General features: G+C 45.2%; 6 protein-coding genes and 2 pseudogenes across 8 annotated transcripts; 5 read left to right on the top strand and 3 right to left on the bottom strand.

Moving 5' to 3' along the window:
* The first annotated feature begins 24,831 nt into the window (after window positions 1-24,831).
* On the top strand, window positions 24,832-28,606 carry LOC136450281 (trihelix transcription factor ENAP2-like). 2 transcript variants are annotated; one of them, XM_066450664.1, is made up of 2 exons: window positions 24,832-25,956; window positions 28,272-28,606. In XM_066450664.1, exon 1 carries the CDS (start codon window positions 24,992-24,994, stop codon window positions 25,940-25,942), a length of 951 nt encoding a protein of 316 aa, XP_066306761.1. In that variant the 5' UTR covers window positions 24,832-24,991; the 3' UTR covers window positions 25,943-25,956; window positions 28,272-28,606. The 2 variants fall into 2 exon arrangements, with proteins under 2 accessions (XP_066306761.1, XP_066306760.1); XM_066450663.1 differs by having other exon boundaries at window positions 28,237-28,606.
* A 1,785-nt stretch (window positions 28,607-30,391) lies between these two features.
* Window positions 30,392-31,378, bottom strand: LOC136454956 (pentatricopeptide repeat-containing protein At1g77170, mitochondrial-like; annotated as a pseudogene).
* Window positions 30,942-32,282, bottom strand: LOC136450282 (lachrymatory-factor synthase-like). Its single transcript, XM_066450665.1, has one exon. The coding sequence runs from the start codon at window positions 32,233-32,235 to the stop codon at window positions 31,696-31,698; it is 540 nt and encodes a 179-aa protein (XP_066306762.1). The 5' UTR covers window positions 32,236-32,282; the 3' UTR covers window positions 30,942-31,695.
* A 9,916-nt stretch (window positions 32,283-42,198) lies between these two features.
* LOC136452682 (uncharacterized) lies at window positions 42,199-46,090 on the top strand. The gene is made up of 9 exons (XM_066453268.1): window positions 42,199-42,491; window positions 42,678-43,454; window positions 43,618-43,701; window positions 44,264-44,422; window positions 44,493-44,549; window positions 44,825-44,898; window positions 45,236-45,332; window positions 45,407-45,508; window positions 45,600-46,090. The coding sequence occupies exons 1-9, from the start codon at window positions 42,459-42,461 to the stop codon at window positions 45,666-45,668; spliced, it is 1,452 nt and encodes a 483-aa protein (XP_066309365.1). The 5' UTR covers window positions 42,199-42,458; the 3' UTR covers window positions 45,669-46,090.
* A 2,971-nt stretch (window positions 46,091-49,061) lies between these two features.
* LOC136450279 (protein CONSERVED ONLY IN THE GREEN LINEAGE 160, chloroplastic-like) lies at window positions 49,062-57,950 on the top strand. 2 transcript variants are annotated; one of them, XM_066450662.1, is made up of 10 exons: window positions 49,062-49,628; window positions 49,772-49,827; window positions 49,923-50,022; window positions 50,135-50,233; window positions 50,374-50,460; window positions 50,661-50,752; window positions 50,904-50,996; window positions 56,688-56,756; window positions 56,975-57,057; window positions 57,665-57,950. In XM_066450662.1, the coding sequence occupies exons 1-9, from the start codon at window positions 49,254-49,256 to the stop codon at window positions 56,985-56,987; spliced, it is 984 nt and encodes a 327-aa protein (XP_066306759.1). In that variant the 5' UTR covers window positions 49,062-49,253; the 3' UTR covers window positions 56,988-57,057; window positions 57,665-57,950. The 2 variants fall into 2 exon arrangements, with proteins under 2 accessions (XP_066306759.1, XP_066306758.1); XM_066450661.1 differs by having other exon boundaries at window positions 49,068-49,628; window positions 56,859-57,057.
* Window positions 57,951-60,334: 2,384 nt separating this feature from the next.
* On the bottom strand, window positions 60,335-61,434 carry LOC136452681 (dof zinc finger protein 5-like). Its single transcript, XM_066453267.1, has one exon. It carries the CDS (start codon window positions 61,258-61,260, stop codon window positions 60,790-60,792), a length of 471 nt encoding a protein of 156 aa, XP_066309364.1. The 5' UTR covers window positions 61,261-61,434; the 3' UTR covers window positions 60,335-60,789.
* A 5,996-nt stretch (window positions 61,435-67,430) lies between these two features.
* LOC136450278 (ubiquitin-conjugating enzyme E2 36-like) lies at window positions 67,431-70,705 on the top strand. The gene is made up of 8 exons (XM_066450660.1): window positions 67,431-67,632; window positions 67,753-67,780; window positions 67,900-67,986; window positions 69,344-69,402; window positions 69,800-69,841; window positions 69,925-69,998; window positions 70,225-70,322; window positions 70,414-70,705. The coding sequence occupies exons 1-8, from the start codon at window positions 67,597-67,599 to the stop codon at window positions 70,449-70,451; spliced, it is 462 nt and encodes a 153-aa protein (XP_066306757.1). The 5' UTR covers window positions 67,431-67,596; the 3' UTR covers window positions 70,452-70,705.
* Window positions 70,706-75,276: 4,571 nt separating this feature from the next.
* LOC136450277 (uncharacterized) lies at window positions 75,277-82,749 on the top strand (annotated as a pseudogene).
* The last annotated feature ends 25,341 nt before the right edge of the window (window positions 82,750-108,090 follow it).

The following is a 108,090-nucleotide window of genomic DNA, read 5'->3' as shown; positions in this document are numbered from 1 at the left end:
TGATAAACAAAAATATTACTACTTACTCCGTTTTAAATTATAAGATACTTTGATTTTTCTAGATACATTATGTACTTAGATATGCATTATGTCTAGATATGTAGTAAAAATAATTAGATATAGATGTCTAGATATGTAGTAAAAGCGCATCTAAAAACAAAACGTCTTATAATTCAGAATGGATGGAGCAGTTCATAAACTTAAAAACAAGATAAAAAAAGAATAACCCAACATATTAGTATAGAAAATACATGTAAGCATAGACATATGATCATTAAAAAAATGTACAAGCTTTATTCTCTCATTTTAACAAATAAAATATTCTATTGGAGCTGCTCTTATAGAAAACTAGAGATTATTGCACAATTGTTTTTTACTTTTTAGACTTGAATTAAATATCCCATGCATTAACTTTCTACTAGGGAAAGAGAACCATATATACTCAGGAATAGAAAGTGTAATATTCCTAAGATATTATTCAAATAAGTCCTTAGTGAGCTAATTAGTTTTTCTGGCCATATGACATTGTGTTTGGTTAGTGGTTCATACTTACTCCTATCCCAAATAAGTGCACATCTCGCACTTCGAAGAGTTAAGCAATTTTAAGTTTGGTCAAATAGATATAAAAATAGTAATGTTTATGACACCAAAATAGATATCATCAGATTAATCATATCATATATTTTCACACTAAACATATTTAGAGATTCAAATGTTCATACTATTTTTTATAGATCTAATCAAACTTTAAGATTTGTTGACTCCTCGAGTGCGAGATGAGCACTTTTATGGCTTTTTTGGTCGGAGACCTGGACAACTTGCTTGAAAAATGTTGCATGAAAGTTGTATGGAAATATGATGGGATATGCCTGGTCACTGGTTAGGCAGCTTGGGTCATAGTCTATTTGGTTGGAAGCATATTCCTCATTGCCTCGGAACGCTGATAAGAGAGAACAAAACATTAATCCGTGTTTAATGGCATTGTATATGGTTAGTTGAACTCTTAATGACTCTTTTAGGATACTAACGATTTACATTATACTTTTTCTAGATTTATAATAAGATTAAAATAAATATTTGTAATCACAATACTTTTTACATATATTTAAATTAAAAAGAGCGAGAGAAAATAAAATGAAAGAAACGTAGTAATCATTGGGGATGTCGTTTGCTTGATTTGACGTGAATAGAAAGTCTTTAGAAAAGTTATGCAGTGGCCATACAAATTGGTGTGTAATCATGGCCATTAGACTGTCTCCAATGATCGAACCTAAAAACGAGACGCATACCGTAGTTTGGGTACCGCACAGGGAAATGTCACGGACCCAAAAAAAAATTACCGTTTCCAACAGCCGACGCAAAGCCTCCCCTTCGTCTCTCCCTCTCCCGAGGTACAGGCGTTCGTGTCCTCGAGCTTGTCCGCCATGGCTGTACGGCACGGCTCGTGGAGAGCACGGCCTGCGAGGGGAGAAGGGAAATAGATGCTAGAGGAAGGTGGAGGAGGGCTTGGAGAGCCTCACCATCAAAGGAATCGAGCTGTGGTGGCCGGGCGTCGGAGATCGACGAGGTGCTCCCTATCCAGAGCAAGAATAGAGGTGGAGAAACTGGCGCGCGTGGGCAAGCTCGGCCCCGGCCGGCCGCCGAGGGCGCGGGGGAGCTCTGCCGCGGGCGAGCTCCACCCTGGCCAGCGCGGACGCGCGGAGCGGGCGAGGACGGAGAGGGCACGGGGAGCAGGCGAGGACAAAGAGATTTGCGTAGTGAGGAATCGCGATGCTTTTTTGCGTATCCTCTGCGCCGGTAGGCAAAATGGGTACGGTGTATGGGTCGTCCGTTGAAGTCTGATTTTGATAGCAAAAGGAACTGTGCGGCACCTATATTTAGGTTTAGGTCTCCTCGTTGGAGACCGTCTTAGCCCAGGCAAGAACGGTGACCGGAGCTGGATGTTCCGGGCCTATTTGCTTCGTGGACTCCTAGGTGAGCTCTCGACCAGGCCACCATTTTTACCCCAAGCGTCCATCAGACATCTCAGAGCCACGCTCGCGCCAGGTAGCTTTACTAGGTGCAAAGCAAACACACCCTCATTTTCGTCGGTCTGGGTGAGCTACTTTTGTCTGGACCAAGAAGTTTACTAGGATCTCAACCTAACAGCATGCATACAAGCATGCATTTAGGTAATTTCAACACGGAATCGCATCCAGATAGACCCTTATTTTAGGACTAAGGGAGTAAACACTTGCTCCAAATACCTTGTTCCCTTCAATTATCTGGCCATATCCACTGTACTTGTATTGTATTTTCTGGCCACATCCACTGTCCTTGCATTATATTTTGCTCTCCTGCCCACGAGGGCTATAGACTAGCAGTTGCTGTGCGAACTGAGCATAGCTCAATTTATTAGACGTTGATTCCTTGTAGTCAAAACTATCTATCCATACTCGAGTCATCTACAAGTGAGGTGGCCGGGGGGACGTTTGTATTGTGATTTTTTTTAAAAAAAAATTATACAACGGGTCGTTGGCGCTACGGCGAGAAGCAACCACAACTGTGGTCAATGATAGCCTCACTCAATAGTGACTGGCACCCCGCGAAACTCGGCGTGCCAAAAAGGAACCGCCGGACTTCTTCCACGCCCAGACGCCGCGGGGCGTGATATGCGCCGGGTGTTCGGACCCTAAACGCCCGCCGATGATTTATTTCACGCGCCACACGCGCTTGGACTGTAGTTTTCCAAACGGGCGGTACTGGCACCACACGGCACTATCTCTATACGACACGGCACTATCAGACACGGTGTCATTATCGTGCCGTGTAGTGTCACCGTGCCCAGACTCTGATCCAGGCACGGCACTAAAGCCCTCAGATAGTGTCGTGTCGTGCCACAGGGCACGGCAGCCCAGCGGACTAGTGCCGTGCCTTGGCACTAAAACCACATCACCACTTCAACAGATCAGAATCAAAAGAACAGTTCAAAAATAAACTTGAAATCTGATGAATCTGAAATCACAAAGAAGAAAACACAACACAGAGATAACAAAATACCAAATTAAAGGAGTTGTGCAATGGCTGCCTCATTAAAATATGTCTAGGTAAAACTCATCATTGTGAGAAACCCTAGACAGGAAAAAAGAGTGCAACCAGCTTCATAAGTTCAATTGTTCATTACATCCACAACCAAAGGTCCAAAGCATCCAAGTCTTAAGATTACAGAACCATTACATAAATGACTAATCAAGATAAAGTTGTTCAAAGGCCTCCTCGAACTCCTTATCCTCCACCATATGATGTAGCCTTGTCTCTACAGTTTCCTAGTTCTTGATGCATGTGAGTGTCTCCACAGTTTCAGGGTTCAGCCTCCGTTGCCAGTCTTCAATGATCCTGCCAGTGGTACTAAAAGCAGCTTCAGAAGAAATGGTAGAAACAGACACACTGAAAACATCTCTAGCAAGGGTAGAAAGAACTGGATATGTTAGTTTATGCTGATACCACCAGTTCAAGATGTTGAAGTCATCATCTATCTGGCTAACTGTGTCACAGTCCAGATAAGCTAAAAGTTCAAAACCAGTGTTAGATAAACTTGTTGCATGTAACAAAATAGTAGCAGGAATAATCCTGGACATATCAAGATTAGGAGGAAGAGAAGAACAGCCAGCTCCAAGCAAACCACCACCACCACCATCATCATCATCATCATATATCTCAGCCCAAGCTGTTCTTTTCTTATCAGATAGGCTTGGAGGGTCAGGCCTTTTCGTCCTAACAAAGCCATACAAATCATCATACTTATGATACAGTTTGAAAAGAAGAGTTCTAGTTTCCACCATCTTATTAGAATAATCAGCATCAGTAAGCAAATTTAACTTCCTAAGAACTTTGTTAAAACCTTTAATTTTAGCTCTTGGATCCAAGATAAATGCAATGCAGTAAAGTTTAGGTATGGTTCTCTAATATTTATTGTACTTATCAATCATAGGTTGGACAACAGTTCTAATATGCTCATCATTTTGATACCTATGTAGGTGTATATCAATCTTAACAATATGATGAATCATAAGTGGGGCATTAGGATAGTACACACCAGACAAAGCAACTGTTGAGTCATAAAATAGTTCAAGGAATTCCAGTATTTTAGTTGCCATAGCCCAATACTCATGAGTCAAAAGAAAGGGGTCAGCTCTTTTTCTAGAATAATTAGACTCAATGAAAGTATGAAAAATTTCTCTGTGTGGTAGCAAATGCCTAAGCATCAGGTAGGTAGAGTTCCACCTAACATCCATGTCCAATCCAAACTTCCTAGGTCTAATACCAGATGCCATGCAATAACTCTTATATGCAGCAACTCTCTAGTTAGAAGAGTTAATGAATGATATAACAGTTCTGAAAGCATCAAGCATAGGACTAATAACAACCAGAGCCTCTTTAACAATTAGGTTTATGATATGACAAGCACAACGTTGATGCAAAAATAGATCAACACCCAAATACTCTCTAAGTACAGGTTTCAGTTTATCCATAGCTTTAGTATTAGCAGAGGCATTGTCCAAAGTAACAGAAAAAACCTTCTTCAATATACCATAATCATTAAGCACATTACTAACACGTTCAGCAATGTTATCAGCATTTTGTGATGCATCAATAAGCCTTAAGCCAAGCACCCTTTTTTTAAGTTGCTAATCAGCATTAATGTAATGACCAACAACACTCAAATAATCTTCTTTTGCATTTTCAGACCAGATATCAGAGGTAATAGCAACAGATGAAATGGCATTACTCTTCAAATCATCAATCAAACGATTACACTTTTCATTGAAGTACTTAAAAAGATCTCTAGCTATAGTTTGCTTAGAAATAGTTGTGTATCTAGGGTTATGAGCAGTTTTTATGTAATCTTTCTAGGCCTCAGTTTCCCCAAGATAGAGGGGAAGATCTAATCTAGCAAGCAAACGAACAAGCTGAATACGAGCAACCTCAGCCGAATACTCCCAATTATGCATAGTATCGTCCTTATTAAAAGTAATGTGGGACTGAGCCATGCGACATTTCTCATGCTTCTTAGGGCAAGAGTCTTGATGACGGAGAAGGTGGCTAGTCCCAAATCTAGAGTACGCAGAATATTCCTTACAACAGTGAAGACATCGAGCGCCATACCTGACAACCTTACCATTTACCTTCTTGGTGAGCTTCTCGAAATCTTCCCAACATACTGAGGTAGAAGGGCGGTTAGGCCAGCTGCTGAAGCCATCATCAGCAGCGGCATCGTCCTGGACAGCGCCGTCGGTGTTGGGGTGTCAGTGTCGTCGACAGGAAGTGGGTCAGCAGCAGTACGGTCATAGAGTTCCTCAGCAGCACGACGGCCGAAGAGCTCCTTGGCATCCCCAACGACATCATCCTCGCCGTCTCCGGTCATCCCGTAGAGGCGCAGCTCATCGTTGGTGGTCATGGAGAGACCGATGTCCTCCTGCTCGTCCGACATCTCATCATCGTCGGCCTCCAGTCCCTCAACGCCAACGCCTACCAAAACCAAGAACAACAAGAACACCTAGGGTTAATAGAAGATCATGAAGAAATCAAGAAGAAGAACAAAAATGAATAGATCTAAGGTTACGGCTCACCTCTCTTGACGGAGCACTAGAGACAATGGCGACGACAACGTCGCGGAGACTCGACACCCTGGTACCTCAACGCATCAGAGCGGAGCCCCAATGATGTCGGACACCGGCGAGGTCGATGAGAGCGACGAGACAGAGACGAAGACGAACGATGGTGGATCTCGACGAGAAAGCTACATCGACGGTCAGGGAGAAGGAAGAGTGGTGTAGAAGTGTCGTGTGCCCGTGCCAGCAACCGCCGCCTTAACCAGCCACCGGATGGTGGAAAGAAGAGAGGAAAGCGGCTAGGGTTTCAGTCGATGGGAGAGCTCGATGCAGCTAGAATGGGGACGTAAGAATGGGTTAGGGTTCAGAAACGCTCCGAGCCAGGAGCGGTGGCTGGCTTATAAAGCCGTCCCACCCGAGGTCGTGCCGCCCCCGTGCCGGCCGCTGAAGCGGGCCGTGCCCGTGCCGTGCCATCGTGCTGGCATCACGGCCCAGGCATGGGCACGGGGCCGTGCCATGCTTGGCACGGGCACGGTAGCTGCCGGGCCGGGCCGTTTTTGTACCGGGCTAATTTTGATCGTGCTCGTGTCGGCCCAGCGGGCTTGGCCCATTTGAAAAACTTTAGCTTGGACTGTTTTTTTTAATGGGCCATTGCTTTTCGTAGCCTACTGTTGTTTTGTCAATGGGCTGAATATATATTACTATAGTCTGGCAAAGTCAACAAAGTGCCCATAATTTTATTCATCCACTTGATTTATACGAGATACTTTGCATGCAGTGACGTTGTAGCTTTTTACAGACTAAAAAAGTCATAGCTGCTACACCGAGTATTTAAATTAAATTCTAATTAAACCATCGTGTTTCCTGCAATAAATCCATCAAAACAAGACCCCACATGAATATATTTAGATGAAATTTCGTTAACAAACATTTATCTCATAAAGATAGAACATTTTCTTTAATTAAACAGAGCTAATGTTCTAGGTTTAGAAAACAATGTTCCGCGTTCACAACAAAAATATTCTCAGTTTAGGAGAACGATATTCCAGGTCTAAGAGAAAAAATTGTAAATTCATACTATTTGTATTATAACATATATGAAAAACTAAAAATAGAAAATGATAACGATAGTATGAAATATATACAAATACATAAAAAAATAACATAACATAACAAATGCATAAGACACACATAAAATGCACAAAAATATTTTTATAATTAAGCAAAGCCAAATGATGTGGTATATGATGTGATCTAGACTGAAAGGATCAAGATGCCCAAGAGGGGGGGTGAATTGGGCTAATTCTAAATTCTCTTGCAATAATCAAATCCTACGGATAGCCCAATTAACCCCTTGTGCCTAGAAAAGTGTTTATATCAAACTAATGCACAACAATCTCTCAACCTATGTTCCAAACTTACTCTAGTAAGCAATTGTATGGATGTAAAACAAGTATTGAATTGCTCAAAGTAAATTCTCAAAGTAAGTGCTCAAAGTAAGTAGAGAGAGAAAGGAACGCGGCGATGTTTTGCCGAGGTATCGGAGAGTCGCCACTCCCCACTAGTCCTCGTTGGAGCACCCGCGCAAGGGTGTAGCTCCCCCTTGATCCGCGCAAGGATCAAGTGCTCTCTACGGGTTGATTCTTCGACACTCCGTCGCGGCGAATCACCCAAAACCGCTCACAACTTGAGTTGGGTCACCCACAAGCTCCGCCGGGTGAACACCAAACTCCCAATCACCACCAAGCCGTCTAGGTGATGGCGATCACCAAGAGTAACAAGCACGAACTCTCACTTGACCACGCGAAGCCTAATGAGAAGATGGATGCACACTTTGCTACTCTTGATTTGCTAGTGAGGCTACTCTCTTGGATTCTCAAATCACGAACACCTCACTAGGATCTTGCTCTTCTTGGCACTCACAAACGTGTTTCTCAGCTGTTGGAATGAGCAAAGGATACTCCACTCATGAGTGGAGCTTCTATTTATAAGCCAGCCTGAAAAACTAACCGTTATGAGCTTCTGCGGGATGACCGAACGCTCCGGTCGTGATGACCGAACGCTCCGGTCAGTTCAACCCGCGAACCAGCATTCAAGTGATGACTGGACGCTGTTAGGGTCCGGTCAGTACCGACCGGACGTGTCCAGTCGCTCTTGGATGCTTACTGTAAATGACCGGACGCTGGATACTCAGGGTCCGGTCACACTGACCGGACGCGTCCGGTCACACTTTTCCAAATCTGGACCCTTACTGGAGTTGACCGAACGCTGGCCCTCAGCATTCGGTCACATGACCTCTCAGCGTCCGGTCACACCAGACTTGATCTTCTCGGTCAAATGAACTGACCGGACCCTGTGGCCAGCGTCCGGTCGCACCGGAGCCAGTGTCCGGTCAGTATTTGACCCTCCATTCACTTCCAACTTCCGAACATATGTGAATGAAGTTTGCTCCAAAGGATCTTAGGCATTCATAGGAGCTACCTAGAGCTAGTTTTAACAAGTGTGCACCACACCTAACTCACTAGACTCAACTAGGTCAAGCTACCCATTCATACCCCCCTTCATAGTACGGCCAAAGGAAAAACAAAGTCCTAAACTACTCTAAGTGTCTCTCCAACTCCAATCGACACTTAGAACTAGTCATCCTTAACCTTGTCGTCCATCCTTTGAAAACCGAAATGATTCCCATCGTAGGGGCATGACAACCTCGATTGCCCAATCGATCTCCATTACCATGACCTAACTTACTTGTCTCTGCAAAACACACGTTAGTCATAGTAATCTTTGTATTGACATTAATTACCGAAATCCAACTAGGGGCCTAGATGCTTTCAATCTCCCCCTTTTTGGTGATTGATGACAATACCACCTCGAGTATGTTATGGAGTGAGGTTTTTGACGGGCTTGGTTCATATAAGCTTTTGTCAATAAGAACAAAAAAGTTAGTCAAGCTTATATGACCCAAGCCAACACAATGTACTCAAAGGATATGAATTAAGCATGAGTACAAATAACAAAGCTCATTTGCTTCGAAGTAAAAACGCGGAAGCAAAAGCAAAAGAGCATTCCACAAGTGATATGACATATAGATAAAGCAAAGTAGAAATCACATATGTCAAATATCACAATCATGTAGATAGCACTATCGCATGTATATATAATGGTATGCATGAAAGAAAACACACGAATGCATAAGTAATAGTGTATCACACAAATAAAACTCCAAATGTATATAATAAGCTAATACTAGATAACTAGCTCCCCCTAAAACTCGCTCCCCCTAAGTCTACATACTCAAACCCTCTCCCCCTTTGGCGTCAAACACCAAAACCTAAGGGTCGGTCGGCGGGGCTGCAGCGGACGAGTCGGGCGCTGAAGTACGTGGAGCAAGGTGGAACTGGGCGCCATCATCATCTGACCCTGAGCTCTGAACTGACTGACCCTCTGAAGCAGGAAGTGTCGCTGAAGCGGTCTAGGTCTGAGCTAGGGCTGGTGCTGCCTGTGAAGCTGCAAGTATGTCTGTCGTAGGATCTGACGAGGCGACAGACGAGGGGAGCCTCTGAGTAGTCATGATAGCTGGAGCTGCTGTAGACGGACCGGCAGTATGCATGTGAGGTGGAGTAGGCATGCCGGTCAACTCGCTGAATGATGCTCCAAGACTCCTGGAGACTGACGACTCAGGCACGAATAGCGAGGAAGTCTGCTCTGGTGAGAAACCCGTGTAATAAGGAGTGAACTGCGGGGCTACACCAGGTGAAGCTAACCACTGGGACACCTGTACAGGAGGTGAAGTAAACTAAGCTGGAGGCTGTCCCTGACTCTGAAGCCCGATGGGCTGTACTGCTGGAGTCGTCGAAGTGGTAGGAGGCTGTGCAAGCTGGGGCGAAGTCTGTGGCAGTGGAATCCCAATAGCTGTCACTACATGCTGCATGAATCCCATGAGCTGCTGCTGCATAAGTAACTGCTGGTGCTGAAGGAGCTGCTGCTGCCGCTGAAACTCGTCCTGATGAGCCTGAAACTGTGCGAAGTTTGTAGCTGTCTCCTGTGCCTGTCGTGTCTGATCCTGCTGCATCCGCTCAAGAATAGCAATGAGAGTGAGGTCTGTCTGTGGAGCAGGTGGAGCAGAACTGGAGCTACCGGCCTCTGCATCGTGTCTGCGTGGAGGCATCTGAGGTATAGGCTGGTAGTCGTCGTCGGAGCTGTCACTGTACTCACTCACCTCCTGTTGTGCCTCGAGCTCCGCCTCCTCAGTGGCTGCAATCCCTCTGATGATCTCGTCCTGCTGAGCTGCGGACTCTGGCACGTCGGGATGATGGCTAGGCTGTCTGGGTGCCGGAGGAGTGGCGTGTCTGATCCTCTATGACAGGTTGTAAGCTGGGAACTCCGTAGTGGCACTTGTATACTCATCCATCATGCCAGGGGGCTTATCAATCATAACTCTGCGGATGAGAAATGTGATCCAGTGAGCATAGGGAAGCTGCCTACGACCCTTGAATCCCTCAGCTATAGTATCCTCCATTTCTGAAAGAAGGAGGTCCCAGATGTCAAACACTGTCATCTGCATGATGGCATTGAGAAGCCAGAGCTGTAAGCGAGTCAGGCCCTCCCTGTATCCCAACCTGGGAAGCAATGTCCTTCTGATGATGGCCTCTAGTATCCTCGCTGTAGGAGTCAAGTCACTGGGGTTCCTGCTCGACCCCTCACCAAATGGCTCCTTGAAGCAATGGCGCACTAAGTCTGTAGGGGGCACCAACCCTCCATGAGGACGCCTGGGAGGCTCCTGATGTCCATAGCAAACCTCATGCATCCTTACAGGCTGCTTCTGTAGTCTCAGTATCTCTCTGGCCTTGCTACTCGTCACTCTATAGTCTTTGCCGTTGAAAGCAAAGTGAATGAATCTGTGATGAGGATCGATGTAGAGCGAGGCATAAAACTGACGAACCCAAGAAGGTACATATATCCCTGTCCGTCCAATCAGATCTGACAGTCCTGGCAAATATGACAAGTATTGCCGAATGCCCTCTCCGGCTGCTGCCACAATGGACTCTATCGGACAGACTCTCTGTGATCTGAACACTGCCCCACTGTTTAGATATGCATTGTAGAAATCCTCCTGCAGTGACGTGTAGAACCCCTCAGCTGCTCTCTCATCCCTCCTCGGAGGGAACCAAACCTCAAACTCAACAAACCGCAGCTGCTGAACCTGCCTGGCTGTAGCGGCCCTCAAGTCGAGGTGAACCACTAGAGGTGGACCCTGTGGTCTGGGCGGAGGGCATGAACCCCTGCGCCGTGTAGCTGGCCTCGGTGGAACTGCAGCACTGGTATGACTCGAGCGGCGTAGCTGAGGTGCCGGCTCGGTCTCCTGACTCTCCTAAGTCTCCTGGGCTAGCTGAGGCTCTACTGGTGGAGGCTACTGCTGTGCTGACGGACTCTCCTCAATGGCAACCCGTTGTCCTACAAACGTGGCAGTCCCAGCTGGACTACCATGACGACGCTCAACCTCCTCAATCGCAGCTCTGACTGCGGGTGAAACTGGGTGATCTGCAATGACAATTCCGCTGCGGGTGCCACCTCTCTCGGCACGCTCTGCGGCCTCTACAACAGCTGCTGCTCTGGCTGTCTCTGCGTCGGGGTACTTTCGCTTCTTGGATGTTACTTGCTTGGTTGATTTGCCCTTGGATCCGGCTGGCTGACGAGGCGGGGGCCTCCGATCATCATCACCTGGACCACCACCAACATTCTTGGTGCGAGCCATCTGAACTGACAAGATGGTGAACTGTCGCTGATGAAGATCAACTGTCAAACTGCTGCTTTCGAGGCTTGGCCTCGATCCTTACTCGTGAGCTTGGCTCCGAGTTTACTGCCAACTGCCAGACGAAACACAACGGAACCGACTCGCTGCACGATAGAATGGATGGATATACAAATAAATACCATATGTCTAATAGATGCGAAAACCTAGCAGAGAAAGCAATGTAGATGCGAAATTGAATCGAATGGCTTTCTACCTGACGATCACCGATCCGAGAATAGATAAGACGTCACGTGGGGGATCACGGAACCGGTTAGGGTTAGGTCAAACGCCCTGAATGCAATGGTGAATCAATGTATTTAGAATTTGATCTAGGTCACCATTGTATAGATCAAGATTGAGAAAAAGATTTCGTACTAAACAAAGGAGATAGTAGGGCTAGGGCTCACAAATTGATGATCAACAGATCGGCGCAAGAGGCAACGATGGAGCGATGAGCTAGGGCGCGAGAAGCCTAGAGCACGGCGTGGAGGCGAGCAGGCGCGGGGCTCGGTGACGCGTGAGGCCGGGGCGCGCAGCTCGGCAGCGGGCCCTGGGGCGCTGTAGAGGCGCGGCACTAAGCAGGCGCGGAGGCCCGTGGGACGGCGGCGCGGCTTGGCGAGGGGACCGAGCGCGGTGGCGCGAGGGACGACGGCGACTCGGCGAGGCTGCGGCGGTGCGGCTGCTCGGGCTAGGGCACGGCGGTGGCTTGGGCTAGGTCACGGCGGGTGACAGAGGACGCGGTTAAGTAACCCCCAAGAACGTGGCAGAAAAGGAAACGGGGAAAGGAGTCCTTGACGCGCGAGATCCACTGATCGGACGCTCTGGTGGTAGCGACCGGACGCTATCACCCAGCGTCCGGTCGATTCCAGAGAGGTCCGAATCTACTGAAATCATGACTGGACACGTCCGGTGGTCCATGACCGGACGCAGGCAGGGTCCGGTCAGTTTAACTTTGTCATCCTCCAATCGACCGGACGCTGAGCCCTTTCTGACCGGACGCACAGACGCAGCGTCCGGTCACTCCTTCAACAGCAGTTCACCTCCTGTGAACTAACCGGACGCTGGACAGCAACGTCCGGTGCAGCGTCCGGTGCACCTTTTACAGCAACCCTTCAACATTCCTTCGCGCTACCTGTTTCCAATCAAGTCCCAACTTGAATAAGATCCAAATAAACACCAATTGGGACTGATGTGAGTGACCTCTCTCAAACCCTCATATTTTTCAAAATATTTTGCCTTAGGCTATAATTCTTTTTAAGAAAATAGGCAACAAGAGGGCAAATGGAACAAAACGACAAAACAACATTCATGCATATGTAATACTTGTAAGTAAATCTAGTTGCTTGTCAAGTTTGATCCAAGGTTAAGCTTCTTCACACGCTTTTCGGCAGTTATCTTAACCATGTTAGACAAGCCCTATATGCATTGCCACAAATTAAACATGTTGTATATTACAATGAATGCAAGGGACAATACAAGCTCAATTTTTAGTGAAGTTACTAAAATCAAGTACATTGAGCTCATTCCGCAATCTACAAAATGTGGCTTCATCTAACGGTTTAGTAAAGATATCCGCTAATTGATCTTCGGATCTTACACCCTCTAGTGATATATCATTTTTGGCTACATGATCTCTTAGAAAGTGATGCGGATATCTATATGCTTGGTGCGAGAATGTTGAACCGGATTATTTGCAAGTTTTACCGCACTTTTATTGTCACACAAAAGAGGTACTTTCTCTAGAGCTACTCCATAGTCTAGTAAAGTTTGTTTCATGTATAATATTTGTGCACAACAAGCACCCGCGGCAATGTATTCCGCTTCGGCGGTGGACAAAGCCACACTATTTTGTTTCTTGGAGGACCAAGACACAAGTGATCTACCAAGCAAATGGCACCCTCCGGATGTGCTCTTTCTATCAACTTTGCATCCGGCATAATCCGAATCGGAATAGCCAATTAATTCAAATAAAGCTCCTTTGGGATACCAAAGGCCAATGCTTGGTGTGTGCTTAAGATACCTAAGGATTCTTTTTACGGCAATTAAATGAGTTTCCTTAGGACTAGCTTGAAATCTAGCACACATACACACACTGAACATGATGTCGGGCCTAGATGCGGTTAAATATAACAAGCTACCAATCATGGAACGGTAGAGAGTTTGATCAACCGAGTTACCTCCCTCATCTAGGTCGAGATGTTCATTGGTAGGCATTGGGGTCTTGATTGGCTTACATTCATCCATCTTGAATCTCTTGAGAAGATCTTTTGTGTATTTCTCTTGAGAGATGAAGATGCCTTCTTTTATTTGCTTGACTTGAAAACCAAGAAAGAATGTAAGCTCACAAATCATTGACATCTCGAACTCTTTAGACATCAATTCACCAAATTCTTTGCATGAGTCTTCATTTGATGATCCAAAGATGATATCATCAACATATACTTGACAAATGAAGATATGCCCATCAAGCTTCTTGGTGAATAGTGTGGTGTCGACCTTCCCAATGGTGAAGCCCTTTCTCAATAAGAAAGTCCCGAAGGCGCTCATACCAAGCTCTTGCGGCTTGCTTAAGCCCATATAGTGCCTTGGACAACCTATAAACATGATTAGGATATCTAGGGTCTTCAAACCCGGGAGGTTGATCAACATAGACTAGTTCATTAATAAAGTCATTTAAGAATGCACTTTTCACATCCATTTGATATAGTTTCATTTCATGATGTGATGCATATGCAAGAAGGATACGGATGGCTTCTAATCTTGCAACCGGTGCAAAGGTTTCTCCAAAATCTAAACCTTCAACTTGAGAGAACCCCTTTGCCACTAGTCTTGCCTTGTTCCTCACAACAACACCTTGATCATCTTGCTTGTTGCGGAACACCCACTTTGTTCCAATAACTCTTGCATCTTTTGGTCGCTCTTCAAGATTCCAAACTTCATTGCGAGTGAAGTTGTTCAACTCTTCATGCATGGTATTGATCCAATCAGGATCTTTAAGAGCATCTTCTATCTTGGTAGGCTCATAGCAAGAGACAAAAGAGTGATGAGCAATAAATGAAGTAAGTTTTTGAGATCGAGTCATCACCCCCTTTGTTGAACTCCCTATGATGAGATCTTGTGGATGATCTTGTAGGAGAGGTGTATTTCTTCTATTGACCACTTGAGGAGGAGGTTGTGGAGCATCAACATCTTGTGCTTGTACCACCATTTGCTCATGGGAGATATGAGTATCTTCATTTTCTACTCTTCCAACCTTTTCACCATCTTGTGGTACATTTGATGAAGAGGGTTGATTAATGACTTGTACATCATCTTTATCATCTTTTGGCTTAATGTCTCCCACCGGAATATTCTTCATAGCCTCCCTCAATGGTTCATCACCTACATCATCAAGATTTTCATGTGCTCCTTGGGAGCCGTTAGATTCATCAAATTCCACATCATATGTTTCTTCAACCAAGCCGGTGACATGATTAAATACTCTATATGCTTTGGACTTCAATGAGTAACCAACAAGAAAACCTATATCACAACGCCTTTGAAACTTCCCTAGGTGTTGCCGCTTCTTGTAGATGTAGCACTTGCAACCAAACACCCTAAAGAAGGAGACGTCTGGCTTCTTCCCATTGAGCAACTCATATAGAGTCTTGACAAGGAACTTTTGAAGAAATAGGCGATTGGATGCATAACATGCGGTGTTGATTGCTTCCGCCCATAGAGCTTCGGGGGTGTTGTACTCATCTAGCATTGTCCTTGCAAGAGTGATCAAAGTCCGGTTCTTCCTCTCAACTACACTATTTTGTTGAGGAGTATAGGTTGCGGAGACTTTATGTTTGATTCCAACTTCATCACAATAAGCTTCTATATTTGTGTTGTCAAACTCTTTGCCATTGTCACTTCTTATCTTCTTGAGCTTCACTTTAAATTCATTTTGAGCTCTCTTGGCAAACTTTTTGAAGCAAGATGCAACTTCGGATTTGTCATGAAGGAAGAACATCCATGTATATCTTGAATAGTCATCCACAATCACAAGACAATAGAGATTTCCTCCCAAACTCTTGTATGTTGTTGGTCCAAATAAATCCATGTGTAGGAGTTCTAGCACTCTTGTGGTTGACATGAAAGCTTTGGTTGGATGAGTGTTTGCAACTTGCTTGCCGGCTTGACATGCACTACAAAGCTTGTCCTTCTCAAACTTCACATCCTTCAATCCTCTCACCAAATCATTCTTCATAAGCTTCTTGAGTGAGCTCATCCCAACATGAGCAAGTCTTCTATGCCATAGCCACCCAAGTGTTGTTTTGGTGAATAGGCAAGTCTTCAAGTTTGCATCTTCGGAGGTGAAGTCTACTAGATATAAGTTGTTGTATCTAAATCCATTGAATATCACTTGCTTGTCATCTACCTTGGATACAACCACCTCCTTCTCGGTGAGTAAGCATTGAAAGCCAAGATCACATAATTGCCCAACGAATAGCAAGTTGAAGCTCAATGAAGCAACATAGAGTACATTGGAGATGGAATGATCATTTGATATTGCCACTTTACCCAATCCTTTAACCTTGCCCTTTGAATTATCTCCAAATGTTATTTTCTCTTGTCCATCTACCTCTTCATCTAGTGAGGTGAACATATAAGGATCACTGGTCATATGTTGAGTGCAACCACTATCAATAACCCAATGACTTTCACCGGTCTTGTAGTTCACCTACACACAAGAGATTCAAGCTTTAGGGATCCAAGCTTGTTGAGGGCCCTTCACCTTCTCAACAAGTGACTTAGCCACCCAAACTTTCTTAGGCCTACTCTTGTTGGGGGGACCTAAGAACATGACTTTCATCTTTCCACTCGAATCTTTTCTAAGCATGTAGTGAGCATTGAAAGCAAAGGGTCTAGCATGCTTGGGCAAGGGTTGTGGTGGTGGAGTTTGACACTCATGAGCAAAGTGACCTTCTTGTCCACACTCAAAACATCTCTTTGGCTTTGGCTTTGGCTTTGATTGTTGGTGTTGAGCTTGAGCCTTCTTCTTTTCTACACTTGCCATATATCCAATGCCACTTCTATCCATCTTCATGATGGTATTCATGAGTAGCTCACTTTGGAGATGCTTGCCTCTAGCAAACTTGCTCAATCCCACTTTGAGATGCTCTTTCTCTATTTTGAGCTTCTTGTTCTCTTCCTTGAGAATATCATTGTTCTTCTCCTCTTTGAGTTTCTTGATTTCTTCTTTTAGCTTCTCATTCTCAAGGATCACCTCTTTGTCATGATCAAGAGTTTCTAGCACAATGGTGTTGTGACTTTTCATTTCTTCAAGATCTTTCATGAGCTTCTCATTGTTACTCTTGAGCTTGACATACTCATCATAGTCATTGCACTCAACCACTTGCTTGCCCTTGCTACTAGATCCATGCTCAATGCTTTCATCAATTAAATCATCACATGAGGTAGCTATATCAATCTTAACAACATGGTTAGTAGCATCATGTGGCTCATTTGGTAAGAATTCTTGTGCAATAATAAGGGCATCATAATTGATCTTTAGAGTTGCATATTCATCTTTTAGCTTATTGTGACTAGTGATAAGCTCATTGTGCACCCACTCAAGTTTATCATTTTTATCTTTAAGTTCTTTCTTAGAAGATTTGAGCTCCTTGAGTTTGGATGATATAGAACTATTTGTTTCTTTGAGCTCATCATTAGCCTTTTCTAATGTGTCACATTTAGCTAAGAGTGAGTCATTTTTAGCATCAAGTTTTTCATTTATAGCTCTACTCTTTCTAATAATCTTAGTATATTTTCTTAGTATTTTGACAAGATCATCATAGGTAGGTGAGTCATCATCATCGCTATCACTATCATCATCACTAGCATGTTCATCATCACTACTATCATCACTCTTAGTTACCTTGCGTTCACCTTTGGCCATAAGGCATAGGTGTGTAGAGGATGATGGCGATGGTGGCGGTGAAGATGCAAGATCAATAGCAATGGCAGCCACCTTTTCATCATCACTATCATCATCGGATGATCCACTTGATGAATCAATGTCCGTGAGCCAATCACCGACAATGTAGGCCTTGCCACTCTTCTTCTTCTTGTAGAAGTCCCTCTTTTTGCCATCTCTCTTCTTGTATGGCTTGTTCTTTTTCTTTTCATCTTCATCACTTGAATCATCTTTCTTGCCCTTGTTCTTGAACTTGTCTTTCTTGGGCTTTGTGCATTGATGAGCTAAGTGGCCAAGTTCACCACAATTGTAGCAATCCATCTCGGAGATAGGTTTTCTTCTTGAGCTTGTGAAGAACTTCTTCTTCTTGCCGTCGAACTTGATGCCACTCTTGTTTAGCCTTTTTAGCATCTTTGTGGTCTTCTTCACCATGAGGGCAAGGCTTTCTTCATCATCTTCATCACTTGAGCTCTCATACTCAAGTCTTGCTTTGCCCTTGTCTTGGCTAGCTTTGAATGCTAGGTCCTTCTCTTTCTTCTTTGTAGAGGATGAGCCATCTTGTGGTGTGATGTGCATGTACATCTCATGAGCATTGATCTTTCCCAAGATTTGTGTCGGTGTAGCGGTGGAAAGATCACCTTGATATAGCACGGTCACAATGTGCCCATATTTATCAATGGGGAGGACACTCAAGATTTTTCTCACAACATCGGATGGTGACATTTGAGTAAGTCCAAGCCCATTGACTTCCTCTACAAGAATATTTAATCGAGAATACATCTTATTAGCACTTTCTTTGGGAAAATCTCAAAAGAATTTAGCTTTTTAATCACAAGATGATAGCGTTCCTCACGCTCACTCTTGGTTCCCTCATGGAGCGCACAAACGTCCGACCATAGAGCATGGGCGTCTTTGTGGTTCCTTACACGATTGAACACCTCTTTGCAAAGGCCTCTAAAAATGGTGTTGCGAGCCTTTGCATTCCATTTCTCATAATTCACTTCATCGCCTTGAAGTTGTGCGGCATTCCTAGGTGCGGGGAACCCTTGAGAGGCGGCTCTAAGAATTCCAACATCTAGAGCTTCTAAGTATGCCTCCATGCGGATTTTCCAATATGGAAAATCATCTTCCTCAAAGATAGGAGGAGGTCCATCCCCGTGAGACATCTTGCTCTAAGCGATTAAGCTTAAAAACGTGAGCACGAGGCTCTGATACCAATTGAAAGGATCAAGATGCCCAAGAGGGGGGGTGAATTGGGCTAATTCTAAATTCTCTTGCAATAATCAAATCCTACGGATAGCCCAATTAACCCCTTGTGCCTAGAAAAGTGTTTATATCAAACTAATGCACAACAACCTCTCAACCTATGTTCCAAACTTACTCTAGCAAGCAATTGTATGGATGTAAAACAAGTATTGAATTGCTCAAAGTAAATTCTCAAAGTAAGTGCTCAAAGTAAGTAGAGAGAGAAAGGAACGCGGTGATGTTTTGCCGAGGTATCAGAGAGTTGCCACTCCCCACTAGTCCTCGTTGGAGCACCCGCGCAAGGGTGTAGCTCCCCCTTGATCCGCGCAAGGATCAAGTGCTCTCTACGGGTTGATTCTTCGATACTCCGTCGCGGCGAATCACCCAAAACCGCTCACAACTTGAGTTGGGTCACCCACAAGCTCCGCCAGGTGAACACCAAACTCCCAATCACCACCAAGCCGTCTAGGTGATGGCGATCACCAAGAGTAACAAGCACAAACTCTCACTTGACCACGCGAAGCCTAATGAGAAGATGGATGCACACTTTGCTACTCTTGATTTGCTAGTGAGGCTACTCTCTTGGATTCTCAAATCACGAACACCTCACTAGGATCTTGCTCTTCTTGGCACTCACAAACGTGTTTTTCAGCTGTTGGAATGAGCAAAGGATACTCCACTCATGAGTGGAGCTTCTATTTATAAGCCAGCCTGAAAAACTAACTGTTATGAGCTTCTGTGGGATGACCGGACGCTCCGGTCGTGATGACCGGACGCTCCGGTCAGTTCAACCCGCGAACCAGCATTCAAGTGATGACCGGACGCTGTTAGGGTCCGGTCAGTATCGACCGGACACGTCCGGTCGCTCTTGGATGCTTACTGTAAACGACCGGACGCTGGATACTCAGGGTCCGGTCACACTGACCGGACGCGTCCGGTCACACTTTTCCAAATCTGGACCCTTACTGGAGTTGACCGGACGCTGGCCCTTAGCGTCCGGTCACATGACCTCTCAGCGTCCGGTCACACCAGACTTGATCTTCTCGGTCAAATGAACTGACCGGACCCTACGGCCAGCGTCCGGTCGCACCGGAGCCAGCGTCCGGTCAGTATTTGACCCTCCATTTACTTCCAACTTCCGAACATATGTGAATAAAGTTTGCTCCAAAGGATCTTAGGCATTCATAGGAGCTACCTAGAGCTAGTTTTAACAAGTGTGCACCACACCTAACTCACTAGACTCAACTAGGTCAAGCTACCCGTTCATACCCCCCTTCATAGTACGGCCAAAGGAAAAACAAAGTCCTAAACTACTCTAAGTGTCTCTCCAACTCCAATCGACACTTAGAACTAGTCATCCTTAACCTTGTCGTCCATCCTTTGAAAACCGAAACGATTTCCATCGTAGGGGCATGACAACCTCGATTGCCCAATCGATCTCCATTACCATGACCTAACTTACTTGTCTCTGCAAAACATACGTTAGTCATAGTAATCTTTGTATTGACATTAATCACCGAAATCCAACTAGGGGCCTAGATGCTTTCATAGACAAATCCAAGAAACACATCGTAGTTATACAAATTATGTTTATAGTTTAGCTAAGCCAAATGTTCCGCGTGATGTAACCCAAACTAATATAGAAGACACATCACAAATGCACAAATCATTTCTATAATTAAGCAAAGTTATTTTGATACACGATGTTACCCAGACAAAAGGAAAATAAGAACCAATAAGGAAAAAAAGAATGAAAATGAAAATGATCAAATAAATTTTAAATCAATATAAATATAAAAGGAAAATGAAATAAAAATAAAAATCAAATAATAAAAAAACACTACATCGATAGAAACATGCTGACACACATCCACTTTTGTAACACCTCGGGTGTTTAAATACTAAAACCTGCCATATCACCATATGCATTGTAAAGCATTTGGCATTTAGTGAAAATTTTGATATGCATACACTAAAACAAGTTTATCTTTATGTGATATGTATTGAATTATATTGTTTGACTCAAGTTCAAAATTTGGTTTGGATTTGAATTTTCAAGAAAACCCTGATTTTCAGCATTTAAATCCTACCCTGAATACTCATTTCAAAATCTAAGCATATTTTGAGGTTGAGCCTAAAAGCAAAAGTGTATAGCTTGACAAGTTATACAAAGTTTGTTTTTGGAGTTTTCAAAGTTATTATAAAAAAATTGAAGTAATTTGAAAAGGCGTAATTCGTTAAATGTCTCCTATTTGAATTTAAAAGTTCATTTCAAAATGTAGACCGAATTAGGGGGTGGTTATAAAAGCAAAGTTGTAGAACTTTGAATTTTGAGCAACTTTTATTTTTGGAGATTTTTGAGTTGTTATACAAATTTGGGAGTAATTTGAAAATTTAGACGAATGGCAATTCTGTAAATATGGTGAACAGTGTCACGACCACCGCCCCACCGCCGGTGACCTTCTGCTCGGTTCCAGACGCACCTATGGCAGCTCTTGGCTTCGCGCTGGTGCGGGGAAGGCCACTGCGTGTCGTCTCCTTGCTCTCTCGGTCGCTCTATAAAGCTTAGACGCCGTCGTCGACCTTCTTTTCTTTGCTCTATTTTTCCCGTCGTCCTTGCTCATCTCCGGCGAGCTCGCGCCATCGCTGTAGTGCCTCCGCCATCGTAGCAAAGCGCTCAATAGCTTTGCCTACTCCTTGCGCGCCTAGCCATTCAACTGTGGTTGCCTGATTTTGCTGGGAATCTACGGTGCGAACCCTTCTTCCTCGCGGCCGGTAACTTCTCCGTCGTGGCTGCGCCGTCATGGCCAGCGCCCTCCGGTAAGCCGTTGCCCTTGCTTTGTGTACCTACAGCTCTATCTCGATGCCATGGTGCTTACTCCCTTATTGCTTGGTCGTTTTACCCACTGCAGTCGCCAGAACACCGCCACCGATGAGCTTTGCTTCGCCGTGATCACCGTGGACGTCGACCCGTGTCACCGTTGCTTCTCCGGTCTCGCTCTTTGCTTCAACACATTCGGAGTGAGCTACTGATGCTTCCTGAACCCTTTGTTTGACTACTACTTGTCTCCTATTGCCGGCGTAGCGCCACCGTGCTGTCGCATCCGCCACGGCCGACGTCAGCCTTGAATCATGCTGTAATCGCTTAAGCTAGTGTCTACAATCGATGTGCCTAGTCATGGTGATTATGTTGGTGTCTTCGCTGTCGCTGTTGGTCTCACGTCGGCGAGGAAGCGTCGGTCAGCGCCGTCGCCGTCGTGGTCAAAGCTAGAGGTTGAAGATGACAAGTGGGACCCGATGTCAGTGACTCAGCAGTTTGAAAATGATTTTTTCTTTTTTAGAATTGAATGAATAGTGTCTGCTTTTGTTATTTTTGTGTAGATTTATTTAGAGCTCTAAAAATTATGAAACTTTTTGTGTGACCTCTCTATGATAAATATTATTTAGGAAAAATATTAAATATTGATTTACAGTACTTTTTAATTGTGATAAAAATTACTCAATTAATTAATAAATGGGTTTCCATGATTTTTCTAGGCTTAATTAATTATCAAAAAATTATGAAAATTGTTTTGCCACTTAGTTATCATGTGATAAACATTTACAAAAATTTTGAGCTCAATTGGAATAAGTTGATTTATTTCATAATTTTGAATTAAATAATTAATTCATAAAAGTAAATAGTAATCTTTAATGATTTATGTTTTGATTGAATTTTGGATTGAGTGATGACCTTGAATCATTAGTTGGTAATGATCCTTGGCAGACTTCTTAAGTTACCAGGAACATATGCATAGTTGTCAAAGATCGTTGGACAATGACAAGTGCATGTGGATCCTATAATTTAGGAGGTTCTGCCATAACTTTCCACTTTTGTCATCGTCGAACGCTCGGACACAATGATTGATGCCAAAATATTCCACGGGTACTACTTGAATACTGAAAGATAATCATAGAATATCGCATTTATATAATGTGAACATTCTAAAATACATGATAGAATATCACATATATACTACGTGAATATCATATGTATGCTGTGTGAACAACAAAACATTATAGAATATCACATGTACATTACATGAATATCACAAAAAATGGAGAACATGACATGTATACTATGTGAACATCACAAAATATATTATAGAATATCACATGTATACTACATGAACATTAGAAAAATATATCATAGAACATCACATGTATGCTACGTGAACATTAGATATATACTACGTGAACATCATAAAATACATCATGGAGCATCACATGTATACTACGTGAATATAAAAAATACGTCATAGAACATCACATGTATACTACGTGAACATCACAAAATATATTTTAGAACATCATATATATTCTATGTGAACATCACATGTATGTTACATTAAGATCACTTGTATCTCTTATAATATAGGAAGTAAAAAGTATAAAAGTTATTAAATCAATTAATTAGAGTAAAAATAATAGAAAAGAAAAAGTATAAGAGAGATAAAAGGAAATATAAAATGAAATAAAAATAATAAAATCTATAAAAAACATAAAAGAAAAGAGAAGTGGAATAAGGAATAGAAGAAAAATGGAAAAATAATAAAACATGAAAATAAAGAAAAAGAAATACAAAAATAATTAATTATAGTAAAAAAGAATTAAATTCAAAAAAAGAAACAGAAAAAAGTACAAGCAAGGAAAGAAAACAAAAAAAAGAAAAGAATAAGAAAATTTAAAATAAAACCAAAAAAGGAACAAAATAAAATATAACAATAGAAATAATAGAAAAAAGAAAAGAAAATAGCATAAAAATAAGAAAACAACTGCACCTACCGACCTACATCACGCATTGATGCATAATATTTATGTATGCCAAACTTTATGTCGTAGAACATCACATGTATCGAAGCCAAATATTTTGGTATATGATGTAACTCATACATATGCAGATGACACATCGCAGATGCAAAAGAAACATCACAAATACACAAAATATTTCTATACATTTAAGCAAAATAAAAATGTTTTAGTATGTGATATAACCCATAAAAAAGAAAAAGATACACCACAAGTGTACAAATTATTTATGTAGTTAAGCAAAGCAATAGAAAATACAAAAATCATATAAATGAAAACAGAATATAAATAGAAGCAAAAGAATAAGAAAACGAAGAAAAAATAAATAAGAATAAAATATCAAGGAAACAAAAATAGATTGAGAAAGAACATAAAAACAAAATACACGTAACATAGGGAATGAAAATAAAAATATGAAAGATTTATATAAAAAATAAAAAGATGAAAAAGAAAATAAAAAATAGAATGTAAAGAATGAAATGATTGAACAAACAAAAGAAAGAATGAAATGAAAAGGAAATATTGATTAAAAGTAATTGAGTAAAATAAAAATAAAAAGAAACATCATATGGGAAAAATAAAACAAAAACAAAAGAAAAAAGCATATGGGAAAAATAAAACAAAAACAAAAGAAAAAAGGAAATAATAAAATAAACTAAGAAAGCAAACACACCTTGACGGAGAGAATATGTGCAACCTGTCAGCTTTTGTACAGTCCATGCTGCAGTAATGATGGGCCGTATCAGGAAAATCAGCACCACAGCCCACAACGATCCATCATGCCTCTAGTCAGATCCGTACTGCCGGCAGGTTTACTCGGACCGCAGATTGGCGCGGCGCACTGCTCCGTACGTAAAGTTTTTGGCGCGCAACTCCATTCGGCGGAGGCTTCCGGTCCGGCCGTTCGGACCGGAAGAATTCAAGAGCCGCCGCGCACCCAATCTCTCTTTCGGCGCGGGCGTCTGCCCCTGCCCCCGCCCCCGCCCCCGCCCCCGAACGAACGAGAGGCACGCCGACCGAACGGCGGCCAGCCGCGAGCCGTCTACCATCGCCACGAAATCGCGATCGGTTCACGAGTCCTGCTTCGGCACGGCGCGAGCCGCGTAACTTCCCCGGCCCGCACCCGCACCCGCACCCGCACCCGCATCGGCACGTCCGTCCCACCCACCTATCCCGCGCCGTGCCGGCCGGCCGGCCAACCGAACCACGCCGAGGCCGATCTCTCTCGCCGGCTCGGTGCCCCGGTCAAACCCGACCGACGGGCCGATCCAACGGCGGCCGCTCGCCCACACGACAGCCCCATGCATCTGCGCCGCTCCTCCACGTGCCGCGTCGCGGTCGTCACGGCCCACGGGCCGGCGCTCCTCCCCTCGCCGCCCACCCCCTCCCCCCTCCCCCTTCTTTTATTCCCCACCCCGCCTCGTCTCCTGCACCGCCGCCCCCACATCTATCCACCCGTCCGTCCGTCCGTTCGCCCGTCTCCACGCGCAAACGAGAGAGAGAGAAGGCTAGGTCGTCGTCGTCGTGACTCGTGAGGCGGGGAGAGATCTGGGAGGAGGAGGCAGAGCCATGGACGGGAAGTTGCCGCCGCCGAACCCGAACCTGCCGTACCGGGAGGACTGCTGGAGCGAGGGCGAGACGGCCGCGCTCGTCGACTCCTGGGGCTCGCGCTACCTCGACCTCAACCGCGGCAGCCTCCGCCAGCCGCAGTGGCGGGAGGTCGCCGACGCCGTCAACTCCCGCCCCGGGGCCTCCGCGCGCCGCCGCCCGCCGCGCACCGACATCCAGTGCAAGAACCGCGTCGACACGCTCAAGAAGAAATACAAGGCCGAGCGCGCGCGCGGCGGGCCATCGCCCTGGTCCTTCTACGGCCAGCTCGACTTCCTCGTCGGGCCCACGCTCACCGGCAGCAAGAAGCCGTCCCCGCCGCGCGCCGCGCTGCCCGTCTTCCGGAGGCGCCAGACGCCGCCGCGCTCCCCGTCGCCGCAATCGCCGCCGCCGCTCCCCATGGCACTCCCGCTGCACAATTACCGCCGTGGCTCCGACCTCCCCTCCGCAAACCTCATCCATAAGGCGGCCGCAGCCGCCGCCGCCGCTGCCGCGGAGTCCGACTCAGAAGATGGCTACAACAACAACGACTATGACGATGATGAAGGCTCTCAGCAGTCGCCGTCGCGTTCGGTATCTTCTCGCTCCGGTGGTGGTGCTGCCGCTCCTGCTGTTGGCAGCAAGAGGAAGATGAGCAGCGGGAGTGGTGGATTCGGGGAGCTAGCGAGGGCAATTGAGACCTTCGCGGATATGTACGAGCGCATGGAAGCTGCTAAGCAGCGGCACACGGAGGAGATGGAGAGGCAGCGAATCAAGTTCCTCAAGGATCTGGAGCTGAAGCGGATGCAGGCTTTTGTGGACATGCAGCTGCAGCTTGCGAGGTCAAAGCACGCCAGGAAGGGTGATGCTTCCTCAGAGATGCTCATGTCTCTCGCTGCACTGCCATTCCTCAGCAGCCCTGCTTACCTCTAAATTGGAAGAGTTAGGTAAAGGAATATTTCGGCCTTAAATTAGGATACAGTCAGTTGGTTGCTGTGATAGACTTGTTAGTGGATTGTTTATTATGTGCTTGCTAAGACACTGTCGTTGTTTCATACGAACCACGGAGATATTGCAGGTCTTTAAAATTTAAATGTACCTTGCATTGCATTATGCTCAAGTTTTTCTTAGATGAGATGGAATTTACTGGTTTATGACATGTAACTGTCAATGTATTACGAATTTAATCTCAGCTACCTTTGCTCTGTATCACTTACCTTCTTTTTTGGCAATTTCTGTTTATACATGATTGGTTTGCATCTTTGCATGATGAGAAACCTATGCTTTATTTATGATACCGCAATAATTTATGACTGTGTTATGTTATTTTATTGTCACCGGCCTTTCTAGTTGGGGAAGGGAACTAATAGTTTTTTAGTGTATGTGACCCTTTGCAATAATGCTACATCAACTATTATGTGTATGTAGCATCTGCTACGTCAACTATGTGTTTGGCACATGACTGTGGTTTGTTAGATTCTTAGTTTCTGGTTTTATCTTTTCTTTTGAGATGCACTATTGCTGAAAAATCTCTGGTACGATTTTAAAGACTGACGGAAACTAGGATTATAAGATTAGTGGGGCATAAGTTAATTCAAAGATAAATTACTAACATGTTAAAGTTCCTCTCAACCTCATGGGCTTTAGTAGAAAAATTGGGTCATGAGGGGCCATGGCCCCTGCCAGTCCCCTACTGGCTCCATCACTGCTTAAAGACATGTTCATTAGTGGATGATGGTGATCCTTTGTATTGGGTTTCATTTGGAGTCTTTGTGTATTTGGAATTTGAGGATTCTGTACTAGGGTTCAGTTTTGGGGGGTTCTGCCTTGCTGGGCCTGGGAGGCATTTGAAGATCTGCTTCTGAACTTCTCATCTTAGTTGACTGAACGTTTGATGAATTAAAATTGTTCAATAGTTTTCTGTTGTAGAATGGTATGCTTCTAATGTACCCAATGTGTTTATGCTTGTGCCTGAGAAATCTTAATTTGAGATTCTCACAAATTTAATCTTTTTCTGAAAAAAAAAGCTCATGGCCATCCTTATATAAATGGAATTGATGTGCACAAATGCTGATAATCAGAATATGCTTTCTATAGATTCATTGTAATGTATGTTATAGTGTCCTCTGCTTATGCAATTTGCTTGGGATGTGATACTGCATTTTTATGTGCCTCTTAATTGCACCGTACTGTATTTGTTTGTTTGCCAGGGTAGAATTTGTCATCAAAAGTAGTTTGCATGTATCCGGATCTTGTCTTGCTCACATTATGGCTGCATGATAATTCTGGTTACTTCATTAGAACACATAATTGTATGTACCTGGTTATCTTTGCATTTGAATTCTGTTGGTATCCAGTTGTGCTGGGGAGACCAAGAGCAAAGCATCTGTGAAATGCAATGCTCATTAGCCACCCTCGACTGTAGGGTTAAACTAAATTGTGTTCAACTTATCATTGTGCCCATGCACCATGCAAATATCTAGAAGTAACATGTGAGATTTTACTCCTATTGCTAAGTTCGGTGCTTGTTTGCTTTTTTTCATTGATTGGCTGCTATCAGTCCTGATTTGCAATTTTTTTCTGAATGGCAATGGCAGAAGCTGTCTTTCAATTAAGAGGAAAAAAGTTTATATACAATAATTTGGCATTAAGCTTCGCCAAACAAGCCGGGGCACAGCTCCTTTTTCTGAAAGGAGCAACCTAGGATACCCCTCCCCGTAGCCAAAAGTGACTCCACCTTCTGATTTGCAAATTTGGCATTGTTTTGATACCACGAACACTTTTCCCCAAATCATAGCATCGATGGGTTTAGATCCCCTTCAATTTCAAATACTCTTTAAATGCTCTTGGCGTGCTGAGTGACAGTTGGCGTCAACTGATCCTGATCTAAATTTTTTAGTTCACAATTTTTATCCAATTTTCTAATATGCATCTGTGGATGTACCTAATGGTTTTACCCCAGTGTTGCATTCTCTTCTGCGCTTGTTGGCATTGATCTTGCAAGCGTTCTTCTTCTTCTTTAATACAATGATACACAGCTCTCCTATAATGTTCGAGAATATTTTTTTCGCAAACGTTATTTAAAGACTACGGTTGAACTTTACTTCATTGCAGCATGCTTGTGTATTTCTGATCATCATCAGTTTTGGGCTTCATCATCAGATTTATTGTTTGTACACTAACAATCAGATTTGTAACTTCAGAAAATTCTACCACTTATGTTCCAGATTGTTAGGAGCTAACGGGATGATGTCACTCTCAGATGAAGACCGATCTGGGCTCGGTGGCAGACTGGGAGTAGCACACTAGCACTTCGGTACATAGACGGCCTGAAGTAGTGAAGTTGCTGATGCGCGATGCCTGTTCTCGCCAGTCGCCCAATCAATCCCCATGTGCCATGGTCGACGAAAGATTGAGAACCCCTCAACCTTCTATAGTTTTCGCGTTCCTGAAACACAGTCATGTAAACAATGCCCAAAGTCTTTTGTCTGTTAATTTGTTTTGCAATTTTCATTTAACTCTGTAACTAAATTTCAAATGCTTCAGTTAAATTTATATATCCCATGACATGGCTATGACCGATGGATGCATTTCTTATTTACTCCCACTATAAAAAAATACAATTCTAGATTTAAGTTTGATCAAGTTTATAAGAAATAATATTAATGTTTATGTCTCTAAATAGGTTTACTATAAAAATATATATCATAGTTAATCTAATGCTACATGTTCGATATTATAGATATTCATAATTTTATAAATTTTTGTTACATTTAATGTTTGACTCTTAAAGAAAAGATGTTCTTTTTTTCAACTGAGGGAGTACAGAGCGGCTTAGCAAAATCAGTCATCAATAAACATAATGCACGAAAGCATATGGATCGGGTATGATGTAGGAAGAGCAAATATCCGTCGCAATGCGGGTGCAATTTTGCGCCCGTGCCCGCAGGTTGCCATGGATTTCAAACACCTGTCAGGTGTGTCACTCACACAAGAAACATATCATTACGGTTGCATTAATAACCATATAAAGATGAAAACAAGTGAAGTTTGTTATCTATCTATATATATCGCACTTCTAGTCACCTATCACATATGTGCTATGTAATTATACAAATTTTTGAAATGGATTAAAAGTTTAATACTTAGGTGTCAAATACTTTGTTACCAACTAGAATGGATACTTACGGCCTCTTCGCTGGTTGATTTCTGGGCTGGTTGGTGCTGGTTTGTTGTGAGAGAAAAATACTGTTGGCTAGCTGGTTTGGGCTGGCTGAAACCAACAAGCGAACATGGTGTTAGTTACCAGAGATTTTTCTTATATTTTAGATCCGATAGGCACTTTGCGGTACGATTTAGCACCCGTGCCTCAGTCATTTCAAGCCTCCCCAATGAAACCTTGGCACCCGTGCCTGCACCCTATGCGCCGCCTGCTCGAATCTTAAGGTTGAGGTTTTGGTTAATGTTGTGGCTAAACTGAAAATTGAGGAATGTTTATGCTAGTTGCTACATCTAATTTGAATTCACCTTGTAAACTTGTTGGAAAAGGACAAGGAGGGGGACGAGGAAGCAAAAGACATGGAAAGTGATCATGACCTCATGGATGATGCTGATGACTGTAGATGTTTTGTTATCTGTTAGTGTTAATTGCTTGTTCTAGACTTGTATTTGTGTGTCAGGCTGTCAGCTATTGTGTTAATACTTAAGACCAAGGGTCATGCACTTGTTAATTGTTATGGACTCTACGGGTCGGTATTCCGTATTGAATTTTCGTATACCGACCGTGTTCGACATAATTTTGCTCGAATTGGTTCGTTTTCGATATTCCGTAAGTTCGTGTTCGTTTTCGTGTCCGGCTTTACCGTTTTCGCTTTCGTTTTTGTAGTCAAATGTAAATGTAGAAAACAGCTGAGGGGGTTTTCGACCGTTTTCATCCCTATAGGAGACTTTGTGACTTTTCTCTCAGACATGATCTTCCTCACCCTACATCCCGACAGCAACATATATGTTCGACAACACCACATAAACCCCGTTGTTCCATGGCTCAGACTCTACAAGCCTTCCTACTACCCACTCACCAACACTTGCATTACCATGTTTTTTGCATGCACCGAGAACTGTTCCTCAATCTCCTATCACCACATTGGCCTCCATTGGCATACTCTGCTCCACCAATTCACCAAAGCACCTGCCTCATCCTGTCATCCACGTGGCCAACTCTATCAAGTATATCACCACCACCACATACTGGTAGTGTTCAGCGGTTGGCACTACCATGATTTTTCCTTCTTCCATTTGCTTCAGCAAACCCAACTCTATACCCACCAGCCCTCCGAGCGCGCAAGCAGAGAACACGGCTAACATCGGCCCTATTCGCTTCTCTTATAATTCGTCTTTTTCAGCTTGTTTTTTCAGCCAGAATAATATTTCCCTCTCACAACAAATCAGCCGGAACAGTGTTTCAGCTTGTTTTTTCAGCGAAGTGAACGAGGCCATCGTCACCCTATTTGGTTGTATCGTTTCTCTCTGCATATCATGAAACTTGTTGGGTGCACCCTGATCCTCGCCATGCCTTGCAAGCCCTGTGACCATGGTTGTCCATGAAGACACATCACTGACAGGCATTCTCTCAAATACCACTGTTGTGAGGACCGTGCCGCCACACTTGGCATACATATCGGACCAATGCATTGGGCAGTGTCACATCAAGCTGGCCAGAGCGCTAGAACTGTAAGATGCACTTATGCATCTGCCCCGACAAGCCAACATCACCATTCGCAAAGCATGCCAACACAAAACTCACCATGGCCAGATGATCCGGTACCGTGCCGTGCCTCCGCTGCTCCGCAGCTCATGAAACAACGTCAACGCCTCCTTGGCTCCTTGCGAGAAGCCGCTTATGAAGGCGTTCCACGAACCTAGGCCCCGGTTCGGGTTTTCGTCGAACACCCTTCGCGTGCTGTCGCAAGCCTTCGCGTAGCCGCTGATGAGCGCGCTCTCGGTGAAGACCTGGCGCGCTTGGCAGCGGCGGCGTGGAGCTACAGGCGTAGGGTGGAACCAGGGACGTGTAGCGGTCGGGTGCGGCGCCGTGGAGCGCGGGCTATCATGCATATAGCACACGGCGGATCGAAGTCGAAGCGGGGCGAGCCGAGGCGGAGGTAGGCACGGGTCACGGGCACACGGCATTCCAGTGGAAGGGCAGCGGGAGGAGGCCGCGGCGCAGGATGCACACGTGGATTCGCGGCGGGAGGATCACACGTCGGTGCAGGACTCGAGCCGGACCGCGGCAAGGTGGAGAAGCAGCAGGAGGGGACCGGAATACGCGGAGTCGCGCGGGCGGCAGGAGACGGGCGCGTGAGCGGCGGGCATAGCACGTACCGGTGACATGGGAATTGGGATGGCAGTATGGTACCATCAGGAAATTCGAATTCTTGCGGAACGGTCTCTGTGTTTGTTGCTAGGAGTAGTATGTTTGTTGCTCCCTGGAGTTGGAGCTGGTTTACAGAGTACGGTCACGTAGAAATTTGGCAAAACTTCAACTCCATCAGGAGAATTTTACACAAACGTGTATGCACTTAAAAAAAAAGAGTACTCTGTGAATTCTTATCTTACTGTGAAACAGAAGCAAAATTATGTGGAAACACACCCGCTGCCACAAACCAATCCAACCTAGGCGACATCTACCTTCAGTTCTTCACCCACGGCTTCACCATGATCTCCTCCTCGAGCCGCTGGGCGACGCCACGCGCGAGTTTCTCCAGGAACGCCACGAAACCCTCCAGCGTCCAGCCCTTCACCGGGTCGGCCGCGAACGACCAGCTGACCGCGCACCCGGCCGGGTCGTGCTCCACCCGCACGGTGGCCCGGTACCTGCCGAAGCCCTTGTTGCTGTCCAGCAGCTCGTAGCTGTACCACCGCCCCGTGTGATCCGTCTCCAGGAGGCGCTCCTTGGACCACCCCACGGCCTCCCCCGGCGCGGCCATGTTCACGGGGCCCTCGCAGTAGCGCACGCACCCGGGGGCGGGGCGGCCCTCCGGCTCCGCCGCGCCCTCCACCTCCACCTCCACCACGCGCCGGCACGTCCGCACCGTGGAGACCCACCGGTCCAGGGAGCAGAAGTCGCCCAGCAGCGCCCACGCCTCGTCGGGCGTCGGCCCCGACGCCACGGCGCGCACCGTGCCGCGCCACACGGCCGCCGCCTCTTCCCGGGCCGTGTCGTGATCCATGGAATGGAGTGGAATCGTGCGCCTTTTGTGTGTGTAAGTGGCGATACGATGCGAGACGTGCGTGCGCGCGACGGCGAGACGTGGAGTCAGCTGGTCCATGCTGTTTTATACAACGCCGTCGACTGCTGGCATGTACAAGTGTCCAACCGCAACCGGGCAGAGTAGCCTGAATGCCTGATGTGCGTGGCCATGGTTGGCACTTGGCACAAAGGTCAGTCACATGCTTCAACTTTGGCTTATATGCCGTAATTTTTCAGCTAACAAATATTATTTTTCTCTTACAACAAATCAACAGTACTTTCAACCATGACTTATCAGTCAAACGAAACAGCTTCAACCTGCAGAGTTCAACTGCCATCCCTATGCTAGTCTTAGTCCCAAAATAAATATATTTTTAGCATTTAAAATTTATCTTCAAATAGTATTGTCCACCTGGTTGTAGTAGCCTTTTTGTACTTTCTCTGCTTCCAAAGTATAATCATTGCATATTAAAATAGTATATATATTCTTTCTTTTTGGACAGATGGAGAATGTGGTTACTTGTCCAGTGCCTTGTCAGTGGTCACGTCCGTCCGGGCGAATGGCGCAGCCGCACTAGTCCACGCCTCCAGGGTCTGAAATCTGGACCAAACAGGCAAACAGCTGCCACCGCTCCATGAGGATTTCACGAATGGAGTTCGACAGTCGAGTCCTTCAATTCTGTTTTCCACTGTCGCTTTATGCCTTTTTAGAAAAAAGGAGCGTCGTGCCAATGCACCAAAGCAAAACAGCAAAGCACTGAGCTGTCTTGCTGAAAAGTACAAAAAGGTCGTTATAAAATAAATCTCTCCAGAGTTTATCAATTTTTACTTTAACTAAATCTATAGAAAATAGTATCAGCTGTCTTCAAATAGATTAATCTAGTAATATTTATTTTGTATTATAAGTATTAATAATTTATACATATAATTGATCAAAGTTAACATTATTTCTCGGAATATGAGATGACGATTTATTTTAGGACCAAGAAAATAGTGCAAGTGTGCAACGTTGTACATAACCTGCTCCAAAATTCAGCTTGCTTTGTTCCCCTCTTGTTTGGACACTACAAATCCATTTCACTGGAACTTGCTAGAAAAATACTCCCCCATGTTAACATTGTAGACAGGAATTGTCCATCTATCAAAGTATGTGTATGTTTGTTGCAAAAGGGATTATTTGGATCCTCTGAATTGACCTGAATTGAAATTACTTCCTTAGACCACTTGTTTGGATGGACCAGGAATTGGAAAGCGATACTCTGCGCTATTCCACGATCGGAATACGCAACCCTACATTAGATTCACGGCTTACAAATGAGAAATTGATTTCAGAGCACCCCTCGTCTCTCCCGACGCTTGCCGAGCACCGTCATCCTCCTCAACTTGTCACTCATCGACATAGATCTTTGGGAAGGAAGTGATGAGGCCAGGTGGAGATGATGAGAGCAGCTTGGACAGGAACGACGCCATGGCTGTGGCCGCCGACCGGCCTAAGGCATGAGCAGGAGCTGGATGCCACAAGGGGGAGGAGATGGTTGGGCCTACCTCTTAGAAATAAACTCTGTTACACCCAAACAAAAATGCTAGATTGCAATCAAATTCTGGGTAATTCTAAAAAGCAATTGTTGAAATCTTACTGCTTGAATTAGATTCAATTTATAGGATACAAATAGACATAAGAGAAGTAGCAATTGATTTTAAGCAATTGTTTCTATAACGGTTAGTAACATGTTTTATTTTTTTCTCGATCGGGCATATAGCCTGTTTTTCATTAAGAGGAAGTAGAGGTTGTTAATCAGTTACAACAACAGGCATCCCGACAATCCCAAGATTACCAAAACCCCCAGCACCCGATACAAGAAAACAAGCAAGAAAGGCGGAAGGGAGAGGACCCTTCACCCTAGACCTAACCGACTGAACCTGCAGAAAAAATTCAACGCAAAGGTTGCCCACTCAGAAGACGAAGCCACGGTGGCAAAGCATCCACCGAAAGAACCAAGATAATGGCGACAACAACGACTAGGTAGTCGCTTGTGATCAACCGGACGACTACATCGGCAACTCCAACAGTGACCATGTAGCCACTGTGAACCAAGCGATTGCAGTGGCAACATCAACAGTGACCAGGTAGCCGTTGTGACCAGCCGAGCGACTGTAGAGGCAACATCAACTGAGGCAGGGCAAACCGATGCGAAGAGTAGAATGAGACACACACAGGCAGAGTACAGTAAGAAGCGACATCCGACGACGGCGTGGGAGGAGCAGGCGGAGTGCATCAACGAAGCCTTCAACAAGAGAATGACATCCGCGGAAGCCAACTTCGTTGGGAGGGGCACCCGAGAGGAACTTTCGTCCCCAAACTTGCCCCAACAACCCCCAACGACGAGCAGAAATTGACGACGCCTCCAAGAAGGTGATGACATTGTCGCGCCACCATCGTCGGCCCAAGGCAAGAAGCTCGGCGGGATTTTCATCCGAAGACTGCTCGTCGGCCATGGCAGGCCAGATCCGATGGCCCCCCGTCGCAGACGCCAGGCCCACATAACGTAGTCTGGCCGCCGCAGCCGTGGATGCCGGCATGGCCAAGGTGGGCCAGCCTGGCCATCGCAGCACGATGACATGGCGGATCTCCACGAACGCCACCTTGGCAAGCCGCGTCCCCAGCCTGGCGGGCTACAGCAGCCCGAAGGAGACAGACCCACCGGCGCTGGACGCCCGGGCCAGCTAGAGCACGCTGCAGGTAGTCGCTCCTGGTGACTCTCCACCACCGGTCTCGGCGCAAGGGCGAGTCAGGCCGCCGCCCCCGGCCCCTGGCAGCTGACCGTCGGCCCGGATCTGGCCGGCCTTTGGCTACCGTGAAGAGGCCCGGACAAGCTCGGACCTTGAGCCCCCAGCGTGCCAGCTTCGAGGAGGTGCCAGATCTGGCACCTAGAGTCCTGGATCCGGCTGGTCGGCCGGCCTAGTTCGCTGGAGTCGAAGAGGGTAGGGGGTGTGGACAAGAGAGGGGGAGTGAGGAGGGCTGTGTGCAGCACTTTTTTTGGGGGGCCACGCATTGGCCGCCGCCGCACGTCGGAGGGCGGCGACGGTGGCGGGAGGAGGTGCGTGGAGGGGGGGCTAGGCTAGGGCGCCGGTGAATCGCCCCTGAGTCGTCCGTTGGGGGCGCTCCTAGGCCGTGATCATGGCCTTGTATAAATGACAATCATAGTAACATGTTTTAGGAGAAACTAGTGGACAACATTTCCTTGAAGACTCTCTAATCCAAATGTCTTATAAAAAAATAGCAAGATGCTTCGCCAATTCCTCAACTAGTATATCATTTGATTTATGTAATTTATCTTGCACCCTTCTCGCTCATTTTTACACACGTCACATTCTATAGTCAATGCTCCGTTAGCGTTTGTCGTCATTAGAAGTATTGTCCATCTTGAGCAGGAGTGGATCCAGCGTGGAGGCTCGAGCCCGTCCATAAGCCATCTGTACCATATATTTCTTTATTTGTAGTCACAGCTATGAACCTCGTATATCATCACTTTTTAGTGAAGAAATAAATTTGATTACTAAATCTTTTGTCCAAACATATATGAACCTTGTATATCATTACTTTCTCGTGAAGAAATAAATTTGATTTACTAAATAAATCCTTTGTTCAAACATACTATCAGGCCGGTCCTATGTTTTCAAGGGTCCTACGGCAAAATAATTGGGTCCATAAAGCTATATATATTAATACCTAATTATACTTGCAAAGCGCAAAATAAAACAAACAACATCCTCTCATTTAACATGTTTAATGATGATCCTTCGTTTCCTTTTCTGAGCCCGGACAAATGTTTTCTTAGGTAATATTGTAAAATTTCAACGCCTAAGATCCTAAATTAGAAGAAAAATATTTGACCACATGAGACTATTATCTCTTCTACACCTAAAATATACGGATGGTTATCGTCAGCGTTGCCTCGCCCGCTCTCGCTCCCATGGTGACAACAAAGTGAGAATCGTGTCTGCGCTACGTAATCCGCATCGTCATGGTAATATTAAATTGAATATTTTAATCTATAGATTGCAGCCACCAGACGAGGCATCCAGACCCTGCAGTCTTTGTTGCGAGGCTGTGGCCAGTAGACTGGCTGGCTCCAACTAGGCGACAGATGATGATCCGTTGATCGCCGATCCTATCACTAGGCGACGCTGCGTCGAGTTCTCGAGAGGAACAGCCGAACAGGCAGAGACTGGAGAGTCGAGATCGTGAATTTCTTTGGGAAAATGAGGGCCTGTTTAGTTCTCCTCCAAAACGTTAAATTTTTTAAGATTTTTTTGTCACATCAAATCTTTGGACGCATGCATGAAGCATTAAATATAAATAAAAAATAAAACTAATTACACAGTTTAGACGAAATCCACGAGACGAATCTTTTAAGCCTAATTAGACTATGATTGGACACTAATTGCCAAATAACAACGAAAACGCTACAGTAGCGTTTTGCCAAAAATTTTGGCAACTAAACTGGGCCTGAATCAATGTCGACTTACCTTCTGAGGCTACTGTTATTGATAGCCGGACTATAGCCTGCGGGGGTTTAATGTTTACATATCTAGGTTTGGACCCGTCTTTGGGCTGGGCCCTCAGCGGTCGCACCCACCACACCCCCTTAGGGTCGGCCCTGCATATATACTATAAATGTCGGCACCCTCTTCTAGGGTTCCTCTACCCCTTTTTATTCCCCGGCACCGGTCCCTGCTCTTCGCTCTTCACTCCACCTCGCTCTCCACTCTCAATGCGCAAGTGTGTCTCCCTTCTTTCTTCCGGTGGGGTCGTAGGCGAGCCTTGTCTGGCTCACGATGGCTGCTCCTGTAACACCTCGGTGTTATGCCAGCATTTAGGCACTGCCAATCATGCATATCATGCATCATCAAGCATCCTAATCATACATGCCTAATCATGTAAATAACAACTGAAACACTGCTTCGAAACATACGAAACATGTTTGTGAAACCTGAATGTTGCATACACTTGTTAAAGTTATTTTGCCCTGATTATGTGTTGCTAGGCTAGTAAAACATGTTTGGCTATCATGGTAAATCATCTAGAATTATTTAGCACAATTTTTAGAGCAAAGTTTGTATTCAAATTATTTCAAAATTTTGCTTTAAAAATAATTCCCAAAAATTAGGGTTTTGAGTTAAAATTGACTTTAATTTTATAATTCAAAATCTATCAAGAATTTGGCTTTGGTCATAAAAACAAAGTTGTAGATATTGAAAAATGGAACAAATTTCATTTTTACACCAATTTGTGAAAATGCTTTTAAATGGCTAAAAAATGGGAATTTAATTCTGTATATTTGAGAAATAAAAAGAAGAATTCTTCATTTTCGCTTAACAGGCCGCCGCTCCGCTTCCCGGCCCACGGCCGAAGCCGGCCCAGCAAGCCTCCCGCCGCGCCGCGCGCCTCGCCTTGGCCCAGCCCAGCCCAGCGCCGCGCCAGGCCTACCTCCGCGCTTGCCCGCTCGCTGGCTCGCCGCGCCGCGCCCGACCAGCGGCAGAGCACGCCCGCCGCGTGGCGGCCATGCGCCGTCGACGACGCCGCGCGTCGCAGCCGGCCTGCGTCCGCTCCCACGCGCCCGCCTACATCTGCTGAAGCCGCTACGCTCGCCTTCACTCTCCCGTGCTGCCTCTCTTCTCCGCCTGCGCCGAGCTCGCTCTCTCCCCCTCGCCGCAGCCACCGCACCCGCCAGGCAAATTCGCCGCCCCTCCTCTACCTCGGCCAGCAATCAAGCGCCAGCAACTCCGCCTCGCTCTCCGTCACTTGGTGCTCGCGTTTGTGCCGTCTGTTGAGCCCAGGTAGCGCGTTCTTGCGACTCGCCACCGTCGGCCATGGCGCCACCGTGCTCGGCCGCCATGGAACTCCCTCTTCCTCCCTTTCTCCTCCCTGCTTAGCTACCTGCCCGCATTTGCCAGCTCCTCGCGAACCGCATGCGCTCACTCGTTTGCCCTGGCACGACCGGTAATGGCCGCCGGCCCCGTTGGCCGAGCCACGCCGCCGTGATGTCTCGGCGCCGGCGTGGCCTTCGCCTCGGCCGAGCTAGGCCAAGAGGCCATGGGCCGAAGCCCCTGCCAGGCCGCCTCCCTTTCCCTTCGCTCGGGCCGCGCAGGCCGAGTGTGGCCGTGGGCCAGCTGATTCCCGCGGGCCGGCCCAGTAGCAATAGGATGTTTATTTTCAGTCTTTCTTTATTATTTGAAAAGAGAAATGGTTTGGAAAATGTTTGGATACTCAAATTTGCTCCAAATCTGTTGAAATAAATTTTGCTAGGTTCCTTATCACCAGATCTACTTGGGAAAATTATTGCATGTCATTTTTTAGATACTTTTCTGTAGAACTTTATTTAATCATGTATATTGCTGATAACTTGAAAAATGTGTAGAAAAACCTATAGGCTTCAGAAAAATATGATTCCAAGTTTGTTAATCTTCTTATGTAATGTAATTCCTAGGAAAAATATGTGTCATGCTTGTGCTGTAGAAAAATTTCGAGGTGTAGTTCAAGTACCTTTAATGGCTGATTTTTGTTATTTTTGCTAGAGAGCAAACTTTGTATAAAACATGCATGTGATAATTTTTGTACAGTAATTGTATGCTATGAAGAACATAGAAAAAATACTAACTCTATTGTTTGACACTTTTCACAGTACAAAGTATTTTCATGTTCATAATCATGCCATAACTTGTTATTTTTGTGTAGACTAATCCACTCATTCAAATACCATAAAAATCTGAGGTTAGACTACTTAGGGTAGTACTGTGCTATGGTAATTTTCTAAGATTTTTCTAAGTAATAAAAATAGATGTTGCTATTCAAACCTATTATTAATTAGGGTTTAATCAAGTGTTGCTTTATGTGTGATTAAGAAATTAGTGAAGCTTTGGTGTATCTTTGAAGCATTTAATAAGATGTGTTGATTTAGCATATTAGTAGTAGAAGAGAATGCAGTATATGACATGTGCTTGTAGTATATGCTCTTGGATGATGTTAACTACCTTGCATTCAAGCATATCCATTGTATTCATCTCATTCGATGCACCGATTGCATAAGCACTTACGCACATTGCATCATACAGGATCGCAAACCGAGAACCCAGTCGTCATACCCAAGGAGCCCGAGGAGCAGCTCGAGGTGCAGCCGCAGGAAGTGCCCGAAGCCGACGAGGAGGACGTTGAGGAACTTCCAGAGTGCCCCGATCACCGCCCGAGCTCCTTCGAGAGAGGCAAGCCCCGGAGCATTTTCTCCCGGTTTGTAATTATTAATTAAAAGCTTTACTTTAATTGATGCATTACGTTCATGAGTTGTTTGCAACCATTGCTGCATTATACCTTGTTTACCTTTGTTATATTATATCCTCGTTACCCTGGTATCCGCAGTCGAGTCAATGCTTAGCTGGCTTAGACCGGTAGAAGTCGGGTGATTCCCTGTCACCTACGAGCTATAGGTGGTTACCTAGATCTGCTTGGATGACTATGAAGTCATGGTATAACTAAGTGTTAAATGAAGTTGAGATCGGACGGAGACTTGCAGAGTTTTGGACTGTAGTGCTTTTCCGTCTGTGTCGATTAAGGACCGACCGTTGTTGGGCCTCGAGTCATGTTGAACGCATGCCTTACATTTAGCTGGCCAGATAAAGTACCTTCCGACCGCGAAGCTGGGAGATTATTCGGGCCGAGTAGATTGCCCGCAGCGCACTGTGCCGGAGCAGGTGTGGTAGGACATGGGGGCGAGATGATAAGACCAAAGTGCAGTCGGTCAGCCCCTAGGTACATGTGGTTCCTGGCAAACTCGAGATACCTGGATAGTTGACTCGGTGATCAATATCTCACTTTAGCGGGTGAGTGAGGTTTGTGTAAGGAATAAATCACCAGCTGGTTAGGAATCGATTCGAATCGCCATCGCTCCTGGATAGTGAGCACTTGACTTGAGTGACTTCATCGTAGTAATGTTGATGGAACACTTGGACAGTTATAATGAATATGACATTATGGGAGTTGTTTAATGATCATTGGTTATCATTATCTGCTTAATCACATGTTTGCTCTAGTATAGGTGCAAAATCTAGTCGACAGGTTAATAACAATTAACTTGACAAGAATGTTTTTGAAAAGGATCTTGAAATGCTAAAAATGCTTCTTTTTGCAAATGAGTCAGCTACCCTACTATAAAGCCCTTCATAATCCTTGGTGTCACTTATTTTCGGTTATGTCGGGTAAGTCTAGCTGAGTACCTTCTCGTACTCAGGGTTTTATTCCCACTTGTTGCAGATGGGCAGATGTATTATGGCTACTGTATCAACTGCCTTTATCCTGCGATGGGTGATGCTTAGGACCATGGGCATGGTCATTCCTTACGTCTCGTCTGATGCTTTTGTTAGAGATGATCATTCGCTGGCACTATATTTGAACTCCGTGTGAGTGTGTGTGGTTTGAACGAATGGCTTCCGCTACTTTTATTCGAACTTGTTTTGTAATAACTATGTTTAAACTCTGATGTATCTGAGATGCAAACTTTTATGTAATATGTGATGGTGACCGCTAAACTTATTACGATCTTGGCTGGAATGGAAGTTGGTTTGAAATCCTTCGTGATTTCATGGACTACCGGGTTATACGGGCTTAAGTTTGCTAAATCGTCTGCTCTGGCGGATGATTTTCTTACTTAATTTCGTATAATTGGTCGGTTCTGTTACAGCTCCCTCTTCCGTCTCGCCAGTTGACGGGTGTGTCTGCGCTTCTTCGTCGTCGTCTTCCTTGGGCCTTTAGACGCGGAGACGTGCGACAGTGTGTTGGCATGTTTGTTTGCCTGGACGTGGGCTTGTGGTGGGCCCTGGTCCATAAGCCCGGGTCATCTTCCTCGCCTGATCTACTTCCTCCTCACCAAGCTCTGCACTTCTTCATCACTGCTTCCTCTCCGTCCTCCAAGCAAGGTGAAATCTTAGCATTTTGTTTGTCACGTGGCCCAATTCGATGATTTACGTGTTATATTTCACTGTGATGCTCGGTTTTTGGGGTGCCTCGAGGCAGTTCTTGGCTTAATCCTGTGCGGTATGGCTGGATATATGATTGCTATGTCCTAATCAATGATTTTTCATGCTTTTATTGTGTTGGTGACGATCTATATGTGCTAGGGTTTACTGTACCACAGTAGTTGAGATTGGGATTTGCTTAGTTGTTGTATATTCTTGCTTTTCTTAGTCGATGATGTTGAGGTAGAGCCTCTAGGTGGTTGTGCTCTACACACAACAACCGAGGTGATGAGCCCTTGTCCACCAGTACAGTTTAATGACTGAAATGGTGTGCATTTAAAGGTCAACAAGGTTTGCTTGAACCTAAAATCAAACTTTCATTTATGCATGTAGAAGAATTTGCAGTAACAAATATCTATCATGGTTTCATAGGTTGCTACCATGGAAGTTTTCATGGTAGCCATTCATTTCTTCCAAATTGAAGAGGCTTCGTGTGGATGATGAACGGTCCTAGGTTAGATGCAGATGAGCATAGTAAAAAAAACTCTTATTTACAATTCTAGTGACATATGATGTTAAATATCCGACAAGGCTAAGGCCTAAGGGTAATTAGAGCACCATTTTTTATACTCTACAATTTATTTAGGCAAAAAAAACACGTTCTTTCAAACCACAGCCGGCTCCGTTTTTGAGGGGCTGTTTGGTTCTAACCCGGGGAAAGATTGGCCAGGCAGCTCCCAGGCCGTCGATTTTGAGCGGACCTGCCTAGGGGGTGCGCAGTGCGCTGCAAACCAAACAGAGAAAGAATTCACGGCCACGTTCCTCCCCTGCTGCTCAATCTTTTCGAGATAGTGGGCCCGGAGCACCCTCCGCCTTCCACTTTCCTGTTCACTTATAAACCGGCTAGAATACACTATTTTTCTCTCGTTTCCTCGCCCTCCCTCCTGCCCTCGTCGTTCTCGAAAATTCACCTGTCGCCGCTCTCTGCCTCGCCGACGGACGGGTCCTCGCGACCCCATCCCCAGCTCCCTCGATCATCAGCCAAACCTTCCAAGCCTCACCGCGCTGCAGAGCGCATCGCCGAGCCCCCGCCCACCCGACAACCTCGCCTCGAATTGTCCTCCCGTTGTTCGTTGGCCTCCTCCTCCCCTCCCCTCCCCTCCCCTCCTCGACAAGTACCGTCGGCGTGGATCTATGCGGACTCGGCTTCTGTATTATACCTCGTTGGTAAAGAGTTCATTTCGGTTCTCCTTTTCCCATTTCTTTCCATGTCTCTGTTTCCGAGATGGATTCGTCCACTCCTTTTTGCGAGTTTTTCCGCCTTTTTGCGTGCTTGGTGGAGTTTATTTCCTTCTTTTTTCGCGTTGAGCTCGCCCCCGATCCTCATTGCATTTTCCTTTTTTTTGTGTGCAGGGGATGGAGGTGCAGGTGGTGGATTTGTCTTCCGACTCCGAGGGCGAGGTGTCGGCGCACTCGCCCGATCACAAGCGCCCCTCTCGGCAGCCGGCTCCAGACCCCAATCGCGGGGGTGGCGACACTGGTTCCAGCGCCATGGACACCCTCTTCGAGCAAGCGGCCGCGGGCGCGGCGTGGGGTGACGCGCTGAAGAAAGGGAAGGAGGAGGTTGTCGAGGGGGAGAGCGCGGGGCCTCCAAAGCACGGTGGAGAATTGCTCGGTGCTGCTGGCCGCGTCCTGGGAGCTGGGAGTGATCCGTGGAGCGCACTGGTGAGCAAGTGCAAGGCTTGGGACGGTGGGAATAACGGAGCTGGGTGTTGGGGTAGTTGGGGTGACCGGGGTGATCAGTTTACTAACTCGGCCCCCATGCCGCGTCTAGGGCCAGAGAGGAAGGGGTTTCATGAGACATCCAGTGAAAAGTGGAAGGGTATTCTTGGTGCAAGCCCTGCTGATCCTGTCAACTCACTGTGGAGCTCCTGGGATACTGACATGAAAGATAATGAGGATGAAGCCTTCTCCCAAAGGTCTGCGGCTGCTCGTGAAATTTCTAGCTGTGATGATTTTCTTATGGAAGATAGTAGCTCGTCATGGCTGTCGAAGATCAAAGGGCTGCACTTCCCACTTCCTGATGAGCATCAGTTGAGAACCAGGCAGATTGAGAATGATGAAGCGTTTGCCCGCAGACTTCAAGAGCAGCTCAATCAGGAACAGCCAGGCTCTCAGCATTCCGAAGTGGTTGTTACCCTGGACTACTCAAGTCTTAATATTTCTGTTTCCTTTTGGTGTCTTTTCCAACTAATTTTTGTTTCTTAGTAGTTGATTTTGCCTTTTGTTTGTGTGCTTCTGATTAGTTGATGTGGATGTAACCAATAACTTTTTCATTGCTGACATCTTGTAGGTTGATACAACAATAGCCTGGACATTACATGAGCAAGATGCTGAGCATGCCAGATTTGCTGCAAGAGAAGGCCAGTCTAGTTCTGTAAGTTGTCACGTGGTGTGAGGGTAGTTTATCGCTTGCGAAATCAATGTAGATATGTTTATGCATAGCCAGATCTTTTATTTATGAACTGTTATGTTGATACCTATAGTTTTGTTTGAAAATTATGGAACACATTGTCAAGTTGGCCAAGAGCTATGTGTTGAAACTGAAGAGGATGGCGTAACATCGTATCTGCCTGTAACTATCTGAAATTCAGCACTTGGTGGATTCATTGATTAGAAAACAAGTCTCAAAACTAAGACATGTCTACATGCATCAACAAAAACATTATATATAACTTAAAAATATCTCTTCCTGCCCACCATTATTGGCTTACTTTTTAGTTTTGTGCACATATATTTCTCTGTATTGGCTATGACATTTCATATCTATTGTCCATTCTGTTATATATATAAGAAAAACCTATTCTCATTTATATGAACATGCATCCTGAATTCCTGACTCATGTACATATTCTCTCCTATTTGCTATTGTTTTCCATACTATTTTTCTGAATTTCCATAGCATCCTTTCTTTTCTAAATGTACTCTTTTGTTCTCAGAGCCAGAGGGACAGATCAATGGCACACCTATATTCTTATGGATGTCACTCACCCGTTCAAAGTTTTGCTTCTTGGGCATCCAACCGGACTCCAATTCCAATGCCAAGCAGAAGAGGTTTGCAAAGAAATTCCAACTGCTCTCAAGCGGAGCAACGCAATGTGAGACACTTTTAATTTGTTTCCTGGACCTCCACCTCTGTCACATGCACTGACATTTTCTCATTGTCAGATGCTTATCTCTCAGTTAACCAAGGGATGCTTCGGAGAAGACATGGACCTAGAAATGGTTAGAACTTACTCTATATGCTAGAGAGGATCATGCTATGTTGGGATTTTGGGGGCCTTTGCCTAGAGCCTTCTTATCTAGTACAATACTAAAATGTATGTAGAAGCAACTTGCATATACTAAAATATTCGCACATCTTGCCTTATGTTCATAGTAACAGTATGGGAAAAAAAACTTTTTTCAGATCCCTAACTGGATGTGAAGAGGATATTTCCCAACATTTGAATATCCACATCACAATAACCATGCTGAGTTCTTTGTTTGTTAACATGTAGAGAATGGCTGTGCTGGACTCGCTTTCTGAAGCATTTTGGAACTGCGAGGACACACTTTCTCCAGATTCTGACAAGTAAGCATTTACTGTTCTGTAGCATTTTTTCCCAACACAATGTTTGTTTAGATGGACATTTCCGCAACCATGTGTTCTCTTATTTTGATAATTTCATACCTGGTACCATGTTTGGTTGATTGTGTGCTTACCTTGTAACACATTCTGCAAAGTTTCGTATACAGAAGCATGAATGCTCCAAATAGCTGTCGTGTGCTCTGTAGTAGCTAGTAGGTGCCTGAAATGGCTTGTCCCATGGCCCCATTTTGAATGGGATTCTGTTGACGTGTTCTTTCCTTGCTTGTACATACTTCTTGGTTACATCCATTCTGACTAATCAACTTTTTATCACTTATAGTGATGATTATGAGGACCGCATAGCATTTGATGTCGATATCCAGTACAGAGGTGCTTCTGATGATCAAATAAACAGCCTGCCACTATCACTAGTTGAGGTATGAATTCAGTCTTACTGAAGATGGATCGTGCATCCCCTTATAATTTGACTCCAATCCTTTCATTTATCAAGGGTGAAAATTGTTCGGATGAACCCTGTAACATATGCTTGGATTGCCCTGCTGCTGGTGATTCCATCCGGCATTTGCCATGCTTGCACAAGTTTCACAAAAAGGTACACACCCAACAGTTGAATGATTCAGAACTGTTTTCTGTTCTAACGTTCCAGTTTAATGTGTTCATTGGATTCAACTCTTTTTCTGCAGTGCATTGACAGGTGGCTCGGGATGAAGACATGGTGTCCGATTTGCAAGTCAAATGTATTCTCCCAGTAGGCCGTGGGCATCTCTTATACTTCTGGAGTAGCATCTCTTATACTTTTGGAGTAGCATCGAAGATAGGCTATAGCTGACTAACAGGAGGCATTGGTACTGCTGGTATAGCTGTGATGTGAACATTGTGCTGTTGTTGACTTTGCTCTCTTCTGCTCCGTAACGGGGAGCATGGGTGTGGAGAATTTTTCTGCTGTGGGAGAAGGCATGGAAAACCTCCTGTTCTGCTATTCCCGTTTGTTGTATACCTTATTGTCGGCTGACATGCATACAAGTACGTAGAGAGTTTTGGGCGGTGCCATGGGGTATGAAGGGCTGAATTGGACTTACGCCCTGACCTGGGTCGCAGACTCGTAGTTCCAACTTCCAATTACAATTGTCTCTGATCCAATTTGATGTTTGTCAATTTTCTTCACCTATGTGTCTAGGATCTCAGGCCTCGTAGCTGTAGCTCGGGGGATTAACGCTAGTCGTGCCTAATAAGTTGTTTCTCTTTTTCCTTCTTCCATGATCATACGGTGATGGTGGGATGCAGGTTAGGAGTACACAAAGGTGGCCTGGCTCATGCGAAGCAGTCGCAACTAAGAAGCTCGCGGGAGCGGCAGGACACGATTTGCGTGCTAAACACAGAATAAGGCGATGACCGAGCTAATTGTTCATACCATAGTGGTTTAGAAAATTATACCATTGAACGGAACATGCCGAGGCGATGACCGAGCTACAGTCTGTTCGGGAGGCCGTAAACGATCGTAGATTATTTATCGTTTACGAGCAAGCGAACAGGCTGCTAATTGTTTGTAGATGATGTCGTCGTGGCAGGTGGAGGAGCGATGTTGTTGGCCGCCACAATAGTCGAAGCAATACCGACTGCGTTAGCCTGTGGTGAACAACATGAGCATGCTTTCCGATTACCGGTGCACATCAGCGATCATGATGGAATATAGACTATGGTAGCTGCGCAACAGATAGAGACAAATAAAAAAATGTAATTTACTATCTTAGAGATTCTCAAGCCTAGAGGCTCTCCATATAGATATAGTATCTTATGCAGCTTTTCTAAGAGTAGTGTATGTATGTATGTATGTATGTATGTATGTATATATAAACAAGGAATATGGTACTAATTAATGTCTTAGTTTTCACCTCCATTAGTGGGCTTAAACATTAAAGTCCCATTAGAGAACATGGATAATGGACTTTGATATTTATTCGAATTTTTGTATTTGGGTTTAGGAGAACTACTATACTGTATCAGTTCTAACGGTAGTCCTGCTCTCGCACCGATATTCACAGCGAGCGGCAGGCTGCCAGCATGCAAAGTCGAGGCCCTTAGGTTCAGCAGCTGCACTTGCAGCCCTCCAGGGGCTTCCCGATGATCATGCAGTAAACCTCATCGTCTGCTTTCAAGTTCTTCATTCACCTAGCTGCCCACCTTGACACCGACGCCGACCATGTCGTAACCCGGCACGGTATCAATGCACAACAGCAAGTTCAAAGATTAACACTGTCAGGAACCCTTGGCCTTCAAACGCGAAGAGCTGATCAAACCGGGAGAAGGGAGTCGGTGGCCTGAAACTTGTTGCTTGCAGTGATAAAGTTAGAAAACTAGAGAGAGGTGTGCTTAAGCTATATACACTTATATTATAACTGGTGCACATGTGACGAAAATTTAGTCATAATAACTAGTTAAATTTTTGAGGGGGTGCAAATGCACCCCTTGATTCTTTAGTAGCTTCGCCAACTTCAACTTGGTCTAGGCTGACGCCGAGTCGCCGAATACCCAACCTGCTCCACCGTGGCGGTGTCGAGCATGTAGAGGACGACGTTATGCTACTTCGTTCCCCTCAGTGTACGCGGCGGGTGCTGCAACTCGCTTACCACCGCGGGCTTTAATCACCTAAATTTCTTGTTGGACTAACAACTAGTCTAGGTATAATATAAACAGGCTTAAAAATCCTACTCTCCGTCCAATGCCCATCAAAATTAGTTTTCGACTGCTCCCTCCACTTTTTTCTACCAAAATCACTTTATTAGAGAATTAATGAACTGGAGCTAAAAATCAGTAAATAAAACTGTGAGGCGGAGTATTCTCTCGACAGAGACAAAAAAAAAAAAAAAAAAAAAAAAAAAATCGGAATGGCTAGCCCCGTTCGGATGCCCGCGCCTACCCAGTCTCATGCACAAGCTGTTGCGCTTGCTCATGCCTACTGCGTCTGCCCACCTGCCCCGCGCCCGCTGCTGCGCCTACCGGATGTCCGTGACTCCGCGCACTCATCGGCCGAACCTGCCCCCACGCCTGATGCTGCGCCTACTCGACGTCCGTGATTCCGCACGCTCGTGGGCCAAGCTCGAATTGCGATTGAAGATGGAGGGAAGGGAAGCAAGGGGAGAGAGAGAGAGAGAGGAGAGGAGAGGGCGAGGACCGCCGTGTGAGGAAGACGCGATGTAGGAGGTAAAGTCCTGCGGTAGGTCGTCGTCCGCTAGCTACCGGCGGCATTGCAGCACGTGCAACACCCGATCTACTTTTTAAACATCCACATGAAACATCTGCAAACATACGTATGAAGACAGATGAAACACTTGAAACATGTGTGTATAGCCATTTGCAACATGTGCAACACCAAAATCTACTTTTGAAACATCCAGATGAAATATATTTGCAATATACGTCCGAAATAGTTGAAACACTTGAAACATATGCTTGCAATATGCGTATTTTGTCATTGCAACATATCCAACATCCAGATGAAACACTTGAAATAAAAGTTTGAAAACGCATGAAACATTTTAAAACATACGCATGCAACATGCGTGTATTGTCATTGCAACATAGCAACATCTCAGATATATTTTTACAACATCTAGACCAAACACTTGAAACACGGCGTCGCCGACGGCCACGGCCCTAGTGGCGAACTGAGCAAGCTTGGGTCTGGGAGACTTCGCCCAGCGTACATCTCCGTTGTAGGACATCGGCCCGTCGCTCCTCCTACATTTATCTCGTGCCTGCTTGCTACCCAGGCTCGCGCGTGTCGGCACGGCTTCTCCAGCGCCGCCACTGCTCAGTCGCAGTTGTCTAGCCCCGTCCGCTCGCTGGAGATAGGGTGCGACGCGGCCAACGTTGGGGTGCAGTGTGGGGGAGGGCACGGCGCGGCGAAGGCTGGGCACACGGTGGGAAAAGGGGGCGTGGCGGGGTGGAGTCGTGCGGGGCATATTCGCGGTGACGCTACGATACCGATGCGCGTGGGAAAATTTTCAGAGGCAGAAGAAACGTAGACGTGCTGTTTGGGCTGTACACTGTGCAGGCAAGGCTGTGCCCGACCGTGTACAAGCATTTCCGAAACAAAAAACAGAAACAAGATTTGAGTTGAGAGTATGAAACCCGACGACACGGACACCACGAGTCCGCGACCCCCAGCGCCCGCCCATGACGCGTCGACGCCAATCTCCCGTACAACCGTTCCAGTTCCGGATCACTCTCGGCTGCCACTGGTCCTCTCCCTCTCCCTCTCGGCTTCCCCGCTCCGCTCCTTCCCCCGGCCCCGACGAGATATTTCCCGAGACTCTGAGAGGCACATCCTCCTGGTCATGTCGCTGCTCGCCGTCGCCTCCTCCACCCGCGCCGCGGCAGTGCGGCCGCTGTGCGCCTCGGCGGCCTCGGGTGAGGCGGCGCCGGCGCCGGCGCCGGCGCCTGCTGCGACGGAGGCCGCAGGGCGGAGGCCGGTGAAGGTGATCCTGCCGAAGAAGAAGCCGCAGAAGTGGTCGACGGGGATGGCGCCGGGCGAGTATGGCGGCGGGCCGGCCACCATCAAGCCGCGCAAGTACTGGTGGGGGAAGGAGGACCGCGACCCCGTGGGGAACACCGACGACTTCATCTGGAACAAGGACTTCCTCCCCCACATGGAGCGCGTCATCGCCAACGGCGGCGCCGATGCAGAACCCACCATCGCCCGCCTTGCTCCGGTATATATCTCATCACGAGTTCCCTCGCAGACCTGTTCGATTTAGCGAACGAACTCGCATGCTTCGTCGTAGTTGTCTCAAACCTTTCATCGAGCTTAGAGTCTAGGAGTAGTTAGGTTCTGAGCAAAAATTCGTGTGAGCAGGTGGATGAGGAGGAGTCCGGGTTTCTGAGCATCAACCGCGCAATGAGCCTTGACAGGTCACTATCTCACCCCACCTGGTTATCAAGCAAACTCTCTGCTCACCAGTTGTTGTTCCGACTGCAAAGTTGAGTGATCTTTGAATGGATCACAGTGTGGACGTTGATCTGAGCCAGGAGCTTCTGGCGCCGACCAGGCCAATCTTGAGAACCCAGGTTGAGGCTGCCTGGAGAGGACGGGCAATTGGTGCTGAGGTGAGATTTCCCTTTGTTCAAACTTCAATTCCCTTTATTAATTATGGCCCTCCTTTGCCTCCTAGAGATGGTGAGTGGTGACACAGGTTGTGTTATTTGAATACGGATGTAGGCTGTGAATGGAGCCAGCGCTCCTCGATGGAGGCTAGTCCCAACTCGCAGGGAGCAGGCAAAGTGGGACAGAGCGGCCAAGGCAGCCACTGGTGGCAGTGTAAGTAACTACAATCCTTTAACTAACTTGTTAGTTATGTCCGCAATGTTTTATATCAAGTATTCTTACATACGACAGTTTTACAGTATTCTTTGTAGTATTTTCATATACTTCGTCTCATTCTTTTGGTCCCATTTTAGGATGTTATACTAAGGGAGTCAAAGTCAAGAGTGCAGCAAGGGGACCCTAAGGTATTGGCAGCTCGGTCCAGAGAAGACTACTTAAAGGTAGTCATTTTATTCCGCATGTAACCTCTTTAGAGAGCCTACCCCAACTTGTTTGGGACTTAAAGGCTTTGTTGTTGTTGTTGTTGTAACCTCTTTAGAGAGTTGCATGCTGCACATTTATGTGTCCCAGTATTATGTGCTCTTGAATATGAAGTATGCATAGATTATCTATTGGTCTTTGATAACTTTCATATTTGCAGCTGAAACAAAGATTACAGTGGCTCACTTTAGGCATCGGTGGCGTTGGTGTAATCTCTGCTTATATTTCATACTCTCCTGAAGTTGCTGCCAGGTATGAGTTTATTTATTTTCTTGCTACCTTCTAATGTGACATAGATAACTTTTAGTTTTGGCTGTTTATGTAAAGATAAAGTTGGAAAATCTCTTTTTTGGTTACGACTTCTAGGATCGATTTACTTCAACTGACAGCAGTTATTCTTCAGCTTTGGTGCAGGGTTGATTGGATCATTGGTGTATCTCCGCATGCTTGGAACCAGTGTAGATTCCCTAGCAGGTGGAACTGGAGAAACTATCAAGTATGCTCCCTTCTGTTAGTCATTTATTTATTTCACAAATCACGTTTGCAGATAGGCTCTCGAATAAAATGTACTTAGACTTTCAGTTTGGCACAGTCAGTTTGTGCTAAATTTATTGTGTGTTTGGTTTGAGGAGTGAGGTGATCCATTATTAGAGATATAAATAGATATGTATAGCCTGACTTGTATTGTACTTCATATTACTTGTACTCCAAGCCTTCTCGGCTATATATATGAAAGGCCACCCCCCCTTATTGGGTGTGCGACATATTATCTCTCTACATGGTATCATAGACCGGGCAAATTAGGGTTTCCTCTCTTCCGCTGCCCTAGCCCTACCTCTCCCGGCGCCCCCCCCCCCCCCCCTGTTATGGCCACCAATGGATCCTCCTCGACCGCGACCTCCGGGATGTCTGGATCACCATCCATGCCGGCCATGACAGACGCCCCTGCTCCTGTGATCTTCTCCTACGCGACCATCAACGTGCGCCAGCACGTGCCGATCACCCTTGATCTCAAGCTGCCGAACTACACCAAGTGGTATGCCTTCTTCACCGCTATGTGCGGCAAGTTTGGCCTACTTGGCCACATCGACGGCTCCATCCCGGCATGTCCTACTGATCGCACATGGTCCCAGCCAGATGCTTGCATCCGGAGTTGGATGTATGGCTGCATCGACGACAGCGTCCTCGACCTCGCCATGGAACCTGAGCAGATTGCCCGTGATCTCTTTGTTGCCATTACCAATCTGTTTCAGGCAAACCAGGAGACACGCGTCGTCGTCCTAGGTCAAGAGTTCCACTCTATGACCCAGGGTGATTTGTCCATCGACGCCTACGCCCAGCGCATGAAGCACACGGCTGACACTCTCCGCGACGTTGGCCACACCGTCTCCAAGCCCCAGCTGGTCCTCAACCTTCTTCGCGGCCTCAATCCGCGCTTCGCCAACACGGCGGACATCATCGCCAATGCGGCGGTTCTTCCGTCGTTCATCTCCGCCCACAACACCCTTCGGCTCAAGGAGCTCTGCCTCGCCAACGACGACAAGGTCTCCTCCGACACCGCCCTTACTGCCGTCGCCCCGTCCACGACTTCAGCGACTACGGCCTGCACCTCCCCTTCCTGCCGCTCCTCGCCCTCCGGCACCAACCCCAACGGCGGCGGCTATGGTGCGCGTGGAGGCGGCGGCAAGGGCAAGGGCAAGGGCAAGGGCGGCTACGGTGCGCGTGGAGGCAACAACGGCGGTGGCAGCCGCCACCAGCAGCCACCCGCGGCGTCCCCGGGCCTCCTGGGCGGGCGTCCCGGCCCCAGCGTCCAGCCGACTGGTCCTTGGGTCTGCATGAACCCGTGGGCTGGTCCTTCTCCGTGGGCTCCTCTGCCGCAGGCCCACACGTCCTTCGCACCGCCTTCTACATCCGGTGGCTGGGATCAGGGCGCTCTCATTGCCTCCCTCAACCAGATGGCACTGCAGGGAGGTGCCAGCCCCTGGGTCCTCGATACAGGAGCTACATCTCATATGTCCCCCCACGACGGTATACTTCTTTCCCATCTACCTCATTCGCCGTCCTTCATTACAGTCGGCAATGGGTCCTCCATTCCAATTTCTAGTCGTGGCACTTCCATTCTTCCCATAGCTGATCATATTTTTCAACTCAATAATGTTCTTGTCGCTCCACATCTTGTTCGAAATTTGTTATCTGTTCGTCAGTTTACTCGCGATAATAACTGCTCCATTGAGTTTGACGCTTTTGGCTTCTCTGTTAAGGATCTGCAGACCAAGACCGAGATTCTGCGTTGCAATAGTGGCGGGGAGCTCTACACCCTTCCACATTCCCGTCAACCTGCTACAGCCTGTCATGTCGCCGCCATCTCCTCCTCATTGTGGCATTCACGTCTTGGTTATCCAGCACTTGCAGCCATAGCCACACTTAATAAACTTTCAGCTATCTCTTGTAATAATGCAGCCCGTGGTATTTGTCATGCCTGTCAACTTGGCAAACACACACGGCTGCCCTTTACTAGTTCATCGTCTCGCTGTTCAGCACCTTTTCAACTTGTTCATTGTGATGTCTGGACGTCTCCAGTTCTTAGCATGTCTGGATTTAAATATTATCTTGTGCTTGTTGATGATTATAGTCATTATTGCTGGACGTTTCCTCTTCGGCATAAATCAGAGGTTCATGCACATATTGTCGATTTTACTAATTATGCTTACACCCAATTCAGCCTGCCTGTCCAGTGTTTTTAGGCGGATAACGGCACTGAGTTCATCAACAATGCCACGTCTACCTTCCTTGCTAGCCGCGGCATTCTTCTTCGCACTTCTTGCCCTTACACGTCTGCTCAAAATGGGAAAGCTGAACGGATATTGCGCACGCTAAACAATATCGTTCGCACCCTCTTGATTCATGCCGCCATGCCTTCAGCTTACTGGGCCGAAGCTTTAGCCACCGCCGCTCTTCTACTCAATCGGCGCCCGTCTTCCTCCATCAATAATGGTATTCCCTATCACCTCCTTTATCACAAAATGCATGACTACTCCTTGCTTCGAGTCTTTGGTTGCTTATGCTACCCAAATCTTAGTGCCACGACACCTCATAAATTGGCTCCTCGCTCATCAGCTTGCGTCTTCATCGGGTACCCCTCTTCACAAAAGGGTTATCGTTGTCTCGATCTCTCCACTCGCAAAGTCATCGTCTCCCGTCACGTGATTTTTTATGAGACTCACTTTCCGTTTGCGGTTGCCAAACCACCTACGGAGTCACTTGATTTTTTATTACAGGATCGTCTTCCTGCACCTGTGCCAGCTCCTCCTGCTGGCGCTCCGGGCCGGCTCTCTACTCGGCCGGCTTTCGACGACGACGACACCCTGGCACTGGACCCGACCATCCTCTGGCACGGTCCGGTCCTTCAGGGTACTACTGCCCCCACACCGGCAGCCCCTGGCGCGTCCTCTGCTGCTGACATCCTGCCTGCTGCTCAGGGAGCAGCACGTCTGCCGGCTCCTGCTGCATCACGACCGCCGGTGCTCTTCCAGTACAGCCGGCGTCCTCGACCGTCATCTGTGCCCCAGGCACAGGTCACGCCTCCTCCACCGACGCCTCAGCCGACTCACGCACCTGCGCCGGTCCCTACTGCTCCATTGCGCCGTGTGACACGGCAACAGACTGGAATGCTCCCGCCTCCGCCGGAACGCCTGACTTACTCCGCCACGCATACCTGACTTACTCCGCCACGCATGCCTCACCGCTTCCTGCCAATTATCGCAGCGCCCTTGCTGATCCAAATTGGCGGGCTGCAATGGTGGATGAATACAAGGCACTTGTTGGCAATGGCACTTGGCGACTCGTACCATGGCCTCCTCGTGCCAACATTGTTTCCAGCAAGTGGATCTTCAAGCATAAGTATCACTCTGATGGCTCTCTTGCTCGTCACAAAGCTCGGTGGGTTGTTCGAGGATTTTCTCAGCAGTATGGCATCGACTACGAAGAGACTTTCAGTCCAGTTGTTAAGCCAGCTACGATTCGGGTTGTTCTCAGCATTGCTGCGTCTCGTGCCTGGCCAATTCATCAGTTGGATGTCAAGAACGCCTTTCTTCATGGTCATCTGAATGAGATTGTTTACTGCCAGCAGCCACCTGGATTCGTCGACCCGGCTGCACCTGACCATGTCTGCTTGTTACAGAAGTCTTTGTATGGGCTCAAGCAGGCACCCCGGGCATGGCACCAGCGATTCGCTACCTTCATTCAGACCTTGGGCTTCGTCGCTTCAGTGTCAGATACTTCTCTTTTTGTGTTCAAGGAGGGCACCAGTGTTGCTTACCTGTTGCTTTACGTCGATGACATTGTCCTCACAGCATCCTCGCCTGCTCTTATTCGACATATTACTGAGCGCCTTAGCTCAGAGTTCGCCATGACTGATCTCGGGGACCTTCATCATTTTCTCGGGATTTCTGTCACTCGTTCTGTTGACGGCCTTTTCCTGTCACAGCGGCAGTATGCAGTTGATCTTCTCCAGCGGGCTGGTATGATTGAGTGTCACTCTACAGCCACCCCAGTCGATGCACGCGCCAAACTGTCAGCCACTGATGGCTCACCAGTTGCCGATCCAACACAATATCGGAGTCTCGCCGGCGGTTTACAGTACCTCACATTGACTCGTCCCGACATTGCCTATGCAGTTCAGCAGGTCTGTCTCTTTATGCATTCTCCGCGTGAACCTCATCTGGCGCTGCTCAAGCGGATTTTGCGATACGTCAAGGGTACATTGTCTACCGGTCTTCACCTTGGTACCGGGTCTCTTGACACTCTCACAGCATACTCGGATGCTGATTGGGCTGGCTGTCCGGATTCTCGGCGGTCTACGTCTGGATACTGTGTCTTTCTTGGTGACAATCTGGTGTCTTGGTCCTCCAAACGGCATACTACAGTTTCTCGTTCCAGCGCGGAAGCTGAATACCGTGCTGTCGCCCATGCTGTTGCTGAGACTTGTTGGCTTCGTCAGCTACTTCAGGAGCTTCACACTCCTCTTACTTCGGTGACGATTGTATACTGTGACAATGTCAGTGCAGTCTACATGACGGGTAATCCTGTTCATCATCGCCGCACGAAGCATATAGAGATTGACATTCATTTTGTTCGCGACAAGGTTGCTCTAGGACAGGTTCGGGTCCTCCATGTCCCTTCATCCCATCAGTTCGCGGACATTATGACCAAAGGCTTGCCTGTACAGTTGTTTACTGATTTTAGGTCCAGTCTTTGCGTCCGAGATCCTCCCGCTGCGACTACGGGCGGCTATTAGAGATATAAATAGATATGTATAGCCTGACTTGTATTGTACTTCATATTACTTGTACTCCAAGCCTTCTCGGCTATATATATGAAAGGCCACCCCCCCCCCCCCCTTATTGGGTGTGCGGCATATTATCTCTCTACATCCATCATCTTCTCACTCCTCACTTTTTGTATTTGGTTTATGGAATGGAATGAGTTGATCCATCACCACCTCATTCCTCATAAGCTAATAATTAGTATATGCATGAGGAATGGGTTGATTCCACCAAAATTCATGGGATGAACTCATGATGCATCACATGGTGACTCCACAAACCAAACACACCCTTACTTTCTGACCTCATTCTACAGGACTGTCGGTTCTATTTTCAAAGTTGAAAGTTACACATGTTCAGCTCCTTTGAATAAAAATAATGTTTGACAACCTTTGACAGTAAACTAAACATAAAGACTAAAGATATTTGTCGTATGAGATCTTTTGTAGAGTTGTGCTTCAATTTCAAGGTAGATTGTGGAGATCAAATCCAGATATTACCTTCTTTTTGTGACTCAGCACACCACACTTTTGTTGATGTGTCCAGAGTTCCAGACCTGTTTTTGTTTGATCTACAAGGTTTTAGCATCTTATTTTCATGCAGACCAAACAGAGTAGTATGATTTTAGTTTGGTAATCTATCATTTTGTAGAGTTTAACAAAGAACATGAAAAAAAATGTTACTTCTCATCTGAATATCATGTTAACTCAATCCCCTTAGTAAATAATTATTTATTTGTCATAGAATGACCACTCTTTTGTTTTCTACATGAGGATGTGACAGATCTAAAATAGCTGCTAGGCAGCTTGTAGAACTTGTTTGTGATGAAGACAACCCTTGAATTTGTTATTGCGTACTTACAGGAGTGCTGCTGCACAACCAAGGTTGCTTATTCCAGTGGTACTTGTGATGATGTATAACAGATGGAATGGGTAAGCAGATGAAATTCTCTGTGAACTTTTACAATTGATTCAGAATATTTGGAACAAATGCTTCTTCTTACAAGAATCTACGTTCTTTCTATCGTGGTTCAGGATATTAGTTCCAGATTATGGTTTCATGCAACTGGAGTTAATACCAATGCTTGTTGGGTTTTTTACCTATAAGATTGCTATGTTCGCTCAAGCAATCCAGGATTCTGTACCTGCAGTTGGAAATCGTGAAGGTTGAGAAGTGTCCTGTAAACAAAGGTGGTAGCCCTGATCCCTGGTCAGTGGTCACCCAGATAGTAAGGTACCAATCTTCTTTTCTTAATCATGAAAGCAATATGTGTCAACAATATTTTTCCTTTTTTTTATCTTACGTTTTTTTAAGAAAACAGCAAGCAGGATGTCTATCTATTATTCATATAAAATAAAAGAAGTTAAACCCAGACAGACAATACATTAGCCGCGAAAAGGGAAACACCACCCAAGACACACCTATGGGGAAACACCGAACAGTTTTTCTTTTAAAAAAAAAAGGTGTTTCCAGTATGCTTGCAGCCAATGCATGTGCTTCTGACCATTAAGGACCATTAAGAATGTTCGTTATTGTGTCCTGACCTCATGGTGCCCTTGAAAGTGTATGACCCTAGACTTGAAGGAGCAGACACCTATTCAGAATCTCAGATGCCCTACTTTTTGATGTCGACACTGGTTTTAAATTGCAATGAGTGCACTCCCAACTAATGCATGTGACTCTGACCATGGAAGAATTGTAAAATATTCTGCATATAGGGTCCCTGAATGAGCGTTGTTGCAGGCAGCAGATCTTTTTTTTTTAATCCTTGCACCTTGAGAAATGAAAAAGAAGTACAACCTTTTTCTGTTAATCCTGATCCAAATGCTTTATTTTATAGGTCTGTATAGAAGAATCTGATTTGGTGTCATCACCAAGTAGATGAGATGCTCGTTGAGGATGCCATTTGAAATCTTGAGTGCTTAACTATAATGTTTTGCACAAATATTCTGACGAAAGGTGGTGCAAGGTGATGTTACCACATTCATTCCATATTGCACGCAGATCATCAATGTATAAATTTACAGATCCGAATTTTTACCACAATGATTAATTGACAACACAATTGTATGGTTGAATTCACATTGAGCACTGAATGCAAATTATGCAGGCTCCAAGTACACTCATTTAAAGAAAGTCGGTCAGAAGTACACCTTACGAATGCTGAAATCTTCAGGAAACTAGGTCCATTTTCGGATCTAATAGCTGCTAATAGTGAGCTAGCTAATAGCTCATAGCTAATATTAGCTAGCTAAGACCCGGTTTAGATTCCATGGTCTCAAGTTTAGTTGACTACTAAAGTTTAGACCACTTTAGCACACTTGTGTGGTCTAGTGAGCTAAGGCTTTTTTGTGAGGTTGGCTAACTTTAAACAGCACTCTTTAGAGTTTAGGCCACTATTTAGAGCGTCAAGAGCTAAAGTTTAGTGGCTAAACTTTAGACCATGGGATCCAAACAGGTCTAACTATTAGTTGGTTTGGTTCAACCGGTAAGATAATTGTTAGTTCGGTACTAAGCCAACAATTAGCTAGACTATCACAAGATAGACCTGTTTGGATCCAAATACGCTAATTATTAGCAGTGAACTATTAGCTCTATAAATCCAAACTAATAAGTCAGAAGTAGCCAAGTAAGTACACGCATTGGCCGGAAGCATACTAGTACTGGCAGTCACTAGTCAGGCAAAATGTTCATAGCAAGCTAATTATGTTTTACCTATGTATATAGCCAGTCCTAGTGGGAGACATTCATCTGTCTGATTTTTATTATTAAATTATATGGTACTATTTTTTATTTGTCTCATATTCTCTTACCTACTCCTCACATCCAACTTGTTATCTGAGTCCACCATTGTATAGGATCTCGTGCTTGCTTGCATGAGAGCCAAACTTTCCACTCCATCCTTTCTTTTCTTCTCCGCATTAGCAAAAATATTGACATAGCCAAGCACGAGAGCCAAGCTTTCCTCTCCATCCTTTCTTTTCTTCTCCACGTTAGCAAAAATATTGACTACTTTGGCTATAAGACAATTATTGTAGTTGTTCTTATTTTACCTAGGTGCCTTGCTAATTTTAGTGGGAGTTTTATACTCGTTTAATGGGTGGTATATTAGCAAATGTGATGATGTTGCACAGAAAAACCTATCGCACACCGTTTTCAATGCACCTATGATGATTTCGTTTCGTGAATCTCAAGATCTGTCGACTCAGTCCTTTAGAGGTGCTTATAGGGGTAGGGTTTATGTATGTCTGTTGTGAGTGTGCGTGCGTGTTATGAGCATCTGCGTTGTACTGTGTGATTCTATGAAAAAAAAGGAAACTGAATCTTCATTGGGAGCATTTCTTTTCGTAACAACACCATGCAACATTTTAGGGGGTGTTTGGTTTCTCCTCCTAAACTTTAGTCGTTGTCCCATTGAATATTTAGACACATACAGAGTATTAAATATAGACTAATTATGAAACTAATTACATAGCTTGCGACTAATTTACGAGACGAATATTTTAAGCCTAATTAGTCCATGATTTGACAATGTAGTGCTATAGTAAACATATGCTAGTGACGGATTAATTAGGCTTAATAAATCCATCTCGTGGAGTACTGACGGATTATGTAATTTATTTTTTTATTAGTATTCAAACACACCATGCGACACCCTTACGTAACAACTTCTAAATTTTAGTCACCGGATCAAACACCCCCTTAGTACGTAGGCCTATGAAACTGCGAAATGTGGGGTCTTGTTTCATTTCATCTTATACTCCTTCCGTCCTCTAAAAAAAATGCAATTCTTACTTTCGGAGGAGTCAAACAAATTTAAGTTTGATCAAATTTATACAAAAAATTATAAACTTATCAAACAAATATTATTAGATTGATTATAGAATATATTTTCATAGTAAATTTAACCGGAGATGACATTTTTCTCTAAAACTTGTCAAACTTTGAAAAGTTTGATTTATCCAAAACCTAGGATTACAATTTTTTTTTATGGAGGGAGTACCTCTCTTAGATATAGTGCAATAAAACATAGCATACTTGCGCCAGAGCAAAATTGTTTATGATTGATACCATAAACTTTGATAACTGTTTTGGAAATCTGAGAGGATGTGGTACTAAACGTAAGGGCGATGCTTAACGTTGACGAGGGCAATGACAGCAAAGCTATCACTAAATCGGCCAGGAAGGCGGACATCTGAGCTGTAGTAGCACTGTTATCAAGGCTACAAGGTTTGGCTTTTTCTTTGGAACAACACCAGGCTTGTTTCGAACAACAAAAGGCATTTCCCAGGAGTTGCAAAGAAAAAACTCCACGCAAAATCATCATCTGATCGAAAATGCCTGCTACAACAGCCCCTGCCGTACGTACTATCCCTTCCCATTCCATTCAATTCAAGTTTCCAGATCTACGGAAGCTGAATGTTGTCACAGATTTCACATGATCCATCATCCAATTCATTGAATGTCACCTGCACATACCACTCGTAATAACTGACTGCGCCGCGGAGGGTAAGAACACGTGAACCAACCATTAAGAAGCGCAGATGGAGAATGATTGATTTCCTTCCTTCCAACAAATCATGGCTGAATCCGGCACCTGACCTGAGCCACCAATTAACCGTTGCCGAATTTTACAGCAGCAGCGATACTACTACTCTACTGGTAGTAACATTCGTAACTCACTTTTTGACTTCCTACCAAACCAAACTTTTGGCCACCAAAAGAATCCTAAAATGGTATAGAAAAAACAGAATCTAATAAACCAAAAGGAGAGGACTAGTACTCCGTACTCCGGTGTGAACGGGGGTGGTCGTGGGGTCCCCACCGCAAGCAGGCCGGCCGGCCCGTCACTGGGGCTTGGGGCCCCGGGCGCGCCGCGCGGCATCACGCGGGAAGGGCAGGCAGCCCCGGGCGAAGCGGAGCCGGGAGCCCTACCCCCGCGCCCCCCTACGACCGCCGAGTCAGTCAACGCTCCCCGCCCACCTCCTCGGCGGCAGCGGAGGCGGACGACGCGGCAGCGGCGGCGGCGGTGGCGGCCGAGGCCGATCGGGCGTTGGTCGGGCGCGGCCTGCGGCGGCCCGGGGACGCGGAGGCCACGCGGCGGAGCGCGCCGCCGGCCGTCCAGTAGCGGCGGCAGGCGCGGCAGAGGTGGCGCGGCTGCCGCACGTTGTAGTTGTTGAAGTAGCAGAACTTGGTCTCCCGGCTGCCGCACCGCGGGCACGGCAGCGGCTCGCCGCCGCCGGTGCCCCCGGCCGCCCCGGGCGCCTGCTGCAGGGGCAGAGGCGGGGACGGAGGCGGGGGAGGAGGAGGAAGGACCGTCGGCGGCGGAGGGGCGCCGCCCTCATCCGCGGCGCGGTGATGCGCGTCGGGGGGCTGGATGATCTTGCCGAAGAGCTTGAACCCCGCGGCGTCGGCGTCCGGGATGTGGTTGGCCATGGATGGGGGTGGAGGAGTGGGAGGCGGGGCCCGGGGTGGGTAGGGGACGCCGGCCGGCGCCGGGTTCTTTATACACGGGGAGAGGTCGAGGAGGTGGAGATGGTCATCGCTTCTTCCCCGCTCTCTCACTTTGCTTCATGCGCCTGACTTCTTTGCGTGACCACCCGCGGCCCACCCACCCGCCTGCGCCTGCCCTCTACTAGTAATAAGCAGCCTGTTCGTTTCGAAACGACGGGGGATTATTACTGCCGACAGATGTAATACGAGAAAAAATATTATTTTAATTTATAATCCACGATTATCTAGGACTAAAGGAACGAAGGCACGTGGTCCGATGGATCATGCACGGATATGGGCTCTCTCTCCCAGCATTTAATTTTTTTAAAAAAATTTAATAAGATCGGAAGGTCTGGCTGAAGCCTGATGGCTGGACTGGAGCATGGACCATGGCATGGCATGCAGCGGCCAGCTAAAAAAATCACGCGGAAACGCTGAGAAGCGTGCCGGTCATGTGGCCCGGAGATTTGGCCGCACAAGGGTTTCGCTTTTCGCCCGCTAGAGATCGCGCTGCCTTGTGCCTTCGCCGCCAGAACCGGTGGCTGCAGCTGCCACTTTTTTGGCTGCCAGCCTCGCTCTCGTCGTGTTGACTTTGATGGATGGATTTCTTTTTTCTCGTTATCATAATCGGTTGACTTTCATGCATGGTCGCAGCTCATTTTTTTTTGGAATAAAACGGATTGGATGCATGTGGCGAGTGATTCTTGTGTGCGGCGGAATCAAAGCTCGATCGATCGGCGGCAGGGGAAATAAAGCTGCCTTGTTTAGTCGCTAAGCAGCGCGCTCTCTATCTCCCGAATTCCGTTGTGTGTCAGTGACTCGATCAGTGCTGAGCTGAGCTGCGGAAAGCGGAAAGAGACAACCAACTTGATTTGCTCAACTTGTGCTGCTGCCGCGCAGATACGGGCGATCCCTATGAGCACGGCCCGAAGATAATCCTCCTTGTTTTATTATTATTTCTCTTCCAACTTCCAGCTGAGATGGGAGAAGACAAATCTATGGCTACTAGGCACCTGAAGCTGGTATAGAAACTGTGGTTACTAACCTTCCAAAACCTTACCATATAGTAATAATTCTTGTTGACCAGGAAAATCTACAAAATCAGTGAGAAAAATGTGTATTCTGGCACGACGTTCTCACAGCCGATCGAAGAACATGAACAGATGCAACGAACTATGTGAGGCAGCGAACGTACGCATGGCCCTATCTGGAATGTGTATCCTCGATAGAGTTGACGCGCCGGTCCAAGTTAGGTCGGTCGAGCCTATTTTTCCGCCGTGCATGCATCAGCTCACCAGCAGTCTTGTCCAATCAATGCAACCATCGTCTCATTGATTTGATTTATAAGCTGTACTTTTTCAGTCAACGAATATTATTTTTTTCTCGTAACAAATCAGGTGAATAACAGTTTCAGCATATCGTGCCGAGCGAACATGTACATGCTTCGGGAGCTAGCTTGCTTGTCTCTCATCGCAGCACGTAACGTGACATATCTCTTGGTTCCATCGCGATTCATACATACATTAAAAATAAACTCGTAATGACGTCTGCAGCTTTTGTGTGCACAGCACAAACAAGTGCGTGAGCCTTCTTGTCAAACAAGCATGGGATAGTATAATCTTTTTTTTTTAATATATACTAGTACTCCCAAGTCAATATCGATCGTGTCTACCTTGCCAGCAAGGGACACCCTTTGCCGAGATCATGCACAGACCTAGTCCATTTTATGAAAAGCGCAAACTTGTCGTTTGTCACGTTGTTAGCTCATTCAAGTGTGTGTAGGACTCCTTTCAGAAAAAAAAAAGTGTACGTACTACGCAGAGATAGGACTACTCCCTCCATCGGAAAAAAATACAATATGAGATTTGTATATGTCAAACTAGCTTGATTTTGACTAAATTTATAGTAAATAATATTCATTTATATCTTCAATTAAATTTACTACGAAAATATGTTTTATAAATAATTTAATTATGTTTATCTTGTATCATAAATGTTAATGTGTTTTATACAGTGTTAGATAAACTTCAAAGCGCTTGACTCCTTAAAAAGTGAGAATTGCATCCTTTTGTAAACGAAGGGAGTATATCGCAGCACTGAGGGGTGAATCTGGGCCAGATGATCATCAGGGTCTGTCTTGTCTAAAATAGTGGAGCCATTAGAGACTATTAGATGCACTAATTTTCTATCGGTTTTCTCAAAAACTGTCAGGGTCAACTAACCCCGATGATAAGTTGTAGCTCTGCCTCTGGCAGCAACACACTAATCCAACATTTTACCATGCGGCTGCTAGTCGATTATCTACTCCATTTGGTTCCAAAACATAGTTTTGTTGGGTTTTGTCTAAGTCACACTTTGCTAAGTTTATAAAAAAACATATTAACATCTAAAATAACAAATAAATGCATTATCATGATATATTTCATGACAAATTAAACTTAACAAAACTAACTTGATGTTGTAGATACACATGCATTTCAATAGACTTGGTTATCTTAAAGTTAGAGAAGATTAACTTAGAACAGAACTAGAACGACTTTTATTTATGGTACTATGAGAATTTCTCTTGTGAATATCAATGAGAACAATTAATTCTTTATCATTTTTGGTACTACCTCCAATCACTAGTAGTAAGCGATACTTTGAAGCTATCTAAACCTTGTCCACCAGTTTCTTTTATTCTAACATGTGTCTATAAAATGCACTCTTAACAGAGGTAGCAAAAGAAAGCAATTGTTGAGTATGGAGGTTGTCTAGCTAAGAAAGAATGCAATTCTAGATGGTGATGAGCAGCTGTGACCTAGGGCAATTAATGTGGGATCCACTTAAATCAACTTCAACCATTTGTCTTATCTGTTTGCCTAGCCACTCCATGAGCTTCCCTCTCTTGCATGCGTGGAAGTATATTTCCAAGACAAAATCTACTCGTATATAACTTTGAATTCACTAAAACTTGGTACATAATAAAAAAGTAACTCATCACAGCAAGAGTTTAGAATATGATTGGCTTCAAACAATCTTACTTGAAACATTGCTTATTTGTCACCAGGGCAGAAGGTGGACTTTCTTAGGAGCTAGGACTATTGGGTTGGTGAAGTAGGAAATCGACTTGTCAAGCTGCTAACTTGCTCCACCAGAAAGGCACAGCTATCTGATCAACATAATCGTGTTCTCTATTCCCACGTAAGCTGCCGGCCTAATAAACTACTATATGCTGCTTTGCGTGGAAACAAGTACCCTACGTGGACAATGCGACGGAGATGGCATAATATGAGCAGCTAGCAGCTAGCAGCCAACAGGTATGAAGAGCACAACTAACACAGCCCGTCTCATCTTATCCCCTCTGGATTTGGATGAACCGTCCGTCCGTAATTATTAAGAGTTAATAACCTCTGCCCTTGTCGCGTGCGTTCGCAGGGATAGAGGACAGAGCAGAGGCGGCGGAAAAAGGAGAGGGGATAGGATGACGCAGCGGTCGACGTCGGTTGCTTCAGGGGAGTGGGGTTGCGTAGGATCAAGGCTAGCCTGCCAGAGTGCCAGGCCCTCCCCTCCGGCACCTCGCTGTGGGCTTGGAAAGGAACCCCGAACTACTGCTTTTTCCACTCATTTCCCGTCAGATTCCTGCCCGCGCGCCTATTATAGGATCGAACGACGTTGAACGGGTTGTTTGAATACTAATAAAAAAAATAAATTATATAATCAGTTTATATTTTACGGGATAAATTTTTTAAGTCTAATTAATCCGTAATTGGCGTATGTTTACTGTAGCATCACATTGTCAAATTATGAACTAATTAGGGTTAAAAAATTCGTCTCGCAAATTAGTCGTAAACTATGTAATTAATTTTATAATTAATCTATATTTAATAAAGCAGACTCCGCTCCTCTCCTCTGTAGCTCGCACGGTTGCGCCACGGCGGACGGGCTTGGCATCCGTTCGCTGTTCCGCAGTAACCAAAAGACCATGACTTGCTTTTCCGTAGGACCGTCTTTCCTTCCCACCCTCCATTTTTGTTGGCCCAATGCTTGGTTTTGGCGGCAAAGCTTGTAGAAAAAAAAAGTTCCAAGGGCACGTTTGTAATTGTAAGCTTCAATGAAGTTCGGAACATTATATACAATCTTTTTTGCAGTACTTATTATTATGTATGTTTTATCGGTGCTTATCAAGGGGCTAATTTGGTACTTCGTCCTCTTATAAGCTAATAAAGCCAAGGCCCCAGAGAAGGGGTGTCCTCGTTGTCTTATAGTTACCGGTCTTATTGGTTGGCGACCAAAATTTGATTACCAAAACTTGGGCAAGTCAAAACTTTGACAAATATTTGGTTGGCTACTAAAATTTGCCAACATCTCACATTAGCTTGCCAAATTTATGCAAATATTCTTGCCTTAGTTTTGGCAATTTTTCTTGCCAAATCTTTGGTATGGTAATTTTTGGTAGCCAACTACATGCGAAATTACCATAATCTATAGAACAGTTTACAATAATTACATGTGATTTTTCTCTTGTGTTGATATAATTAGTTGTCATCGTAAGTTCTTCAACCGCCTCAAATTATTTCCCCCCTCATCCAATTCGCGTTTCGTTGTGGATGCTCCTGACGTGCCATCAACATCAGAAGTAGGGCCCACGTGGCTCCGCTGTCCCCTTTTCTAGTCTACCATCATCTCCTTCCTTTTTCCTTTGGTTCATCATCCTCTCATCTCCCCCACACCGTTCCTCATCATGTGCTCCGTTGTCGCTCTATGATTTGCTCCACAATTTCTACATGTGTGTAGTCGTCACCCAGGTCTAGGCGTCGGCCGACACAAAGATATGATGTTGGTGTTGCTCAAACATTGATGCCCATCACACAAATTAAGTTATATAAAACCTCGTTGTTGCTGTAAAAATCATAAGAACATATTAAAAGAAATCGAAACAAAACCAAAGCTACCAATTAGACAAGTAGTAAAATAACGTCATGCCAAGAAGGATTCCACTTCAAGTGAGAAACTTATATAGAGCTAAGTGAGTTTATATTAGAAGATTTCACAACGCCAGGCCAATTTGATAGAGCTACCCTTCCTGATTCTTGAGCTTCACTTCTTATTCTGTGGTGGAGTGATCTGATGGAGGAATAGAGTGGGGAGCACGTGAGAATTGATTTGAAGAGATTCTAGTGACGATTAAACGGGAGCGGGGTGGGGAGTGAGTTTTTTTTTAGCTCCCAGCTCTTAATATAAATGGAGAAGTGATTCTGGTTGACTCCCCATCAGAGTCTAGTTGCATTTTAACCGTTTCATAGGGATCCACAGAATCTGACACTGAAGAAGGTGCGAGCAGAGCTCTGCCAAACTAGCCCTTATTCTAGTTCAATTAGACAAGTATCAAATTGCACTAGAAATCATGACATCATGGATTCAAATCAGGTCCAAGTTCTAACCGTTTATCATTCGAACAATACAAAAATAACATTGACAACTTACTCAAACAACAACAAATAGCACTTGTTTTTAGAGTATTCAAGGTTTTCGTCGTAAATACAAGTCATATAAAGGCCCGTTTGTTTGTGCTTCCTGAGAGTTTTTTTTTACCTCAACTTTTTGGACCTTCCGAAAACCAAAATTTAGAAGCTCATTATAGCGAGCTTTTGAGTTTTTGGAGCTATTTGTCTTCGGGGAAGTTTAAAAGGTAGTAGTCTAAGAGTGACAAAAGTTCAAACAAACAAGCCTAAGATTTGTTCCATAATAAACTTTTCAATGTCAATATCTGAAAGAAAAAAATATACATGACCGACCCAAGACTGACATTTCTAGATTATGTAAAAATACTTTCATAATGTGCAGTTATTTTGATTTAAGAAAATACATTTTTTATAAATAGCGGTAGTCAAAATTCTTCTTTAGAAAAATTTGGTTAGAACCCAAGATGGACTTGATGCGATTTTCGACTCAATCAATCATATATATTACTTTAATTAACGCAGCATAATGCATGCCATCACTTTATGCCTTTCTTTTTATATAAAAAAAAGTAACAACACTACCCTGAAAAAGGCACTGCGATTAATCACAGTCGTTGATGTAACGTGACAGGGCTGAGATAAAACCCAAGCACAGGACACAGGTAGACGACGGCAGCAAAAACCGCGTCCGCGTACAATAGCGAGCGTCCAACCCACCACCGCTTCCCCCGTTCCCCACCCCGACCGACTGCTCCTCCTCCCCCTCGCCATCCTCAAGGCATCGCCGGCGCCGCAACTTCGCTGAGGAGGAAGCCCGCACCCCGGACCCGATCCGATGGCCAACAGCAACCTCCCGCGGCGGATCATCAAGGTGCGCGCCCGATCTGATCAACCCGGAGCAGATCTCTCGCCCGCCTCCGATCCGATTCGTTGTGACCTCGCTTGTTTTGTCTAACCTCTTTTTGGTTGCCACGTGGTTGGATCTGTGCAGGAGACGCAGCGGCTGCTCAGCGAGCCAGGTTGGCGTGCTCTCTGTCTCGCGGTTTTGGTGGATTTCGTCTATGTTTTTCGTTTTTTTGAGGGCCGAGTTTTGATTCTGTTAGCCAAATGGTTTTGTTTGGTTTGTTCGTTCGTGCAGCACCGGGGATCAGCGCGTCGCCCTCGGAGGAGAACATGCGCTACTTCAACGTTATGATCCTTGGGCCGGCGCAGTCGCCCTACGAAGGTGCGGGCTTCTGATTCGGATTTTTTTATGCGCTGTTTGTGCTGCGTGGTGTAGAGACTAGAGTGGTAATATTGGAGTGCTTATAGATATCGATAGTCGAGTCGAGACAATTCTTTTCAAAAGATGCCTCTGGAAATGGGAGAAATGCTGAAATGTTTGCTTTGGTTTATGTGCACATAGGTAAGCTTGTGTTGTTTGGCTGGCTGGTGACTTTTGGCTTGTCCGTTTTAGTTTTTGGGCGGTACTGTGGCTGATGAGTCTCAGCTTCTATTTGCAGCATTCTATTAGCTGCAGGTAATTTTAGTAATGTTTTGCACTTATATAGTATGTGGTAGTCATTACTAGCTTTGATTTATGTGTGCTGTTTCTACATGTTTGTGTGGGAAACAAAAGACATATTTTATTTCCTACTACTAGATTATAGTTGTCCGTAGGCTGTAGCTATTTTTTATGAATAGGCAATAATATATTTTGTTCCTTTCATGATCCCATAGTTCTTATCCATGTATGCTGTGATGATCTGATTTGTGTAAGTTGTAATTGTAATGTAACAGATTCACTGCTTATCTCTTTCTCGGAGGTAAGGACTATGGAAGTTACTAGTATGCACCTAGGACAGCGGGTTAGTTGATTTCCGTTCTAAAATGGTAGGGAATGACTGTAATGTACCAGTGGAAACCAGTTCATAAGGTGGCAAGGGGAGACACGACGAGCCACCCCTTCCAGTCGCCTAGGCCTAGGCATGTGTAAGGCGAGGCAAGGTGATGCCATATGCCAGAGGATAACAAGGGGGCTCCTCTCTCTGCGCCTCTCGCTTCAGATGCGCTGCTGCTGCTGCTGCGGTGCTGCCCGCAACTTCTCCCTGCCTCTTCCCTTCCCTTTCCTCCCTGCTCTATGCCCTCAGATCGACTGCTGCGGCTGCCCCCTTTCAGATTGACTGCGTCGCAGCGGACCGGAGCAAGTTATGCGCTGGCCATGTGCGCTGTAGCCAGCATGGATGGCAGCGGCTGCAGGTTCTTTGTCTTGTTGGCCAGCTCACCTCCCCTTCTTCCTATCTTCTCCGTCCCTCCATCCATCTCTTTTGCTGATCTTTTTTGTCGTGGAGACCTGGATACCCGGAAACACAGCGTGTCTCATTGCCTAGGCGATGCCTTGAAAACAATGGTGGAACTCACTTTTATCTGGCTTAGTGGATTATTGTGTTTAGCTCATTATGTGCGTTATAGCAATCACCATAATTCTTTGCCTGTACTGGTGATATTTGTAACTGGAAAAATAATTTTTAGAGCATTTTTTTGGTTTCCTTGTAATCATACTTAGTTCCTGATAGTGTTACTTTCGCTTACTGATTGGTCAGGTGGAGTTTTTAAGCTTGAACTCTTTTTACCTGAGGAATATCCAATGGCTGCTCCAAAGGTAACTATAAAATTTGCTTATTGTCTATAACATTATTGTGCTCTATACTTTGTAAGCTAATCTTGTTTGTATTTTAACTTTGAGTAAAACTCCTCTTTTCCAAGTTGACTTGTGCCTTTTTTTGCATAGTTATTTGAATTGCCAAACAGCTTTGTATGATGTGTGGTATTAGTTTAACTACTTGTCTACCTGATTTTCTTCTGTTTGAACAATACAAACATATTTTGGCTGACTCGGATTTGTAGTATGTATTTGGATTAAGAATGTCATCTGTTAGAAGGGCTAACTATTTTCTGCCCCTTCTCTTTGGTGTCCATTGAAGTGTTAGACCTAGTCAAATACACTGTTTTATTGTGTATAATCTCAGTGGACACTTATTTAGCTTGTGCTGTTGCAGGTTAGGTTTCTGACCAAGATTTATCATCCCAACATTGACAAGGTAGCATGCATATAGCATATTCCTTTGTAGTGCCAGTTTCCTTCCTATGAATTGTTATTCAGCAGAGGACTTTACTGTTGCAGCTTGGTAGGATATGCCTCGACATTCTCAAGGACAAATGGAGCCCAGCACTTCAGATTCGAACGGTTCTTTTGAGGTCTCTATATCTGTCTCTGAGTGTCAGTGTACCGTACTTTATGTTTTTGCCTACAAAAACATTGTTTCTTCTTTTTTGACCTAATAAACCAAATGTGCCAAGGGGATCTGTTTCTCTTTTGTTCTTGTGCAGCACCAAAATATGACTTTATGAACGATGTTCAGTTTCTATGCCTTTTGTATCCACGGACATGCTAGCTATTCCTTGACATTGTTCTGGCTTTCAGTATACAGGCTCTTCTGAGTGCGCCAAATCCAGATGACCCTCTTTCCGATAACATTGCAAAGCACTGGAAAGCCAATGAGGTAGAAGCTGTTGAAACAGGTAAATTGAAGTTGACAAATCAGTCAATGTTGTCACTTCTGGCCTCCGATTTTCCTATAGCTTACAATGAGAGATTTCATGTCATTTGCAGCCAAGGAGTGGACTCGCCTGTATGCGAGCGGTGCATGAGAACCTGGTTCTGTTCTTGATGTAATAACCTGTCATACTTCAGTCCTAATCTATTGCCATTTGCTTGATAAAAACAGACTGGAGATATTTGCCATGGAAGGGAGTCTCTAAATGACTACCACTCTGAATTGTTTGGTTGTACACCTATGGTCGGTTCCCTTTACCTTTGGGGGCACCTTTGACTAATCAGTATCTGTGGTAGAACTTGCTGTTACTCTAATATATTTGTTACTTCATGTAGAAGAGTTTCTCAACTGTCCATAGTGTTGAAACTGAGGCTGGTTAGCTTGGTTGCACTTTTGATGTACCTTGTTCTTTGCCTGTCCATTGTCGTCTGAGAATGCGAATTGCCGAAGCTATAGTCGCACCTGGTCACCTTTGCTGCGAGCTGCTTCCCTATAAGTGATCAAAGGTTGGTTTTATCACAGTAAGGTTGGTTTTATCACAGTACTTTGTCTGCTTTACTTGGATTTGTTTTATAATACATTTTTTAGTCATAATCAGGCGGAATACGAAAAATATTATCCTCCAGTTATACGCTGGATAATAATCTAGAGTATTTTTTTTGTGAACAAATAATCTAGAGTATGAAGGGCGGGTCTGGTGCAAGCGATAGTGTCTTACCGCCTGTGACCGGAAGGTCATGGGTTCGAGTTGTGGTCTTCTCGCATTGCACAGGCGATGGTAAAGTTTGCCACTGACACTCTTCTCTAGACTCCATACAGAGTGGGAGTTCTCTGCACTGGGTACGTCCTAAATAATCTAGAGTATCGTGGCTTGTGTTTTTATGTTGAAACAACCAATACATTCGGCGTATTTGATTTGGCGAACGAGTCGACGCGCAATGATCTGATCCAAAGTCCGAACCTAGCGGCAGCGTATGGATTGCGTCATGGAAGGAAGTCGTCCGTATCCAGGCCATTCTGCCTCGCCCAACGAAAACGCTATCTCCGACGAGTTCGTTCCTCTGGAAACCACCGGATGATCCGATTTCTTTCCATGCGGCACCATTCCATTCCGGATCGATTCGATCTCCAACCAAAAAACTTGCCCCAGCTTGTTTTGATGGTGACATAGAAAAGCTGCATGGCCAGGCAGACCTCCCGGGGCTATTCGGCCGGGATTAAAGCTGATTGATAAGTCGGTTGAAGCTGTTTTGTTGTTTCAGAAAAATACGGTAGAAGCTGATAAGCCGGCTGATAAGGCAATGGCTGGATAAGTCTTAAAACAAACAGGATATTGCCCCTGCTTCCATGGCTACCAATTTGTAGGACGAGCCTAGGAGGGGCTCCGGGCATCAAGTAGCAGTAGCGGAGCTAGCTCAAGCTCAGCACACCTCAGTGCTAGATCCACCTCCGTGGTCAAGGTCTAATTAATCAAGGCAGCGTAGTCAGATGTCACGACCAACAAGCCGATCTAAACTAAGGCCCTGTTTGTATTCATTAACACTAAAAATTAGTAGCTAAAATTAGTAATAATAGATCCCAACAGACCTACTAATAACCTGCTAATTATTAGCTGCAGGGTTGCTAACTATTAGTTTTATTAGCAGATTTGTAGTTGCTAATAGGTGTTAATAGTTTATATGTACCTTCAACCCCACTATCCAACCATCTATTAGCAGCTATTTCCCCTAAAAAAATCTATTAACAGCTATTAACAGATGGATCAAACACTCTCCTAACGTGGGACATATGTGACATTAACGTTAAAATAGATGTAAAAAAGGTATGATTGAACTTTTAGAATCACGAAAGACATCGCTTCTCTTCATCAAATAGGGAATTATGGTCACTTATAATAGTTGAAGTAATTAATCAAGGCGGCACGGTCAGATGTCACAGCCAACAAGCCGATCTTTTGTGCGTATCATTGTATTAGAAGGAAGCAGGTTTATAATACAAGAGTTTGCGACCTGTGCCGCTCCGACCTTAAATGGACTACATGATTAAACAAAACAACAGAGAAAGCCTCAAAGCTCAGGAACAACTACCGCCCTACCAGGCTTCCTAGCCCGTTGGCGCCAGCCTAAATCCGTCTGTCCCCCTCTTCCTTGATGAACTGTAAGAGCTCGCTGACTGGGGAGGATAATCCCCGGAAGCATGTAACATTGCGTTCCTTCCAGATGTGCCAGGAAACGAGGGCGAACAATGAGTCCATGCCAGACCGCTGCAGCTCGCTGCAATAGGCTCGAAGGCGCTTCCACCAGCTGAGAGTTGTCGACGCAGGCTGTGGGAATTAGCGGCCTAGGACTTGAAGGATGCAGTGCCATACCTCGCGGCTGTAAGAGCATGAGGCAATGATATGGTCAATGAATTCCTGCTCCTGATCACACAGGTAGCATAACTCTCTTGCCTCGAGCCCATGCCTCAGCCGCCTGTCTCCGGTCCAGTGGCGCCGCCGCAGGGCCAGCCAAAGGAAGATTTTCACCTTCAGTGGCGTCCAAGTCTTCCTGATGAGATGGTAACCACGTAACTTGACGGACCTGCATGCAACATCTTGTACGCGGATTGTGTGGAGTATGATCCATCTGTAGTCCATCTCCAGATGAGCTTATCTTGCTGATCATTAAATTGGATGTTCTCCGTGGCTTCACAAAGCTCTAAATATTCTGCGATGGCCGCTGCTGACGGCCCACCCGTGATGGACCGAACCCACTGCCTTTGTGCCAATGCTTGTCTGACTGTTTGAGTTGCACGAATGCGCCTGGATACTAACTGGTAGAGACACGGTGCCCTGTCTGTCCTTGATTGAGGCTCCATGCAGCCAGCAGTCTTCCCAGAAAAGAGCAGTGCGACCATCACCGATCCTCATGAAGGTTGATGTCCTGAAGAACGCCTGAACCTGTGGTGCGGTCTTAATCGGCAATTGACTCCATGCTCGATCGAGTCTGTCCTCTGCAACCACAGTCATCTGGTCGAAGCCGTGACATGGAGGCAGCTTCCGAGCGACGGCTTCGACGATCTCTTGGAAATGGGCTTTGGGGATCGGCTTGGTACTGAGTGGCAAGCCGAGGTATTTGATAGGGAAAGGTTGCTCCTGGCATCCAAGGATATTGACTATGTCATCCAGTGCCTCTTCCCCACCGTAGACTGGCGTGATCGAACACTTAGCCAAGTTTGTTTTCAGCCTTGACGCCTCACCAAAGATGGTTAGGATTTGCTTGACCGCTCGTGCCTCCTGACGAGTTGGCAGGATGAAGAGCATGACATCATCGACATACATACTGCACTGGAAATCTGGAATTGAATTTCAGGCGGCTCCATCCTCCGTAACACGCCATCATTGGCGGCCTTGAGGAAAAGCCTGTGCAACACATCCATGGCGATGATAAACAACATCGGTGAAAGGGAATCCCCTTGCCGCACTCCCCGCAGATGGTTAATTGTTGCCCCTTGCTGGCCGTTGAGTAGCACCCGCGACGATGCTGTGCTGAGCAGAGCTTCAATCCATCTCCGCCACTTCTCACCAAAACCCCGTGCTTGCAGGACCTCTAGTAGAAAAGGCCATGATACAATATCAAAAGCCTTAGAAATGTCAAGTTTCAGGAGGAGCATTGGAATGTTCTTCTTCCTAATCATCACCGCTGCTCTCTCGACGTATTTGAAGTTGTCATGAATGGTCCGATTTTGGATAAACGCATTCTGGTTCTTGGCGATCATGTGCTCAAGCCGGGGGCGCTAGCCGCAACGCCAGGAGCTTGGAGATTAGCTTTGCAAAGCTATGTATCATCGTGATTGGGCGGAAGTCCCCTGGCGCGGACTAACAACAGTGTCATGTGGGATACTAACGTTGAAATAGATATGAAAAAGGTAGGATTGAACTTTTAGAATCACGAAAGACATCGTTGTCTCTTTGATATCAAATAGGGAACTGTGGTCACTTATAATAGTTAAAGTAACAACCGTGGCTCCATTCGCTGCAAATGATGTTTCTTCAGTAACATGTGAGAGGAAGCTGTAACAAATGCCTTTCGAACGGACCTATGGAACACAAAAGTTAAGATAGATACAAAAAAAGTACAATTTTAAACTTCTAGAATAACAGTACAAACGGCAGGTGACGACTCTTGTCATGGACGCCTTCATTTCTTATCGATTGTTCGTGGACAAGTCGACCGTCGATATATCTGTGTTAGTGTGATCACTATCACAGTGTCACTATTCATGATACAGAAGCCCAATATAGGGTCGATCTCTATTCTGGAGGCCCTGAACCCTCCCAATCAAAGATGTTTGATAGGTTTGGCTCCTGCATCAATTCCGTTGTCTACTCATGGATGGCCTAGGTGCCGTCTTTACTGGCCCTGTTTTGACGTGAGTTTCGTGACGCGTGGTGCGGTAGCAGGAATTATAGGGTCTGTTTGGTTGGTGCCATAATTTATCCCGCTAAATCTTTGGCAAACTACGACTCCAACAGAAAAATTAGCGAGTAAAATTAAAGTTACACTTATGGTAAAGTTTGGTAAGAAAATAAGTTTTATGACACGTGGGACAGCGACGAAGCCAGGAATCGATGAAGCCAGGGCTGGCTTCCTCTTTTTCTTCCTCCAGCCTCCTTGCCTTCTTCTTCCTCCTCGGGCTCCATGTAAATCATGGCCGTAGGGGGGGCTGGAGCACGGGTAGCCCCCCACTGGCTTCGTCGCTGCGTGGGACATGGTGCTAAGAGAGTGTAGCACGTTGTAATCGTGACAGTGAACCAAACAACTGCAAAAAAAAAAAAAAAAACTAAACATAACTAATCCGGGGCGTTGTGATCACGAACCAAACATGCCCATAGATTTCTCTGTGATATTATATCGTTGTTTCTAGTTCAATCGTGTGAAAGCGGTGGCAAAAAAAAAAAAATCGTATGTATCGCGGACCGTTTGACGGAATTGTCTTGATGAGCCAAAGCTATAATCGAATTTTATAATTTGTGTGGAACGCAAGAATTTAACGGTAATTGCATAAGAACTTTACAGAAATCAACTCAGTTTTATAGAAAACTATAGGAACATGAAAAAAATTCCACGTTCAATACACGACTTTAATCGTATCTAAACAGAAGCACTGTTGCTGAGCCGTCGTCGGGTCAGACCCGAACGGACGCCACGTTGACAACGCACACGGAAATCTGCAGTCAGCGAGTCCGCGGTGAAAAGCGGGCCGTCCTACAAACCTACAGCTCTTGCACAAATTCCCACTGGCAGATGGGCCAGAACCGTGAATGCGCGCTATGGCCGTCCACTGTCAGTGAGAGCGGCGGGGTTCACAGAGAAACCGAGCCCCGTCCTCCCGTGCGCCCGGGGAAAGACCAGCGCAGATTCCATCGACGCCTCGCTGTCCCGGCCGCTTGTCTGTTGTTTATTCTTCCGTCAGCCCCACCGTAAGCGGCGCCTCCACCCAGCTGCTGCTTCCGGAGAGCTCGCGTCGCGCGTGCGCGCGGCGGTGAAGCAGCACCGCACCACCCTCCCCCCACGCGTTGCGCGCGCGTCTCGATGGCCGACGGCGAGCCTTCCCTCACCCGCTGGACCTTCGAGGTGACTGACTGGCCGACCTGACCGCTGCGTGCGCTCTCCCTTTACTCCTCCCCCTCGTGTCAGTACCGCTCCTTCCCCCAGCATGTGCCTGAGATCTCGTGGCGCGATCGGGTTGGCCTCCCCCCCGCAGGATTTCGTGGTCTACTACGAGACGCGCCTCGGCATCCGGCGCGAGCCCACCGGCGATGATGGCGACGACCGCGACGAGGGCCCAATAACGCCGCGCGGATCCGACCATACGGCCAGCCGCCGCCCCACCGTTGCCCGCGCCAACGGCGGCGCGGACCTCGCCGTCTTCGAGCAGTTCGAGCGGATGGTGCGTTGTTCGGTCATCTGTGCCCCGTGTCTTCGGATACGTTGCTGAGCTATTGCTGACCTGCTGCATTGGTTGGTGATGGTTTTGGTTTGCCGTCTTGGAGAATCCTGTAATTATTTGCTTCCCCTGGTTTTGGTTCGCAAGAGAGGAAGGTGGAGATACGCAATGGGCAATGGGGCTATAGAGGATGGTCCACCGTAAGACCTGCTGCTCTGCTTACTTGGGTGTACATACATCAGAAAGAGTTTGACTACACAATTTTTTATCTGAACCACTGAAATGACGCTCTAAAGTTAGCTAATTCCATCTGTTTCTCTGTTCAGCAATTAGTAACTAGCTAGTCTCTGTTTGATTTCGATGTCAGCTAAGATGGGGCTGAAAGCCTTCATTCTACCTCCATTGACTGATTTCCAGAAATAGCAGGTTTCCAGTAAGAGTTTAAGATAGAGATGCTTCTAGGCTTTTATGCTCTGCATGTTGACCAGTATGCTCCGTGTGGCTTACATGATGAAAATTATACAATTTTGGATGCTTGGTGGTCCTGATGGAATCTTGTGCCTGATTTTGGACTTCAAATATACTGCTCAAGCACGTTCTCGAAAAAAATCTGGATCCAATTGTTAATTTTTAAGCATTGCTGTATTATTTTCTTTGGGAAACATAACCTTCCAAGACCATGTATTTCACTTGCCATGCAAATGTATTTTCCCTTTTATGGACCTGTGGTAACAGGTTATGGTGGTTGCAGGCAGAAACCTCTACTTCCTTCATTTGAATCTGCAGAAATGCGCAACTTAGCTGAGACATTGTTGAGGTAAATCTTTCAAAAATCTGTGCATGACATCACTCATGCGGCACTGTAATTTATTTTGGACTGTTGTTACTATAGCTTCCTTGTCCAATTCCTACAGGGATATAATTCGTGGGAGTCCAGATGTTAAATGGGAAAGCATAAAAGGTCTGGAGAATGCAAAGCGTCTTCTCAAAGAAGCAGTTGTCATGCCCATTAAATATCCCAAGTAGGCTTACTTCTCAGTGAAATATATTGTATGTTATATGTGTACAACCTAGAAAATCTTTAATAAAATTAAAGACTTATACATCTTGCAGTACCAATTAGATGTTTTTTTCATTTGAACATTGTTTTAATAACTTTAGCAGCAAAGTTAAAGAAAACACATGTTTATAGATACTTTCTTAACATATTCTTTACATGTTATTTGTATCTGTATACGTTAATGATATGGATGACGTACAAGGTTTGTTTAATCAATTGGTGATATGGATAACATATTCTTTTCACATTGGCTTCCATTTCCATTGATTTAAAAGGTGAACTCTATCAACCATTGTTTTGCAGTTAGGTAATTGGTTAGTTATTTACCTACTTCAACATTTTTATTACTGGAAGCTACGTTCATATTTTACATTGGCTTCCATTTCTATTGATTTAAAAGGTGAACTCTATCAACCATTGTTTTGCAGTTAGGTAATTGGTTAGTTATTTACCTACTTCAACATTTTTATTACTGGAAGCTACATTCATATTTTATAGAGTACCTGTTTTAACCATCCAACAGTAATATTCACTCTGACTGATTTTGAAAGGAGTCTTTATTGCAATGAAGGTCTAAAGGACAGATGTAAAATTTGTATTAGTCAAGGTCTTAAGGATTTCTTTTGTACACTCAACTTTTTTCAATCATGCGTTGTCCAGTTGGATATTTTTGTCTCTGCTTACTAATTACTTGCTTCTTGTGTTCTAACTTGTGTTTCAATCCCAGATACTTCACTGGTCTATTATCACCTTGGAAAGGCATATTACTATTTGGTCCACCTGGAACAGGAAAGGTTTGCACTTCCAAAAATCATTTGCATTTTTTGTCTCGTTTTTGAACCATATATGATATTCCTGTTGTTTTTAGTTCTTTATGTATATTTATATTTTGCTAGGCCAGCTACATTTAGCGATATTTTGCTAAGTGATACTTTTGCAGGGCCATGTTGCTCTCAAGCTAATTCCCCCTATTTAAACCAAATAATACTTTGACTTTTCATCATGGAACTTCAGTAGTTGAGCAAATAATCCAAATATCTGGCATGGTATAATTGAATTACCAAGTTACAGCATTTCATTGGAGTGTACTTTTTACTCTTTCTTTAATGAAATGATTTGCAGCTGTACTCTATTCGAGAAAAGAACAGTTCTTTGGAATGTTCTACTCTCTACTGCAATTTGGCTAAGCATATAACTATCAAAGATAATAGAGAATTGACTGCTCTATTTTGGTGTCTAAGGATCAAGCTCCGTAACACGTGGAATTGTTACCTGAAAAAGTTGCAGTTGATCTGTTTCTTTTCTCAGTATTTCTTTTGTCTTTAGTTATACTGAATCATTAAAAAAAAGGATAATGTCACTTGTTAACGTCAATAGTCAATACTGGTTTGTTTTGCTTTGTTTCCTCATATCTTGCATATTTCTGCCAGTATGTATGGCTGTTCGCTGTGATGCTATATCCAGGCTCTGCCAAATGCCGATCATCTTCGAGTGCAACTGTTATAACCTCAGCATATTTCATTTCAGACAATGCTAGCCAAAGTTGTGGCTACCGAGTGCAAAACAACTTTTTTCAATATTTCTGCCTCATCGATTGTGAGCAAGTGGCGTGGTATGTCACTGTCTTCTATTTGTTTCTTGACATGTTTTTGCTGGTTCATGAGCATGCATCAATTTATATGTTCCATATTGGCAGTATATGAGCTAATGCATTTCTTTTATTGCTCCATTTATTGCTGCAAATTTGCTATAAGATGTAATATTTTTGCTTGCTCTATAGAGATTTCCTTGATAGAAGTATTTAGGTCTGCTCAAAGCTACATAACTGTGGAAATTTGATCCTTCCACGAAATTTAACACTTGTTCTGTGCATAACTACGGAGCTTAAAGATGAACATAAATTGTAACTGGACTCAGTTCGCCTCAACATTACTTCAATATGCAACCAAGGGGGACCAGAAGATGGATGACTCTTGCTATGTTTCCCTTTCTATCTTGTTTGTATATTCCCCTGCCACATACATGCAATGCAGCAAGGCTTAGGGCCTCCTATATATGCTGCCCACTCAAGAGCTGTTCTTTATTATCATAGTGTAACTTCTCAAAGCTGCTGACATGTAGCTCTTTGCCTTCAAATAATCATGTTATGTTCCCTGGCATGTATTTACATCATCTTCTGCTACCTATTGTTATCACTTTTGGGAACGGCCTGGCTGACCAAGTGGTTAGTGCAGGCTCAGTACCTCCCCCTTGGGGTGGTCAGAGTTCGAGTCCCAAGGGACTCACTCTTTATTTGTGGCTTCGGCCGCAGTGACCAAGGGGGGAAAAAAACTCCCTCGTCTGCCCCACATCCAAAGCACATGTCTGTGGCCAACTCATCTCACGAAGCTGCGGTGCCGTTGTGTATGGGTGGGGCAGGGGTTCGGGGGTTTTCTCGATCTGTGTGAGAAGATATTCTTAAGCCGGAATACCCGGGGGCTGTCTAGCCACCGCGGATCGAGTTTAATTGGTATCTCTTTTGTGGACATTGTTGTCACAAACTTCATAGTTGCATCACAATCTACCATTCTAGTATCCCCTTAACCTCTGGTGTTAAACACTACCTGCCATATAGCTGGTGGCCAACTGCTTACTAATTGATTTCATGAAGTGCAGATGGCCAAGTGCTTACTTATTGATTGCATGAAGTGCAGCACACACACTCCTTAATCTTCATGATATGATTACTTTATGCTTTCTATGTGGGGTGTGTTTGCTTCTACTTAAAGTGGCTGTACTAGTTTTGGCAACAGTATTCATCATTTTACAAGCTGCAGCCGCAGCCGCAGCTGCAGCACAACTAACTTGTACAACAAAATATATAATTGAACTTTTGCATCTAGAGCAAACTTGTAGCCTCGAATACACGTAGCCGCAGCTGCAGCACAACTAACTTGTACAACAAAATATATAATTGAACTTTATTGCACACAGTGTTCATTCCTGACCTCACTCCCAGAAAAGTTTTGCTTATTCTAATAGTCCGAGTGATGCAGGTGACTCGGAGAAACTAGTGAAAGTGTTATTCGAGCTTGCAAGGCATCATGCACCATCTACCATTTTTTCCTTGATGAGCTTGATGCTATCATTAGTCAACGTGGTGAAGCTCGTAGTGAACATGAAGCTAGCCGGCGATTGAAAACTGAGCTATTAATACGTGTATCTTTCTTGGGTTGTACAAAGCCTAAAGTATAATCAGTTATCTTCCATTGAGAACTTTGAGCTTCTCAACCACAAATTGGTTGCAAGCATAACTTTTTGGAAACTACAAAATCTGGGAAATAAGGACATTATACCTAACTACACGGGGATCAGCAAGCATCTCAAGCTTTCCAAACTTGACATGCAGAATATCCTTGGCTTTCTTAACTTCTTTGAACTGATCACAAACTAGTCTTCAGTTTTGGGAACAGGCTATTGTCTCTACGGTATTGGTTATTTCATAACATTTTGATTTTGTTGGTGCAGATGGATGGGTTGACTAAGACAGATGAGCTTGTTTTTGTTCTAGCAGCAACAAATTTACCATGGGAGTTGGATGCAGCAATGCTGCGTCGGCTGGAGAAGCGTGTATCCTTTTCTAAATAATCTTGTGTTTCAAATAGTTGATTTACAAATTTCATACATATTACCACATTTTTCTATAATTTTCTGAATGTGTGATTGCTATTTGATTTCTTATTTGGTAGTGAACTGCAAGAGTCAGGTGCGGTAGCAAGCCTCATTTTCTTTTCTGTTTTAGAAATCTGGCCTTGTCTGACAAGCCTTCATGGCAGACCATCGTGAGCTTTCAGTATACAAACCATTGGCATAATTGTACAGTGACCTCTTTATCATTTTGTAATCTAAAATCAGCGGTCTGATCTTTACTCCTTTCCAATTATTCAGTTATCTTTACAACTTCCGGCACAAGTGATTCTTTTGGCACCATTCGAAATAATGTTTGGTCAATATCTAGAAAATTTATAGCACTCAGCAGCCTCCAGAATGCTTATGTCAAAGCTCAAGTTGCATGAGAATGCATTAGTGTGGTGGTTGGGCACTTTTTTTTAGAAAAGAGAACATCTCTGTTTTTTTAATCGAAAGCCCAAGTCTCATGACAAATCTGAAGGAACTTTTTTTCCCATAACTTGTCAATCAGATTCTTGTTCCATTGCCAGAGCCAGATGGTAGACACGCTATGTTTGAAGAGCTCCTGCCATCTACACCTGGCACAATGGAGATTCCCTATGATGTTCTTGTAGAAAAAAACTGAAGGATATTCTGGCTCTGATATTCGCCTTGTATGCAAGGAAGTAGCAATGCAGCCCCTAAGACGGTTAATGTCAGTTCTTGAACGCAGGCAAGAAGAGGTCCCTGAGGATGGTATGTGACTTGTTCATAATTAGTAGTCTCTTCTTTTCAGCAATTCTGTTCTTGTGAACAGGAACAAATGACTACTTGCTACTTTATTGCTCTTTGTTGTCAACTTCTCTTCAATTTCTTGGAAAATCTTACTTGTATGTATGGGTTGCAGTGCTTGCAGAATAGAAAATAAGTAGTGTCAGATAAAAAAACCAAATTTGTACTATGATAGTACCTTTCAATGCATGTTAATTAAAAAGTGCTACTCTTTCTATTTGGAGTCGGTTAGTCTTTAGAGCTTTTTCTGTGGGACATGTTGCATAGTTGCCTGAAGTTGGTCCAGTAACTACAGAAGATATTGAACTTGCTTTGAGGAATACAAGACCGTCTGCTCATCTTCATGCAGATAGATACCATAAGTTCAACCAAGATTATGGCAGTCATGTCCATGGCTAAAGGTGAGCTGTATGACCAAGAGTATCCGTGTCTTTGATTTCTGAGGTGTTCTTTGAACTACTCCCTAAGCATCTGTAACATTCCTTTCAGGGCAGAAGCCTGTTGTAAGGTTTAATTTGTATGCTCATGCGTGGGCCAATAGATCAATACTGAATTCATCAACGTGGTGAGGTATCCTTGTAAACATTATGTTTATCCTTGTATGCTGTACATTATCATTCATTTGATGAGTAATAAGCTCTTTTGGTAACTCAGTCTCACCTGGATAAGGAGAAACTAGTATTTTCCCTGCATTTGGCTCGATTTATCTATTCCTCTGGTGTCACTCTTATGTTTTGTAAGCCAGTTTTTGAGTTTCTTCCAGCGAGCAGTGTGAATCTCTGTGTACTTAGAAGAGTCAATCCAATTTGTTTTCGGGACACTGATGTATTTTTAGTAGCACTACCAGAAACCCAGAATAGTGAGGTCAGATTTGTAGTTCAGTTTACTTCCGTGCATACACTTTTCTGTTCAGTGCACCAGAAACCCAGTATAACTGTACCTAGTAGTATAGAAAAATGGGCTAATGCATGGAAATTATGGTTTATTTGCTTTCCAGTCTGGATTGATCAGCATGTAGTGGCTCACAACCTTCTTCCCATGAAGGTCTGCGCTTCTTTTGTCATTCGTTCTCTTGGTGTGTTTGAGCTTTCAGCTGCACAACATAGACATCATACACAGTGGCGGACCACGCTCAAAGTTATAGGTGGGGCAGACACAACATAACAATATAATGGTATAAAAATAGATCACATATGCAACAACGTATTTGAGTATACATAAATCACGAGAATCAAAAGTACATACACATTTTAAATGAACGACATATCTAAAAAGTACACACATTTTACCCACGCTATTTGCATGAATCATACAAATAGCATGGGTAACTTTTTTTTTCATGCTAACATTTGGGTCTTTTTACTTGAAAATAACCTTTGCAAATATTTTTTGTTTATTTATTGACTGTAGTTGTCCTCTCCCCAAGATGAGCTACATGAAATCCGTATAGCTATCATCAATCAATTTCTTAGTTCATTCAGAGATCCTGACGAGGCTAAATAAATGTTGCTTTCAATTTTCTCCGTATAAGCTCCATTCCTCGATAAAACCACCGTCCAAGTTTTTCAAATGTTCCATTCCTCGGCTATTTTGTAAATTTTTTTTTTTATGATCCTATACCTTCTCTTATGGATTCAGTTGGCTCTTTTTTGCCATCAAACATCACCAAATTCATCACGATGCCGCTCATGTGTTGTGAAGCCATTTCTGCCTTAAGTAGCTGCTAGCTGGCCTGTGCCAACATTCATTGACACCTCAAACCTTCTGGGAAAAAAAGTATGGAACCATCTCTAACACCGGTGAGCTGTTGGTCTCATGCCACTCTAACGCAGTGGTATTACCATTTGTGAACCACGTTCGTTTTCGCTTGTGACCGCCTTGCATCATTCCCTCCACGTGAAGCTCCGTTATCCTTAGCGCCCCCCCCCCCCCCCCCCCCCCCCCACACACACACACACACACTCTTTTTCCTAAGAGCTTCTTCAGCAATGCTATCCAAAATAGGCCCTCTATTTGGCTAGGTAGGCACCCATTCTAATAATAGCTATTTTTTTATGTTTTCTCCAGCAACACTACCTAAAACCGGTCTCTCAAATTCGTTCCGGTAAAGAATGACATGTAGGACCCATATATCATCCTCTCTCTTGTGGTGCTCATGCTGTCCCACTCGTGCCGCGGCCATCGCTCGCCGGACATGTTGGCAAGGCGGCGTCAGGAGCGCGCCACCGCCCGCGCTATGCTGCCCAGCACCGCTAAAGTCATGCTAGCCCTCCTCTCCGTAAGGGTGGCGGGCATCGTGTTGGCGGTGGGGGCACGGCTATATGTCGGGCGAGGTCGGGCACCGGGCGTCGGCGCGGAGAGGAGAGGGGAGGGAGGAGGCGGTGCTCGGCTTGGTGCTGCCAGATTCGGGTCGGACAGGGAGGAGGCGGCGCCGACGCGAACATGAGAGGGAGGAGGTGGCACTGACGCGGAGAGAGGCTGGGGGCGTTCGGATCCGGCCTCGCAGGACCTGTGGACTGCGGAGGTGGCGGTGGAAGGGGGCACCTAGTTCGAGTCAGTGATCTAGATGGTCTAACACGTCTAACACTTAGTTCCAGTCAGTCATCGACCACGTTCCGCCTCAAGTGACACCTGCACATGAAACAAACATGAAAAACACGCCCGAGCACTGAGTCCATGACTTGGCTCAAGTCGATCCGCACAACACCTCGCACGAGGGTTTCATGCAACAACATCAAAGCCGCTACACTGCCAGTCTGCCCCGAGTGCATCCAATCATTATGCTATCGCAAGCATATATAAGCAACATATGTATGTATTACCTGTACTGAAAATTTCAATCATCTTGCAGTGTTGATTTCATCTCAACCCAATTTTCATCACATGATCTCACACGTTGATGCAGACATTGATTTACGAGTAAAACGAGTGGGTAGAACCGCAAACTGGCCACGCAATTATTGTGTGGGCACATAGCTAGCTGATGTGAGAACTCATCGTGATCTATCTAAAAGGAAAAATTGACATGACAACGAAAGCATCCAGTTGCGGTGTACTAAGTGCATGTACCACTGGCCATAAGTGAGAAGCCCTGAGTTGGTCCTGTCCGTATGTAACTCCCTGTCCTGCTTGGTCGTACCACGGAAGATCGCACTAACGCTGCTTAAAGCAGCTTGGTTACGAAGATTCATCGTGATCGAACGAACAACCGTATCGTGCGTCATCGAGTCGCCACATCTACGAAATCCAACTTGGGAAGGCTTTACTTGAGTTCATTTGATCAGAGGATGAGCTTACTTTATTTGCAGCAAAGTGCAACGTGAACTCCTACGTACTCCATATGACCATATGGGCATACCGCATACAGCACACAAAACGTTATCCCTTTGATGATGCGGCCAATCTAGCATCAAGTCTGTGCATCATACGCAGACTCGATCCTGCTGGAGCACCACTGAGACCGTGTGAGACGTCGACGATGACGCGGCATGTGTATAACAACAAACAACAACTTGAACTCATGTTGATCTATAGCTTTTGCAACGGTTAACGACGGCCCGGCGGCCATGGCGCCTATAAAATGCCGCTCAAGCTCTGCATTTCTCGCACCACCACCACACACGCTCGTGCACAAGCACACACGGTTTAATAGCTTCAGTTTCACTAAGCCCAAGCAACAAGTTTCTTGAACCTTGCCAGCTCCCAGCACCGATCTAATGGCGAGGTGCCTCACCAGCGTCGTCCTCATGAGCGCACTGTTGCTGGTGGTCGTTGTGTGTCCATACGGCGCCGACGCGGCACGGCTGCTGGGAAGAACCGGGGTAGACACGGCCGTGGCCGTGCCGCCCTTGGCGATGGGCCGCCTGCAGGCTCATGAGGAAATGACGACGGCGGCGGCGCTGCAGGTGCCGGTGCCAGTGCCAGGTGACGGCGAGGCTGGGGAAGACGGGAGCGTAGCTGCTGCGTCCAAGAGGCTGAGCCCTGGAGGCCCGGACCCTCAGCATCACTGATCCCAGCCGCTGCATGCGCCCCTGCATTATTGGATCCTCTGATTGTCTGATGTCCGATCGAACCTCGCGATCATGTTACCGTTTTGAGTGGCTTCTGCCGTTGGAAGCCGTAACGCCGTATAGGCGACGAGTGCTACGTTTCTCGGCTCACGGGACAGTGTGGAATAAACCGAAGGTCGTCAAGTCGACTTTCCGCAGTTTGTTGAGTGTGTTTGTGGGTGTAGCTAACAACATTCCTGATTCAATGAATGAAGATTTTGGTGTCTTTTTATGTACTATGTACTTTGCTTCATCTAAAGTATTTTTTTCTATTCCCCACATTCTAAATTATAAAGTATTTTTCTTTTTCCTCCATACATTACTTTTACGTCTCATTTAGATGTACATTATGTCCAGATACATAGCAAAAATAATACATCTGAAAAAGTTAAAATGTTTTATAATTTGAAACGGATGGAGTATTTAGTTATGCTCTGTACATATAAGATTTATTGACCAATAAAACATATTAGAATCCAGAATGATGGAGATACGAGTTGTAGATGGATCATTTTTAATGCGTTTCCGATAATATTTGATAAGTACAAACACTTTACTTTATATATCTATCTATAATATTAATGGATAAATACAAACTTCCCACTGTCTGTCTGTCTGTCTGTCTATCTATCTATCTATCTATCTATCTATCTCTAATATTAAAGAAAAAGTGGATTCTTCTCTCTGTTATATTTTACTTCTCACAGTATCCTAGTGACCCTCCCTATCCCATCCAACATGATCAGGACTTTCTGTTGCACCGTATCTTAGGTGAGGAATCTCATCCAGCATGAATTGAAATGCATTACACAATCACACATGCTCATGCGAATTAGAGCAACACACGTCCAGACATGATGGTATAGAGTCTGATTCCAAAACGAAATGGAACACATACCATGATCACTGAATAAACCTTTGCAAGTCATAATGTGACTAAGCAACAAGTTGCATGTCTAGTTGCAACACATAGGTATATTTGTTATTAGTAAATATAAAGTACAACAACGGACTGGAGACAATCCAATCGAACCAAATGAATCTATGACTACTTTCTATTGCCTTTTTTTTTATTTTTATATCTATGTCATAAACTTTTCCAAACCCTTGTTTATTGTTCTTTCCTTAGCGGTGTGGAACATGGAACGTGCCCTTATTCATGTCCTGGGGACTTCGTTGCCAAACGAGCGAGAATAATAAGGTACATCGATCCATACAAAGGCTAAAACTCTAACCTAGATTGAACGTACGAAGAAGAGGAACAAAATCAGGAGTCTGTTAGGACATTCGCAACATAGTTTCCTCATCCTCACTATGCAATTCGATCATATGGCATTGCTAGCCAGTTGCATGTTCTCATGGGTATAGCCCACCAGCTGCACGCTCATGTGGGATGGGCACATGTGTTGTTTATGTAACAATCACACGAACACTAGATGTAAATCTAACAGGCTAAAATAGTTAAATAGAACACGGTCCTACTGGTTACCTTACAACGCGTTACCAAAACAGAACATGTTTCTCGTTCTAGGAACATTGTTCTAAAATATACTAGGCAAGTGTTCCATCTCTCAAATGACAGCAAAAATAAGTATACCATGTTTTACCATGACTCTAAAACAGACGTCACATGTTCCAAATCCTTGTTCTTGATCCCATCGTTCCACAAACCTGGCCACTAATGGCCTGTTTGGCACCCGGAGTCAGTTGATTCATCGTGGGTCCTGCCGTGGAGAATGGCGTCGTCCGACGATTTTTCGCGGAAACAACCCGTCCTCCGAAAAGCGCTTGCGGGGAAGACGTACTAAGAAGGTTGGTTCGGTGACGCACTGGTTCAATCCATGATGCAAACCAAACAAAATCGCTAGGTTCGGATAATTCCGCATGGGTCCGTCCGTCAATCCAAACACATCGTAAGTTTCTTCCTTCATCCTGACGATGACTGAAACGTCCACGTCGGCCTTGAAGACGTCCTAAGTGGACGCTAGGGCGATCCGAAGTACAATTACCCTGATAGGTCTCTCTAGCGAGCATTGGTTCATTGGTCTACCAATGAATCCTGTACAACTCAAACTTCTAGAACCCATGATCAGAAGTTCTGACCTCGCCACGAACAGTAAAGATACCTTCAACAGTAGTATGAGCTAGTTATTAGCTCTAAGATAACTTCTCTAATGGTGTTAGCTTGTAGCAATAGCTTATAATATGATTAGGCCCACATGACAATCTCACATGATCTTAAAATGTGTATATGAGATTAGCTCTTGATCAAGAGATAGCTTTTCTCTCTCTTCTATTAAAATATAAAATGAATTCTTAAAATTAGCTCATAAGTCATTGTTGGAGCTGTCCTAAGCATTGCATGTGTTACAAGGGGCCACACACGAGGTGCTCTTATGATGGCACATCCTAGTGTCAACGACATATCCAGTATATAGCTGTGCCTTAATACTTAGGATCTATTTGGCATGTCTCTTAAATTCCGACTCTTTGCTACGGTACCATTCTCAAGTGAAGTTGTTTGGTTGCAACTCTCAAAAAGCTATCTGCCCCGAGCAGAAATCCTAGCCTAAAATTCTGATGTTCACCTATATTTACTCTATCTAGAAATTGAAAATATTTGTGAGCTCAATGGCTGTGTTCATTTAGTTAGTGCGGAGGCCGAAAGTTATACTTCTTTTTACCAAGAAATGCTCGGTTCCTTTCAGTTTTTAAATGAATTATTAAACGAGGAGGCCCCTTTCAGCTCAATAGCCAGCTCGTTAACCACGCCCTAGGAAGCTACCATTATCGCCTCTGATGCAACAGATCTGCAATCAGTTTAACTATCGAAAACGTCAAGTAGCCGGCCGAGGCACGAACTGGAGAGAGATAAAGAAATGGCGCAAGAATCTTTTCCTTTTTATGCTCTGCCGAGCTAGGGCCTAGGATGGATCTTGATCTATCAATGGAACAGTGGGTCGTCGGCGCGCGCGTGGGGCGCCAAGTTGTGGCTGCCGGGAGGCTTTTAAGTATGGCCAAAGCAAGGAATTTGTCGGCCATTTGCTGCTGCAGCCAACGCGCGGCGCAGCCAAACAACTGAAAACCGTTTGCCGCGCACCTCGCATCGGTCGGTCTGGTCTAAAAGGCGTCCGATCTGTATGTCATCTTACTCGCCTGCTGATGCGTGTAGACACAGGCTACTCCTTCCGTTCTAAATTATAATTTATTTAAATTTTTTTTACTCTAAATTTGATCACTCATCTTATTTTTAAAAAAATATATAAACATAGTTAAATTTAAGTTATTCTTGAAGAACTTTTTTTGTTAATAAAACAAGCCACAACAAAAGAAATGATATTTAACATAAATTTTTAAATAAGACAGGTAATTAAATTTGAGATAAAAAATCAAACGAACTATAATTTAGAACGGATTTAGTAGCTAGGATCTCGCTGGCTCCGTGGCCACTAGGCAACTTTTGCTAGATCATATGCTGACTTCCCACCGTCCTCAACTGCCAAACTACGTACTTTATTTCTTGGTTTTTAATGTGCTAGTGTCCCATTGTGAGCTCACTGTATGATGCTGACTTCGCATCCACTACGATTCTACGAAAAATGGCAGGTTGAGACGCACTGCTAGCAGCAGCGCACGGTGCCATCCCAAGTCAAGTTCATTTTCAGTCTGTGTTATAGGCAGCTCATCAGCCACGGGACACCGACGTGACTTTCGGTAGTGTGAAATATATAACTGATAAAAACACAAGCATTGCACCATCTATCCCAAGTCAAGTTCATTTTCAGTCTGCTAGTAGTCAATGTTGTACCTTGGAGATCGTTTGGAAGGAGTGAGCAAACGAGTAAGCTACCACTACCTTCGTCCCTTAAAAATATGACATTTTAGCATTCAAATTTTGTAACAAAATTATCATTCTAGCCTATCATAAACTAGTGAAGGGCACGCGCCATCGCGCGCATAGGCAGGGCAAAGATTGTAAAGATGGAGAAAATATGCTAGATATATACACTGCAATATGAGTAAGTTCATAGGTATAGGTAAGTTCACATTTGAAAATATATATTGAATCTTTCGATGTACAGCCAACTGAGCTAACAACCAAAGTAGACAAGTAAGCACGTACTTGGTAACATTACACAGCCATAGAAGGTTAAGCATAGCTGAAGTAACATAATTTTTTACTATTTGGCCCTTTTTTCGAAAGTTTCTCTCAAATAGACCCCTGGCGGAAAGAATTCCAGAAATGGACCATTGGCTCGGCGCCAGAGTGACTGGCGCCGAGCTCGGCGCCACGGTCACTGGCGCCGAGGTCCTGGGCACGGGGAAATGGCCTGCCAGGGGCTCGGCGCCAGAGTGACTGACGCTGAGCTCGGCGCCGTAGATCTTGGCGCCGAGCTCGACGCCAGTCACTCTGGCGCCGAGCCCCCTAAATATCTACCGGCCGCAGTTCTTCTTCTCCATCTCGCCCTAGCCGCCCCTGCCCGCGTCGTCGCCGCTCCACCGCCGCACCCGCGCCCACGCGCGCCCGCCCGCGGCCTCGCCTGCCCGCGCCGCGCCGCGCCACGCCTGCCCGCCCGCGCCGCCGCCGCTCCCTCGCCCGAGCCCGCACCGCGCCGCCGTGCCCTCGCGCTGTTGCCCGTTGGTTGGCTGCAGCACCGAGCCGCCACGCCCTCCACCGCTGTCCTCGCCTTTGTCTCCACCGGCGGCCTCGGCCTCGCCCCGCCTTGCCCCCTCCACCGCCGGCCTCACCCCGCCTTGCCGACGTCCACCGCCGCCCTCGCCTCGCCCTGCCTCCCGCGCCCGTAGAGCCGGTCTCGCCGCGCGGAGCGCCGGGCACCCCGCGACCGCCGCGCGCCACCTCTGTCGTTGGCCGCGCCACCGCAGGCCCGGATCTTCGCCTTGACCTACGCCCATCGTCCGTCGATCCGGAAAGGTAAAAAATATGAATATGCAATGTACCTATTTAGTTGGTGTTTGTTATTTACTAGTTATACTGTGATGACTTAGTTAGTTGATTTAGTGAGATACATATGTAGATAGATAGAAACATAGATACATTGGTAAATAGATATAGTTAGATAACTACTTAGATATGTAGTTATATTTATAGTTAACTACATATGATCTAGCTATTTAGTGAGTACACTATAAATATATACGTAGTTATTATCATGATTACTTAGTTTGTAGTTAGAAAGTATTTGTTAGGTACTATCTATCGTCTAATTTGGACTAAAGGGCATGTGTTTCGTTACGTTTTTGAAATAGATGGACAACCTAGTGACCATATATCATGGAGGCACGGTTGAAAGCGATCGTTATGGATATGTTGAGTTTTTTGACATGCAAAGCATGCCCGTGCTATTCAATGATAGGCCTTCATTTAGTGAGATGGTTGCAAGGGCTCGGGAGGAGCTACATTGCTTTGGAGATGATGACATTGCAGTTGATGGTGTACTGCACCTAGGTTGTCCTCCGAACATCTTCAGGCGAATGATCTTAATTAGTTGTGCGGATCAGTGGGACAACTATGTGAGATCGGCTATGAAGAGCCAGCTGCAATGTTTGGACGTGGTTGTTCATCGGGTGTTAGTTGATCCAATCCCTCATGGGTTTACCCCAGCAATGGATCATCCGGCACACATCGACCCTCCCGTTCTGGAACCTTACCTGCATGTGCAGATTGCGCCTACGGTTCCTGATGCTCAATCTACCCCCAATGCGTTATTTGGAGATGGTTGTCATACTCATGTTTTCGTGGCAGATCCTCCTTATGAGATCCATTTGACACAGAATCATCCGAGTAAGTGTCTTAACCGCATGGTTTTTGAGAGCTTATCCCGTTCATTACATCTATTTCTTTCATTCTTTCCTCATTTCTGTAATGACGTTGCAGGAGACATTCCTGAGAATATCGATGTGCCCCATGTTGCTGCGCAAGTGAACTTTGGAGATGGATTTCGTGGCTCCAATAATGTTGAAATTATGAATGATTCGGAGCCATATGAGATGGCTAGGGCTCTTGATTCTGATGATGATCGTCCTGTTGGAGAGCTGATGGAGAGTGATTTTGAGATGATGAGGCGTATCTTTTCCGACCACCGTGATCCTAGAGTTCATGAGTTCAGTGATCTTACTCATTCCGATCTGGCGTTTGCAGAAGAACGTGATGATGAGCTCCTAGAAGCTCCTGAGGCCGGTCCTAACATGGTAATTGAGGAGGGGAGGGTGTTCAATGACCTCCCTGCTTTGAAGAGGTGGTTGTAGGCTTTTGCAGTGATACGAAAGAGGCCTTACAGGGTATTGCATTCATATGTGGAGCGCCGTTACACAGTTGTGTGTGTGACAAGGAACGCTACCCATGGAGGGTTTGTGCAAGGAAGCAACAGGTGACCGGAAAATGGAAGATCATAAAAGTTGGTGGGCCACACAATTGTGCTGACCATGAGCTAACACTGAGGCATCGGCAGTTGACATCTACCCTCATTGCCAAGCAGTTGATGGGAATTTTGCAGGGAGAACCCAACATGAAGGTGAGAACAATTATCAGGACCGTTGAGGCGTTGTATGGAGGATATGTGATAACTCATGGTAAAGCATGGAAGGCTAAGCAGCGAGCGTGGAAGATGATATATGGGGACTGGGAGGATGAGTATGAGCAGCTGCCAGTTCTTTTCAATGCAATCAAAGCGGTGAATCCAGGCATGCATTATGAGTACATCCCAAAACCTAATGCATGGAAGGATGGGAGACAGATATTTTTCCGTGCCTTCTGGTGCTTTCCTCAGTGTGTCGAGGCCTTTAGACACTATCGTCTCATCTTCTCCATTGATGGTACGTTCTTGATTGGTAAATACCAGGGCACACTTCTTATAGCCATATCCTATGACGCGAACAACAAGTTGGTTCCTTTGGCATTTGCTTTGGTTGAGAAGGAGAACAATGATAGTTGGGGATGGTTCTTGAGGCTAGTCCGGATACACATGGTTGGCCCTGGCAGGGAGGTTGGCATAATATTTGATAGGCATCAGGGCATACTTAATGCTGTGCGAGAGCAGTTAGAGGGGTATGCACCTTTGCACCATCGTTGGTGTACTCGACACCTTGTCGAGAATCTACTACGGAAGGACGGTATCAAGAAAAACTTTGATCTGTTCCAGGAGGCTGCTCGACAGCTTGAGGATAAGTACTTTAGGGAAAAGTTGGAGCAGGTCAAAACCGCATCAAATGCAGAAGGTAGACAATGGCTCACAGGTTTGATGAGGGATTTGGAGAAATGGACGAGAGCTCATGACGACGGTGGCTGGAGGTACGAGTTTCAGTGCAGCAACATGGCAGAGTCATTCAATAAGTTGCTATTGGGGATACGTGGTATGCCCGTGAATACAATTGTTCAATTCACCTTCTATAAGCTTGTTGCCTGGTTCAACGATAGACACGCCCATGCATTGCAGTTGAGGAGTGATGGAGAGATATGGGCTCCGAAACCAAAGGCACACCTAGAAAAGGCAAGAGAAAGGGCTAGCACACATGAGGTTGCATGCTTTGACCACGCCACAGGGACTTATCAGGTCGAGCATAGGGGCGGTACAACATCCGATGACGAGGTCCGAGAGTCGAGGATACATGTGGTTGTCCTCCAAGATTTCAAGTGCACTTGTGGTAAACCAAGGCAATACCACTTTGTATGTTCGCATTTGGTGGCAGCAGCTAGGCATCGCAACTATAATATCGAGAGGAGGATACCTCACGAGTTCAGTGTCAACACGCTTGTGAACACATGGAGCCCCCGCTTCGTGCCTTTCTAGGACCCTAGAGAGTGGCCTCCATATGATGGGCCGAAGTACATTGCAGATCCAGCTTACCATTGGAACAAGCATGGATCAAGGCAGAGGACGAGGCATAGGATGGTTATGGATCAGATACCCGGAAGAACTAGGCATGGGAGAGGAACTCCATTTGTTACTGATCCCGAGCAGTATGAGTGCGGCAAGTGCGGTAGACTTGGCCACAACTCATGAAGTTGCCGTTGGCAGATTAGTGAGGTAGGACTATTGGTTTATAGTATTATTTTATATTTATCTTATCATATATTTAATTATGCATGTCTTAATTTATGCTTGTATTTGTGTCAATTACTTATACATTTATAAGTTCATGTTTCATTGTACATTGCAATTCTAATTCATTCACTTTTTTATAGGATGGAGCAATTCCACCTGCTCGACCCGACGTACGAGGAGACCCACCGAGGACGTCTCGTTGCGCTGGGGCAGGTAATAATCTATAAGTTTTATTCATACATGTGTTCATGAAGTAACATGTGACTATGTTATATTTGATGCAGGACCTTCCGTACCTTCGTTCTAGGACCCACAGTGGGTTCTTGGACATTCGGTACGACGATAGGTACACTCATTTCCTTCAAAGAGCTGGCCTCGATGTCATCTCCTTTCAGGTTCGTCGTGGGTTGCCCAAGTTCAACTCAGCGGCGATAACTGCGTTGGTAGACAGGTATTAAAGTGAATCATTGCCTCCATTCATGGCCATTTGTTCATGCGATTGACTTTTTGACAAGTAATCTTGCTTGGTCTTAAATATAGGTGGTGGCCGGAGACTCACAGCTTCCACCTACCTTTCGGGGAGATGACAGTCTCGCTTTAGGACTGTCAGAAGATGCTAGGCCTAAGGATTCATGGGAACCCAGTCACCGGGCAGTGCAGGTCAGAGGGCTGGAGAGCATGAGTGGAGGCCTTCCTTGGGCGTGAGCTTGGCGAGCAAGGGGCTCGCACTTCTGGAGTTCCCATCTCATGGCTACGTACAGAGTTTGCACAGTGTCCCGAGGAGGCAAATGAGGAGACGGTTGGGTACTACTGCCGGGCATGGATCCTACACCTTTTTGCTTGCGTTCTCTTTCCCAATGCGACGGGTGACAATGCGTCATGGATGTGGATCCACTGCCTCAGTGACTGGGACCAGGCGGGTCAGTACAGCTGGGGCTCTATAGTCTTGTGTTTACTATACCAGTAGCTGTGCGAGGGGTGTCGTCGGTCTATGGCGAACCCGTCACTTGGTGGATGCGTGTACCTGTTACATTTGTGGATGTGGGCTCGTTTTCCAGTTGGTCGTCCAGAGGTACTGGCTCGTCGTGAGTGGTTCCAAGGTCAGCCTCCAAGTCGCTAGCCGACGTGGGCGTACCTTTGGGACTAGGTCAGGGTTCCGCACACGAGGATAAACCGGGCGTACATTGAGTACACGAACGATCTAGATTCGCTGACGGCGTCTAGTGTAAGTAAATTTTATTTTCCATGCTGCTTTTAAAAGGATTAGTATACCATCTAACATCTTATTTGGACATGATGCAGGTGGAGTGGGAGCCATATGGTGGAGAGGACGCACTTCCTTTTCAGCTGAGCAACGTATGTGGGGCCGACGACTACTTCTATAGGATGAGGTGCCCTCTAATCTGCTTCTATGCTGTCGAGTACCACCTGCTAGATAAGGTTGCACGCCAATTTGGAGTGAGACAGCTTTGACCTATGCCTCTGTTCTCGACTGGCGTTGACTTACATAAGTAAGTGTTTTGATATTTCAAATGTCTCATGATGATGGTCCATTTCTTATAATATGGTGCCACGTATGTGGATTAATGTAACGATGACATACGTGCAGGTTGGATCATCAAAGGAACAAGAAGATTTTTGACTGGAAGAGGCACCACCAGTCCTACATTGAGGAATGGGAGGAGATGCATGACAACCTGAACGACAACAACGAGCCGCACATGAACCGTGAGTTCAGGCGGTACCAAGCTTGGTACCAGTGTTCGACAAGGTGCAGGCTCAGGCTATAGTGGACTGAAACTGACTACGCCAACATCGAGTCCTCTGACGATGAAGACACGACGTACGACCGGTCCACTCGTGCAGGAAGGCAGGTGGAGGTAGGATCGATCTTGGATAGAGTGGTAAGCCAATCGACTTATTTTGTTACGTTTAGTTACATAACAATACATTAGGCGTTCTTGGACCGACATTAGGAGTTATCTATTGTAGTTATTGCAACCTTCGAGCCGTATAACCCTTATAATAATTTACATTCTTGTACAACAGAAAACAAAACTAAATGCTATCTGTTTAGAAGTCTTATTATTGAAAACTTTGTTGCAGGGCAATACACTGAGAAGCTTAGTTGAAGAGATCGAGCGTGTTCGGCCGAGAGTCAATGATGACTACATACTTGGCTTCCTAGATGTAAGATTAAAAATATTCTTTCAAACAAATCATTAATACGTTATATTCTTTCAGTTAACATAGTTTTGTACAACAGGGGCTGTCACGTCATCTACACCGTGTGGCTGGTCGTTGTGGTTGTAGGACAAACACGACGCATGACGTGTACGATCCTTCCGCAGGAAAAGGAGCCTTGGGTTCCTCTAGTCAAGCAGCTACAGGGGACGGGGAGGAGGACGAGGAGGCCGACGACGATGACATGGACAAGAGGCACGATGAGCTTGGGCCCTCTTAGCTCCATGATGCTCCATCGACTCATCCTACACCGCCTCTAGGCACTAGGTGACGCCGTCCGCGTGACCCTTACACTCCAGGCACCAGCGCTCTAGGTCACAAGGGTAGGGGCAAGAGTAGGAGACAGTGAGGGACGTGGTAGGTGTTACTATGAACTATTGTGAATTTTGTATTTACTTTTCTTTAACTATTCTGGACTGTATGGACATTGTGGACTATTTGGACTTTGCATGACATATTATGTTGGTTGTGATATTCGTTGTGGTTGCATTATGCTTGTTGAATGATTAAATGTTTAGAATATATATTGATGTCTCTGTTTGTAACTGTGGATGCTTCTAATACAAGATCGTATCTTGCAATTTTTTTGCGTGAACCTTTAATCATACTACACTTATACAAAGGCACAAATGTAGTACACAGATTAACTATAAATTTATTATGTTTATAATCTAGGAATATTTGTACATACGCTGTGTAGAAGAATCTAGGATTACCAAGCAACAGTGAACGAATCTATGCTTTTTAGATAATAAACATAGACTTTTCAGATACACGGACAACATCGAATTATCACATCACTGATATAGACCTTTCAGATGCACGAACAACATGCAAGGAAGCACAACTAAACTCTATCTCCACCATCCATCTTATGACTGTTTGATCCAAGGGCTGAGGTGAAGAGGCACACGGATCACTGACATGGCACATTGACAGGCCTCTATTCCTCCTCTCAACCTATAAATAACCACTCACTCCCTCTCATTCACACAAACATCAAGGAAGAAGAACACTCCTCAGCATTTGCTTTCGTTGTAGTACCAATGTCTGGAGGGTCGTCCAGAGGGAGAGGAAAGGGGAAGAAAACTACCTAGGGGTGAGAGGGTCCTCTTGGTCCCGATTTCTTTGAGGAAGCTCTTTATGAGAGGTTCCCAGTTGAGAGCAAAAGTGATTTCACCAAAGAGGCACCACTGACAGGATACGATGAAAGAAAAGAAGAGTGGCCAAAATGCATGCATGGTGAGGACTGCCTAGTGCAGATGTTCACCAAGGGAATAGATGGAGGTCGTCGTTTCTTCAAATGCCCGCGAGCATGGTAATTGCTATTACTATTTGTTTCTTCAATATGTTTGTCTTGTATATCACTTACACGACATACTTTTTGTAGTCTTCCTTGGCCGAAAAAAACTGTGGGTTCAGTAGGTGGGTCAATTCTCGACCTATTTATCCGCATACGGAGTACATCTACTACCTACAAGACCGTATCTTCGATCTAGAAAGGGAAGTTAGCAGCGGTTACAAGGACGACGAACAGGACGACAACAACAATGGTGCCGATTCATAGGAGGCACTCTGCAATGATCCATATTGCACCTTCCCTAACCACAAGAAAAATGGGCCTCCCCCATCACCCCCGCCACCACTAACAACAACAACGGGAGGCTACTATGGAGAAGGTGCAACACAATTTGCTATGTGGCCACACTACTAGAATGACTTTATCTTTTTCTTGTGGAGAACCCCAGGTTGAATTACCTAAGGCATGTTAGGTTTAATTACCGAAGGCATGGTTTAATTACCTAAGGCATGTTAGGTTTAGTCAAAGAAAACTATGTACCCAGGTTCAGTACATGTAGTCATATGCCATTTAATGTGTTTCGTGTGTTGATTTCTATAATGTCGTATGTCGTTAACTGTTTTTTGCAGCACGTGTTCAAATGGAAATACATCCATATCATTAAGCGGAATATTAAGACCATTGATAATGAAAACAACCACATAATGAAAAGTTCAATACTATGTCACATTACACAACATATTAATAGTACAACTAAGTGCCGACAGTAGACATAGGGGCAAATGCACTTCCAAATCCTCAATCTGAAATGTACTGAGTAAGCAACTCATCATCCGAGTACCAGTCCTCTACAACAACCCTATTGCTGTGGCTAGGCTCAACTGCGTTGCTCTGACCTGCCTGTCGCTTGTAGTAAGCGGCCTCCACTTCATCTGCGGCCGCTGCCATCTGAGTGAAGAACACGTCGTCATCCTCCTCTGCCTGTAAGCCCGCCTCTGCTAGAGCGATGAGCTCGCTCAGTCTGCCAGTGTCGTCGTCAGCCTCCTGCACCTGAATGCCCACCTCTGCTAGAGAGATGAGCTCGCTCAATCTGCTAGTGTCGTCCTCAGCCTCCTGCGCCTGTATGCCCGCCTCTGCTAGAGCAATGAGCTCACTCAGTCTGCCAGTGTCGTCCTCATCCTTGTCTCCATCATCACACAGCACAATCGGTGATTGAACGGTGTGACCAGCTCATGATCTATGGCCATCTAACTTCTTCTCCTCATACCTTGCACGAGCCACCTCTATAGCATGTTCCCCGCTGCAACCAATCCCTTGATATATAAAATGCAATCAGTTAGCAACTCGATAATATTACATTTAAAACCAGGCAATGAAAAAAAGATTTTCAAGCACTCACTGGCACATAATGTAGCAACATGCTCGTTCAAGACCTGCATCTGTACTCTTGTCTCCTCCCTTGCCTCATTCCTTGCCCTCTCCTCCTCTAACGTCGTCCGCCTCTCCAATCCCCATTTGTTAAGCCCAACATCGATCGGGTTACAAATACCGCGCTATCTAGCAAACTCACGCATCTTTTCTTTGTGATGTTTAACGAATAGGTTGACGTAGTCAGGTCCATATCCCCTCTTCTGTGCAATTACTTGCCTCTTCTTCAGTTCATCCAAGAACTTAGCTTGACCATCATAACATTTCCAACCGCATTTCCTAGTGCTCTGTTCAAAACAAATATTATATCATATATGTCTTAGCAAAACAAACAAAATATGATTTCATGTTTACCAGAAAAATAACGAACCTCATCATACTCAATCATATGGCCGCAATAATGACCTATTCCAAGCTCCGAAGGGACTAGGCCATAGTTGGATTTTACACCACATTCGCACATGACAGGAGGTGCTTTGTAGATTACCCGTTCTTTCTTCTTTTCCTTAACCCTTCGCGGTTCTTCCGGCCATTGGTTCTTAGGACCATACAACCACTCCTTGAAACGACACTTCACCATTGAATACACCTAAATAATGAGACATTAGTACATAAACACATATAGCTCAAGATTTTAACACATACACTTTGCACTTACTTCATGCTTGTTTGGACACATAAACTCTAACGTATTCTTAGGGTTTATCACAGCTTGATCTCCGCAATCGCACAGAGGAGGTTCCTCGAGTCGTCTAACTGCGGCTAGGTGCTTCTCCTTAGCCATCATTACTGAAGGGTTAGGGGGGGGGTGGAACCCACTGCTTGAAGTGCTCACGTGGATGTCTCCCTCTAAACCAATCGTCGAAAAAGAGGTACCTAGGATCAAACTTGTCTGCACCATCGATCCACTAAAAGAAAAAGCACCTCTCATGGTCCTACACAACGAGATTCCAATAAAATATTAGTACCATACTTAAACAAATAAAGAAAAAGGATAGTACAAACAATTTCTTATATTAAACCGACTACATGTGTAGAAGCAACGCGCGGCTGTGTCCGGATGTTTCGATTGAAAAACATGGGCCGGGAAACCACAGTCACAGTTAGGGACAGTAAGGTCAGGAGGAACGGGGGCATCTTTGCTAGACGCGTCGGGGTATAATTCTCGAGGACGACCCTATTTTCACCAAAACTCCTCCCAAAACATTTCTTGCATCTAACAAATAGGATGTAATTTAACAAACATAAATAAAAACATCACAACAAAATATCAATGAGAACCATAACTACAATACAATCAATTTCATTCTAAGAACCAAAAGCAGTTAACATTATACCCTAAACCTAGGGTTTCTCATTTCATCGACAACAATAAACCCATAACATAACTACATGCGGCTTGGTTTGCTAGCTTTTTCCACGCCTTGAAATCAACCTACGGTTGTATAATACATATATTGAGGGATATAATGAAACCCTAAGTGATGACGATTCTTAGGTTCAAAAATCCGACTAATATGTACCGAATCGATGCGAGAAAAACAAGGAGGTGAGCGAGTATACCTTGCTCTCGAAGATCTACGGATCAAATCGAGGTTTTTAAGGTCCAATATGTCGATTCGTGAGGTAGGGTGAAGTGGCGAGAAAAAAACCCGAGACGGAGGAGAAATAAGAGGAAGAACGCTCGGGAAAGAAGTGCAGGGTGAGTTAAATGCAGGTGGCTCGGCGCCAGTCACTCTGGCACCGAGCCCCTGGCAGGCCATTTCCTCATGCCCAGGACCTCGGCGCCAGTGACCGTGGCACCGAGCCAAGGGTCTATTTCTAGAATTCTTTCCGCCAGGGGTCTATTTGAGAGAAACTTTCGAAAAAAGGGCCAAATAGTAAAAAATTCGGCTGAAGTAACGACATAATGAGTAAACACGAAGTGACACGACGAAGTTTTTAAACGGGCTGATACATGTTTCCCAGGAGCCGTTGCCATGTACATAGGACTGAGATGGCAAAGCAATCACAGCCGTTTGTGATGTGATAAATATAACCTCATCCATCTCGCAAAATAATGAAGCAGTCATCTTGATCCATATTGTCACTCTCTGCGGGAGCAAGGCAATCAATTAAGGAATAATAGGGGAGAAATTTCATAAAATATTCACCATATGGGTATAGCAGTATCTACGTGGTCCTCAAAAACATGGATGGATATAGCAGTATCTACCTGGTCCCAAAAAGGAATTTTTTTAATTTTAACCCTTTTTTTAATATAATTTTAAATCTAACACTGTCGTTTTTTTAAAACTAGCACTTTTGGCCTCGCCTATTGCCCTGGCGCGGCCAAATGCCTATGCCACGCCATGCATGGTGGCGCGGCACAGGGCTGACGTGGCGCGGGCCGGCCGGGGGGGCCGCTGACGTGGCGGGTCCTGCCGCACCACCGTCCCTGGCGTGGCAGTGCCGCACCCTGTTGCATGGTGTGGCTGGACCGACCATACCGCGCGAGCAGCCACACCACCTGGCCGTTGCGCCTGTCGTCGGCCCGGGCTACCTGGATGGTAGAATCGAAACGCGTCGCGCCCGTATTTTGTTGAGTTTTTTTCACAGCCGAATAGAGAATTTGATAAGCCAATGATTAATTTTTCGTCTTTCATAATACGGTTATGCACCATTTTAACTAATCAATTACGAAAAATTGCCACTGGTGTCCAAATACGCCGGACTGCCGGTTCCCGAACGCAGGGTACTTAATCTCGCCGACAGTGCTGCCACGACTGAACGAAACGAATAAGAAGCAAGTTGACAAACTGTCACATAACATATTCATTGTTTTGACATAAGTTTGACATAACATAACCAAATAACCCCATAAGTTTTGGATGCCAATATTCGTTTGACCTAAACAAACTAAGACCGAGGAGTGTAAGGATCCCTCGGACGCCTCTGTCTCTTCGGATTTGTTGGCAACACATTGGGAGTATAGGCAATGTCGGTATGGTCGCGTCGACGGTGCGTACGGCTCGTACCCTGCAGGTATATGATACGCACGATTACTTATAATTCTTTATGATCGTTAGTTCATGGAGCATACGTATTGAAACAAACTATCTTTATTAGTACCTGTGAGGCTTCTTGGGTGCCAAACGGGGCACCACCTAGCTGAGACATGCCGATCTCGTCCTACGGCCATTCGTCCCACTGGCCGTGCTGTCCGCGGAAGCCCGGGGGTTCATCGTCGTCGTCATCGTCCTCCTCCTTCTCCTCAGTTGTAGGGTCCTTCCCAGTGCTATGATGTGGTGGTGTACGCACCATGGAAGTGGCACCCTGCGTCATCGGCTGAGAAGAGCCGGCTGGTGTCCTCAAAGAGGCTGAAGACGTGCCACCCGACCGCGCGGGGAGTGGCGGTTCCTCGTAAGGAGTGTCCATGCAGCTCAACTTCTGAGCTAGCTTCATGCAGCTCTTCTTCACCTTCTGCATAAATAGACGTTAAAGTTAGTTCATTAGCCAAACACATATATAATAAAGACATATTTTCAAAACGGACAAGTTTATGTTAACCTCCACAAAAGCTGCGAGAACGTCTGGCCCCTGCCCTCTAGACTCATGAAGCCGGAACGCTGCTTCGTTGGACAGCCTTGCCAATTGTGTCGCCTGGGTACAGAAACACGGTTGGACAGTTTTAGTACACATACTTAATACCAAAAAGATAACAAATTGTACCATTCAAGTATCTTACCACGTATCTTTGAAGCGGGGCTCTCTGTAGCTGTGTGTCCTCCCTAGTGGTGATGTCGTACACATCTTCGATGACATCTTCCTCCGAGTCCTCGTTAATCGCCACGTTAGTGTACGAAGGCTTGATATGTGTCCTCGTAGACCTGTGAAGCCACCGCAGGTACTCATCGAAGGTGTGCTGGTCGTGTGGAGGATCCACAAGGACCGCATGTGGTACCTTGGTCTGCCATAAATAGATGTACGAGTTGTGTGTCACACGCCAATCCTTTGTCTTGTACCTCTTCCTGCGATCAAACCTGCAACAAAACGATATTAGTTGTACCAAACACACCTTTGAATTGTAGCATTGTTATTAATCGATAACGCACCCGTGCAATACTTGATCGGTAGAGTAAAGCGGTGGTGGGCAGCCTGTCATTCTTCCAAACTGTCTGTAGACCCGGGTGGGCAAGTGAATCTCGACCACATGGAAGAAAATAAGAGGGACGTCGTAGCGATACTCGTGTGACTTGTCCCTAGTGACAGGACTCAGATAGTCTTGGAGCTCCGGAGAATTCCAAGGACACCAAAACACCTGAAATTTTGTAATTGTGTTAGGTTGTGATATAGTGTACATCGAAGAAGATACTGCTACGATAGTATAGAGAGCGTAACCTGGTGTTGTATCAGGACGTCGAGACCGTCCGTATACTCCCTGTACTTGCACCACGCATTCTCTCTAACTAACTGTGCTTCCGTCCAGATATACAGAGCTGTAGGGAGTGTATCATGCCCGTTCCATTGCTGCATTGAACACGATAATGAATTAGCAACAAATAATCTCATCATATCTAACTGCCTGGAAGAATATAATGAACGAAGTACTTACCGGTAAACCATTATTAAGGGGCCTCCCAACAGGTAATCGTTCCCAACACCAACTCTGGAGTAGGTAGGAGCAACCCCCAAGGTTCGCATGTCCTGAGGTGCGATGACAGGCAACGCATAGCTGTCGATACGTCTATGCCAGGACTGCGCTGCCCCAGCTGTACCCCGCTATGTTCTCCCACGGCTGGCGAAGTATGTCAAGGAAGATCTAGCTGATGGTGTTGCCCGAGGCGTCTGGGAAGAGGAAAGCACCAAGAAAGTGCCAGAGCCACACTCGAGTGAACCTGTCGATCTGTGCCTCCTCAGCTTGTGGGTCCAAGTACTCAAAGCGCTCTGTGATCCAGGACGACGAAACACCAGAACTTTTTCTGTAATTGATCAAAGAAAATGAGACCCGATGCCAGCTGTAAAGCAATGCAAGTATTAAATAGACTTGAATTACTCACTTATTTTTCTTGGAAGCATCATCATCCGGTGGAAGAAAACCAGTAAACTGAGCCACCAGCTCTCTCTAGTGATCGTTGTCAACTATCCCTGTCACTGAAAGTCCCCCCAACCAAAGGCCTAAAATAGCCATGACGTCCTGCAACGTCAAGGTCATCTCGCCACACGGTAGGTGGAACGTGTGGGTCTCAGGCCTCCACCTGTTATAAGAATAGAACGACTGTTAGTTGACTCCAATTTGTTACAAGAAAGTTTACGTACAAAGAATGCACTCGCACCTGTCCACAACTACAGTAAGTAGTGCTGGATCAAGGGGCGGAAGACCGTGGTTGACAACACGGACAAGCTCGAGGAAGCCAGCACGCCGTATGTACGGCGTATAACGCTCGTCCCACTGATGCGCCCTGGTGTGAGTGCGGGGCCTCAAAGGAGACAATGACACCTCTGCGTCGTTGTCACTCAAGATATGTGCTCGGTGCTGGTCGTCGTACTCTACCTCCAGAATGGGGTACAACAGGTGCTGTGTGGGAGGGGTCATCCTGTTACAAATTGATAAACAAAACGTTAGAGTATTCAAATTAACAAAATTCAAGTTAACATTAGTAAGTTCACAAACAAATCACAAACAAATTCACTAACCTAGCTAGCCTAAATCTCTAAACCCAAAATCCTAACTATACTAGATAATAAATACATAAGCAATCCATATAAAACTTTGGTTCTAAAATTACAAGTAATCTCTCCGTCTCAAAATAAATACACATCTTGCTTCTCGAGTAGTCAAATATGTTTAAGTTTGATCAAAACTAAATAAACGGTATCAATATTTCTATCTCCTAATAAGTTTATTACGAAAATATACTCCATGCTTAATGTAATAGTACATATTATGTTTCATAAATATTAATACGCTATTATATAAATTTGGTCAAAGACACTACTAGTAGATACAAAAAATACTTACTATACTACATAATAATAATAATAAAATATGAAATCGAGACGGAGGTACCTTAGGAGCGGGCGGTCTTGACGCGCCGGCGTTCGTGGCGCGGCCGCCTAGGGCGTTGCGTGGCAGGAGTGGCCGGGCGCGGCGTGGGCGAGCGGGCGAGGACGGGCCGTGCGGGCGCGGCCGGGGCGAGGCGAGGCCGGGCGGGCGCGTGCGCGGCGTGGACGGGTGGGCGCGGGCGCTGGCGGCGGCGGCGGCGTTCGGGCGTCGGGCGGGCGGGCAGGCGTGCGTGCGGGCGGCCGGGCTCGCGCGCGGGGTATATATCTGCTCCTGACGCGCCACAGATCAGGGCGTGGCACTGCCGCGCCATGGTCGGTGGCGCGGCAGGACCCGCCACGTCAGCGCCCCCCCCCCCGGTCGGCCCGCGCCACGTCAGCCCTGTGCCGTGCCACCATGCATGGTGCGGCACAGGCATTTGGCCGCGCCAGGACAATAGGCGCGGCAAAAAATGTTTGTTTAAAAAAAACAATAGTGTTAGATTTAAAATTATATTCAAAAAGGGTTAAAATTAAAAAAAAAATCCCCAAAAAGCATGGGACGAAAGCAAAAAAAAAAAGGTAACGTGAGCAAAGATATTATATGCAAGCCTGAACTCTGCCAAACATATTTTACGGTCCTAACTAAATTGGAATGAACTATAATAATCATATAACCTGCGGACCCATAATATACCATTCAATTATAGTAGAAAACATCTTACATAAAACACCCAGTGTAATGAAAAGAAAAGGAAAATAAGAGCTGTTTTGCAGCATCCAAGAATTTCCATTGGCTCAATGACAAACTCATTAATAGTTTGAAGAGTTGGCAGGATAAGAGGCAGGATCTGTCGTACCACAATACATCAACTGTCCAGTAAACAAGAAATGAGCCCTTGAGGTACCCGGCGACCTGCACAATCAGGAGGAAATAAGCAGCATTAGTTGAGAACATGAGGAATATGTTGTCGGCAAACAACAACAAGAGAATAGGATCAAAATCCTAAGAGGTAGGAGTAGAACCAAAAAAATCAGGTAACTTAGTATGCAACTTCTCCAAGCCGTCATGTGGCCACTGGTGGCCTCTTTGTATTCCAGGCAAACCGAACACACATATAATTCTATAAAGGGAACAAGAGCTGGACAAACCTACCATTGTTTCATCACCATTAAATTTTTACTATCACTTCTTCAGTATCAAGATTTTTGCGGTCAATTATTGTTATATGAGATTGTAGGCAACTGATAAAAGTCAAAGTCATGGAGAAGCCTACATGAACAAATGAAATTTCTATCACCGTCCATGCTGCAACCCTTTTCATTCAAAATCAGTAGAAGCTAGCATCATGTATCAAGTCTACAAATTTCTGAGGCACACAAAGGAACTGTGGCAATAACAAAACTGAATCAAAGATAATGAGATAAAAAAGGCAAAATATATCTTTCAAATGCAAATGTTATATAGCATACAACAATATTATGTCAACGTCGTTCGGAGGCATAAACACAAACCATGTTAAATAATAACCTGAAGGCTAACCTTTTTCATGTTCGAGTGTATCAGGTAGTTCTGAATTTCTTTACTATCATCCTGTTGACACGACCTAGGAAGGTAAACCTGAAAAAGTGAAAAGTTGACGAAATAGATAACACTCTAGGTACATATATATCTGAGTAATGTAGGATCTGTAGAAGGGAACAGTGCAGGTTTCCAATGCGAAATATGGGACCTTTGATAACACAGAAAATACTTGGAAACCGCACACTGACTAAGTTGGCAGAACATAAAATGCTTTTTTTCATCCTTGCAAGATATAAGTATCCATATTCAGAAAGAATAAGTAGGGTTTGAAATTAGCTCAACTGACCATTCAAAAAAAGAATAGTATTGCATCTTTGCAAAATATGGAGTATTCATATTCTGAAAGACCATTCAAATATTCAAAATTTATATTATAATGATTTCAGATAGGTTAATTTTGAGAGGCAAACAGACCTTAAATCGTTGCAGTAAGAAAAAAAAGGCACCAAATCAACAGGGTACCAACAAAATATGTACGTATGCCGATTCTCATCCTGCTTGCTGCAGTGATAGGGCAGGCGCTAGATCACATCCATGAGAACAAAATCAATGTACAGATGCATAAATTGAAAACCAATTAGATGAAATGGAGCTCAGGTGGTCAAGGGAACCCCTCTTCGACAGCACTTACAAAAATCGCGCGAGAGAGGAATCGAAGGAGGATTCCGTGCGGCGACTGCAGTGCCGTGTCCAGCCGTAGCACCCGCTGCATCACCGTGCCTGCACTTTGGTCGTCCTGCACACCACACTTGCACATATGGTAAGTAGTCATCGGTATAAACTCTGTAGTCAAAGTAATTTGAGAAGGAGAATGACCATAGGCATGAGCAAAGCTTACCAAGACAATAATGATCTGGCAGGCAAGGAAGCTGGAGTATCCAGATTAATCTTAATGAACTCTCAACCCTGAAATTATCACAAAGAGAAAACAGAGAGTATTTGTTTGTCTTGCTTAAGCAGAACACTTGATGCGGTATTGCTACACTGAAGGACATTGTAGTACTCAGTCTTGATAATTTACACGATCCTAATTAGGTTCTCACCGAAACAGTGAGAACACTTGATGTGGTATTGCTACACTGAATTATTGCCAAGCAGCCACGGCAAAAACAGTGAAATTCAAAATCAGAAACAGTGGGACGAAAGTAAGGTTCTCACCGAAACATGATAGGTTAATAATTCAAACCTTGCAGTTCCATGTTTGGCATTTCCCTTTTTTGTGTAGCACCAACCAAACTGACGTTTAAAGGCATAACATCGCAAGAGACAGCAATCCATCAAACATTTTCAATTGTTTGCTGTAATCGTAGTTGGCTAGTTAAAAGAAATTTTATGGAGGAACATATACAGACAAAAAAAAAGATTAGAAGAACAAAGTGTGTAGGTGGTCACTACCTGAACCTGTCTGGAAAACATGTGAGAAGTTTTTTACCAGAACAGAAAGGGTACATGAACCAAATTATTAATCGTAATCGTTGAAACCACACAAGGAAGAAAATAATAATTGAGAAAACAGGAGTTACAATTTTTACCTTTCTTTGCTTGCATCAGCCATGAATTGGAATTCCTACTACTTGCTGCTTGGTACTGTCATTGAGCACTTATTAGTCGGCTT

This window comes from Miscanthus floridulus, chromosome 5 (assembly GCF_019320115.1).
Source record: "Miscanthus floridulus cultivar M001 chromosome 5, ASM1932011v1, whole genome shotgun sequence".
Lineage (NCBI taxonomy): Eukaryota > Viridiplantae > Streptophyta > Magnoliopsida > Poales > Poaceae > Miscanthus > Miscanthus floridulus.
This window is presented reverse-complemented; position numbering and strand designations above follow the sequence as displayed.

What these genes read in the sequence shown, in the direction of transcription:
- LOC136450281 (XM_066450664.1), top strand. Translation starts at nt 24,992, where the DNA reads ATGGACGGGAAGTTGCCGCCGCCGAACCCGAACCTGCCGTACCGGGAG.
- LOC136450282 (XM_066450665.1), bottom strand. Translation starts at nt 32,235, where the DNA reads ATGGATCACGACACGGCCCGGGAAGAGGCGGCGGCCGTGTGGCGCGGC.
- LOC136452682 (XM_066453268.1), top strand. Translation starts at nt 42,459, where the DNA reads ATGCGGACTCGGCTTCTGTATTATACCTCGTTG. An exon ending in GAGAAGGCCAGTCTAGTTCT is followed by an intron (nt 43,702 to 44,263) that starts GTAAGTTGTCAC and finishes TTTTGTTCTCAG; the next exon opens with AGCCAGAGGGACAGATCAAT. An exon ending in AAGACATGGACCTAGAAATG is followed by an intron (nt 44,550 to 44,824) that starts GTTAGAACTTAC and finishes GTTAACATGTAG; the next exon opens with AGAATGGCTGTGCTGGACTC.
- LOC136450279 (XM_066450661.1), top strand. Translation starts at nt 49,254, where the DNA reads ATGTCGCTGCTCGCCGTCGCCTCCTCCACCCGCGCCGCGGCAGTGCGG. An exon ending in CGCGCAATGAGCCTTGACAG is followed by an intron (nt 49,828 to 49,922) that starts GTCACTATCTCA and finishes AATGGATCACAG; the next exon opens with TGTGGACGTTGATCTGAGCC. An exon ending in ATGTATAACAGATGGAATGG is followed by an intron (nt 56,757 to 56,858) that starts GTAAGCAGATGA and finishes ATCGTGGTTCAG; the next exon opens with GATATTAGTTCCAGATTATG.
- LOC136452681 (XM_066453267.1), bottom strand. Translation starts at nt 61,260, where the DNA reads ATGGCCAACCACATCCCGGACGCCGACGCCGCGGGGTTCAAGCTCTTC.
- LOC136450278 (XM_066450660.1), top strand. Translation starts at nt 67,597, where the DNA reads ATGGCCAACAGCAACCTCCCGCGGCGGATCATCAAG. An exon ending in TCCCGCGGCGGATCATCAAG is followed by an intron (nt 67,633 to 67,752) that starts GTGCGCGCCCGA and finishes GGATCTGTGCAG; the next exon opens with GAGACGCAGCGGCTGCTCAG. An exon ending in ATCATCCCAACATTGACAAG is followed by an intron (nt 69,842 to 69,924) that starts GTAGCATGCATA and finishes TTACTGTTGCAG; the next exon opens with CTTGGTAGGATATGCCTCGA.